This window comes from Vitis riparia, chromosome 2 (assembly GCF_004353265.1).
Source record: "Vitis riparia cultivar Riparia Gloire de Montpellier isolate 1030 chromosome 2, EGFV_Vit.rip_1.0, whole genome shotgun sequence".
Lineage (NCBI taxonomy): Eukaryota > Viridiplantae > Streptophyta > Magnoliopsida > Vitales > Vitaceae > Vitis > Vitis riparia.
Genome location: NC_048432.1, coordinates 10,888,448 through 11,032,626, shown reverse-complemented (window position 1 = coordinate 11,032,626; position 144,179 = coordinate 10,888,448). Strand labels below are relative to the sequence as shown.

Genomic DNA, 144,179 nt, shown 5'->3' with positions numbered 1-144,179 from the left:
TCGAACTCAAAGCAAGTGTGATGTCGACTCAGGCATAGGCAAAAGAGGAGGGAGAAAAAACAACACTAAACAAAACAAAACAAAACAAAACAAAGGGAATTTTGCCGAAGAAATTGGTATGAATTCAAGTTATTTTGATACGAGAAATTTCAATATTAATTTACTTAATTTTAAATTTTAAATTATTTTGAAAAAAAAATATTGTATTTAATAATAAATTTAATACATTACTCTAAATCAATTCTTGAGAATCATAAATTTTTTTTTTTAAGTTTAATAAGAGTTTTGTAAAGAATTTTCGACTTAAACTTTTTTTAAAAAAAATAGGAAATTATGATTTAAAAATGAATGCTAAACCCATTAATTTATTTTATTTAGAACTTGCTTACCCAACAAGAAAATTCAAAAAAGTAAACGAAATCATCGAAAAAGTTACAATATGCCTTCAATAATTGAAATAGTATAAATCTGAGTGTGGAAAAGTTCATATATGAACTATATATTCCATGTGTAAGCTTGTAAGTAGCTTTTGATGGATTGTTTTCCCAATTGTCGAGATTCTTTCACTAAAAATTTAAACCTCAAATCAAGGAAGATGCTTTAAGTTAACGAAATTATTGAAAAAGTTAAAATAAGCCTTCAATGAAATAGTATAAGTTTAAGTATGGAACAATTCATATATGAACAATATATAATAAGTACATGTTTAATCACACTCCAACGTGTATGTTTGTATTTAGCTTTAAACTTTTTCACTAAAATAAATTAAACGTCAAATCAAGAAACATGCTTTGATTCTTTTAGAAGTCTAATAATTTTTTAAAATTAAAAATTAAAAAAATCAATTAATACCATAAATTCACAAACCAAAATTAATTGAGAATGTTTATCATTGTTTCTCCTCTTAATGCAATTATATACATGCGTTTTTTTTTTTTTTACTTTCTCATTAAAAAATATAGATTTCAAATTAATTGACATTTAATAGCAACAAGTTTAATGTTTTTTAAAAATAATTTGAAACTCGATCAAATATTAATTAAGTTGAAATCATAATTTATTGTGTAATGATAAATTTGGTTTATTTTATTTATTATTATAATTCATTTTAAATAAAATGCTATTAATTATATCGTTTTCTAAAATATAAGTATTTATTTTTAATAAAATATAATTTATTATTTTATTAAAATATTAATATTTATATTTTATAATATCTATTGAAAATAATATCTATGATTTATGTTTTTATTATAATATTGACATTTATGTGTTGTTAAAATTATCATGATATTATTTATTTAACAAAACTATTATCTATTTATTTCATATTTATTCCTTAGATTCAAAAATGAGTTTTAAATTGATATCATGTTAAGAAAAAATTATATAGATTTTATTTGTAAATTTTTGAAGAAAAATTTGATTTTTCAAAAACAAAGGTCGAGACTTCTTATGAATGATCACGGTGATTTTTAATGTGTTTAAAAAAACACTTTTAATATTATAATTGGACTAAGAGAATATAACATCTACATGATTGGATATAAGGAGATGATGACTTTTTTGAGCTCAAAGAAGATAGTATCTATATCATTGATTACGGTATCCTCCATTATTTGTTTTATAATTTAATTTTTTTTATATTTCTCATTAAAACTTCTTCTCTTGGTTCTTTTTCATGCTTCTATATACCTCTCTTAACACAAAATTTAGTATTAAAATACAAAAGCTGTCATAGTTGTTAGGATGACATGATTACAAAAATTGAGAGAAATTGACAGAATAACAAAATAACAAATTTTAAAAGAAAATAAAAAAAAAATACAAATTTATAAAGAAGACGAAATTTTAAATCTCATTATTTTTTTGTACATAAATATAACAAGAAATTTTTTTAAAATAATTGAATAATTGTTTCCCAAATTCTAGTTTTGATTATTTTGTGACCAGGGAATTAAAATCCAAAACTAGCAATTTTTTTAAAGTTCGATGAAAAAATTTATGAAAAGGAGAAAAAAAAAACAAAAGGAAAAAAATAAGTTTCCAATATTAATTTTTATTTGAATTAGTAACATACTACCCAACAAAATCAGACCATTTAATTTTTGATTTCGACAATGGTATAATTTATAACGCTATTAATTGAGTTCAATTATGAATATTAATATCTTTATAACGATTTAGTATTAATTTTGCTTCATACTCTATAAAAATCTTGTTTCAATATTGACCATAGGTTATAAATTTAGATATCATACCAAAAGGTTAAACCATATGTTATAAATAAATTACATTAACCATTCCCACTCAATTAGTGCTGTAAAAATTGAGTCATGGCCAATTTTCATAATATCTTTTCCTCCCTTCAATGTGAAATTGATCTCAATCTCAATTGTAGCAGTAATTTAAACAAAAATTCGAGAATTCCCAAACACATTTCTACACCTTTTTTTGCCACTTTGGAGCTTTAGTTAGGCCAATTAGCACTCATGCCCACAAAACTACACCTTTTTTTGCCACTTGAAGCTTTAGTTAGGCCAATTCGCACTCATGCCCACAAAAACGGGGTCTTAATCAAGTCCTTGCCAAATAAAAATCCAAGGTTACAACACTCATTTTAAAAAAATAAAAATTCTTAAATTTTAATTTTTAATATTTAATTACGGGACATCTATGTACTATTTTATACCATTTTAGAAGTGTTTTTATTTAAAGTATTTTTTTAAAATATTTTTTTTATAAACCAATTATCAAATATATTTTCAAAAAGTATTGTAAGTGATTTATTTTAAAAAAAATTAATTTTTTCAATTTTGTTATATGTATAATTTTTTAATTGTTTTATGAGAACACTTTTTATATTATAAACGTTTTTTAAAAACAAATTATTATGGTAATGTAATGAAAGGTGTAAAGCACAAAGATTTAGAAAGAGGAGTGGGTGAGGAAAAGAGAAGAGGCAAGGAATTAAAGAGGAAGGCCACGTGGGAATTGCCTTTGTTCATTATGCTGATTCATGCATACAAAACATGTGGCTTATTTATACTCTTCACCTTTCCAATGTAAACTCATCATCATGACTAATATATGTTATTGGCAAATCCCAGGTGGCTACTCGCCCTCAAAATTAATAAATAATAAAAATAAGAATTATTTAAAGCTGATAAACCAACAAGTTTCATGCCTTCAAAATAAAATTCTAGATCACTCAAAGTTGTAATGGTTAATTTTTGTGTCGAATTGTGAAATCTGAATAATTTTTATTATGTTTTGTTAGGAATGTCGGGATTTGAGTTACTTGGTCAACTTGTGGGGTTGAAGGGCACAACACCCTCTGAAGAATGTTTTTTTTTTGAGATAATTATTGGCTTTACCTAACTCCTATTATATATTTAATAATTTTATTTAGAGTTTTGTTTTTTTAGAAAGCATAACTAAAATTGAGAGGTTTTGTTTTTTAGAGTTTTACTATTATAATTCTTCTCGTTTGTTTTAATTAATAAATTGTGAGTGTTGATGTACTTTGTGAACATAAGAATCACATTCATCATCGAATGTTAAAAATCTTATCTTTTTAATTTTTAATTTTTTAATTTTTTGTTTGTGTGTTTACGTGATTTGGTTAACATTTTGTACAGCTACAAAACAATTTCACAAAAAAAGAGCATAATCTATCATGTGAATAATGAGTTTGAATTTTACCAAAAGTTAATTAATATTATGCTAATGTATTTTATGAACAAACCAGACATTTGTAAAGTAGAAGTTTGGTTTTTGGCTTGTTGTATTTACACTGAAAAAATAACGAATTGTAGGGTAGTGTGTGAAATTGAGAATATACCCTTTAAACTTTATAGCCCACTTTCCAACAGTGAACAGCTCTTGGAAAAAAACAAACAAACACATGGCAAATGATGTGATGGAAATGGGCCTAAGTTTTTGGTTGCCACAAACCAAGAACAGTGCTTTTTGGATGTTTTAATACATGAAAGAGGGAGCTACACTAAGAAATATAAATTTGGTGGTGGCCATGTAGAGGAGCACAATTGGGAGACGCCAAAGGAAAGTGGGGCGGATGTGGATCTCACTCTCTACTTTCTTTTTCCTTTCTTTTGGTGCAATGCCCTTCACCCCCTCCCTTTCCCCAAAGACCACATATCCAAGCCTTGGTATATTATGAGTAATGTCATATTATATTTTCTCCATCATGCCATGCTTTTTATTAATTCGTCACCCTTCACTTGCCCCTTTACCATTAAATCAAAAATAAAATAAAAGGCATAATTGCAAATTGGGTCCTACTACATTCAAGTTGCCCATGGCATGATGTCATTTGGGTTTGCTGAATCATTGATCTAATAATAGATAAATAGAATGGAGGGAAGGCTCTTCCATGCCCACACCTCACTCATGATTCCATCTCCCTCTTGATTGTTGGTCCCTCCCTTCCCATTCTATGCCCCTGATTGGTTCCCCTCATCCATGGTCGCCTACATTACCTACCTTCCCATATCAACATGATTTCGGCTTCTAGAACAACCCTTTTTGTACTCTTTCATTTTATTCTTTGCCTATGGTTCGTCTTGTAATAATTGGGAAAAGGAAAATAAAAATGAAAATTCTAGATGATACCTAGTGAGTGATTGAGTGAATCAATTAATCACCTCAACTCATATTATTATATAAATTAACATCTCTTAGGTTTTCTTTGACCCCCCTTTTTTGTGTGCTTTTTCTTTTTCTTTTTCTTTTTGGTTTGCAGCCCATTAAATTATGCAAATATCTACATTTAATTCCCAATTTTAGGGCTCTAGAAGGGAATTTATACTCTAGAAGTTTAGGTGATTTGGTAAGTGATTTCCAAAATGCAGAATTGGGTATGAATGGAATTTAGGAGTTTGTAAAGTATGGTGAAGTGGGTATGGGCCGAGAGAGAAGATTTTTTTTTTTTTGGCTATTTGCAAATTAGGGTGGGTCCATGAGAAGAGAAGACCCAAAAGAGAGGATAAGCATGGGTAATACACCACCAAGGATAAGTCTCTTTTAAGAAATGTCAAGCAAGTAATATGTGATGCAAGCCCATCTCCACCCCACACATCCACTGTTGGATGTGATGACATTGTTTTGCTGCATTGAAAACAATAATTTATGGCACACAAGTTGGAGGGACCTTCATCTAAAGTGAACTCACTTGCTCTTGTTTTTAATTGGAAAAATCCTCCGATTTGGATGATGTTGCCTTTGATTTTTTTAGGAATTTATAAATGGGGTTTTAATCAGGGCCGAAGGCTGCTAAGATAAACTTGATAGAGACCCCCTCTCTTAATTTAATTGACCATTTTTTTGTTGGGTACCTTATGTTCAACTCTAGTTGTCGATAATATTAAGGTTCATTTTTTTTTTTTTTTTTTTTTTGGGGGGGGGGGGGTGATTTTTCTTGTGGATATTTTTAATCAAGTGTAGGTTGGGCTGGCACCTAATAATGGGCTGGTCGGGTTAGGTTTTGCCGTTTTCGACCCAACCCAAATGCAGCCTCACCCAAGCTGTCAAAATCATGGTTTAAAATTTACCAGATATTTGTCTAAGGTGTGTCATAATTCAGTTCAGGGTAGGCAACATTTTCAAATTCAAGAAGGAAAACCCACAATTTCCGTACATCTTTTTTTTTTTTTTTTTGGGGAGTTTAATTAGCCAATTTAAACCAATTCATACTAGGACTAGACTTCTGGCTCCCCCAGACCATGCTTAGAAAAAGCCAAAGAAACATATTTTGGCATGTAAGAACTGCAGAAAATGGGTTGTTTTATACAATTCAGATGATTCACAACAGTCCAAATATTACACGGTGAATGGAAGTCCATAAAAATTTGTATATGCAAATGCCATTTAATAGGCAGCCCTCTCCCTCCATGTTGGGTGCTTATTGGATTATTATCTACCATCAAGTATAGGCAAGACTGTAATACATCTTCTAATATTTTGAGGATGGTGGGGGTACCTAATGGTTGGTCTGAGTTACTAATTCAATCCTACTACCAAAATATCCCACGTAATAGTTTTGCCATATGTGAGAAGCCATTCCTTCAACATGAAGATTATTTCCTATCTTTTTTCTTAAATTCTTGTTCAGTTCTTCAATTTGATTCTCCAAAATAATTACATATGTTCCATTATGAGTGTGATATTCCACATTGGATAAAGGAGAAAGTTTATATCGCTATATCTGTATAAATTTCTCTTAATTTTGTAAATGCATTTAGAGTTATGAGAACACTTTTGGACTTAGAGTACACAAAACCTATATGGTTTGGTGCGGATTATTACAACTTGTATTAGAATCAATCTTCGATCCTAGTATGAGTCCCCTGTGGAACACAATGTTGTATCTATATGAAGGTGATTATGATATCCTATATTGAATAGGAGAAAAAAATTATAATATTATATATGTATAAATTTCTTTTAATCTTGTAAATGTGTTTTAAAATCATAACGATTAGGTGTTAATTTTTACCATGAGAGAACCTAATATTGTCTTTCTTATCTAAAGGGCTAAAAGTTTGATTCACAAACTCATAAAAGAGAAGAAATCACATACTATATGGCTGCTCTGCACCAAAGCCTATAAAATTTAAATCATTTAATTTCTTAGGTATATATTATTCAGAAATACCTAAAAAAATATTTAATGTAATAAAAAGAAATATCTGCAAATGAATGGTTTACATTCATGCAGTTTGTTCCAATCTTGTCATAATACTCATCGCTATCTCTAATAATTGCTATTCCCTTCGCGTCCAACAAGTACCAGACTAAACAGTGGAGATTTTTCCTGTGACCTTCCCCTCTTCAATTCTAAAAGTCAAAACCCTAATTAAAAAGAAGACGGTCATTTCATGAATCATGACAAAGATCTTGACGTTAGAGTCTGCATGCACATTTAAATTTTGGTTGATGGAAATTAAGAATGCTATTATGAAGTTCACCTGCACAATTCCATTTTAGCACGTATAGAATTTGATCCTATCGGCACACTATGTGAAGAAGTTGCAAAATGCCATAAGTCCAACTTGTTCATTGAATGAAATGAACGAGTTGTTTTGATTGATTGGTTGCTTGGTGACTCCATACTCAGTTCCAAGGACTCATTCATCATCTAGCTTTGATGGAGTCAACAAGTCAAAGTAAACCCATTAATCTTGTCTTTCACAACCTGGTAAAGGCCTCAAATTCATGGTCATCAATTTTAATGGCAGACTGGGGCTTTTTTATTAATGGCAGATTAGTTTGAGGAGTTTGTAAACTCAATCTGAAGCCCAAAGCCTCTATCTATGACTGGACGTTTGACATCACATTTAGTTGCCAACTTGCCATATCAGGCTAAACCTTTGGGCGTTGGAGTTAGGCCCCTAGCCATCAGTACTGAGCATACTTTGAACAGGTGTCTTTATACACATTTAATCCAATTGGGTGGTGAAAATGCAAACAATAAGAGCATGGAAGGCTTTGATCTTTATGTGCTAGTGCAGTTTCAGAAGGTTTACTAATTTCAAAGCTGCACTTACTCTGGAGTATGAGGAAAAAGAAGGATCATTAAGCTGCTCAAGAACTTAATAATTTTGCAGTCACCCAAAAAGAGCAATGCCTTTAAAGAACTCGTTTTCAGGCTTGACCAATTCTGTCCTTTTACAGAGAATGGATGTCATTTTCACACTGAGATCAGTTTATCAACTATGATCAACAGTTATGAGGCCCATGAGCTCAATCATGAACCCAGAATGAAGGCTCAGACTCATGAGGCCCAATGATGTCCATTGCAAATTCGAGGCCCGGATCCAGGGGAAATCAACATCTCATTGCTTCAGTGCCATATGAATTAGTGTTGTTAAATTAGTAGTGCTGCAACTTGGACTGATTGATTGGGTTGATCATTAGCTCGAACCTAACCTAAATTACAAACAATTAATCCGAGTCTAATCTAACTTGACCTCTAATTCGAGTTAGTCAATCCAACCTCATATTTTTAAGCTTGGATTAAGTTTGGTTTAATTAGGTTGATCGAGTTGTATAATTCAAAATGTATCTATAATGTTTTTTAAAAGTTTTCCTATATATTTATATAAAAATTTGATTAATGAATAGGATGAAATTTCAATATAACAAAAAAGAAAAAGTAAACTTTTCTTCTTAAAAAAAATATAATATAATATAATTTGATTTTTTTTATAAAAAATATCTAAAAGAAAAATAAATATATTATATAAAATAATACATATATTATAAATATTATAAAAATGTTAAATGGAGTTTAAGTTAGGATTGAATTATTTAAATCTTGACCTGAGCTCAACCCGAACTAAGCTTGAGTTGAAATAACCTAACTACTGAATATCGAAAATGATTATATAAAACCCATCAAAAGGTTGGATAGGATGAAGATAACTTGTCCACCCAATGATCATGACACGATTATCCACTTGAAAAAGAAAAAGCCAATGTGCCACGATCAGTAGTGTATAAAGAGATGTGTTGTCAACCATTTCTCCCTCTCTCCCTCTCTCTCTCTCGGGGCACCCAATAATATATCATAGCAATGGTCCCATGCCCTCTCGCTGCATAGGGAAACATGCAACAAGTTGCGAAACCATGGAAACCTTTCCCTCTAAACTTCCTTACCGGGTGTCAGGTACCCTGCAAACCTAGACAAAGCAATTAATCAACTTTCGGTGCCCTCCGCAAATCACGTTCGTCCTCATAAGTCGTAAGTTTATTCATTTTTTCAACAGCAATCATAGCATGGAACACAAGAAAACCTTTTGTAAACAACAATGCAGACAAGAAAAGGATCTTCTCAATAAAAAGTCGTAGAAATAGGGAAATTGTCATTCACACCAACCCCAGTTGCACCACAACTACTAGCTAGCTAGTCCACTGTCACTAGTGCTGTATTAATTTCTTACGTATAGCCTTGCTTGTACTTGCGAAACAGCTCTTCTGTTTTAGCATTTCTAAATGCACAACACCCGATCAAATAAACTGCTATCAAAGCAATCAGAGTTATGAGTAGAACAATGTCTGCTCTTCTCCATTCCTTCTTCAGATTTGCCAGTAACCCAGCTTTGCATGAGTTGCAGTTGTAGCACAACTGTGTCTGCTCGTTGCTCCACTGCAGGCAATCCATGTCCGCTGCTGTGTATATGGGGCTAATCCAGTAGCTCGGATTCACAAAGGTGTACCCGCATTCAGTTGGTGGCTTACAGCATCCCGACTGTAAAGAAAAAAGAAAAGCAAAAGGAACAAAAGATAAAGATGAACCATACTTGGAAAGAAAGAAGATTAACACATGGTTGAGGAATCTTTACGCTTCTTACTCTCTATTATTGTATGTTATTCTATGCTTATACAAAACCCTAGTTTGAGATGGAGATCACTCCAAGAATAATTTGGGACAAGGGTGTGTCTTCAGGAAGGCAACTTCAATGGGAAAAATTCTTTTCTGTCATAAACCTATGCATTAAAATTCCACCACAGCTTTCAAATATGCTTTTAAGTAATTTCAACTACTTTCTATGATAATTAGTTAGACAAAAAGAAAAAGAGAAAATTTGAAAGGTTAGAGAAAAGAGTTCAGTATAAGTCCCACCCATTTCTTATCTCTCTTTTTCCTTTCAAAACAAAAATGAAATTATCAAATGCCACTAGAAATTATTTTGGTGGCCTTTAGAAGACTTTCTTCAAAAGAAAGTTTGGCTCTGGTCTTCTTTAGGTTGAATAGTGCTCCTCCATTTCAAACCAAACTATCCACAAAAAAAACAGACAAAAAAAAGAAGGAAGGAAAGAGAAAAATGGGAACCCCAAAGGAAAGGAGGAAGGAAATTAAAATGGGTTTGTTTACCTGTATGGGACTAATATGTGCATTGAAGAAATCCTGGGCCATCCGATAACGCTGGTTCAACTCTGCACACATATTTGTGGAGCTAAGACAGGTTCTAATCCGATCCCACTTGTAGGAACTTCGAACTCTTCTGCGAAGCCATCCTGAGTAGTCATCAAGATGATACTCCAAGTAAGCCCGACTTGGTTCGATGTGGCCATGGCCTCGAACGGTAACCATATAAATGAAAACCACCAAAGAGGCCAGCAAAATTATAAGGATCAGCATGGCAATAAGGTAAAAGAGAAGGAGCCATGGGATTCTCCAAAACCCTCCTATAAATCCTGCTAGAGCCACAACCAAGATCAAGACGCCCAAAATGATGACTGGCCATTGTAGGATCTTCACACAAGAATTATCAGGCTCTGTTGATAGCCAAATCCCCGTGCCGATGATGGGAATGGAGAGAAGCATAGCTACAAAGTTGATTGCTCCAATGACAGTGTTATTGAGTGCCATTTTTGTGGGGAGAACTGCCTGGAGATTTTCAGGGTTTTGATTGATTTTGAATGTCAAGTGATGCAGATGAAAGGGAATGGCACAGATGTAGAGGCAGATGTTGAAAAATGGCTACATGATACAGCTTTTGTTGTCCAACATATATGGCTTTATGTTCCTTACCTTGGATCCATGAAACTAAAGCTACAAAAGCAATTATTTATGATTTTTAAAGCGCGTTTTGGTGTCCAATCACTTTGATATTGCTTTTTAAAAGGAATAAGGGTGTAAAGGAAGATAAGGAGAAGAAAGAAATAAAGGAAATTAACTGCTGGAAGCAAATGTTTTGTGCATTAGTATAATTGAATGGAATAATTATCAACAAGTGAACCTAAGTGAATCTCCTCAACATTTCTATTCCTTCATCAATGTCCCAATTGAATTTGCCTGGGGTTGCACATTAAACTGTAATTTATGGTTTTAAAAATATCACATAGCCTTATTATGTCTCACGGGATTAAAAGGTCACTTATATGGATCTAATAGACTTTTACAATTTTAAAATATACTTATCTAATTTGGAGAAATCCACTACATATATCCAAATCAGGAGCTATTTTTCTTATCAAATGTGAGATATCATATCTATGTAATTAAATTTGAAAACTAAACCTTATCCTAAAAGTCGAAATTTTCTTGTGACTAATGGTTAGAGAAGCGCTTCCACCCGCAATTTTATTATTGCAAAATGAATCAAGTTCCTCATCATTTTCTTCATTTTTATTATTATTATTATTATTTTTTTTTTATGCTTGAGGAATTTAGCATCCCATCTAGTATAAATATTCAATCCTGATATATTTTATCTCTTGGCTTGTTATACTTTATGAGAATTGCAAAACCTTAGGTAAAATTTTGAAGCACCGCATGGAGGAAGTCATCGATATTATTTCAAGTGTTTGGAATCAGATTTCACTAGGAAAGAGGCAGTGCTACTCATTATTGAGAAAGTTGCACTTCTTTCAAGACCAACAAAATTGCAGGAGTGCTCCTTCCAGAAATTCAGGAATGCTTTAGAGCCCCCTTGATTAGTTGAAATTAAGATGGATCTAGTTAGATTCTGATGATCAATAATAATTATAAGCTAATTGATAGGCCAAGGGTTCATAACATAAATGCACGAGGTTGTTGGGTAATTAAAGTCTCTAATGAGATCATTGAAATGAAAATTACATATATAAAAAATTTAATGGATTAAATTACTACTAAATTTATTAAAATTCTAACTCCTTGATTCAATAAACTTTTGGTTTGATAATTGATAGGTCCTTTTACACATTGAACACAGACATGCAATTCAAAATGTGATATATGGGGAAATTTGGAATGTTAGAAAATTAAGTTTTATAAAATAAAATCAAGAGAGAATTGGAAAGATATATTCTCTTATTGGAAAATTTCCTAAACAAAGGAAACAAATCTTCCAATTGATGTCAAATGAGAATTTGAAATAAATATTCTCTTGTTAGCAAATTTCATAAATGAAGGAGACAAATTAGTAAAATCGCAACCATATTCTTTGAATTAAAGAAATCATATCTTAAAATTTCAAATTTAATTTCCTAACTTCACTTATAAATAATTGTGACTTCCTTCAACGGAGGGAATTAGAAAAACTTCACATGAGAAAAGAAGCTTCATAAGGAGAAAAAGACTTCACAAGCCATTCTTACAAGTTTGAGAAATCACAGAAGTACTACACACGTTCTTCATCATTCAACAAAGTCAACTGGGAAATAGCAACTTTAAATATCCGATTGATCTTTAACTCCAAGAATATACTTTCATTGTTGTCCTTCGGATATGATTAAAGTCACCAAATAAGAGGAAAATATTCTTTTATAAGGAGTATTATCATAGAGATTATACCCCACTAATATTTCAATATAAATAATTTTTATACACATTTTTTCAATAATTTTGCTTATTTTTGTTGGACCATTCAAAATTTGTGTATAAATTTTTGGCATGCTAGATAGGACCTCTTTACCTCTCATTTATTCCACTAAAAAAAGTCCAATCACGACTGAGATGATGATGTCCAAAATGACTTAAGTTTTGCATGTCAATAAGGACAGTAACAAGATTGTGATTGCTTAATTGACACATAACACTTCTACAGGTCCATCACTTATAGCAAAGTAAATTCAATCACTATACTTTTATCAAAGCAAAGAAGTGAGCATATTCATTTTCTAAAACTAATGAGAACGTGTGATACTTACCAACCACTCATCATCTTGGCCTCTTTGGGAATAAAGGGACAAAGTCCTCATGGTAGGGAAAAATGTCTTTCATCATTAAAGGGCTCCAAGGATAAGTTCCCCTACTCTATTGCCAATGCCAACTCTAGCGTTGACTCATGTTCAAGATTACCAACTAGGATGTTAAAGGAAGATAAATCCTCAAAACATTCTAACTTTTACCTTTTTTCTTCATAGTTTCTATGCCAGTAATGACAACAAATACTTCATCCATAAAAAAACAACTAGCAAGATAGCTTGTGTCATCACCAAACTCATCAAGACCATTGAGAAGAAAACATACAAATAACCTTTCTCATGAACAAGGTTGGGACACAAACACAAAGTTCAACTATGTTGAGTCAATGACTCACTCGCCCTTTAAGGGCTATGTCTCAAGGTGATGTACCACTGTGTTAAGTCAATGTAGGTCGAGAGGTAAACTATTGAATCTGCTTTGGTGGTGTCATTATCTACCCAACAACTTCAAAACATGATAATTAACACCATCAAAGTGTAGTATAGTAGACCATTACAAAGTTCACTCATATACTCTAAGCCTTACACCAAGAGCATTGATAACCTATGTATGCCTTTGGGTTATCAACTTCCAAAGTTCCAATAATTCGACTGAAAGGGAAATCTAAATCAACATATTGCCCACTCCATCAAAACTTACAACAATGCAAACATAAAAAACAACTTTTTAGTTAAATAATTTATTTGTTCCTTTTGAAGGAACATTTTTTATTAGTACATTGACCTTGAGCCTAAGTACATTAATAGTTGTGACAAGATGAAACACAAATTCCTCAATTCCTTCTACGGTACCTGACCAATTGTAAACATGGTAGAGCTTACGAATGCTAAGCAATGGAAAGACATATCAGTCATTAACTACATCAATCGCTAGGGTCCTTTAAACCTTGACTATAAGGATAGATTATCTAAGGTATCAACTATGGAGATGTGTATACAAGAAATGCATTGAGGTCTTTTATACATCCTTTAAGGGATACGACCTTGTACCTTCGAAGAGTTGGCTACACGAGCACATGACATGAGTGTAAAGAAACACATAATCGTTAACTAATGAAGAAAGAAAAAATAATGAGAAGATAAGGGATAAGACCTTAAAGAAACACATCCATGAGTCAATGACAATGAGTGCGACTTCTATCAAAATCTCAACATATGATGAGAAAAAAAAAATGTAAGAGAAACTTAACCAACCCAGGAAAAAGAGAGATATTAGTTCACCTTGAAGGAAATGGAGAAGAAGAAATATTCTTTTCTTGACTCTAACATGCCTAGCATGTTGGAAGATCTTCTCTAGAAAAAGATTATCAAATTATTCAAATATAAGTGCCCTGAAGAAATGTGTTGTGTTAATGATTTGAAATACTGCCATTACCATCAAATCATTAATCACTAGATGGAAAAATGTTTCATCTTAAAAGAACTCATAAGGAACCTTGCGAAATAAGAAATGATTCATTTAGATTTTGATAAAGTGGTAAGGTTCAATCATGCTATTGTCACATTTGGGTCATTCAATCTTGTTCTTTTATATACTTCGCCTAAGATACGGGGGACTTGTATCAATCCTATTCATTGTAAATCGCCTAAGTATCAATCCTATTCATTGTAGATCACCTAAGTATCAATCCTATTCATTGTAAATCACCTAAGTCAAGACAAATACAAGTGTCATACCAAGGCACTCTCCTTAACCCTAGTTTTGACAATGAATTAGTGTTAGATAAGGTGGAAGCATAGATGTTTGTGACTTGAAGAAAACCTTATAAAAAACAAGTGTTTCTTTCACAACCTAATTTTCCCAAAAAGGAACAACGTAAGCAAAACATCCATCAATGTCCAAAGAAGAAAAGAAAATGAAAGCTTAAAAGAAAACAAGTGGTAGTACAAGTTAATGACCTCTTAGTACAAAAATTCATCACCTTTATCACCTTGGGGGAATACTTTCCTCTAAGATTCTTCAATAAAGGATAACAACAATGGCTCATATGGTCTCTTGTTATGAGTTTTTGGAAGATGAGAAATCAATTGAACATGAAGAAATGACTTTTGTTATAAAGTCAAGCAAAACTAAAGAAGAAAAAATAGTAGTAGGCCTATGTTGTTTGTCGTCTCTTTTAGTAGTGATGAAATGTTACAATTTCCCAAGGAGATGTGAATTGCATTGATTTAGACATTTAAAAATCCAACACTCTACACCACCAAAATAGAGGGGGTAAAAAGACTTAAGAACAAAAGCCATAATTATGCAACATGTTATATAATGATCACCTTCATCGAGAAGGACCTCATTTAGGGAAAAAACCACAAAATTAACCTTTATTCATTAGTGGATACATGAGGAAACAAAGGTCACTTGTATCTTAATTGATGAAAGATCTATGGTAAATATCATGCATAAGGTGATGATGAAACGACTTAGGATTGCCACAAAAGAGTTAACACAAAGTCACCTAATGATTTAAGGGTATAATCAAGGAGGACAATGAGCAATTGACATGATTCATTTAGAAATTATTATTGGAGAGTGAATTTCGAATATATTGTTTTATGTAATTAATGTAAAGACATCTTATAATGTGTTAATTGGGTGACCATGACTCTATGAGAATGGGGTAATATTTTTTACACTACACAAATGCTTTATGTTCTACAAAGGAAAGGAAAAGAAAGTAAAAGATGATGCTAAGTCGTTTACAGAAGTCAAGTCTTACTTTGTTGATGCCAAATTCTACATAGAAAGTAGCACTATATGGGAAGTTCTCCCTAAAACTATTCCTTTCACTTGAAATGTTACACTTAAGAAAGTTAAGTAAGTTGAGCTAATACTAGTAGAGGAAATTTCATAGCTAATGATGACTTTAATTGAAGAAAAAGACAAATCCTCAGAATGATCAACATCAAACTCAAGAAATGCTAATATTTCCTTAGTCTTTAGGTATGTCCCAAGATCTTGACAAAATGTGGGTCAACCACATTTCATAGAAGACAAAAGCAAGGTATAATCCCATAGATTGGAAGATGAGGATCTTCAAGTCTTGACAGAAGAAAAAGTCATTCATTTTCTAAACTTACAATTTATCTCTAAGAATAGGACACAAAAAATCATTAAGCCTTCTAGAGAACGAAATAGCAAGGGTTCCCCTCAAACAAAAGAATTGATGAGGGATTTGACCCTAACACTTAAAAGTTATTAGCCAAGGCAAGATATGGCCTCACTTTCCTTGTTATTTTTTTTTCCTATTACTAATGTTTTTGTTTTTTAAAAGCTTTTTGGTCTCTATCTTCATTCAGGACTGACATCTTTTAAACCAATTATGCATTTCTTTTTGTTATCTTTGGGTCATGTCATCCTTTAGAACAAAAGAAGGTTGACTCTTTAGTAAGGTTAAGATTACACATTCAAAAAGCACAACATCAAATGCACACATTGGGAGTCTAGTCTAAATTGCGTACTTGGAGCAGACAATTCAGATGGGCAATTAAGGCGAGCAATTTCAAGTGCACAACCTTGAGTGATTATCCAAATTGCGCACTTAGGAATGCGAGTTGGACTATGCAATCTGAATGCGTAGTTGAGGAACACTTTTAAGTGCACAATCTTTCTCATGAAGTGGTTAATCTATTCCCTTAGTCATTGTGCAATCTTTGAAATGGTCGAAATTCCATATTTTAAGGTATAAATCTAGGGAAGAGAGAAATTCTTTTCCCATTAAAAAAAAAAAAGTTTTAATTGCTTAGATGACTTTTTCACCTCTCTTAAATCAATGCCTCAACTAAGATAATGGAGGATTGGAAGTGTTGTCTAATTTATTCTATAAATAGGAAGGAACCTCTCAATTGCAAGCATTGATTCATGTTTCATGTTCTTAAGTGTACTACTTTGCTTTGAAAGATGATGAGGCCTTTAGAATATGAGGATGGTGAAGAATAAGAGAAAAAGTTGTTATGTTTTCAAGGCACATTGTGAAGGCTAAAGAGACTCCACCAACCTTCACAATGCCTGCACAACCCAACTCGATGCTAGGAGTGATGAGTCTACATGCTTCTTAAGCTCTTATTCTATTTAGCAGTGGTGTTTAAACCCCTTGTTTTGATAGTGTTAGTTTTTAGGGCATTCCTCTCTCTCTCTCATTTCCACAAAGGAATTGGAGATAAAAGATTCGAGAAGGGATTGTTTCTCCTAATTTTGTTTTCATCCTTAATTTTCTCTCTTTTCATATTTCGCTTTTAGTTCTTCTTCTTTTTGGTTTTTTCTGCATCTAGTTTGACAATCTTTGATAAAGTAGTGTTGTTTATTTTGAGTCCACTTAGGTGTTGAATTACATTAAATAGTATATTAAAGACTAGTTTCTATTTGATATTTGTAATTTGATGAAGTGTATGGGAATTGAATGAGAATGTTTTAATTAATTTCCTCATTTTTCTCTATTTTCACACATAGCACCACACCTTTCTAATATAAGAAATATGGAATCTTGATAAAATTAGGCTCACAATGATTGTATAATGAGAACAAGTTGACAAAAAATAAAAATAAAATAAAATTGTTTGTTTGTTTGTTTGTTTGTTTGTTTTTTGTCCATAAGCATCTTGTAGGACAATATAATGATAAGGAATTGGAATAAATCCATTTTTATCACTTAAAGTTCAATAAGTAAGCTCCCAAGAGTGTCTCATCACCCAGTGCCTTGACCCAATTAGCTTGGGAGTCATAGACTAAAAGTCATTACATAAGCAAAGAGAGAGTACTTATTTGTATTTATCCATGTACTAACCCTTTGAGTCCTATTTTATGAAAATTAAAGACACTTGGTCAAAGATGAGACTACAGTAAAACTACTTGTTTGATCAAAACCCTTCTATTTATTAGAAATTGATATCATCTAGACACTAAAAGTTAACACACTGGTTTAGGGTTGTTCAAAAGTTGAGAAAAGGCAATGCCTTGCACTTTACCCTAGACTAATCAAGCTTAATGCATCTATATTCTTCATTCTTTATTCTTTAATTCGGTTCTAATTTTTTGTTTTTTGTATTTGTTGCTAAAGAACTAGCAACAAGCTGGTAGGGGAATGTGATGAGAACTTAGATTGTATACTGAGATGACTTTGAAAGAGAAAATTTCAATATGTTTGAGGCATTTATGACATGCCCAACTTTCAAATTATAGTTAAAAACTTAAAAGAATTTGTTTGATATGTTTTATAAGAATTTTGTAGGATTAAGGCACATTTAATGCATTTCCAACACTTCATGGACAAAAGAGTAATCAAGTAGAATGTGCTATTGTTGATAGCGCACCTTGATTTACACGGACCCTCTTTAAAGGCACACTAGGAAGAGCTAAGCCTAAATTGTGTACCTTGGGAAAGCTAATTCGAATTGCACACTTGGATAAGTGCACTTGAATTGTACACTTTCAAGTGGTAGTTTGAATTGTGCACTCAGGAGCCCAATTTACATCATGCACTTTACTGGAATGCTAAGGGACTCTACTCAAATTGTGCAATGGTGCATAAGTGAATAGTCTATCCCTCTTGAGTGATCACAACTACACGTTATTCGAATGCATTAAGGAAATGAGCACACCACTTCATTCCAACTTGCATAAAGCTCACAAAAGCATAACTTAATGACCATAAGTATGCTATTGTTGACTAATAATGTGCAACACACATCAACAACCCTAGGTGTGCAATTTTGGGTCAATAACAATGCACCTCAATAAAGTGTTATTTCTCTTCCACCTATGAAGCGCACCTTGAAAAACTTTTATCTCAATGTATCGCCTTGATTGCTTCACCTTATGACCAAGCCACATTTTTCGATCATTGCCTACTCAATTGCTCAACTAAATAACGCTCCTAAAGATTTGATCAATTCATCTATACCACTATACCCCTATATTGAAAAAAAAAAAAAAAGGAAATGCAGTCACACATGTTTCGAAAACACTTTGTAATTAATGATTGCACAAGCACATTAGATTGCCAACAAAAGCAGGAGCCATAGCTAAGATGGATAACTTCAAAGTAGTAGGAGATGAAAGAGATTTTTGCCTATAAATAGAACAATTGTATATATTTTTCTTTCTTTTTCTCTCAGAATCATAAATAGTTTGTTTTACTCTTTCTCTCCTTCACAAGAAGGGAGAAAGTAGGGTGTTTAGGTGTTGTTTATTTATTTTCCTTTTTGTAATGTTCTTTTATAAATACATACACACATGTAAAATTTTATCTTTAAGTTTTTATGTCATTGAGTTTTATTTTATTTTTGTGTGTGGTTGCTTCACTAGTAATGAAAGGGGTTGAAATCTTCAACTCCCAAGTCAACTTACCTTTGGTTTAACTATTTATGATTGAAAAAGACTTCTCTTAGGTGGGTGGTCATGAGGATCAAAAGGAGTGTTCACTTAAGCAAGCTAAGGCTACAAGGACAAAAAAGAATACCCCTAAGAAGAAACTGTATATGTAGTTTAGATATTGAAGGTCACAAGCCAAGCAACTAAGGCTTCATGTCCATGTTTCTCTATTGCTAACCTAATAGACATTTGACAAGTCTTTTGACACAAGAATAAACTCATCAAAATCATTTGATTGCGATGACCCAAAAAGAAGCAGTCAGACTTAGTCGACCATTTGTTGAGGTGGTTAATGCTCCTATCAACTACAACCCATCCCCCTAGGTATAAACCCTTGGTTTAATCCAAAAGTCGCAAGCACTAGTTCAAGATCAGGTGTGCGAGTTGAGTTTGAAAGTGGGAATTTTAATGACTTTTCTCATTTGAAGTCTGTTTTATTTTTTACTTTTTTTTCCTTTTAGATTACTTTCATTCCCAAAAAATTACATTTTTTTTTTGTTTCTTTTCTTATCTACTGACACCTTTAAAGTTTTTACCTCTAATGTAGTTGATACTAAGTTTTTCCTACAAAGATGACCTAATCACTATACAACTATTAGTTTTTTTATTTATTTTTGGTTTGAGAACTAAGAGTTTCAATGACCACCCTTGGTTCAAAGTTTTAAGTTGGTAACAACTTTAATTTTTGGTTTACTTCTCGTCGGGGATTGACTCACTACCTACCAAGATCAAAGGTGTAGAAAGTTGGTGTAAAAAGATCTCTCGATAATGGTGCCAATTTTTGGTTTGCCCATCATCGAGTATCAACTTGTTGCCTATCGAGACCAAAGGTGTAGAAAGTTGGTGCAAAAAGATTTCCAAGCAATAGTGCCAATTCTTGGTTCGAGTTGGTTCCTAGTTCAAACAAAATTTGGAACTAATTTTCAATGGAGTTTTGTCAACTCAAAACTTTGAACCAGGGTAATCGTTTAAACTCTCGTTCTCGAACCAAAAATAAAAACAACTAATAGTTGTATAGTTGTTAGGTTGTCTTCACAGGGAAAGCTTAGTATCAATCAATGTTTTAAAAACCGGACCGGACCGGCCGGTCTGACCGGTCGAACCGTCGACCGGTGACCTTTTCGGTTCGGTCCAGTCCAACGAACCGTTTTATGATCAGACCGGTATTGAACCGGTCAAACCGCCGGTTGAACCGCCAAACCGGTCAAACCGTCCGGTTTTTTACGAACCGGCCAAGCTTTTTTTTCCTATTCTACAAATATTTGTTACTATTAAGAGGCCCATTAACGAGCCCAATTCCTTGCCCAATACTTTCAAAACTTAACTAATTATAACCCATATTTGATTCAAGCCACCAGGCCCAATCCAATAAAATTATAACTTAAAATCTCTCTTGGGCCATGCCCCCAAGCCCAATTCGCTGGCTTGCTTGGCTTGAATAGCATGCTGCAAGGTCTCTATTTATAGAGCACTTGAAGCACAAGGAATTGATTTGCTTCCGATGTGGGACTAGGAATACTACTAAGGCCTTTTTGAGGGCTGGAAGCATGAGGGCTAGACTTTTGCAATGTTGTAATATATATATTCCTATTTCAAATTTTTATAATATAAAATCTTTAAAGAAATGTAAATATTTAAATTCCTATTTATTTTTATAATAATAATTATAAAAAAATAATATAAACTAATTAATAGAATAATTTTAAAACAATAAAATACAAAAAAGAAAGATAAAATTAAATATTATAAAATTTTTCATCTTAAATATATCTTCATTCTTAAATATTACATATTTCTATTTAATAAAATTTAAAATATTAAACTTTATCATTTAATTTAATATACCAAACATTATTAAAACTTATAATTTTATATATTTTTAATTTTTATAATTATTTTTAATTTTATATAATATATAAATTATATATTTATTACATCACCGGTTCAACCGGTTCGACCGCCGGTCCGACCAGTGAACCGTGAACCGGTAATTTTTCCGGTTCGATGACCGGTCCGGTTCTGAAAACATTGGTATCAATTGCGTTAGAGATAAAGGCTTTGGGGCAGTGAATGGAGTGAGGAAAGAAACAAAAAAGAAAAAACAAAACATATTTTGAATTTGTTTTAGGAAGAGAAGGAAATTTAAAAAGAAAAGAAACTAAAATATAAAACAGATTTCAAAGGAGAAAGGTCATTGAAATTCCCACTCTCAAACACAATTCGCACACATGGCCCTAAGCTAGTTCTTACAACTAGTACTTGTGGCTTCTGGATCAGACCAAGGGCTTACACCTAAGGGGATGGATTCTAATTTAAAAAAGCATCAACCATCTCAACAAAGGGCTACTCTTTTTCGGGTCTTTGCAATTAAATGATTGGGAGTTTAGAAATTACCATAAAAAGTAGTTTAGAGATATAGAAGGTTTGAAGTGTTATCAAAATGAATTTCAATACCAAAAGATACACAATTCGATACTAGGATACCATTTTGATACAAGAAATAGATTTCAATACCATTTAGATTCAAGAGATGCATTTCAATATCCATTTCAATATAATGAAAGAATCTAAATTTTCTTGCAAAAGCATTCTAAAGATATAAAAATTTTAGGGTTTATCAAAATGAATTTTGATACAATTTAGATACAAGGTACAACATTTGATATGTCAAGATGCAAAAAGATACACTGATATAATTTTGATACATCGTGATACATAAAGATACATTGCTATACATATTGAAATCAATATGATACCATATTAGAATAATGTAAAAGGTCTAAAAGGTTTGGTCGTTTGTTAAAATTCATTTTGACACCACTATGGAGGTATTAAAATTTCCAATGAGTTGCGATTTCCAAAATTTCACTTTGAGACTTTCACCCATTCATCTCTTTTGCATATTTTTGGACATTTTGGGAATATTTATTATGTTTTTAAGTTTTATGAAATAATATAAATATCATAGAGAGGATAGATGTAGAGACTTGTAGATACAAAAGAGAGAGAATAACTTTTGAGTTTGGATACAATCTTTGTAATCATTTGGTTTTCAATAAAGTCTCTCATGTTTCAATTTGATTCAATACATGGTGTTAATCTAAGCATGAGTGGCTAAATCCTCTCATTGGAGATGTAGTAATGAAGGTAAATGATCTAGGATAGAGAGATGACAAGATAAAGCGATTTTTTTTTCCATGGTTGTAAGCTTTTAATCTTTAAATTTTGTAAGCAAGTTAAATTCTTTGTTAGTTTGTCTCTGTTAGAGATATATAGGATGTATGCTAAGGATTTATTGATGCATAAGGGATTGTGATCAATGGTTGACTTAGTATGATCTGATTGATAACTGAGGAGAATTTACCAACTGAATATTGAGTTTTAAATGTTTTAAAAGTTAAATTTTTTTATTATATTACTTATTAGAAGATTGTTAAAGAATGCATTTCAAGTTATCCAATCAATTTTTTTTTCATAAAAATAACTACTTGATTTGATTTAGGAAAAATTAATTAAAATTTTCTTATTCCATGAGGATGATAACATAGAATACTATAAAGTCATGGTAACTCTATCTTTGATTTTTCTTGGTCAACGTTATCATGTATCTAGACATTAGTATTTATTTTACAATAGAGATTTTCGATCAATTAGTTATACCTACAATTTATATGTTCTAGATCAATTCTAGTAAGTGAAAAAATGACACAAATTTCTAAGACCAATATATCTTTCACCCAATGGCTCTCTTTCCTAGATCTTAGCACACAAAGAATGTGGAATCCTCTTTAATGGGGATAGTGGATATGGTTCCTTTCTCTAGAAGTTTGAATAGCAAAGTTGTGAGCCTTAAACCCTTAAAGGGGTTTATATGGGTTTTCTTGTGGGCTTAAGTGACATGAGCGCATCTTGGGCTTGGGTCACTTGATTTTGCCTACTAAGTCCTAATTAATTAATTAGCCTAATTGGTCTTCACTTAATTAATTAGTCTAAACTAGAAGATCATTTATAAGCTCTTATACAACTTTACGTACTTACCCAAACATTCTTATACACATATATGAATAAATAACACAAATATCCCTCAAATAATATGATCTACAAGAAAATATTGACTCTCTCATAATTTAATTCTAAAGTTGACTCAACATCCCACCATAGAGAGTCAATTGCACTTTAGTATCTTATGTTATTAAAACAAGATATTAAACCCAAGTTCGTGACCTATTAATTACTATATGCAAACTTTCCATGAACTTTATAATCTAATGAGGTGAATGCTATCAACCATTCAAGATTACCTCTACCATCATTGAGTTTTATATTCTCTTAGTGTGTAATCAATTGACATACTATAACTTTCTAAAATCATACGTCAAATTTCATTGAAGGAAATACTATAATAATATATTTCCAAATAAAAAGTCCTTGCAATCACCTAAGGGAACACATTGTTTTAATCTCATGATATATTATGATGTCTATATTGAAAATATTTGTTACTACTTGCCTTAATCAATAGTGACTCAATTCATAAGGAATGTATGGTCACCTCACAACTTTACCAATTGGTCAAAGTCACTAAAGACCTTAACAATAGTTCAATATTCTCTCAAGGTTAAGAGCTCATACAACATAATTGCTTGGTGAAGTTATAACTATTTAATAGTCAATTCATAACTTACCATAGGTCTTATCCAATATATAGTCAATTATAAACATTAATACACTCAGTAATGGAAATTGATCATGATGATCAAGACAAATTATTTCTCCAATTAAGAGGTAATACACTATAATTTCAAATGGATTATTCAAATCCATGAACCAATTATACGTTCACTTTTTATTATATTTAATTAATATAAATATATATTATATCTTATATATCCATCACACGTATTTGGTTTTTTGGAATTTTAAGGGAGAATAAAAAAACAGATAGAAATAAAAAAGTAAAAAAAATATGAAAAATAAATTTAAAATCGATAAATAATTTTTATTAGTTTCTTTTATCTCGTTTCACTTATTTTTTTTCTCTTTGAAAATGTATAGATTCCTAATTAATTTTAATTATTTTTTATCTTCTCTCCTATTTTTCATAGGAAATCAAAGTGATAAAATCATTTTCTTTTCGCAAAATTTGAGGAAATACGTTAGGAAAAGAAAATAGACATAAAAGGTAAAAAATAAATAAATAAATAAAAAATAAAATAGATTTAACTTTAATAAATTATTTTTACATGTTACCTTAAACTAATTTCATTTATTTTAGTTCTTCTATATAAAAATTAAATAATTTAAAAATGAATAGATTTCTAACTCTTTACTATTCATATTTTCAATGGTAAAACATCCTAAAGATAGTTTCCCTAATTATTTTTCTCCTTTACTCGTTACTTTCCCATCGTAGCATAAATCAATGAAGACCAATATCATCTATGTATGATGACCATTTTTCAACAACGTAGGCCCATGTGATCCAGCAAAAGACTTTAACATGGGAATGCTTGACTAAGTCGTCTAAAAACAACTAGGATTCAGTCTGCCACCAGGGCTTCACCTAATCCGCCTCTTCTCCCAACACCAGTACTAAACTGCACCCACTCGGACTTTTTCATATTTCCAGTCTCCTCCTCAAGCTAATTCTTAGCCATGTGCTCGGAAAATTTTAGGTATATCTATAAAAGGCTTAACTGTGACGGTTATCTATATCAGTGTTTTGAGAATTGGACCGGACGTCCAATCCGGTTCAGTCATCTGTTCAATGCCACCCCTTTTTATTAATTCAAATTGGCACGTGTCTAATTAAACAATTTCCAGGGCCTGGACCTCAAACTCATTAAATGAGTTGAGACATCACTTGGCTACATCCAACTTGAATGTTGTTTTATATAGCAAAAAGCAAAAGAAATATATTCTTTGCTAAAAACAATTATAATATTAAATAAAAATAACATAAAATTATTTAAATTAAATATTTTTTTTTTCATTTTTAATATATTCATATTTAAATATTATATATATTTCATTTAATAAAATTTAAAATATTATTGATGTTAATTTATATATATATACATTAACTTTTAATAATATATTTATGATGTCACAATTTCAATTGCAGTTTAATAACCACTTGGATTAGAACTGTCAGTTAAAGAAGATAGATTAAATATTATCTAATTTTTACATTTTGTGTTATATCTTTTATTAAGTAAGAATATATATATATATATTTTGCCATAAACTCCATGAGCAAATTTGTAGTATTTGTTGCATTATGTTACCTTATTCTACCCACATGTACGATATTAATTTGATAAAACCTTTTAAATTCTTGATCTCAGATAATTGCTTCCTCATTGGCTTCATGCTTTTAATAATTACTCCTCATTCTTTGGTAAGGGGTTTCATTTTGTTGTCTAGTCTATAATACTAAATTATCCCTACTAGAATGTATTTGACTATGATTTCTTTTTAATTTTTTTATTATATGAAATATAAAATTTTTAAATATTAGAAAGACTAAAAATACTTTTTCAAATTATCACCAAACTCATTCAAAATTGTACATACCTTTATGAATGAAAGAGAACATTTCGTTATATGATAGAAAATATTATAAAAAATAAAAATAAATATAACTATTGAATCATAACATATATCTTACTATATATATATATATATATACATGTTAAATCATAAACCTTTTTTTTTTTTTTTGTTGTAACAAGTGTCTTAGACTCTTCCTTGCATACACACCCGACCTTCTTACTCCATCGCATGTCTCCATCTTTTCCCCACATCTTTATTATTATTATTATTATTATTATTTTCTTATGACTTATAATATTTAAAAATACATTCACATTTTTTTTTTATTTTACAAGAAATCTAATTAGCGTGACATATAAACTTAAAAATATCCTATATAATATTTCTTTTATTAAAAAAAAAATAGGAATTTCAACCACCTCCCAACAATATCATCCAAACTCTTGTAACTCCTTGAAAATTTTTTTTCCTGTATTCCCACCCCAACCACTAACCACTCGATCAGGAACTAAGGGCCAAAGTTTTCTTATTTTGTGAAAGTATGCATGATATTGCCAAATAATTTTAACAATTATCCAAGTAAAGATCGACATGTTTGTAAATGGTAATTTATTCAGTCAGGGCAGGTCACATTTTGATCAAAATTCAGTCTAGATTTTTAAAGACAAGTCAACTCACATTTTGACCAAAATACAATCTAGATTTCAAAGAAAAATCAACTGAGCTTTTTAATGATACGTTAGCCTATATTTTAACCAAAATTCAAAGGAAAATAATCCAAAGTTTCATTAGAATATCAAGTAAGATGTGACTAAAGATCGGCTTGTAGGTAAATGGTAATTTCATTAACAAATAATCTTAATAATACCAAAAAATGAGAGGATACCATACCAAAAAGTGGTGTTCTTAGTGTTATTCTTTGTCTTCACTCCTTGGGGAAAAGCTTTCTCTCTACTTTTCTTCCCAAAAATCTAAGCCTTTCCTTTGGGCACCTTCCCCAAAAGTTTTAGCTGTGCCCCTTGCTGCTAAAAAAAATTTGGTTTCGTTTTTTGATTTCTTTATACTGTTTGGTTCCCAAAAATATTAAGAAAAGAAAAAAAAATAATTCTTATATTTAGTGTTATTATAAAAATACAAAAAAAAGCTAAAAATTATTAAAAAAGTTATATGTTTTTAAATTATCTAATATTTATATAAAAGAGTTAAATAAATGAAAAAAAAGTTTGAAATAGTATATAAAAATAATTTATAAACTTTAAATCTATTTTTTTTTCTTTATTTTTTACTTTCCTTTTTTTTTTTCTTCTCATATTTTCTAGAAACCAAACATAGCCTTACTGTTGCAAGAAACTTTGGTTTTTGATCTCATCATTTGATCCCCATATTACTATCAGAAAATTCTGGTTTTTGATCCCCTCACTACTACCATAAAAAACTGATTTTTGATCCTCTCAATTGCACTTCTAGATGAGTGCTATGGATCCCTCACCTCATGGCCTCGTTTAGTGTAGTGCCCAAACAACCATCAAATGAATGTAACAAAGCCTAAGTAATGAACTCTAGCCCAAACCCAAAACAAAACAATAGCTCAAAGCACCGATATAAGCCCAAGTAACCATGTAATATCCAAAGCCCATAACCGAGTTTAAAATTCAAAGCCCAAATACAATAAAATCCTAAAGCCCAAGAATAGGCCCAAAATCTATAATTTTTTTTTTTCCACATATGATTCCTTAAAATACAAATTGAAATTTTAGAGTAAAAAGCCCAAGAATAGGCCTAAAATCTATAATTTTTTTTTCCACATATGATTCCTTAAAATACAAATTGAAAATTTAGAGTAAAAGAAGTGAGGGTGAAAGTAAAGATTAAAATAAAAATAAAAATAATGAAATAAATTTAAACACATTCTTAAATTCTTAATTTCTAAATATTTAAAGATAAAAAAAATCACATTATCCATTCCTCAAATAAAAAATCCGACAAAGACCATTTTAACCCTTGAATTTCTCTGCCTCTGCATCTGCTTCTCTCGTTGCCTCTATCCCCCAGGCGTCTTGTTGTCACAACAATGGCGGCGCTGGAAGCTTCACTCTCCATCTTCTCACTCTACCGTTCTTCTTCCTCCAAATTACTCTTCTCTCATAGACCTCCACCCTCAATGAGTCTCCACTCCTCTGCTTTTATCCCTTCCATTTGTCTCAAATACCCTCTCTATCCTCTCCCCCTTCTCTACACCAACCCCACTACAAAGTTCAGCTTTGAGCTGTGCTCTTCAGTTCAGGAAATAGAAGTAGAAACAAAACCAGAGCAAACCCAAGAGCCAAATCAGAAAAGAAAGCTCTTTGTCTTGAATTTGCCATGGTCTCTCTCTGTTGTGGACATCAAGAACCTTTTTGGGGAATGTGGAACTGTCACTGATGTGGAGGTTTTTTCTGTCTACTTTGTTTCTCTTATTCGTTAATACTGTGTAGCTGTTAAGTTCGGAAAATGGGTTTGATTGTATCTATTTGAATTTTAGATTATAAAGCAAAAGGATGGGAGGAGCAGGGGTTTTGCCTTTGTTACCATGGATTCTGGAGAAGAAGCTCAGGCAGTTGTCGAGAAATTTGACTCTTATGTAAGTTTGCGGGAATTTTGGTTTTCTGAATCTTTTATGTTTGGTGCTTGTAAATTTGATGGAAAATTTAAGGAAAAGAAAATAAAGATGAATAATGAAAGGATAGAAAATTGATGGAAAAAAAATTTAAAGTTGATGAATTTTCATATGCAGTTTTTAAACCTATTTCACTTAAGATTAAATAATTTGAAAATAATTTTTAGCCAATTTTAATAATATTTAATCTTTTTTCTTGTTTTCCATGGTGAAAAAAATAATATCTTTTAGTAGTTTTTCTTTTCTTTTCTTAATATTTTCCTGAACCAAACATAGATAAAGAATGTTTAGGCCTAATTTCTCAATTCGTTTTCTTTTCCTTTTCATTTTAATTTATAAATGCATAAGATTTTGGTCTGGTGGACTTCCTTTGTATCCAGGTCACGCCCTACTCTCTAATATACTCTCTTATTTGCCTATGAAAGAAAATAAGATCTGTAAGATTTTGGCTCTATCTCATTGTAAAAACGATATATTAATTAAAACACATGTTTTTCTGATTAGCACTTTGAAGTTCAGATTAATTTGTTGTACCTCTGCAGTATGAACTTTAAATTTGTATCCTTAGATTATTGTAGAACATGAGAGTATAGTTTAGTGAAGAAGGGTCTGTTTAGCAACACATTCGAAAACAGTTCTAAAAAAACAGTTTTTATGATTTTTTTTCTAGAATAAATGTTTGTTTGGGAATTTGGAATGATCTTAACCTATTTTCTATGTTTTCTAATATTTTTGAAAAATAACTTTTATTTGTAGTAAATGCAAACAACTAAAAATAATTAAAATAGGTTCCCAAAAAATAACACATTTAGAGAACAAGTTCTCAATTTTTTTTTTTTTTTTGTCAAAATTACCAATGTTTTTTTGAGTCCACAAAACAATTTTTTAATTTTTTTAATTTTTTGATGAGTAAAGCAAGAGAATATTATAAACAATGAGGGCCAAAACAGTGCTCCAAAGTGCACCGGAAGTATACAAAGAATGCTTAAAAGTGCTTACAAAAAAATTAGGACCATTAAAAAACTATGCCCCCTCTAAAGGAACCCAACTAGTCCACAATTACTACAAAAGAAGGACTAGAATCTAAAAACAAGCTAAACTAAACACATAGATTATAAAGGAAAGAGTGTTTTAGTCCTTGAATGGATTGTTCCTCATTCTAAAAAGATCTTCTATTTCTTTCCTTCCAAATGGTCTAAAATAAGCACAGTGGAGCAACTTGCCATGGCTTTTCCATTTTTTTCCCACAAAAGAACTATGCTATCCTAAAAGAGTCTCTTTGATCGAAGACAAAAGCACCCAAAGCGCACTAAACAGGAAGAACAAAAGATTCCATAAAACCCTTGTCTTGACATAGTGGATGAGAATGTGAAACAATGGACTCTTCCTCCGTAAGAGAAAGGAAACATTTATTTGTGAAAGACCACCCTCTCCTCTTAAAATGATCCAAAGTTAACACCTTTGCTCAAGTAGCCTTCTAAGTGAAAAAACCCACATTTTTTGAAACTTAAGAATTCCAAATCACACTAGCAGGAAATAACACTGTACTTTCCGACTCTAAAGTCAAGTACAAAGCTTTAACAAAGAACTTTGCATTTTTCAACCCTATTCAAATCACTTTATCTTTCTCTTCCCAACACGCACTCTTCCCTTGCAAACTCAAAAGAAAGCTTCACCTCCCAATCATTCAGGAGCCTAGAAACATGAGGGGTCCAGTAGCCCCCCTCAATTGTCGAGTGCCAAACATTTGTCACCCAATCCTCCTTACAATCAACAATAGCATAAAGAGAAGGGAAGGTAATACATAGTGCTTCATCATCACACCACTTGTCCTTTCAAAATTTCACCCTCATTATTGATTGAGAAAGCAACTCCACTAGCTACAAGATCCCAATCCTTTCTAATGGTTTTCCATAACCCCATCCCATAACTTTCTCTCACCTCCTTGGAGCTTCACTCTCTATCTTCTACCTTGTACTCACCACTTATAACTTGCTTCCATAAAGCCCTTTTATTCTCAGCAAACCGCCAACTCCATTTACCTAGAAGGGCTTGAAGAATTTCTGAATTCCTTTATTTATTTTTTTTAGGTACACACCATACACATATATATACACAACTGATTGAATAAGAAAAATCAATCTAGCTTGATTCTCTCCTAAAATTAGGAAACTGAATCATCCTAAATGATCTCTCCTTCTTTATTCCTAAAATACTTTCCTAAATTAAAAAACCCTAACTTTGAATGCCAAATTTCAACACTCCCCCTCAAGCTGGAGAATATATATCATATAATCCCAGCTTGCAAGTTAAGTCTTCAAAGTTAGGCCTAGGTAAAGCTTTGGTGAGGATGTCTGCGGTTTGGTGCTTGGTAGGAACATAGTTCAATCTAACCGTCTCACTAGTCACCTTCTCTGTGATGAAGTGTCTGTCAATCTCAACGTGCTTGGTCCTGTCATGATGCACGGGGTTCTTTGCTATGCTTATAGCTGCCTGATTATCACACATCATCAGAATTGGAGATGAACTCGTTTGCCCCAGTTCACTAAGAACCCTTTTTATCCAAATCCCTTCACAGATTCCCTGTGCAAGAGCTCTGTACTCAGCTTCTGCACTACTTCTGGCTACAACGGATTGCTTCTTACTCCTCCAGGTAACAAGATTTCCCCAAACAAAAGAACAATATCCAGAAGTGGACCGCCTGTCAATGATGTTTCCTGCCCAATCCGCATCTGAGTATACTTCAGTGTCACGGTTCTCTGTCTTTCTGAAGAATAGACCTTTCCCTGGTGTCATTTTTAAATATCTAAGAATCCTGTAGACTGCTTCCATGTGTTCCTCAGTGGGGCTGTGCATGAATTGACTTACAGCACTCACTGCAAAGCCAATATCTGGCCGAGTGTGTGAGAGATAAATCAAGCGCCCGACGAGCCGCTGATATCTCCCCCTATCTACCGGTGTACTTTCTTTCTCGATACCAAGTTTCTTCTGACTATCCATAGGAGTATCAATTGGTTTGCATCCAAGCATACCGGTCTCCTTAAGAAGATCGAGTATGTATTTTCTTTGAGAGACTACAATTCCCTTCCTTGATCTAGCCACTTCCATGCCAAGGAAATATTTCAAATTTCCAAGGTCTTTAACTTCAAACTCCTCTGACAAATACTTCTTCAAATTCTGTAATTCCTCCATATCATTCCCAGATAGAATAATATCATCAACATAGACTATCAATATGGCCATTTTCCCGGCATGAGACTTCTTGACAAATAGAGTATGATCAGCCTGACCTTGTTTGTAGCCCAGCTTCAGGACTGCTTTTGTGAATCTATCAAACCAGGCTCGGGGAGATTGTTTAAGGCCGTACAAGGATTTTTGGAGTTTGCAAACCTGATTCTTTGCCATACTTCCTTCGAAACCAGGTGGTATTTCCATGTAGACTTCCTCTTCTAGGTCACCATTTAGAAACGCATTTTTTATGTCCAGTTGTTGCAAGCACCAATCTTGATTGACAGCCAATGAGAGAAGAATCCTGATAGTGTTCAGTTTTGCAACAGGAGCAAAAGTCTCCTGATAGTCTATCCCATAGGATTGCGTAAACCCTCTAGCTACCAAACGAGCCTTGAATCTCTCGACTGATCCATCTGCTTTGTATTTTATGGTGAAAATCCACTTGCACCCCACGGGCCTCTTCCCAACCGGCAAATCTGTGATAGTCCACGTCCCATTCTTCTCAAGTGCATCAATCTCATCTTGTACTGCCTTCTTCCATTCTGAAATTTTTAATGCCTCTTGTATTGTGTTGGGAACCTGAGTATCATCAAGAGAAGTAGCAAATGCTCTGTAAGATGGTGATAGCCCTTCATATGTAACATAATTCCCAATTGGGTGATCTGTACATCTCCTAACACCCTTCCTCAATGCAATCGGCAGAGTAGAATCATCAATGCTGGGAATTAACACCTCTCCAGCCCTATCCTCACCTATGTTCTCTTCAGGAAGACTTGAATTGGAGTCAATATATTGGCCACATGTTGACTGTGATCCGTGCTCTAATTCCTGTCTTTTCCTCCTCCTGATGTAAACTTGTAAGTTCTCATTAGCAAGTTGTGGGGCTATAGGTTGAATAGGCATGGGAGACTGGATGGTCATAGGAGATGGCTGGACTGATGACGGTATGGGTGTGGACAACTCAGTGGGCGCGAATTGAAAAGGATTTGGTGACTCTGAGTGAAAAGAAGGTACACCCTCAAGAAGAGACTCCCAAACTTGATGTTCATTCATGCTCTCCCCCTGAACATGAGATTTGGGATAGAAGAATACATGTTCAAAGAAAGAGACGTCCATGGTGGTGTAAAATCTTTTGTTGGTTGGAGAATAGCATTTGTACCCTTTTTGGGTTGGAGAATACCCTAGGAAAATGCACTTATTCGCTCGAGGAGCAAATTTGCTACGATTTTGAGGATACACATGAATGAATGCCGTGCAACCAAATACTTTGAGTGGTAAATCAGAAGAGGCTACACGGGTGTGAGGAAATTGTTTTAAGAAAAGTTGACGTGGGGATTGAAAGGTAAGCACTCTGGATGGCATACGGTTAATCAAATAAGTAGCTGTGAGAATAGCTTCCCCCAGAAATAGTTTGGAACATTAGAGGAAAACATAAGACACCGGGCAACCTCCAAGAGATGTCTATTCTTGCGTTCAGCCACCCCATTTTGTTGTGGGGTGTCAACGCAAGAACTTATGTGGATAATGCCGTGATTTTGAAGATAAGTACTGAGACTACTAGTAAAGTATTCCTTTGCATTATCTGACTTGAGGACTTGAATTTTGGAATTGAATTGATTTTGAACCATAAGATGGAAGGTTTGAAAAATGTGCCCGACCTCTGACTTTTCTTTCATAAGGAAAACCCATGTTACCCGTGTATGATCATCAACGAATGTCACAAACCATCGAGTGCCAGAAATATTTTTTATCCGGGAGGGACCCCACACATCACTATGTACAAGAGAGAAAACAGTCGAAGGTTTGTATGGGATTTGAGGATAGACTGTTCGAGTATGCTTTGCAAACTGACAAATTTCACAGTGATAAGATGCTGGATTTTTATTGATAAATAATTTGGGAAACAATTTTGCAAGGTAAACAAAGCTAGGATGACCAAGGCGATAGTGTAACATTATAATCTCACTATCTTTATTGACCTTAGAATTTGACACAGAATTGAAAGACTCTAACATACTCTGAGACTGTACGCAACTTGCTTGAGAAACTTGGTTTGAGAATTGACCACATGAGAGGAGGTAGAGCCCGGAACACAGTTCAGCACTGCCAATCATCTTCCCCGATTTCAAGTCCTGAAAAACACACAAGTTTGGATAAAATTTAGTAACACATTGGAGATCACGGGCCAATTTGCTAATGGACAAAAGATTACAATCCAAGTTTGGAACATGGAGAACAGAGTCAAGATACAAGTCTTTAGTAAGTTTTATAGAACCTGTCCCGGCAATTTTTGACTTTGAACCATCAGCAATATGGACGGATGAATGACCATTACTTGGCTTGTAATTTTGAAGAATGGTAGCATCTCCTGTCATGTGATCAGAAGCACCTGTGTCCACTATCCACGACTTCATTCCTCCTCGATTAGCAGTGAAGGCTACACCGGTAGTACTGCCACTGCCAACCTGGCTTAATAGTTTCTGTAGCATCTCCATCTGCTCTTTGTTGAATGGACTCGGCTCGGGAACAGAGGTGCTCTCAGAGTTGGCAGCCACGTGTGCTCTGCCATCTCTGTCAGACCGTGGCTTTGGTTTCCAATCAGCTGGTTTGCCATGAAGCTTCCAGCAAGTCTCCTTATAATGGCCTGGTTTCTTACAATAATCACACCAAGGCCTATCCCGTTTCTGACGATCTCCACCACTACTATTAAATGACCGAGTCGCAAGGGCAGAGGCATCCAATGTTGGGGCAGGTTGCTCTTTGGATCCCATCATCACTTTCTTTCTACTTTCTTCACGCCTAACCTCTGAAAAAGCCTCCCTGAGACTTGGCAGGGGTTTAATGCCCATGATTCGGCCTCTAACATCATCCAATTCCCTGTTTAGTCCTAGGAAAAACTTGAACAGTCTCTTTTGTTCCACAATTTTCCTGTATGTTGCTGCATCATCAGGACATTTCCATGAGTGAGTCTCGAATAAGTCAAGGTGCTGCCAATACCTTGTGAGTGTGTTGTAATACTGAGTAACTGTCTGCTCTCCTTGGCGGAAGTCATGTAGGGCTGATTCAACCTGAAAAAGTTCTGAAATATTTTCAGAACTTGAGTAAGTTTCTTTGGCTGCATCCCATATGTCCTTTGCAGTCCTAAACAGCAAGAAATTTTCACCTATGTCATTATTCATGGAATTGATAAGCCATGACATGATCATGCTGTTTTCAATCTTCCACTTCCTGAAACCCGGTTCTGTAGTTTCTGGCATGACTGCTTCTCCAGTGAGGTACTCATCCTTTCCTTTACCGCAAATGAACAGCAACACAGATTGTGACCACTGTAAGTAGTTATGGCCATTTAATTTGTGTCCTGTGATGAGAATAGGAGAGGAATCACTACCACCAAGGTTTGGAATTTCAGATCTGCCTCCTAATTCTGGTGACGTGACGCTGGATACTTGTGATGATGCCATTCCGTATTTCGTCATGGACCGGAAAGGTAGAAGAACACTTCCCAAGGCACGTGCAGGGATTGGAGTTGAGGAAAAATAGCCGGAGGACGTCGGAAAAGCTGATCGGAGGGCTCGCGGAGGCAAAAAGACCCCAAAAGAGGCACGTGCAGGGCTTGGATGGCAGAAACAGGTACGTAGGGTGGCTGGTCGGCGTCAGGCGAGCTTGGAGTAGGAAGCGCGTCGCCGGAAAGTGGCTCACGCGCCCTCACGCGCCGGCGCGTGAGATGCAGTCGCCGGCCGGAAAAACGCGCGTGGGCGGCGCGTGGATGGTTTTCTGGCTCCGGTGTTTTTGGAAAAGTTGTAGATCTCCTCCAGACGCTCCTTGCGGTGTGAAAAAAACCGTCGTCGGAAAAGTTCGCCGGAAAAGTTCGCCGGAAAAGTTCGCCGGAAAAGTTCGCCGGCGGTGAATGTTTTTCTGACGACGATTACCGATTGGAAAGCGTTTTCTCCCTTGGCTCTGAGAACAGGGACTGATGACCGGAATGAGAGATGGTCGGATTGAGAGATGGCCAGAGAGATTTGGCCGGAATGAATGATGGCCTGAATACGAGGTGGCCAGAAGGGATTAGGGTTTCAGAAAACTGGCTCTGATACCATGAAGAATTTCTGAATTCCTTTATTTATTTTTTTAGGTACACACCATACACATATATATACACAACTGATTGAATAAGAAAAATCAATCTAGCTTGATTCTCTCCTAAAATTAGGAAACTGAATCATCCTAAATGATCTCTCCTTCTTTATTCCTAAAATACTTTCCTAAATTAAAAAACCCTAACTTTGAATGCCAAATTTCAACAGGGCTTTATTAAGCTTTGCAAGATTCCTTACTCCTAGTCCACCCTTACTCTTATCTATGCAAACTATGGCCTACCTTTCTAAGTGGGGCTTTTGCTCAAGGGCTCCTCCCCCCCAAGGGAAATCTCTTTGATTCTACTCTAGCCTCATCTTGATTGTCCTTAAAATGCAGAACAAAGACATGAAATAGATAGGCATGCTAGATAACGTGCTTTGGATTAGGGTAGTCCTCTCACCCTTGGATAAGTATTGTCTTTTCCACATGACTAGCTTTGTGCAAAACTTCTCCTCTACCCTGTTCCATACTGCCACGAACCTGAAAACTATTTTAAAAACAATTCTCAAATAGGCTTGAAGTTTCTATTTCCTTCAAGTTGTAAATGGAGAAGTTTATCCCCTTGTAATAGTGACATGGACAAGGTACTTTATCTTTTGGTATTTTCAAAGTTATGGTTGGGGGATTTCTATCATCCTATATGGAGAGCAAATATCTTAGAGTTGAATAGTCATGGAAGGAGGATGCTTGATCCGCTTGACTAGAGTGCAGGTGGTGTTGGGTTTTGCAATTGAATGAAGAACTTTAAGAGTTCTATTCCTAGTCACCAATCCTATGGAAAAACACAACTTAATAAATATAAATGATTTTCTTGTTGTTAGATTGGATTCACTTTGAACTTATAGACAAAAATCATAGGAACGAATTCTTTGAGAATTTCTCCTTCATGCCTTTCCTAGAAAGATGCATTCTTCTTACTTTAAGAGAAGTACAAAGTCTCTTCTAGGAAAGGCACAAAGAACAAATTCTCAAGGGGACTTCCTTTGGGGGTGAGGGGCTTAGGAGAAAAAGACACATTTAGTAAAATTGATTGTTTGTTGGGAGAAAAGAAAGGGAGGCTTAGGAATTAAAAGCCTTTCAACACTTAATAGCTTCCTTGGGAAAATGGTGTTAAAGATATGTTTTAGAAAGAGAAGCTTTTTGGAAAAAAGGTTATTAAGGGAAAGTGTGGAGAGGAGGGGAATGGTGTTTACGCAAAGTGAGGGAAAGATATGAGGTGGGGGTTTGGAAAAGCATTAGGAAGCGATGGGACCTAGATAGTAGTGGTGTAGCCTTTGAGGTGAAAAATAGGATGGGAGGTGAAGTTTTGGAAAAATAGGTGATGTAGGGATGAACCTTTTTGTATGACTTTCCCTTCTTTTTTGCTTTAGCTTCCTCAAAGGAGGCGTAGGTGGTGGATGTTAAGGATGATCCGGGTGGAAGGGGCCATTGGAATCCTTGTTTTGATAGATATTTGAATGATTGAGAGCTAGATGATGTAAAAGCTTTTTTTTTCTCAAGATTACTAGGGAGGCTACTGAGGAGGGAAGAGAATGATAAGAGTTGTACGGATGGATTCTAGGAATGGGGTCTTCTCCATCAATTCTTTGTATTCGATTATGGAGCGGGGCATGCAATTCCTTTCCCAAAGGTCATTATTTGGAATTCATGGGTCCTATTAAAAGCTAGCTTTTTTGCTTAGGAAGCTAGTTGAGGCAAAGTGTTGACTAGGGATTAGCTTCAAAAGGTAGGATGGTTGTTGGCAAGTAGATGTGTTCTTTGTAAAAGCAAGAGGAATCAATAGATCACATTCTCCTCCACTACGCCAAAGTTAGGGTTCTATGACAACTTCTATTATCTTAGTTTGGCATGGCATGGGTCCTTTGTTCTATGGTCAAAGAGACTCTTCTAAGTTGGAATGATTCTTTTGTAGGAAGAAAATGGAAGAAGGTTTGAAAAGTTGCTTCTATATGCATTTTTTAGACAATTTGGAAGGAAAGGAATCAAAGGGTATTTAAGAAGCAAATAATTCAAGTGCTACAACTTAGTTTTCTTAGCAATCTCAGGTCGTGAGTTAGTTTGTACATGTAAGAAGGCTCTATGCCTTTTATTGATTTTGTAGATTAGGTGGACTCTAAGTACGAGAGGGAGTTGTGTCTTTTTGTTCTCTCTCTGTTGTGGCAATGCCTTTTGGCACCCATTGTAGTGTACCTTTGCATATGGCTTCCTTCTCTACTATTTATAATATTTTCTTGCTTGTTTATCAAAAACAATTTCTCTTCTCTTAAATAGTCAAAATGAGGCAAAGGGGTGTCATTCCCACATATTCATGTTTGAATTGCCACAAGTGGAGGCATGGCTTTTTCCTTGGCATCTGTATCCCATTATGGTGCACCTTATCTCATGGGCATAATATTTGGCTGTTTCTCTACAAATAAATATGACAGTTGTAGCTATATTAACTGGTTCCAAATCATCAATGGAAGGAAAGGATTCTTTGAGATGGATTTCACTTCTTACAAAGTAGAACTCTCTAACTAAAAACAAAATGTAGCCACGAGCATGGCTGAAAAACTATCAGTGTGATCCCATCATAGGATGGGTTGCTATGGACATTCCCTGTGAAGCTTGGTGGAATTTTATGAACATTTTAGGAATATGAATATTTCCATGTGGAGTTTGGTGTAATTTTATGAACTATTTAGAAATATATTCTTTGATCGGTAGTGAACCCTTTGGAAATCTGAACTTTTAAGATCTAACTTTTGACTTAATTTTATTGGAAATGGGAAGCTTAACTTTAAAAGCTTTGGTTCAATGTTATGATTAGCATCATAAGTGCAGGAGAGATCTAATTGAGCTGTGAAGCAGTTCACTAAGATGGTTACTCCATCCTGCAGCAACCATACCGAGTGACTCAAACCTGTGACCAAGGCTTGAATACAACTTGTTGGTCTCATATCTCACCATCTTACCTAAAACCACTTGGTTTCAAGAAGAGCAAGAATAATCTAGTTGAGTTATGGTGGTCAGTCTACTAGGGCAGTTAAATTCTACAGTTACTAAGGTAGCTTTGATGAAATTCCCCCATGCCAGTGCTGGATTCTGGTTACAAATCCTTGGACCCTTCAAATATCAACTAAGCTTGTCACCTCAATGATTTCCTTTTTTCTTTTTCTTTTTCTTTTTCTTTTTTTAAATAAAAATCAATCTTTCTTTTCTATATGAAACAAATAATTATCATTGTTACGTAAGGCACCTATAACGAAGAGTACCTTCATGCTAACAACAAACATCCAAACCTTGATTACACCCAAGGAAAAGGCAAAAATAGAAGTATTTTTTCTATTTGACTAGTAACTTTCCTATTTTACCAATAATCATATAACTAAATGCTTTTGAGTGGTCTAAGGCTCAATTGGGATTTGATTCTAGGCCTTTCAGAATTACTTTTCTTATAATTTTTTCTCACTAATATGTTGGTAAAGTTAAAGGAAAGAAATTCTCAAAGAATCGCACCCACTTTGGTAACTATTTTGAGAAGGTCGAAGATAGCTTTTCTAATAATCAGGATATCTTCTTTCATAATATTTTAAATTTTCTAATGTGTCCTCATATAATTTGTGAAATACCAACTTTAGACTCAAGATGAATATTATAACTAATTAATGATTTATTCTTGTTTCTTTATTCATAATAATATTGTTTAATATTACACATAATTTTGAAAAATAAAATATTAAGAATTGATTTTTAAATGGTACAGGCATTTATTTAATTAAAGATTATTTATATATGTACAGTAATAAATGAAACTGGTTAAATTTTTAACATTCCTTTAGTCATTATACATATTCACAATAATTTAACAGTTTAATTTACCAAATAGTTAAATGTTACTTTTGAAACACAGCACTTTTGAACCAAAATTTCTCAACTGTTTTACATCACAACCGTTTTGTCCTTCAGCATAGTTAAAAAGTGATCTTTCTTAAAAGGTGCAACAATACCAAATTGGCCGTAAGATTCAGCTAGTAAGGTAAGACTTGTCAAGAATTTTTGTGGAGTTTGGGTCCTATCTAAGTGGCAATATTATAAAGTAGTTATTATTTACATTTTATTCTAATTTTTTGGTTGTTTTCCTATAAAAATTCTTTCAGGTTTGCTATTTTTGAAGGATTAGGATACTTGTAGTAATCATCTTTCGCCTTTATTTGCTTTCATTGTTTTTTCTTTCATTTGTTTATTTATTTTTTGGTTTTTTGTTTTGTTGAACCAAAGGTATTCCTTATAGAATTTTTAATAGGTGTACGAGGCATGAGGAAACCTTTATTACCAGGTGCTTTTATCTTGCTGGCAAAAGTTCTTAGTAGGATAACTTGCAGGGGCAGGGGGGATATGGGCTTTGATGTGGTGGTGTGCAAGGGGGAAGTTCTTGGTTCAGTGTGTTGGGGACGATTTGGTGAATATTGGTTAGAGTAACAAATCAATTGAGTGCCATCTACCATGTGGAAGAGGTGCTAGAGCTAGACACAAATTTGGGGCATGAAGTTGGTTGGTTCTTGACCACGTTTTCGGAGGAGATTGTCAAACTGGAAAAGGATGTGTTCTATCAAAAGGGTATACAGACTGATCATTTTGGGAGGAACTTGATAGGATGAAAAAAAAATCCTATATATTATTATCGAAAATCCCATTTTTTGGTGGTTGTGGAAAGAGATGGTTTTCTGAATTAGAATTCAAGGTTCTTCCCTTTTTAAACCTTGTTTCTTAGTTATTCTTTTGCATTTTTTTTCCTACTTGTCCATGCTGCTGACATTGGAGGGGGAGCAATCGTTAAGAATGGAATGAATTAAGTATAATTTTTCTAGCTGCCTTTGCATATTTATGGGAACATGTTTACAAATCTAATGTTTTTCTGTCAATGATGATCATATTGGAGGTGGAGGGATAATTAAGCGCTTGTTTGGGATTCTGGTTTAAGAGCGGCGCTTCCATTAAAAACATATTAAGAGGAATCATTTGATGTTTGGATATTAAAGAAAATGTGTTTTAATATTGTTTTTCATAATATATTATAAACAAAAAAATAAAAGGATTTTTGAAAGAATCATCTTTCAAAAGATATTTTAGGAATCGCATTAAGTAATTATTTAGATTTTTAAAAGTGATTTTCAAAAGTTTGTCAAACACCTAATATTTGTAAGTGTTTTGAAGCATTAGGAAGTGCTTCTAGCTCTCTCAAAATCACTTCCAAATAAGCTCTAAATTTAAGATGAAATTTTTCTAGTTTCTTTTGCATATTTATGGAAATATGCTTCTTAATCTAATATCTATGTGGTGCAGGAATTGTCAGGGAGGATAATTAGGGTAGAGTTTGCAAAGAGATTCAAGAAACCTTCTCCTCCTCCTCCTCCTCCTCCAGCAGGTCCTCCTGCTGGAGAGACACGCCATAAGCTTTATGTGTCCAATCTTGCATGGAAAGTACGGTCTACCCATCTCAGAGAATTTTTCTCCAGTAATTTTAATCCTGTTTCAGTTAGAGTTGTCTTTGATAGCCCTTCTGGAAGATCTGGTGGATATGGGTTTGCCTCATTTGCCACAAAGGAGGAAGCAGAGGCTGCAATTTCTGCTTTGGATGGGAAGGTATAAGGAATTACATCTATCCTGTTATTATTTTCTTCGTTTTTTGTGGCACCATGCCTTCTTTATCTGAATTTAAATAATATTCCCAGATGCTTTAATGATTGAATGAGTCTTGGTTAATAGGTTGTGAAACCTACTCTGTGATCTAATCTGTTGGTAATTCTTTGCTCTTAGGTGTTGTATGTAGTAATTTTCAAGGAAAATTCCGTTCTCCTTTTCCTGGTCTCTTAGACATATCTTTGAAAATTTGTTCTAGTTTGGTGTTTCTTTATGAGGGGAAAAATCTAAATATACTGTTGTATTACTTGTGGCCAATGTTGATCCATCTCCCATGCTGCCTTCTTCCCTTTTTTCCTGAGGTTGAATTTCCTGCTTCTTCACTGTCTGCAAAAGTGATGATAAAAAAAAATAAAATTATAGTTTGTGTGCTATGTTGTACCTGCTGTGGCATCCACTTCTGGAAGTACTGCCCTCATCTAACATCACCTCAGGTGTTGAGGTTTTCTGAAAGTCATATGGGCTCAGTTTTCTTATATTGGGTGCTATTTGGTAAACAAAGAAAAATCCATCAGATTTAAGAGATTAGGACAATTGAAACCGTATTATGATTGCTATAGTCTCTCTCATACTTCATACCCACTCTTTCCCAACTTGTTTCACTATTTGCCTTAAGGCACATTGCAGCTCTAAACCATGGTACAGGATCCGTCTTCTGTATACAGTGAACATCTGTGAAAAATTCATTTGGATTGGCAAACATTTCCTCCACTCTCTTTAACCAGTAAGAAGCTTTGTTTTGCAACCTTTTGTTGAGCTTGCTACTTGATGAAGATGATGTGAGGATGAATTTGAAACAAAGCCACTCACTTTAGTTGCTGCCTTCTAGGGTAATGATAAATTGAATTTGGCCTCCAAAAAATTTTGTGATTCGTGCACATTTTTATTATTGTTGGCCAAGTTGGACACATGCAAGATGTGGTTTCTCTTAAGCTTTGGATGTTTTGCTTCTTTCTGCAACCTTACCACTCCCATTATTTTATCTATCAGCCGGACATACCTCCTTTCTTGAATAGAATTGCGATTGGTATGCCTTTGCTCCTTTCTTCAATGCAAAGCAAAACATTGCCATTTCCATTATCATCCTTGTATCAATCTTCCATATAAGTCTGATTTTCATGTGCTTTTTATGTTCAAGGGTGACAATGGGCTACACACTAGGAGTAGTTCTCTCCCAATACCTGCAATACCACACTCTTTTCAATGTGACCTGTGTTCTCTATGAGATGTGTTGCTCCTAAGGAAATTGCAGTATATCTTTGGTGTGATATCACTAGATAGTGGCATTTTAAAATGCTGGAAAGACAAGATGGTGGAATTGGATGCAACTTATACTTGCTCAATGGATATGATATGCTAATGGTAATACTTAATTGGGGTTTCCTGATCTGTGCGAATGGTTGATTTGAAAAGAGAGTACAGAGCTGTTGTTAAAACTTATGCTGACAGATTAACTGGCTTTGTACATGTTAATGTGTTTAAAGCCGAGATTTCTGTATATTAATTTGGATTTGCGCGCATACCGTATTATCATGTGATCTTACCTTGGTAACTGGTCATATTTTACGATATAAATATACCAACTAATTCCAATAGAGTTATTACAGAATCCCATCAAGTTCTTCAGAGCTAACCAGTGATGCCAGTTACTGAATGACAAAGAGAATCCTGAAATTGGGTCAAAAGGCTAAGATGTTTTAAGGCTCGATTCTTCATGTGCAGCCAACCCATTGATTCGTATGAAAATTCATGGAACTTGATTAGAGATCAGGTTTTTGAGTGCAAAATTTCTGGTTATGTTAATTGTTGTACATGTATTGGTCTTCCAGGTACGTTTTCCAGTCATGAACTGCTGTAGGATTCGTGAAGTTGGTTTTCGTTATAATGGATTTGATTTTCAGAGTTTTTGATGTAGTGGTTGGTGAATTGGTAGCTAATCAAGGATGAAAGCACCTAAACAAAAAAAAAGGGGCATACCCCAATACACATGAAATACATGAAGGGTCTGAAAGGGCACAACAAAGGGATTACAGAACCAAAATAAATCTAGCAAGGCTAAAAACAATCAACAAAGTCTATCACAGATAAATACCATCTCCTAAAGACTTTCTAGATCAAAGGAAAGGAGAAGACAAAAAAGACCTTTTTGAGCACTTGAAGTCTTCCAAAGTTAAGGTCTTTTCTGAGCACTTGAAGTCTTCTAAAGTTATGTCATTATGCTCTTGCCAAATGGTTCAAAACAAACACAAGGGTAGACTTGTAGACTTTTCTTCTCTTCTTTCTTATGGAACTCCTATGCCATCTTGCTAATACCTCCTTCATGGACGAGGGAAGAATTCACTAGAGACTAAAAAAGTGAAATCAATAAATTCCACAACACTGGAGCTTTACTAGTGTAAGATAAGATGGCTGGCTGCAAATAACCCACCCACCCACCCCCTCCCAAACACACACAAATAAAATGGAGGAATTTTGAAGGTTCATTCATGAAAGTGATTGCTTTCCTCCTTACTTTCCTTTCTTCATGGTTCTTGCGCATACAACCTTGTTTCAGTATCATCCACCATCTTTTCAAAAGTTGGTTCCACATCAATATCTTGTCCTAAATGGCCTTGGAAGCAAAAATTACACTATCAAGGGGGATAGGAACCTGCACTTCCTTGGATGGAAAGGATCCTCATAAAGAAAAACCCAAGGAACAAAAAGAGTTACCTAAAATCTTTCCATCCTAAGGACAATCTTGGATCAACCTATCCTCAGTTTCTATGCAACACTATTTCATAAATACACTTGAGAAAAGACTCCATACTCTCCAGTTCCTTTCAAGAAAACTCCTCAAAAAGTGAGGGTTACAATGACCACCTCCACCTAGCTCTTCCTACACATTAACAACCCCACCATCTTTATGTGAAGTCCGCTAGCAAACCTAGGGTAGTCACCAAAAAGGGGAGTGGATTAGGTAATCATCTCTTGTTCAACATTTCATGCCAAATTTCAAAATTGAGATTAAATTCATTGAACAACAATTAGTAACAATTAATGTCACAAAGTAAAAAGAGGGAGAAAGAAAATGCAAACTCAATGTTTGTGGTTTGACACGAAACTGGCATACGTCCATGATCCTCAAGCTTGAAGCTAACCCTTGAGGTTTCTTTTCCTAGCAAGGATCCTCCTTAAACCAAGGACTCCTTCAACTTTACACTTGGTTTTTAGGTACAAATGGACCTTTACAATTGCTTCAAGTGCTTTCAAAAACATTGTTACATTCTCTTACATAAGAGCAATTAAAACTTTGATAGAAGTACAAACTAGCATTGCAAGTTGATTACAAATGAAAAGATTGACTAGTTAAAAGGGTGCAATCAAGAGGGCTATGCAAATGAAGAGTAAATGCACCAAGGAAATGTTTTTGAGCTTAAGATTGAATCACTTAATGATATGAATGTGGTAGGTGATTCATAAATGGTGTTTTGAAGCTTTAAATATGAAGGTTTTGCATAAAATAGCCTTTAGACACAATTTTTCACCTCTAGGTCGATCCCTCAAGTAGGTGTTTGCATTTATGCGAACTTTAGGTGATTTTTAAGCAAAATTCCTCAACTGATTATGTTAGGATTAAAACACCTTAATCCTATTTTTCGAAAGCAACAATAAACCAATGTGAAAAATTAAAGCACAAGAACACATGAGATTTATAGTGGTTCATTCTCAATATGAGAGTTATGTTTACTTGTAGCCACTACTGATTTTCACTATGATGAAAAAGAGAGTACAAGAGAATCCCAAAACTCCTCGCCCTCTAGGTTTTTCTCTTTTGTGTTTTTCTATCTCTCTCAAAACCCAAAAAGAAAAACACTCTATCAAAGTTGACTACCCTAAACATAATATAAATAGGGTAACCAAATCACATATGTAAAATCCCCAAAATATCCAAAATACCCTTACTATTAGGATAATAATTAAGTTTCACATATCTTAACAATCTCCCACTTGGAGACTAATCCATCATCAACTGTCTCCACCTGTGGTGGTTTCGACTTCTCAATCCTTAACCTAGAAGTCCAATTGAAGTTGCACACAACTCCTGTTTTTCAATCGTTATGATCTTTTTCAAAATATGAGTTGGATTTCGATTTCCCTGAATCTTCTCGAGTATTAAAACTCCATATTCCAAAACTGATCTTATGAAGTGGTACCAAACTTGTATGTGGTTTGTCCTAGCATGATAAACATGATTATTTGTTAGATGAATGACACTTTGATTGTCACAATGTAACACACTTCACTCATACTTGTGACCCAATTCTTCTAAGAAAGACTGCAACCACATCATCTCTTTACTAGCCTATCACTGCAACATACTCTGCCTCAGTAGTAGAAAGTGCCACTATCTTCTACAACTTTGATACTCAACTGATTGTGGTAACACCCCAGAGTATAAACATATTTTGTAGTACTTTTTTTGTTGTCTATATCACACCAACCATATCAAATTCTACATACCCCTGCAAGCCTAAATCTAAGTTCCTAAAACTTAAAGTCGACTCTGTAGTGCCTCTCAAATACCTGAGAATCGACTTCACTGCATTCTAGTATTTTTTTCCTGAATTACTCATATATCTACTCACAACTCCCATTGCATGTGCTATATCCAGTCTAATGCAAACCATGACATACATAAGACTGCCAATAGTAGAAGCATAAGGCACTTTGGCCATGTAAACTCGCTCTTGTTTAGTTGAGGGCGACTGATCTTTGGATAGTTAGAAGTGACTAGCCAAAAGGGTACTCACAGGCTTCACTCTAGCCATATTGAATCTACTAAGCACCTTCTTCACATACTCTTCCTATGATAATTTAAGGATCTCCCCGTCCCTAGTAATCCACATCCCAAGAATTTGTTTTGCAATGCCCAAATCCTTCATTACAAACTCCTCTAATAATTTCCTTTTTAGTTTGTCGATCTTATGTATGCTAGCCCCTACAATCAACATATAGCTGTAAAATAATGTAGGAGCCCATTATGCTTATTGATAAGATCTTATTGTCCAAATGGTGAGGATGAGTGAGGTTTCTAGGGGTGGTAGAAGTTGGTTTGCAGTGGAGGCTAAATCTTTTGAGCTTTTGGTTGCAGAAAAGGGAGGAAAGTTGAATGGGTGCATTTGGGAGAGTTGCAAAGAGTTCACGTCTTGGATCAAGTTTGGAGATGCAAGCTTACATTGCTTGTTAGGTGGGGTGGAGGCTTGCTGCAAGGAAAATGGAAATAGGAAGTGGGCTTTTGCATGGGAGGAGATGGGAAGGAAATATAGGCTGGAACGATGCTTAAACGAGGCTGGAAGATTCCTCCTCTGCTCTGTCCGGGACTTATAGTTGTGAAGAAAATATTCTTCTTTTTTCTGTGTCAAAACTGAATACAAAGTGACCTATATATATACAAGTGGGATTCCTAATCTAAGCCATATAATATGCACAATCACTATCTCTAAGGAAACAATAACTAATTAGGAGAGATTCTAATTAGGAGAGATTCTCTCATCCATAAAATAGAAAGTATCCTAACACAATCCCTCTAATCTTGGCACTTAATTACAAATCATAATCCCATATTTCCACAAGTTGAAAAGATTTTGTATTATTGTTCCAGAAGGGAAGGGATTGTTGGGAGGCTGGAACACCTTGGTGGAGAAACTGGGAGATCTTGGAGTGGCATTGTTTGTAGGGGCTAAGCCTCCAATCACCCTAGTAGCTCAGATGCAGGAGAAAAGGGTGGTTTTTGGGTTGTTTTCGGAGGATGCAAAGTCAGAATCCAAGAGGTTAGGAGATTCAGTGTGGCTGGAAGCGGGGGTAAGAGAGATGCAGGGAAGGATGGAACAACTTAAACGTTGCTTGGTGGGTTGGTGGGGTAATTCCTTGGCTTCCATTCCAAAGTTGGACTTTCTTAGGAGGTGGGTGAATCTTTAGTGGTTCCTAAAGGGGAGATTGAGAATTGCAGCATTAGGTAGAGGGCTGCTGCTATCTGAGTTTGAGTCTTTGTGGGAGGCTGAGCGGGTCCTTGCTTTAGGAAGAAAGAGGGTTAAGGAGAATTTCTTGTGTTTGGAGAAGTGGAACCCAGAGGTGGGGTGTTTTTGGAAGGATTTTCATACTAACGAGACTTGGGTTAGGGCAACTGGTATGTCTGAGCTGCAATGGGCCAGAATCTTGGCGAAGCTGGATGGAAGAAGCTTGCCTAGTTCAACCCAAGTTGCAGTGGGTTCAGGGTGTTTTTCTATTCTTTTGTGGTGGGAATTTCCGCCATGGTATGTGCAGGTGGTGCTGTCGCGTGGGAACCTTGTGAATGGTGTTTCAGAGGATAGGGAAGAAGGCGAGGGAAGTTCATGCGCTACCTACAGTGGAAGGTCAAAGGAAAGATCGGTACAGGTGGAGGCACAGTGCGGGGTACAAGACGTATCACCTCCGGGTGATTTCTTGAAGGATGGTGCAGCTTTTGTTGCTGCCTGTTCTACAAGGACGCATGCTGTGGGGCATGCAAAGCCTAGCAAGGAGGGGAGGTTAGGGGGCAAAGGTTTGACTGAGGGTAGTGACGTGTCAAGCTGATGCAATATGGGAGTTTTAGGAAGCGGGTCAGATGTTTTGGAAGGCGGGGCAGGTGTTGAGGGAAATGGCATGGGTGGGTTGGGTTGTTTGGAGTCCCAGTCGTTGGTTGGGTTGGACTCACTTAAGACTGGAGATAGGAAGAAAGGGTTTTTTGGGCCTTTTTGTCTGTCGGGCCTTGTAGTGGGTTGTGAGGGAGGAGGAAAGGAGTTTGGGCCTTTTGAAGTGAGCTTTGAGGGAGGAGGGTTTTGGGGGGAGGGGGGGGGGGGCGGGGGGGGGACTTGTTGAATGACAAAAAGGATTCGGTTGGGGCTCTTTTAGCTAGGGCTCTTGAGAGAGTTGAGTTGGGGATTGAAGGAAAGAAGATGGGAGATGGTCTCCTTAATGGGGCCCTGAGGGGACCAGTGGAGATGTTGACTTCGGAGGAGGCTTTTAGGGTGGCGGCCACCGACGAGGCCCTCTTGCTTGAAGCTTCAAGTTATGGAGATCTCTATCTTCTTGAGGGGTGTTGGGGTTTATCTTCTTCTTTTACTTCTTCTTTATGTTTTGGTCAGACCCTAAAGACGAGTGGGTCTTTTGGCTTGGGAAGGGTGGAAGACGTCGACAAGGAAGAGAGTATGGTGCCAATGAAAGTGATGATGCCGATGGGGCTTTTGGTGATCAGGTGCGACTCGCTGGATTGGACGACCGGGGGAAAGGGGGTGAAAGTTTTTGTCATTGATGGAAGTGGGCAAAAGTAATGAAAGGCTGGTGGTGAAGGGGTTGCTGTAGGAAGATGGGGGGTTTGGAAGAGGTTGGGAAGATAGTTGTTTGGTGAAGTTTAGCAGATTGCTCGGATTCCCGATAGAAGGTTTTGAAGAGGAAATTCTGAATATGCTCTAAAAGATAAAGATCAGAAGAGAAAAAGGCAAAAAAAGAGTCGCCCTGTGTCTACTAGGTTTGAGCGGGAGTTGAAGAAATTGGAGTGCTCGATTAATTACAACAAAAGAAAAAAAGGGAATGGGTTGACTAGAGGAGGAGACAAAGAGTTGTGCCTCACATGAAGTTGAAAATTTTGTCTTGGAACGTTAGAGGAGTGAATGATGTCAACAAGAGGAAATTAATGAAGGCCTTAATCAAGTCTCAAAGGGTGGATTTGATGTGTTTGTAGGAGACTAAAATGCAATATTTGTCTTTTGGGGTGGTGCGTAGCTTAGGAGTGGGAAGATTTCTAGAGTGGGATGCAGTGAATGCTAGGGGTGCGACTGGAGGTATGGTTGTGTTCTAGAATAATAGAGTTTTGGAGTTGGTTTTGATGGAGGTGGGTCAGTTCTCAATTGCTTGCCGCTTTAAAAATTGTGATGATGGTTTTGTGTGGATCTTTGTAAAAACTGAGAATAACTCTTATATTCATTCAAAATTGTATATTTTTACATAATCGGGTCCCTATTTAATATACACACAGAAAGCAAAAAAATGGAAAAAAATAAAAATATGGAAAAAATTAAAATCACACAAATTACCTACAATTGGGGCCTCAAACTTTCCCTTAATATCTTACAAATCACCATTCAATTTATACCGGATTTCCACACTCCCCTTCAAGTTGGATCATAGATATTAATCATGTCCAACTTGCAAATAAAATCTTCAAAGCTTGATTTCTGTAACCCCTTGGTGAAAATATCTGCCAATTATTCCCTTGTAGGGATATAAGTCATGCCAATAATCCCTTTCTCAATTTTCTCCTTTATAAAGTGTCTGTTCACTTCTATATGTTTGGTCTTGTCGTTCTGAACAGGATTATGAGAAATACTAATGACAGCTTTGTTGTCACAATAGAGTTGAATTGGGAGCTCTATTGTAATGTGTAGTTCTTCCAACAGTTTCTGCAACCATAGTCCCTCACACATACCTTGTGCAACTGCTCTGAATTCAGCCTCGACATTGCTTCTGGCTACTACACTCTGCTTCTTACTTCTCCATGTTACTAAATTCCCCCAGACATAGGTATAGTAGCCTGTAGTAGACCTTCTGTTATCTGCTGATCCCGCTCAATTTGCATTTGTATAGATCTCTACCTTCTTACTGTCACTCTTCTTAAAGAACAGTCCTCTCCTTGGAGAGCCCTTAGGTATCTGAGGATCTTATACACTGTTTCTAGATGACTTTCCTTTGGTGAATGCATGTATTAGCTAACAACGCTTACGGCGAAAGCAATGTCTGGTCTAGTGTGAGAAAGGTAGATCAGTCTACCTACTAGTCGCTGATATCTCTCTCTATCCACGGGTTTTCCGTCGCTTTCCGTTTTTTTTCTTGCCTTGATAGGGGTATTGCTTAACTTGCATCCCAGCATGCTAGTCTCAGTCAACAAGTCAAGTACATACTTTCTTTGGGAAATACTAATTCCCTTCCTTGATCTGGCAACCTCCATTCCTAGGAAATACCGCATTTGACCCAGATCTTTTACCTCAAATTTTGTGGCTAAGACCTTCTTCAACCTTTCTACTTCTCTTGTGTCATCTCCAGTGAGAATGATGTCATCGACATAAACGATTAGGATGGTCATCCTTCCATCGTTGGATTGTTTGAAGAACATAGTATGATCCAATTGCCCCTGTTGGTATCCTTGGTTCTTAATCACCTTTGCAAATCTATCAAACCATGCTCTCGGTGATTACTTGAGACCATAGAGAGATTTCTTCAATTTGCATACCCTGGTTTCTTCTTCTTCCTTACAAAACCTTGGTGGTAGCATCATAAACACTTCTTCTTCCAACTCACCATTCAGAAAGGATTCTTGATATTAAACTGATGGAGTGGCCAATCGAGGTTTGCTGCCAAGGATAAAAGAACTCGTATAGTGTTCAACTTTGCCACCGGTGCGAATGTCTTGGTATAGTCGATGTCGTGGGTCTGAGTGAACCCCTTTACAACCAGGCGGGCTTTGTATCGTTCTACTATGCCATCCGCCTTATATTTCACTGTGAATACCCATTTACAACCCATTGGTTTCTTCCCTCTTGGCAAATTCATCACTTCCCAAGTCCTATTTTTTTCCAATGCCCTTATTTATTCTATCACTGCCTCTTTCCATTCTGGAATCTTCAAGGCTTCTTGAATGTTTTTAGGAATCTGGATTCTATCAAGGTTAGTTGCAAAAGCACGACACTTTGCAGAAAGAGCATTATAAGACACAAATTTCGAGATAGGATGGAGAGTACATGAACAAGGTTGTTTCCTAAGAGCAATGGGTAAGTCATTTGTTACCTGATCAGGATTGGAGCCAGACTCTTGAGGGGTTGGAACTATCACCGATTCTAACTCTTTTAGTGCTTCGGAGATGAGTGTCTTATTGAACTTCGATTTTGGCCTCCTTGAGTAGACGAGTGTTTCCCTATTTGTCTGTAATTCCGTATCTCCCCTTGAGTTTAAGTGTCCTTCTGTATTAGTTGAAAAGGTAGATATAAGGCACAGAGTGGATTCGAACACAACAACATCGAGGTAGTCAAAGTTTAAGGGTGGTCTAATTTCACTCACGAACTCCTCCTGAAGCGAGTAATAGGGAGTATGCTAAAAAAATGTGACATCTAGGCTAACATATAGCTTCTATGAAATTGGGTCATAGCATTTGTAGCCCTTTTGTGTGGAAGAGTAGCCAAAAAAGACACATTTAAGTGCTTTGGGATCAAATTTGTTCTGCTTAGGTCCGTGAGTGTGGACAAACACAGTGGACCCAAAGACATGAAGTGGAAGATGTGCATCGAGTCTAGAATGAGGAAAAAACTCTTGGAATTTTTGGAGGGGTGTAACAAAAGATAGGACCTGACTAGGCATTCGACTAATAAGGTATGTGGCTGTCAAAATGGAATCACCCCAAAATTGTGAGGGCATGTGAGAGGTAAACATCAAAGCACGAGCAACTTCAAGAATATGTCTATTTTTCTGTTCTGCAACCCCGTTTTGCCAAGGGGTGTCAACACAAGAACTTTGATGTATAATACCATTTTCTTGTAGATAAGTGCTCAAGGAGTGATTGAAATACTCAGTATCATTATCAGTACAAAGAATTTGAATTTTGGTGTGAAACTGAGTTTGTATCATAGAGTGAAAGTTCATGAAGACTGATTGAACCTCAGTTTTATCAGTCAACAAATATACCCAACACGGGCGAGTGTGATCATCAATAAAAATAATAAACCATTTTTTATGGGTCTTATTAGGGATACGTGAGGGTCCCCATAGATCACTATGAATTAGAGTAAATGGTATGGATGGTTTATACTTAGATTTAGGAAAAGACGCCCGATGATGTTTGGCAAGTTCACACACTTCACACTAAAAATCCCATGAAGCTTTATTTGAATATAGTGAAGGAAATAAATGTTTTAAGTACTGAAAACTAGGATGACCCATCCTTTTGTGCCATAACAAAAGTTCACTGTCCTTCGGACGAGATGCAGAATTACAAACAGTAGGAGGACACTGTCCACGCACATCAGTTTCGTCAAAGTAATATAGATCCTCATGTTCCTTAGCATTGCTAATCGTCTTCCCCGATGATAGGTCCTGAAAAACACAATGAAATGGTAGGAATTTAGCTGAGCAATTAGACTTTTTGGTTAACTGGCTAATGGACAACAAATTGCAAGATAAATTAGGTACAAGTAGGACAGGGCTAAGAGTAATAGACTTAGAAATGTGAATACTCCCTTTACCAGCAATTAGGGATAAAGTACCATCTGCAATTTTTACTTTTAAATTACCGGCACAGGGAGAGTATGTAGAAAATAAATGATGAGTATCAGTCATATGATCAGATGCACCAGAATCAATAATCCAGAGAGTAAGATGAGCCATGGTGCCAAGTGCTGTTAGAAAGGTACTTTTTTGGGCCAAAGAATCAGATGACAAAGTAGTAGAAGACTGACCAGAGGCTTGGAAATTAAAAAAAAGCTCATATAATTTTGCAAGTTGGTCAGAATTAAACCCCACACTAGAAGTTGACTGACGAATTTCTGTGGGTGTTTTGTCTGTCTGGTTTTCGGTGGAGGCCTGATGACTATGGGCTTTATTGGGCTGTCTGGGCTTCCAATCAACGACCTTGCCATGTAAAATCCAACATGTGTCTTTAGTGTGGCCCAATTTCTTACAATGCTCACAATAAGTCCTCTTGGACTGTCTTGGGCCTGATCCAAAATGAGGCCCACTAGATCCAGCATGTAGCCCACGGCTTAAAAGGGCTGAAGCCTCAGGCCCAAATGAGGGATCCAGTATCACTCTTCTTCTACTTTCCTCTCGCCGCACCTTAGAGAAGACCTCTCGGATGGAGGGCAACGACCGGTGATTGAGAACCCTGCTCCTGGCATCGTCAAGCTCGCGGTTCAATCCCGTTAGGAACTCGAAGACCCTCTTGTTCTCCCATCTTTTTCTTGAAGTGCACACTGTCACCTATGCACTCCCACTCTTCTTCGCAGTTGAGATCGAGATCTTGCCACAAACCCAGCATCTCAGTGTAGTATTCCGTGACTTCCCGATTGCCTTGCTTCATCTGCCAAAGCCGCATCTTGAGTTCAAAGACTTGGGAAGCATTCTTGGCATCGGAATATGTTATCCATATCGCATCCCACACATCTTTTTCCGTCGGGAAGAACATATAAGTTTTGCCAATGGCTGGCTTCATGGAGTTAATCAAGCATGAGGTGATGAAGGAGTTTTCGGACCGCCATTTCTAGGATGTTGCTACATCGGTCGGAGATGGTCGCCAAGTCTCGCCGGTAAGAAGCCCTAACTTTCCCTTTCCGTTAATAACAAGTTTGATTGCTTGCACCCACTCTCTGTAATTCTTACCATTCAATTTTTCAATGGTAAGATGGAGTGGGGAGTTGTCGAATGGACCGACAGGGCTTTCATGGGTTGCCGATTGATTAGACTCATGGTTGTCTCCTCTTTGGGCAGCCATGGATTGATTAGGGTTTTAAAGCAAACACTGCTCTGATACCATGTAAAAACTGAGAATAACTCTTATATTCATTCAAAATTGTATATTTTTACATAATCGGGTCCTTATTTAACATATACACAGAAAGCAAAAAAAATGGAAAAAATTCAAATATGGAAAAAAAAATTAAAATCACACAAATTACCCACAATTGGGGCCTCAATCTTTCCCTTAATATCCTATAAATCACCATTTAATTTATACCGGATTTCCACAATCTTCACAAGTGTTTATGGGCCTACTGTTAAGAGGAGTAGAGAATGTTTATGGGAGGAGTTAGGGGCCATCCAGGGGTTATGGAATGACCCCTAGTGCTTAGGAGGGGATTTTAATGTGGTTATTCCCTTGCGAATGTAGTAGGAGTGGGAGGGTGTCTTCAGCCATGAGGAAGTTTTCAGAGGTGATCGATGATTTGGATTTGAGAGATCTTCCCTTGCAGGGAGGACCGTTTACTTGGAGTGACGGGTTGAATAACCAGTCCATGTCTAGATTGGATCATTTATTGGTCACTGAGGATTGGGAGAGTCGTTTCAATGGCGTTGTTCAATACACCCTCCCTAGACCGTGTTTGATCACTTCCCCATTTTGCTAGATGGAGGAAAGGGTGAGGAGAGGACCAACCGCTTTCCATTTTGAGAATATGTGGTTAAAAGAGAAAGGGGTCAAAGATTTGTTGAAAAACTGGTGGCAAGATTTTTAATGGTTCCTGTAGTTTTGCCATAGCAAAAAAGTTGAAGGCTCTTCAGACCAACCTAAAATTATGGAACAAGGATGATTTTGGGAAGATTGGGGTTAATAAGTCTTTGACCTTAGAAAAGCCTCTTTCTGGGATGAGTAAGAGAAATCAAGAGAGTTCAATTTGGAAGAAGTGGAAGCTAGAAAGGAGGTAAGGGAGGATTACAAGAAATGGGTTCTCATGGAGGAAGTCTCCTGGAGACAAAAGTTAAGAGAAGTTTGGTTGATGGAAGGAGATAGAAATATAGGCTACTTCCATAGGATGACAAATGCCCACAAAAGGAGAAATTGGTTGGTTAAGATTAAAATTAACAGCTCTTGGCTTTTAGAGGAAAATGAGATTAAGGAGGGAATGGCTAGGGCCTTTCAGAATCTGTTGACGGAATCGGGAGATTGGCGACCTAGCTTGGAAGGACTAGATTTTGAAAGAATCGGGGCTAAGGATGTTGTAAGATTGGAGGAAGCCTTCAATGAAGGGGAGGTCTTCTCTGCCCTGTTCGAGTTGAACGGGGACAAGGCTCTTGAACTAGACGGTTTTTCTATTGCTTTCTAGCAGTTTAACTGGGGGTTTGTGAAGGAGGAAATTATGGTTTTTTTTTAGAGATTTCCATGAGTGGGGAAGATTTGTTAGGAGCTTGAATGCTATGTTCTTGGTTTTAATCCCAAAAAAAGGAGGTGTAGATGACCTTCGAGACATTAGACCTATCAGTTTGGTGGGAGGTCTTTACAAATTGTTTGCTAAAGTGCTAGCTAATAGGTTGAAGAAGGTGGTCAATAGGGTGGTGTCTCCGACCTAAAACGTGTTTGTTGAAGGGAGGCAAATTCTTGATGCCGCGTTGATAGCTAATGAGGTTATTGATTCTATGTTAAAAAGGAATGAAAGTGGGGTGTTATGCAAGTTGGACATAGAAAAGGCTTATGACCACCTAAATTGGAATTTTTTGCTGATTGTGATGCAAAAAATGGGTTTCAGGGAGAAGTGGGCAGGCTGGATAAGATGGTGCATTTCCTTTGCATCGTTTTCGGTCTTGGTTAATGGCATTCCATTGGGTTTCTTTCAAAACACTAGGGGTCTGAGGCAAGGGGATCCTTTATCGCCTTATCTCTTTGTGATTAGGATGGAGGCCCTAAGCTACCTTATTAATAGAGTTGTGAGTGAAGGATTCTTATTAGGCTGCAGGGTTTGGGGAAGGGGAGGAGAGGGGGTTCAAGTTACCCACTTGCTGTTCGCTGATGATACTATGGTGTTTTCCGAGGCTTCCACAGAAAAGATGGTCTTTTTGAGCTGGATTTTAATATGGTTTGAAGCTATTTTAGGGCTGAAAATCAACTTGGACAAGAGTGAAATCCTTCCAGTATGAAGGGTTGAGAATGTAGAGGATTTGGCCCATGAACTTGGTTGTAAGGTGGGGGCGCTACCATCCTCTTACTTGGGGCTCCCCTTGGGGGTTGCTCATAAATTAGTGGCAGTTTGGGATGGGTGGAGGAGAGATTTCGGAAGAGGCTTGCCATGTGGAAAAGACAATTTATTTCTAAAGGAGGGAGGATCTACTCTCATTCGGAGTACTTTGTCAAGTATGCCCATATATTTCATGTCCCTTTTGCGTATGCCACGAGTGGTTAGATTGACACTAGAGAAAATTCAAAGGGACTTTCTTGTGGGTGGGGGAGGGTTGGAGAAGAAGCCTTATTTTGTAAAGTGGGAGATTGTTTGTTTGGATAAAAGAAGGGGTGGTTTGGGTGTTAGAAATCTTTCTAACCTCAATAGAGCCCTTTTGGGTAAGTGGAGTTGGCGCTTCATGGAAGAAAGGGGGACTCTATGGAAACAAGTGATTAATAGGAAATATGGGATGGAAAAAGAGGGGTGGGGGTACCCGAAAAGTAAGGGAGGGGTATGGTGTGGGGTTTTGGAAAGAAATAAGAAAGGAATGACATTAATGAATAGCAATCTTGTTTTCTCCATGGGGGATGGTAGAAGAGTGAGATTTTGGGAGGATAGGTGGTGTAGTGATGACACATTAAGCCTTCCCTTCCCTTCGTTGTTTGCATTGACGACATTTAAAGAGGAGTGGGTGGTAGAGGTGTGGGATGCTTCGAGGGAGGAGGGGGGCTGGAATCCACATTTTTCTTGGCCGTTTAATGATTGGGAGTTGGAGATGGTGGAGAGATTCCTTGTCACCTTACAAGGGAAGAAGGTGCACCCTAATATGGAGGATAGAGTTTAGTGGAAAGAGGCCAAGGATGGTTTGTTTTATGTTAAGCCTGTTATAGCACTTTAGAGGGCAGTAGTATAGTCCCGTTTCCGAACAACATTATTTGGAGCTCTTGTGCTCCCCCAAAGGTTGGTTTTTTTGGTTGAGAAGCCTCATGGGGTAAAGTTTTAACCTTGGGTCAACTAAAGAAGAGGAGTTAGTCACTCTTGAGTAGATGTTTCCTTTGTTGTGCTGCTGAACAGACCATTGATCTCCTTCTAATTCACTGCATCAAGACTAAGGTTTTGTGGGACTTGTTGTTTACCCTTTTTAGTGTGTCGTGGGTTCTTCCTTTGTCAGTTAAAGAGATCCTTCTTGGGTGGCATGACTCTTTTGTGGGCAAAAAGAGAAGAAAGGTTTGGAGGGCAGCTCCTTTGTCTCTTTTGGATGGTTTGGAAGGAAAGAAATAGGATTGCTTTTGAAAATAAGGAGTTCTTGATTCAAAAGTTGAAATATTCTTTTGTTAATAACTTTTGGTTGTGGGCTAAGCTGCGTATAGATGAAGGGCCTAATTTTTTAATCAACTTTTTTGACTGGTTGGACTCTAGTTGAGGGTGGGTGTGTTTTTTTTTAACCCTTCTCTCTTTTGTTTTTGCCTTTTGGCGCCTATTGTATACTTCCTGTATGCTTTGGATCGTCCGTTAGTTGCCCTTTTCTTATTAATATGTACTTTTTCTGTGTCTTTGCGTATATATAAAAAAAAAAAAATGTAGGAGCCATCATACCTCTTGATATAGCAACAGTAATCTGCCTGACATCTCAAAAAACCATTGCTGCTCATGAAGTTATCAAACTTATTATACCATTGTCTTGGAGCGTGTTTCAAGCCATATAGACTTTTTTGTAACTTACACACCATTTTCTCTTTTCCTTGAACTTGAAATCCTTATGGTTGTGCATGTAAATTTCTTCCTCCAAATCACCATGAAGAAATGTTGTTTCTATGTCCATTTGTTGTAAGTGCAAATTTTCTTTTGCCACTAACCTAAGTACCATTCTAATAGTGGTCAGTTTAACCACTGGTGAGAAAATCTCTGTGTAATCAATGCCTTACTTTTGTTGAAAGCCTTTTACTACAAGCCTTGCTTTATACCTCTTGCTACCATCATGTTCTTCCTTTATCCGATAAACCTATTTATTTTGCAAAGCTTTTTTCCTTTTCAGTAGTTCTACCAATTGCTATGTTTGATTGGATATCAATGAATCCATCTCATCCTTCATGGCTAACTTCCACTTGATTGATTCATCAACTTGCTCAGCTTTTTCATAACTCTTTGGTTCACCTTTGTCAATCAATGTTTAAAAAATTGTGATTTTTTTGCTGATATTTCACTGAAAAATCGCTTATCAGTGGTGGCCGATACAAAATCTACCACCGATAATCGGTCCGACGATTTTTTGCCTAAAAATCGGTGAAATCACCAATATATCAGATTTATCGGCTATTTTGCTGATTTATCGGGAAACTTCCCGATTTTTTCAGTCAATCAACTGACTGACGTGGTCAACACTACTCTCTACCCACCTTTTCAAATTTCAAACAGCTCGTCCCTTTGCCTGCCTCTTCATATTTCAAATAGCTGCCCCTTCAAATTTAAAGCTGGCTGCTAGGGGATTCGAACTCAGGCCAAAAGGCTTAGGTTCAAGCCTGGTTGCCGCTAACCAAGTTCCCTCTTGTTATCATATGATCATAATAAATATGTTAAAGTTCATTATTAAAAAAAATAAAATTTAATTATTTTATTTTAAATTTTATTTAATATTAATAAATGTATAAAAACCATCATTATAATTTTCTTAACAAATATTTTTAATATCATTTATATGATAATTAAATATTAAAAAGTCATATATGCATCATCATTTATTTTACATTATTGAATGCATTTGAATTAAATAAATTATAGTTTTAATATTAAATGTATCATCATTTATCTCATTAATCCTATTTTAAAAAATTACTATCACTTCACTTTTAAATTTTTTATATTTATCCTTTTAGTTTTGAATGTTTTTATTTTAAAATATTAAAAATATAAATTTATTAAAAAAATACTAAAATATAAAAAAAATAATAATTAAGTTCTAATATTTTATAAATTAAAATTAATTTGATTAGATAAATAATAAATTATTAATACCGACATATCCTTACTTATAGATATTTTTCTCTTTAACCATATTTATGTCAATTACACTTAAAAAATAACTTTAACATGTGTATTTTTATTTATTTTATAATTTTTTAGAGTTGTTCTAAACATTTTCATGAATTTTGAATAATTTTTGCCTTATCGACATTTTTGTCAAAATATCTACCGATATTTCTGATATATCCGTAAAATCCAAGTACCGATATATGTGTTTACCGATATTTCAAACCTTGCTGTCAATAAGCAGAACTCCACACATCTTAAGAGGTTACACTATTGGTTGACTCAACCAATACCTCAACTATTTGACACTGCCAGCAATCTTACTATGGAGGGGTGCCACACTTAGCAAGTATCATGCCATGCTCCATTTCTTTTAGAAAAAAGAAAAATATGACTTCAATTAAGTTATAATATTGCCTTTAAGCTAAAAAACATGCCAGAATTTGTTTTAGACCTTGAATGAGATATTAAATAGTTTGAAAATGATTTCTCACTTTCCCATTTGATTCTCAAATTTAAAAAACATTTAATGGATGGGTTCATTTATGATCAAAGGTTTTATTTGAAAAGATCATGAAGTAAAATCCCATGTGATTGCACCTTGACCTGGAATTACATTTTACAAGTTCTAACCTCAAGTTTATTTGGATTTCTTGCTTGAAAAGATTTTGACTCATTGAGTGGATGCCTTCTTCTTGAACTCCTTAATTGATGTTGTACCTGTTCATCCTTCAAGAAAAGGATTAAATGCTAATCCTTTTTTGGTTACCACCGAAATCAGTTTTATGAAACCTTGGGCTAACACCTTAGCCACAACGATACTGAAAAAAGAAGGGAAAAAGTCATTAAACTAGGAATCCCCAAATGAAACATAATGCCAAAACCTGGCATATTGGTTATTGCCCACTTTTAATCTGGTCCTTGCATCCTAGACTCTCCTTGTTGACTTCTACAAACCCACCTCATACTCATGGCTCTCTTGCTGAGAGCACCAACCACTAACTTTTTAACCAAACTTTCCAAAAAAGACATGTCTCCACTACCTATCTCTTTCCATTGCAAATCTCCAATAATATTTACCAAGCAAGACCTTACTAAGATTTTTATTGAGATTCGACAGGTTTCTAATACCTAACTACACTTTCATTTATAGGAACATGGAATCAACCAATTCATAGTATGGGGTGCCTTCTCAAGGCAACTGCTTTCCTGCAAAAAGTCAAGCTGGAGCCTCTCAAATATTAAATGCATCACTTTTGGAATGACAATAAGAGAGACGAGTAGTAAGTGGGTGAGCTAAATAGAATACTCTTCAGAAGAGTTAGTCTGCCTCCTTTAGTCAAATACCATTGTTTGTAGGAAGCAAGCCTTTTGAGAGGCCAACTCCTAGATTATGGTTGACTTGATAGAGGCACTGAAAGGAAGCTATAAGTGAGTATAAGGCAGCTTTCCCACAACAAAACCTGACAAAGAGGCCAAATCCTCAATATTAGATATCTCCCCTAGAAGGATTAACTCACTTTTTGCCATATTGATTTTCAAACCTGACACCAGTTCAAACCAAAAAAGGATCCACTTAAAATGCATTAGCTGCTGTAAAAAGGAGAACTTGAATTTGGAGTGATGCAAAGTTCAGATGGCTTTTGACCTTTATATTTTTAACTCAGTACTGTCACTGTATTTCTATTTTAAAGCGTTTATCGTTTGGTCCTTTTTTTTGTCAGTTTTTGAAACAATCCAATTTTATATACTCATTAGTATGCTGTATGCTGATATATAATTTTAGTGCTGATCAGGCCACAGATCTTTCAGTGTACACATAGAAATACATCCATTATATCCCTCTGGATCTTCATGATTTAATGCACCATTCTAGATTAATTGTTAGAAATATATCTAGGGTTGCACTTGGAAAGTTCTTTGGTGGGAGGATGATCCTTTGGGGATTCTCTTCTCTCAAATGTTCACTCTTTCTAACTTTAGAGAAGTCAGTATTATACTCAATCTTGAAATTTCATTTCCATGGATACTCCACGCTTCACTCAATTTCTCAAAGATCTCTCTTTTTTGTATTTGGTTGATAAAATGTGTTGTATTTTTTGGAAAGAAATGGATCCTTGTTGTCAAAATCTTTCTTTTAGGCTTCAATGGGGTTGGGAGGTTCAGGCTAGATTTTTCCTGAGGAAGTTGAACAGATTGTCCAGTCTCCTATAATCTCTTAAAACCTTTGTTCAAGAAGCTGATATGAATTAAGTGCTCCCTAGAGAGGCTCAAATGATGGTGATTGGACTCAATGCCTTGGGCAGAGAGGTGGGTTGTGTGGAATGTTGCAGCCTGTTGCTATCCTTGCCTTCTTTGCCATGTGATGGGTTGTCTAGAGAGACTCTAGAATTAATGTTATTCTTTCCTCCCTTTGGGCTTCTTTGATTACATATTTTGTGGGGTATTTCTTTAAGTGTCATATTGACTGACTAGATGGTGGTTTGCTTGCATAGAGATGCCACTAAGCAGAAAAATTTTCAGTGGATTTCCTCTCCACTAGGAAAAATCAAAATAAATCTTGATGGGTGCTGTTTAGGGAAATTTGGTCACTGCTAGTTAGTATTGAGAAGGACCATGTTTACATTTTCCTTGATTACAGGGGCTGGTGATGCCATTGAAGCTGGGATGAGGCTGTTTTAGAAAGTCTTCACAAAGTTAATCTTAGGGTTTACAATGAGTGCATGTTGAGGGGAGCTTTTCTATTGTCCATTCTTGAATTAGATAGGATTCTTTAGGTTTGTGCAGGAATGATGTTTCAATAAGGGAAATTTGAAATATTTTATTTTGTTTTGTTCTATTTTTGAGGTTGGTTGCCAGGTTAAATGCATAGGAAGAAGCCCTGTCATTGGACAAGTTTAGGAAAAAGTTCTCTCTTTGTGGATTCTTTGGGCTGTGTTTTGTTGTTGTTGTTCTTCTACATTCTTTTGGTTTCTTGAAGGATCTTTCATCATTCTTGTAATTCTTTCATTAATATAGTCATGTTTCTGATCCAGGGATATGCTAAATATTGTTACCACTGCATGATCAGGATTAACGAGAAACATTTTTTTTCCTTTTCTACCTTACTACTGCAGGAATTGATGGGGCGACCAGTTCATTTAAAATTTAGTGTAAAAACCATTGATGAATCCGGAGATGAAAAGGAAGGGGGAGACATATCTGAGGGACAACCTGAAGAAGCATAATTGACATACACACATTCATTTGTCATATAGATTGAGGGAAAAATGTGGCGGAAACAGGAAATTTCACCTCAGCCACACAAGTGGTGAAAGACATTCTCTATGGTCTGTACATTTTTGTATTATGTTTTCCTTCTTGTTTCTTCTGTGATACCCAGAGTAAAATTAGATATGCCAAAATTTGTTAATATCTGAATTATCTTTCTTGTATGAGATGTAGTGATAAGATTAGTTTCTATTTAAGAATGACTTGATGTAAGCTCTTTTGCTGTATTACGTATTATTTTGCCTTTGATTTCTTCTATGGCACCAAATATGATATATTGTTATTTTTTATGATTTTGTTGACAATATTTGTTTAACTTCTATTGCTAGGTTCTAATGAAATAAAAGTTCTATTTTTGGTCTGCATATAAGATGACATATCATAACTCATGTTCTACAAACATGTATGCACGTCTTAGAATACAAAGTAGCACAAAGGAGTCTAGAACAGGAATTACAAAGCTGCCTGTGGTCCTTGGCCAGAAATTCTGCTATTATAGTGGAGCTTTTGTAGTAAGCAAGAAAATTCACTGGAAGAGGGATGTGTTTTGATTAAAATGAGGACGAGCAATCCGTGTACAAGAAAATGCAAGGAAGCATGGTTTTTTTTAGTCTTGTATGTGGATAACATGTTACTCATTAGGAATGATGTTGGCATGTTATCTACTTGTTAAGATTCGGTTATCTAGTCAGTTGCAAGTGAAGGATCTAGGAGAGGCCAAGTATATTCTTGGTATTAAACTCTTATGAGATCGGAAGAATAAGAGAATTGAGTTGTCTCAAGTGACCTACATTGATAAACTATTGGTCAAGTGTGCAATGTAAGATCCCAAGAAAGGATTTTCTTTCAAGCATGAAGTTCCTCTTTCTTAGGATCAGTATCTAAAGACTACTAGAGCGAAAGATTGCATGAGGGCAATTGCCTATGCATCTGTATTAGAAAGTCTTATGTACACATGCCATACTATGCCATAGATCAAAAATTTGTTATGCTATTGAAATAGTAGGTAGATATTAGTCTAATCTAGAACTAGATCATAAGGTAGTAGTAAAGCATTGATTTAAGTATCTTTGGAGAACAATGGATTATAAGTTTGTCTCCTAGGGAGATGAGTTGGTACTTATTGAGTTCACAATTTTAGACTTTTAGTTTGATAAAGACTCTTGTAGGTCCATGTTTGGATACATGTTTACACTTGGTTTTAGATTTATTAGTTGGAGAAGTATCAAGCAATCTTGCATTGCTAACTCAACTATGAAGTCGAATATATGGTAGTTTCAAAAGTTGTAAAGGATGTCATTTGACTTAGAATGTTCTTTATAGAACCGAGGATAGCTTCCATGGTCATATCACCCATAATGTTGTATTGTGCCAATAGTGGAGCAGTAGCACAATCAAAAGAACCAAGAAACCACTTGAAAGGAGAATACACTGAAAGAAAATATCATTTGATTTGTGAGATAGTATAGTGAGGGGATGTCATAGTTAAGAAGATTGCATCTATAGATAACTTAGCGGATCTTTTAACCAAGACCTTCTCAGCTAGAGTATTTGATACTCAGAGAGATTGCAAAAGAGTGACACGTGTTGTAAGTTTGTTTTAGGGTTAGTGGGAGATTGCTAGAGTTAGCCTTATAAAGCAAGGTTATTTTGAAGTATTTATCATTATTAATAAAGTATGATTTTTCTTTACACACTATTATTTGGATGTTTGCTTATTTTAAACATTGTCATTATGAGCATTCTACCCAGTCAAGTTGCATTGTGCATGGTTTAAGTGTATGAGTGGTTACATAAAAGATACAAACCATGACTTCTTTATAACTTGATAAGTAGTTCACAACTATTCATGAATTTGGGCTATTTAATAGAAGCTATAGTATATCACCTTCTTAATAGGAGGAATGACTTGTCTTGGTTATAAGAATTGGATTTTGAAGTGGATGCGTGATATCCCACATCAGATAAGGAAAAAAGTTTCTAGTTCTATATATGTACGGACTCCTCTTAACCACGTAGACATGTTTTAAAGTCATGAGCGCCTTTTGGGCTCAAAGCAGATAATATTTACATGATTGTGAGTGGGTTATTGCAAATGGTATCAAAGCCAGTCTGTGCACCCAATGTGGGAGTTTGTTTGACCTCGTAAGGGGTGTTTGTATGTTATGCTCTACAATCTCATGGGACACAATGAGGGTGATGTGCCTTGTTATATTTGCATGAAAGGGGGCATGGGTTGATTGTGATTTCCGACATCGAATAAGGGAAAAAATTTCTAACAATATTTATGTATAGACTTTTCTTAACCATGTAAACACATTTTAAAGCCATGAGGGTCATGTGGGCCTAGAGCATACAATATCTACACAGTTGGGAGTGGGTTGTTATATATTAAACAAGACCTATGAAGATTCATGTTATGGAAGTAATCAAAAGTGTATATATGTATATTTCAAGCTATTATGCTGTATGTATTCTTAATATTTAAAAGATGATGCACTGATATTTGAATTAATAATTGTTTTTATATAAGTTAGATCCTAAAGTGATTATATATTATTATCAATTTAGACGGTTATTAATTCAATGGTTGGTTATAGACATATTCAATATAAAACACCATGATATCTCTATATTGAGATGATTGTAACCTCTTAATTAATCCAAAGATTAATGATCATAGTTAATCCATGGATATAGAAATATAAAATGATAATAGAAAAAATGGATTTGTAACATAAGGAGTTAAGATATAATCTAATAGGTTAATAACAATTTCCTATTTGGATTATGGATATTAGTTCATGGAGAACATTATATAATGGTTAGAATACTTGGGTGTAGTTAATCTTCTCTAGTGGAATGAAGATTAATAAAACTTTTTAAATTCTATGGGACACTTTATTCTATGGGTCAAAATGGTCCTCACTTGAATTACCTTTTTATGTTTGCAATATGTAACTATAACATTTTGGAAGACTAAGGTGCACTATAGGGGTGACCATGGTTGTCTTTTTGCCCTAACCTGGGCTTTTTTATAATCACCCTAGTGCTTCAATGTAAAGTGAAAATGTGAATCTCAATAATGGACTACACCTAGATTGGGGTGGGGGGGTGTTGAATAGGTGTTCTAGAACAATTTAAAAAATCTCCCAACAAAGATTACCTAATCTTAGACTATCTTAATGTCAAGAAACTTTTCTTCCAACAATTTTTCAACAAAGCATAACATCCACAAGCAAGCATCAACACTCTCCCAACAATTTATTAATGCAAAACACATGCAAATGCTTCAACACTCCTCAAAAATAAATCAAAAGAACAATCATCTCCTCAACTCATAACAATTGACTCCATGATATCATTAAACAAAGTGAACAGAAGAATTATTAAAGACATTCAATGGATCATCACACTTAAATCACTTCATATTTCTTTCATTCAACAAGTATGCCCAAGTAATTAATGATATAAAAAGCAGAAAATAAATCAAAGTGTAGAGTGAGAGAAAGAGACAATGAACACCGGATTTTTAACATGGAAAACCTTCGAAGAGATCAAAAACCACGGGCCTATTGGGAGATGAAGTACTAATAAGGATAGAAAATGGCTTTTAACCAAAAACCAAGGGGTGGAAGAAGATGGTTTGCTGTGGAGTCCAAATCTTTTGAACTTTTGATTGATGAAGTAGGAGGTAAGTTGAGAGGGTGCATTTGGGAGAGATGCAAAGGGATAACATCTTGGATCAGATTTGGGGATGCAAGCCTTAGTAGTTTGTTGGCTGGAGTTGAGTCTTGTTGTAGATGTAGAGATGATAGAAGTTGGTCTCTTGTTTGGGAGGAGGAGGGAAGGAAGTATAGGATGGAGCGTCGTTCAAATGAGGCGGAAAGATTTCTCCTTTGCTTTGTTTGCGATTTAGAGCCAAAAAGATTTTGCTTAATTTTTCCAGAGGGGAAGGGGTTATCTGGAGGGTGGAATATTTTGGCAGAGAAGCTGAGAGAGGTTGGGGTAGCTCCCTTTGGAGGATTTAAGGACCCTCTTTCCTTTGAGGTGCTAAAGAAGGAAAAGGACCTAGAACCAAGGACCTTTGTGGATGTAGCAAAATCGAAAATGGGTAGATTAGGGGATAAGGTCTGGTTAAAGGTGGGAAGGAGGGTGACGCCTGGAAGACTAGAGCAGTTGGGTTGCTGTTTAGTGGGTAGATGGGAAAAGGTGGAGACCCATCCCCCTGAGTTGGATTATCTGAAAAATTGGGCTGGTCATGCCTAGCTCCTCAAAGGAAAGTTGGACATAGCTGTACTAGGAAGTGGGCTATTGCTCTTTGAGTTTGAATTGTTAAGTGAGGCCGAGCGCGTTCTTGCAAGAGGGAAGAGAAGGGTTTTAGGCAGTGTTTTATTTTTGGAAAAATGACACTTGGAGATAGGGTGTTTTTGCAATGGAGCCTTTGCTAACGAGGCTTGGGTGAGAGTGGTGGGTCTTCCTCTTCACTTATGGAACCGCGAGGTGTTTAAGTTGATAGGAGATGGGTGTGGTGGGTTCATTGCAGTGGACGATAAGACGGATTCAATGACAGAATTGCAATGGGCTAGATTGTTGGTGAAGATGGTTGGTAGGGACTTACCTACCTCTGTCCAGATTGTGGCTGGGTCGGGGTGCTTCTCAGTCTAGCTGTGGTGGGAAACCCCGCCTTGGTTTTCTTAGGTGGTGTAGGCGGGAAGTCTTCTCGGGAAGGGGGCTACAGTGGACGAAATGGAAACAGGGAGTGGTTCACGTGCTGTGTGCAGAGGAAGTGTGTTGGAAAAGGATGTTCAGCCAAAGGAGCAGGCTGGAGTACAAGTTGAGCCGCCTTGTGGAAGCTCTTCAAAAGGGGCTACAGGCTTTTCCTCTGAGTCCGCTGAAAGGGGGCCTGGTGTGGAGGCGATTGATGGAGAAGATAACCTAGGGAATAGAAGTCAAGACGCAGGGAAAGTAGTAAGAGAGGGAGGCCTTGGCTTTGGGCTTGAAGCTTTTGAATATGGGCTTGAGTGTTAGGAGGCCCAGTTTAGTAGCGGGCTTGAGAAGGTTAGTCACAAGACTGCCTTTGAGAAAACCCAGAAGCATGGGCCGATTAGTGAGCCAAGGCCCATCACGTTAAAAGGGTGGGTGTTGGGTTGCGAGGAGAGGCCTTTCTACATTAAGGGCTCGTTTGTGGGTTGTGAGGGTATGGCCGGAATGGGTTTCGAGCTTGGGCTTGGAGGGATAAAAGGAGTTAGGGCTCATTTCCATGCCAAGGTCGGGGAGATGGAAGTTAGGGCTATGAAGGAAGCTTCGCGTGTTCAAGTTAGAGAGGATGTGGGGGTCGCTTGCTTTCTCAGAGGGGATTGGAGGGATTCAAAGGCTTTCTCGGTGAAAGCTAGAGCGCTGATGACTGACGAAGCGTTGATAGCCGAGGCATCCAGGTACGAGTCCTTTCCCGCTATCTTTGGGGGGGGGGGGGGGGGGGATCAATTCTTCTTTTCTTCTTCTCCTTCTTCTGGGTGTGATCGGGCTCTGGTGGTGGGGGGGTGTTTCTGGAACGGAAGACACTGTTGAAGGAGTTGGATTTCAGGCTCCGCTGCGCGTTGTGCTGACTGATGGTAGTTTGTGGGTGACGGGTATAGAGGGGGAAAAGTATATGGGTAATAGGCTGCAGGTGAATGAGGATCTGCAAGAAAGGGAGGACCCGGGCAACAGTTGGGATGAAAGTAGCTTGGCAAAGTTCAGTAAGTCTTTGGGGTTCACGACAGAAGGTGTTGAAGGGGAAATTCTTAAATTGCTTCTAAGATTGAAAACCAGAAGAAATCAAGGCAAGAAGAAGGGAATTCCAAGAATGTCTAGGTTTGATCGGGAAGTAAAAAAATTGGAATGTTCGATTAATTATGATGGAGAGAGCAGAAAGAAAGGTTCGGATAGAAGAAGTGGGGATAGAGCTTTGTGTTTTAAATGAAGATTAAGATTATCTTGGAATGTCCAGGGGGTAAATGACAGATATAAGAGGAAATTAATTAAAGCCTTAATTAGTTCCCAAAAAGTGGACTTGGTCTGCTTGCAGGAGACTAAAATGACAGAGGTGTCTTTAGGGGTGGTGCGAAGCCTAGGAGTGGGGAGATTTTTAGAATGGGGAGCTCTGAATGCTAGGGGTGCAGTTGGAGGGGTGGTAGTTTTCTGGGATAACAGAGTGTTGGAGCTGGTAGGGATGGAGGTGGGTCTCTTCTCTATTTCCTGTCGGTTCAAGAATTGCGAAGATGGTTTCAGATGGATTTTCTCAGGAGTATATGGCCTTACTATGAAAAGATATAAAGAACTGTTTTGGGAAGAGTTAGGGGCCATCCGTGGGCTTTGGAATGATCCATGGTGTATCGGCGGAGATTTCAATATGATCAGATTTCCGAATGAGCGTAGAAGAGGAGGAAGGGTGTCTCCTTCAATGAGAAGATTTTCGGAAGTGATTGATGACCTGGACTTGAGGGATCTCCCTCTACAGGGGGGTCCATTCACCTGGAGCGGAGGGTTGAATAGTCAAGCTATGTCCAGACTAGATCGCTTCTTGGTGTCGGAGGACTGGGAGGGCCACTTTAATGGGGTAGTGCAGTGTACTCTTCCTAGGCCAGTGTCCGATCACTTTCCTATCCTATTGGATGGGGGAGGGGTTAGAAGGGGCTTGTCCCCTTCCGGTTTGAAAACATGTGGCTAAAGGAGAAGGGTTTTAAGGATCTACTGAAGGGGTGGTGGCAAAGTCTAAGATTCAATGGATCCTTTAGTTTCATTATTGCAGAGAAATTGAAGGCTTTGAAGGCTATCTTAAAGTCTTGGAACAAGGATGTTTTTGGGAAGGTGGGAGTGAATAAGAAATTGGCCTTGGACAAAGTGGCTTTTTGGGATGCTCAGGAGAAGCTGCGTCCATTATCAGTGGAGGAACTAGAAGCTAGAAAGGAAGCAAAGGGGGATTTTGAGAAATGGGCTCTAATGGAGGAGGTTTCTTGGAGACAAAAATCAAGAGAAGTGTGGTTAAGGGAGGGTGACAGAAACACAGGCTTCTTTCATAAGATGGCCAATTCCCATAGAAGGAGAAACTGTTTGTCTAAGATTAAAATAAATGGAACCTGGTTAACTGAGGAGCAGGAAATTAAGGGGGGTGTGGTTGGAGCTTTTAAGGACCTTCTGACTGATCTGGGTGATTGGCACCCATCTATGGAAGGTTTGGACTTTAATAGGATTGATGTTGAGGAAGCAGCTAGATTGGAGGAGGTATTTTCAGAGGAAGAGGTTTTCTCTGCACTCTCAGATCTGAATGTGGACAGGGCTCCTGGTCCAGATGGTTTCCCCCTTAGTTTTTGGCAGTTTTGTTGGGATTTTGTCAAAGAAGAGGTTATGAGTTTTTTGAAAGAATTCCACGAGCATGGCAGATTTGTAAGGAGCCTGAATTCAACCTTCTTGGTCCTAATCCCAAAAAAAGCAGGCGCCGAGGACCTTAAAGACTTCAGACCGATCAGTTTGGTGGGAGGATTGTTTAAATTGTTGGCAAAAGTGTTAGCTAACAGGCTTAAGAAGGTAGTGGGAAAGGTGGTGTCTTCAGCTCAAAACGCCTTTGTTGAAGGAAGATAGATTCTCGATGCTGCCCTTATTGCTAATGAGGCAATAGATTCCTTGTTGAAACAAAATGAGAGTGGGGTGTTATGCAAGCTGGATTTAGAGAAGGCATACGATCACTTAAACTGGAATTTTTTACTATTTGTAATGCCAAGTATGGGTTTTGGGGAGAAGTGGACCGGGTGGATTTCCTGGTGCATCTTCACAGCATCTTTTCTGTCTTGGTCAATGGCACTCCGGCAGGTTTCTTCAACAATTCAAGGGGGCTGCGTCAGGGGAACCTCCTTTCTCCCTATCTTTTTGTGATCGAGATGGAGGCTCTTAGTAGGCTCATCCTTAGAGCAATGAGGTGGGGGGTGGAGGGGTTCCTTCAGGGTATAGAGTAAATGGAAGAAGTGGAGATGGGGCTTTGGTCTCTCATTTGCTGTTCGCCAACGATACCTTAGTGTTTTGTGAAGCTTCCGAAGATCAGATGGTTTACTTAAGCTAGTTGTTGATGTGGTTTGAAGTCATATCAGGTTTGAGAATCAATTTGGACAAAAGTGAAATTTTGCCGGTTGGAAGAGTGGAGAATCTGGAGGCTTTGGCTCTCGAGGTTGGATGTAAAGTGGGAAGGCTGCCATCTTCTTACTTGGGGATCCCTTTAGGGGTGAATCATAAGTCTGTGGCCGTTTGGGATGGGGTGGAAGAGAGATTTCGGAAAAGGGTTGCCATGTGGAAAAGGCAATTTATATCCAAAGGAGGGAGAATCACTCTAATTCGTAGTACATTGTCAAGTATGCCCATATACTTGATGTCTTTACTTCGAATGCCAAGAGTGGTTAGTTTAAGGTTGGAAAAAATTCAAAGGGATTTTTTATGGGGAGGGGGAGCTTTGGAGAGGAAGCCTCATCTAGTTAAGTGGGATATCATTTGTTTGGACAAAAGGAAGGGTGGCTTGGGAGTTAGACGTCTGTCTATTCTCAATAGGGGCCCTTTTATGTAAGTGGAACTGGCGCTTTGCGAATGAAAGGGAGAATCTTTGGAGGCATGTCATTAGTAGGAAGTTCGGGGAGGAAGAAGGGGGTTGGTATACTAGAGAAGTTAGGGAGGGTTTTGGAGTAGGCTTTTGGATGGAAATAAGGAAGGAAGGTGCTCTTTTGCAAAACAAAGTTGTTTTCTCTGTGGGAAATGGTAGAAGTGTGAAATTTTGGAAAGATAATTGGTGTGAGAACTTCGCCCTCTGTAATTCTTTTCCCTCCTTGTATGCTTTTGCTTCCTTTAAAGAGGCTTGGGTAGTGGAGTTATGGGATCCTTCAGGAGAGGAAGGGGTCTGGAGCCCTAGTTTCTCTAGGCCCTTCAACGATTGGGAGGTGGAGGAGGTGGAGAGATTACTTTTGACAATCCGGGGAAGGAGACTTAATCCTCTTTTGGAAGATAGAATGTTGTGGAAAGAGACTACGGATGGGATTTTCTCAGTTAAATCTCTTTATAATGTTCTAGCTTCAAGAAGAGTTGATCAATTCCCTAATAGTATGATCTGGAGTCCTTGCGTGCCTACTAAAGTGAGCTTTTTCGCTTGAGAGGCATCTTGGGGTGCTTACTCTGGATCAGCTTAAAAAGAGGGGCCGGATTCTTGCTAATAGATGCTTCCTTTGCTGTGAGGAAGAAGAGTCAATTGATCATATTCTTATTCATTGCACCAGGGCAAGAGTTATATGGGAGTTATTGTTTGCTCTTTTTGGAGTTACTTGGGTCCTTTCTTTTTCGGTTAGAGATACCCTTATTGGATGGTGTGGCTTTAACTTGGGCAAGAAGCGTAGAAAGGTGTGGAAGGCAGCCCCTTTGTGTCTTTTTTGGGCGGTTTGGAAGGAAAGAAATAGGATTGCTTTTGATTTGAAATTGTTTCAAGTTCCCTTCAACTGATGGTTTATTTTGTTAAACATGTTCTAATGTATAGTTGATGAGTGGACATTATGATAAAGGCATTGATTATCCTAAAAAATGTAATATGTACAATATAAATTTAATATTTCACCTAATAAGATCAAATATGATTTAACCCAAGTTTGGGTTAAAACTCCTTGAACCTGAGACAGGCTTGGGTTGGGTTGTGGGCAACCTCTTCAACCCTGAGGCCTGTATTGGTTTTAACTTGATACAACTTTACTGAGTTTCTGTCTAGAAATTATAGAACTAGGATGAATAACATGGATGGTAACTTGTCTTGAGAATGTTATATTTTGTAGCATAAATTCTGAAAGCCATCATGTGTCCATGATTGTATCCTTGAGGAAATACTTGGGGTAATCTCTACAGTATCAGAAGTTTTTGAAAAGCCACTTAACCTGGTCTCCAAACCTAGGTTATACTGCCTTATATACTTGTATTTTAATCATCTGTCCAATTACCAGCATCTGAAATGAGCTGAAAAGGTATTCATTATTATTATTATTTTTTCCTTTTACCTTTCTCTCTCTCTCTCTCTCTTTTTTAATCTGGTTGTTACTGTAATGCCCTCATTGTTAAGATGCTATCAAACTTCATGCTAGAGTGGAGGAGCTCGATAATAAAAGTCCTAAAAGCTCATGAGTGCATTGTTTAACATGGTCAGACCACAACAAGTATCAGCTCTCTCATCTTTTGTCCCATTGTTTACCATATCTTTTCTCAACTATTTGACAAAGGTGATGTACATCATGTGGTTCAATTCATTCATTAGGTACTATTTCGCCACTGATGATGGAAAGCATATTAAATCTACTCTGGTTTTTCTCTGTGATGAAAATTGCCATTCAACAGTATTGTCTTTGCTTTTTCTGCTCAATGTCTTTCCTTATGTGTTATTATTGACAAACACTTTGGTGGTTGCTGAAGGTTACTTCTCAACTGCAACATTAATGATGCAGTTGGAAAGATATTGGTTTTTATTTATTTTCCGGATTCTAAGATGTGAACAAGATTTTTTTTTTTTTTTTTTTTGTCACCAAAAGATTCCCTTTCAATTGGACAAGCCTGTCTATCACCAGATAACTGAATAGTTCATTTCCCTTAATTAGATCAGTGATTGGGAACCAACCCTTCCATAGCTGTATTTGATCTCATCCCAATTATACAAATTGATGGATGGATGGTGGAGATTAATCATTCATTTTGTGGAATGTGGATGTCCATATAGAGTGAAATTTCCTCAATTGTTTTCTTGTTCTTCTTCTTTCTTTTTTTCTTGGTTTGAATCATTTGATTGGATTTTGCACTGCACTAGTTTCCCTAGCATTTCTACTTCTTTTAAGATCAATCTTTGGGCAAATGATTATGGTTTTTGGGAATGACTGAATCTTTCTTTCACATCCAATTGATTTAAGGGGTGGATTGTGCACCAAGAAGCCCTGTAAACCCAAATACACAAAAAGGACACATGTTGATGGGGACATCCAGACATCTCTTAGTCCAATGGGTGAGTGTCCCCCCTCTGTATTTGTTTCTTTAGTAGATGATAATTTTTCTGTTGTACAAAATCGAGTAAAAACTACTAGGGGTTTTAGAAGTAATCATCTATAGTGGTCACTAATAGAGATGGTACTAGAAAGGGGTGGCAAAGTTGGGGTGCAGAAGCTGGAGGAATAAACTTCCAAAATAGGACAACCCAGAATAGGAGGAGCTGAGTTGGATTAGTGTGATATCATATAAATATGTTTGTCAATAATGAGACTTGCTCATCTTACTTTTCTGATTTGGCTGTAGTAGGAAGGGAATGTTTTCCATCCTATCCTATTATGAGCTGTAAAATGAAGAAAACCTTCTACTTTGTAAGTTAACTCAACAGTATCCTCATTGGACTCTGTTACTTGTCTGCTCAGTAAAATGGGTGGAAGCTTTCCTCTTTTATATATCTCCTTTTTGTGTCGTAAACAGTGAAAGAATCAAGAAGTGCAAGTCTCAAATCCCTCGTAATAGCTCATTATTCAATAAACTTCTGCTTTCTCCTTGAATAGAAAAGTGGCACCGGCACACTCTTGGGCCAATTCTCTTTTCTCTGTCTTTCTTTTCGTCCCTCTCTCAGGTGCAGATATTTGAAACTGTAACAACTCCAGCTGATATTTAAAAATAATGTGGTATTCAGAAAGCTAAATAACATGATAGTTTAATTGATAGGTTGGCATATTTCCTTTTAATATCTCTCAATGTTGGGATTTTGGTATCTCTTTGTTGTCAGGTATACTTGAGTTTGATGCTTTTCAATTGTGGCTTAGTGACGGTGTTCTGTGAAAATGAACTAGAAGTCCCTGAGTTAGAACCTCCCCTGTTTTTGAGGGGTCTAAAGCAAAGGGGTGAGCTCATGTCATACCCGACTTTATTGCTTTTACTTTAAGCAAATTCTCCTTTCTATGTCAAGTTTAGATATTAGGGTTATGGAAAATGGATTACCCAAGTTCCTCCTCATCTTAATTTGGCAGATATTTTGCAGTCATCATGGGGTTGTCTTTATTTGCATATAAGATATGATATATAATTTTGTAGCATATAATCATGTATTGAAATACAGAAACTACAAGGATGAATAATTATTGAGTCCCACTTCATCATGCACAATGATGATAATCATGATTTTAATCATGGTGATGATCATATGTATCATGATAATGATGAAATTTTCCCTACAGTTGGAATCTTTTGGCAATCTTGTTCTGGCCGTGTATACCTACCATTTAAACTCTTGACACACCCATATGATGGGGGACCCTTTTCAATATACTATTAGTGAAAAGCTGGTGAAAAATGTAGTGGATCGAATAATTTCTCATATGGGGTGAGGGAAAATGTGGTGGAAACTGTATAGATTATCTTTTAAAGCAGATATATTTTGTTGAAAACATATGTATAAAGAATCTCCTGGAAAGCCCATTGTGAGTTATATGCTTTAGAGATTTGAAAAATATGTTAGTGTTTTAAATTTGCCATTGTAGTCTGAAGGTTAAACCCTCTTCTTCTTTTTTTTTCGTTTCTTTCTTTTTTTGCCTTTTTTTTTTTTTTCATCATTGTCGGCTTCTCAACTGTCATGTGTGGGTGCATGCGAGGCTACCCTGTACCAAAGATTCTGATCAACTAAAGATAAAAGCTAAAACCTAACAAGCTACCAAGCAACTTTTATACAATGCATATCTGCCACAACACATTTCTATGCTTTTCCCTCTTTTTGACACCCATGTCTATGTGCTGTCTTTTCCATATTTACCTAAGGTCGGATTGATATTTCTCAATTTAATTATACTTACAACAGCTCCAACTTAACACAAATCTAACCCAAAACCACCCTGCTTTCCATCTCTAATCTCACCCAGTTAGCAGATATCTTGTCTAGGGTAGGGGAGTTGGATACTATGGGTGTTTGAGCAATTCTTTTGGAATCATAGGTTCTGAAGGAGGACTAGTCTTCTTCATGTTGTTAGACAAAGCACATGAAAAGGAGCAAAAGAAAATGGCTCACATCCCACTGCTCTAGTGACCAAACTGTCCCATATGCATTTCCAAATTACTGAACTGTCTTACAGATTTTCACAATTAGCAGGGGGGATGCTTCTGATTCCATTCTGTACAGGGGCATCATGGGAAGATCACACAAGGGCATTATGGGAATTCAAACACAAAACTTCAAGGTTGGTGTGGGAAATTAAGAATTTATCATTATATCAAACTATATTTTATGATTGGCGTCGCTTTGGCGATGGGGAGACCAACGAGAAAGTGAAAATGAAAAGCAAAGAAAAGCAAAGCCAGAAGTTTCAAGGTGGGTGTTGAGAAAAAGAGAGAAAGATTTCTTGCTTGTAACACTTATGATTCAAGAAAGCTATCATTGACCCAAGTCGCTCCAATTCAGTGTCTTATCATTTGGTTTTTTTACCTCAATTCAAGTCTGTCAAAAGTGCTTTGATGATGCCATGGACTCAGGCTGGAGAAATAGTAGGGTGTCATTAGTTGAAAAAGAGCCTATATCTTCTGGCTCTCCTTGAATCCTGGCACCATGATTGTATACTTCTCATTCCAGAGGTGCATAGAGCTGAGTGTAATCAACCTTGAGTCCTCTCGGCATTAGGTAAACGTCTAGTTCTGCAATGTCTAAAGAGGGTGTGGAAATGATGTTGAATCATGGGAGCGTAGATGCCGCTCAAGTGGCATCTACATGCCATTTACCGTAGGCCCACTGACATAGTACTTTTGATGCACTTGGGGAGTAAAAACAATTGAGCATTATATTTCCATGAATAATTAATTGTCTCAAGTGTTCCCACATATATTCTTCCCTTTTCATTTGTCATTTTGTTTGTTAAACATATCATTTGTTCTCTCTTTATCTTTTTATATGTGCCATACAAATATTCCTCCTCTTGTTACATGCACTCAATTGAATTTTGTAAAAGGTTGTAGGATCAAGGCTATATGAAGAGGCTAGAAAAGAGGGGCGAACATAAAAAAAAACCCAGCAAAAATGCCTTTGAAGATTGGTACACCTAGGTTGGATTTAGTGAACTTATATTTGGAGGGTTAGATAAGTCAACTTAACCACCCTATTTAAAAAGAGACAGTATCCCATGCAGTATACTTACTTCACCTGCAACTGGCTTCATCAATAATAAAAGCATTTATTACTTTGATGAATTCCCAACCAACCTGTCCACCTTAGTCAACAAACCATTATCTCCTAGAAAGAAAGCTAAAGAAAAGAAAAAGAGAAACCAAGAAAAGAAAAGAAAGGAAAGAATGTCGATCAACACCCTATCCTTCTTGTCTTTGCTTGGCTTTCCATCTAAGCCCCCTCTGCCTCCTTTTCCGCCCCAACTTGTCCCTTCAAGAAACCTCTCTCTCCATCACCACAACCCTCTCCTGCCCTTGCTCTTCTTGCCTTCCAAGCTCTCATTTCATCCAATATCCATCTACTTATACATAATTCTGGTTCTTAGATGCTTCTAATTATCGTTAAGAGAAAAACCTCCATGCCATCCAATCCAAATTCAGTTCTCAGGTGAAGTTTTTGTTCAGACCCTTTTGTTGTCACAGTTGTATAGCATCATCTTTACACAACTCTTATATATACATTTTTTTTTCTCTTTTGGAGCTTCTGGTTTAGTTATTTGAAACTCTAATGCAGATGATCTTGATTGTTTGTTCCACCTTGTCAAGTTTTCATTTCTGTTCACTGACAATCTTCTTGCTTGGTGGGAAGAAAGAAAGAAATATCATGTTATAAAGTTTTAAGTAGGATTAGTCCCATAGTCTCTTAAATTTGCCATGGGGTCTCTTGGCAGCCCAAAAATTTGGGTGCCATATATTAGCACCAAGGACTGTTCTCAGGGTTTCTGTAGCTTATACTGCCCACAGTGGTGCTACATCCCCGCCCCTCCTCCACCTTATTTTGAATTTCCTGACGAAAATTCAGGTCCAAATTTCTCCCCTCTTGTTATCGCGATCATCGGCATTTTGGCAAGTGCTTTTCTTCTTGTTAGTTACTATACCATAATTTCTAAATATTGTGGGAACATGGAGAGGGAGAGAAGAGAAAACCAGGACATAAATGAGGAATTGGAGGACAATCACAATCCGGCACTCCATGAGCCATGGCATGTTGCTACCACTGGCTTGGACGAGGCTCTGATCAAGTCCATCACTCTCTGTAAGTACAAGAAGGGAGATGGGTTGGTTGAAGGGACAGATTGCTCGATTTGTCTCAGTGAGTTTGAAGAAGATGAGAGCTTAAGGCTCTTGCCCAAGTGCAGTCATGCTTTCCATGTCCAGTGCATTGATACATGGCTTAAATCTCACTCCAATTGCCCTCTGTGTCGAGCTAATATTGTTCCTACTACTGTTTCACCGACTCAACTCCCTCCACCAGTGATGGAAAGTCCACTAAATAATGAACCTTCGCAGCAAAGCCAACTTGAGCATGAAAATGTAGCTGTAGGAGAAGATTTGGAAAGGGTTGCGGAAGAAGAGGAAATAATGCGCAATGAGGTAATCCCAAAGACCCCATCGCGGGTTTTTAGCGATTTGGGGAATTCAGAGGGGAGAGATACCATAATTGAGATTAGAGATGAAGGAGAACAACAGATACGGAGATCAATTTCCTTGGATTATTCATGTCAGAACCGTCTTTCAGTAGCCGACATTTTGCTCATGAACGAAGATGAAGATCCCCAGATGGGTGATTGCGATTGCCAGTTTCCAGGTCATGTTGGATCATCAAAAGTAACAGTAGGAGAAATCAGCAAGTACAGCCATAGAAACAGGGTGTTGCAGTGTGTGATGAGTCCTGTCTCAATGAAGAGATCATTCTCAAGCGGGAGATTGTTGTTGACTAGGCATGCCAGAGAACGGGATGGGATAATTCCCACATTCGAGAGAAGATTAGATTACTCATGAACCAAAAAAACAAGAGGGAGGGGTCTTGGTGTGAAGACTTGTATTGTTTTACTACTAATCTTATTTAGATGTTAGTGTGAGAATTCTCTTCCACAAAATGATGAAGAAAATTTCTCCCTGTTTTCCATGACTCGTGTTTTGCTTCCATCTTGGTTTCTCCGCCTACATTGTTTGTGGTTCAGTAAAGATCATATGCTTTGGCTTCAATTTCTTATATAAGAAGTTCCCAATTCTTAAATCTCCTTTTTCCATTCTAGTTTGTTTTCCTTTTCCTCTTCTTGTTTCTCGGGGTTTTCTCTGATTTGAGTGACTATGCTTGCAATTATACTAGCATCTCTGTTTTGGTGCCTGTGCTTTCCCTATCCATTACTCCTAGTGCCCCTGCCACCACCATATGGTGACATGTTGACAGAGACAAAGGAAAGAGTGGGATAGAAATTCTCTTGCTTTCAGCATGGTGACCCTGCAAATGGGCTAATAAGTAATAATAGCTCCAGTGGTCATAATTGCGTCGAGCCCAGGCAGCGTGGGTACAATCTCTTTCCACTCTAATGGATCTATCCACAATGTCCTGTGCCCATTCAAGGACACATCTGTCTGGCTTCTAAAAGCAAGAGAGAAAGACGTGGTTAATGAAAAATACCACAAAGATCTTGTTGTTGGCATTTCAGCCAGAAGTATCAATACGAATAATTATGTCGACTACAATTTTGATATTTGAATGCACCTCTGTGAAATAGAGCCATTTGAGGGTCCAATAATTGGGTGATGGCTCCATAACCTACCCTGGATGGAAGTTGCAGCAGGGTTCTTCCAGCCTCATGGTATTATGATGAATATGAATACTCCAAAAAGAGATCAATCGATGTGTAAAAGCATTGATATTCTCAAATGGGATTTGAAAATGAAATTGCCTTGGTCCGGATTCATTGCATGGACAATATTCAAATGGGTGTGTTCAGAATTTAGCACAAAATTTTGGCCCCTGACCAGTCCTTGGGCTGGCTGAAACTGAAGAGGAAAAAGGGACATGTAAAAATGGATGGAATTCCAATACAAGCACCACAGCCCATCACTGTAGGCTGCTATCTAAACAAAATCAGGTTGAAACATATGGTTGTGTTTCGGAGCTGGTCTCAATAACAGTTTTTTTTTTTGTTTTGAGAATAGAAAAAGATGAAAACATGTTTCATTATCAGTTGCTCCTAAAACAAATTTTTGAAAATTATTATGAAAACAAGGTGTTTTTTGAAAACGCATTTTAATTATTTTCTGGGATATTTTTTTTAAAATAATTATGAAGCCTACAGTGTTCTCATACAAACTTTTGTTCTAAAACATATGAAGGAACTGTTTTGAAAAACTGTTTTAAAAAACGTTTCCAAACAGTACATTCAAACAATACATAAATTCTACTTCATGTTATGGGCAAACAAACATTTCCATTCAGGCTGTCTATAGGTGTAGCCCAGTTGTTCTTTATGCCTGGGCTGGGGTATGGGCCAAGAGCCTGGGCTGAGAATAGCAGTCGTGAAGCTGACTCCTTGGGCGTTTAGGCTGTGGGCGTGATCTGTGGAATGCCGGGCAAAGCTAAACCGCATGGTGACTCCTAATCATCTTTATGCAATGTTAAATCTTAGTAATCAACTTTGATCTATTACAGAAACTGACGAATTCACCAATTTTAACCAAACCAAATGTGGATTTGAGAAAGTTACTTAGCCTTGCACAGAATTTGGGCTGTTGAAGCTCACTGATCCCAGCATGTTTGGTTAAAATCAAGCTTGATCAGGCTAGTTGATTAGTCTATTCAGACATTCATATGCTGATTAGAGGCTTTTCAATGATGCTTCCTCTTTTTGAGGCCTAGAAACAACTTGCAATACAATCATAATCCAGCTGGGCCTTGAGCTCTTTCTGTTCTTTAGTTACCTACCATCACACTACACTAGAAAACAAGGACACGCACATCATTGATTAACAAAGTGCAGCAACTGAGTCACTAGATTATGGTTGCCTAAACAGAACCACATGATATGATTAGTTGCATTGGAGGAGATTAGACGTCAACACCGACAAATCAACGCTGATTAGTCGCATGTAATTGAGCCTAAATTGATTCTCCATCTGACCAAGATTGGATACAACTCAGTATTAGCTAATTAAGTTGATATATATACTATGAATGGTAAAGAAGGAAAATAAAAATAAAGTGTGAAAGGATGGGAGTAGAGTAGCGCCTAACAATGATTGAGTTAAAGACACAAAAGAACAAGAAAAACACAAGGAGGTCCACATAATATGATAAGAAAACTGAATGGTGGCAGTGGTAACACTAGAATTTTCTTTGAGGGGTGGTCAACTCCTCTCACAGAAAAGGCTCATACAAAGAAAATGGAAATAGAAGTGAATTATTTTTAGGTACACTTCAAAAAAAAAAGAAAAAAAAAAAAAAGGGATGATCATGGAGAGGAGAAGAAGGCCATTTATAAATGCAGAAATTGGCATGACTCAAAGGCACAATAGGGAAGGGGTCCTGGATGTCCCTGTCTGGTGTGCACAAGAGGACAGAGGGCCTTAAATGAGGATACAGAGAAACCCACACAAGAAACAAAATTGAAGGCAGATAGAAATACATCGATCCCACAAAAGCCTTCAGCAACAGCCTTTTCTTAAAAACTACAAAATATACATTGTGTTCCCTTGAACTCACGGCACCTTCATGTCGGTGATACCAACAAATGTCATCCCTTCCTTCTTTCCAATTTTATCACCAACCATCGACCCCGTGTACCTTATCTACACTGTCGTCCCGGTCTCCCCAACTTTAGAGTGATTTTCCTATTTATTTTTGTGGTTTTTCAACTCCATTGCTACCATATACAAGAGACGAGGGAATGGAACAAGATTTCGGGGAAAATTAAAAAAAAATAAATTAAAAATAAAAAAGAAGAAGAAGAACACTTGAACAATCTAACATGTAATATATTTGTGGAAGATTAATTAAGATAATATATAAAAATTAAATTAATTTATTTTCACATATGTGTATAAAAGCTTACTTTTCCCTTTTCTTTGGTATCATAAGGTGTATGACTAAACTATACAAAAGTGTAAAAAATATGACTTAAGAGTATGAAAAAGTGAGAACATTGTTAAGAAAAAAAAAAATGATATCTATATATGTATAGATATGATTTTGATTGGTTGTGGGTTTTGGTGTTACTTAACTTTCAGGTACCACATGATCAAAATTTAGAAAAAAACAAGAAAAATTAAATAAAGGGTGACATATTGATGGCTTTCGTTTAAGGTATAATTTTGTACTACTTTTCCTTATGGGAACATTGATTAAGTCACTAAAGTGACAAGAATGATTAATTAACTTATTAATTAGTTTTGGTTAAGCAAATTGAATAGAAAGTATACAAATCATACTTTGATTCCTACGGTGGAATTAGTGTTTTAGGTCAAACACACCATCAAACTATGAAATTTAAATTTTAATATTAAGAAGTAAGAGGGAAGCCCACATGATTTAAAATGGGTCGACCAGAAACAACCTGTCGCACTCACACAAAATAAATCCAAATCTATCTTTTCCCATCCACAGAGGTGTAGATTGATGTGAGAAGAATCTTGGAGCACAAGTTTGATGAGTTAAAGCAAGTTTTGGCCCTCTGTCTACCAAATTTACATTAGGTTGTTTTCTCCAAGCTTGAGACCTGCCATTCAAAATAAGAATAATGTGAACCCATGTGTCTACATTCCACTCTCCCAAACAGCCCTCAAACAAAAGGTAGCTCAAGCACAACCTGTAACTCATCAATTACAGAGCCACGCTCTTGAGAAGAGCATAAGTGGTAGTACCATATATCAAGGCTTGTTTGGAAAGTTCCTAGTTCACTACACTAAAAAGTTGAGGCTAAAGAGAAACCCAAAGACAGCTATGAGAATCTAATTGCTAGACAGAAGTAGAAAGAGAGTTTTTGAAGGATGAAATGTAAAAGAGGTAGCTAGTTGGGGGTGGCAATGCAGTGATAGCACCCTCAGCTCCAAGGGTAGTTTTGGGCATGGAGATCAACATAAGACAGCAGCTTCCTCCTCAATTATTCTAAGCATGTGGTGAACTGCCCCTGCTATGTCATCTACTGATGTGAGCTGGCATCCTTCCTCGACCTGCAATAAGAATATTCAATTTTTAACTCAAAATTCTTTGCATTCCTATAATTGAAACCATAAACATTCATCCCTTTACTTAGAAACCATCCCATATGTTGGAAAACAACACCCCTTTCCCTTGCCCATTTCTCACTTTTGTGGCAAGAGATTGAATATCATCATCACTAGAAAAATGGCTAAAGCACACCCCCATTAAATATTTATTTTATTCCAAATATATATGTACATTGTGATTCTTATATAAACAAATGAATGAGCAATGATACATATACATACCTTGGCACTAATGGAGTAGAGGACTAGTGGGTCCACGGTGGTGACATTGAGATGAAGAATGGTGAGGTAAAGAGTCTGAAAACCGGTGACCATCTTGGAGATCAGTCTAGGGCTTTTATGAGAGAGAATTCGAAGATTTGCATGGGTTTCAATCAAAGTGACCTCAATATCTGCTACTGCTGCCTTACTCTTGGAAGTGTACTTGTTAGGCATTTGAGACCAGGTGTACTGAGGGTACACGAAAAATTGCGAGAAAGGAGGTGGCATGAATTTGTTGGCGGTGATGCCGGTGCCGGTGCTGCTACTGCTGCTGCTGCTGCTGTCATCAACGTTTTCTCTTACTCCTTGCACCATTTTGTGCTTTCGAGCTTCAAGGGACTGCAATAGGTGCTCAAGTTCTTTCACAAATTCTATGGCACCACCTACTATAGAGGCCTGGTCACCCTACACAAATAATTTCTTTTGCATTAAAGTTTGTTCTATTGTTATTATTTATAGGCATTACAAGCAAGAGAAGTAAAATGATGTTAAGACTTCAAAAGAAAATGATATCAAAGGTTTGATTATGATGAGGATGATGGGAAATTTCCCTAAAGTGTTTCTATCTAAATAAGTTAATTAGAACCGGGGAGAAGTACCAAACCTTTCAGTGTTCTTGCAGAACACTTGTTTTGCGGTTTGAGCTAGACCCCTTTATCTTCAGTTGCCATTCCCACATGAAAAATGAGAAACAACAGTACTCAAAGTGAACAAAAAGATGTAAGAGTGAAAGACTGGTTTTAGCCAAAATTAGGGGAACTTCAACCATGGAGGTTTATGACCTACTTTTTTCTGAATCACTCAAGTTAAGACTAAAATTTGGAAAGAATATATGCTTTTCGAATTTATCCTATTCCCCCAAATGTTTGCCTTCTACACAAACTACTTTTTCCCAAAAAATATGATTCTTAATATGCATATTAGGTATTATGATAGTGGATTACTTGAAAAATCATCTGTTAGTTGAACCACAGGAAAGCCAATAGTATGAGTACCCATATCCCTAACCACTGAGGCTCCTTCAAGTAAAGCCAAGTTTCCCTTCATTGCAATGGCTCTACAGGGAAAATAGTATTCTCTTTCCCTATGAGAGGTACCCAATTCCTCAAAGGTAAGGTGTTCTCTGGGTTTCACCATGGAAGCTCAGTTTCTTTTCTGTTATTTAAATCACAGATAGCAAGAGCATAGAAGACAGAAGGAAATGATACAACCTACAATATGAAGGAAGAAGTGATAGAAGACAGACCCTTTGGACGTAAGATTCCGGCATGAGGGAGCGTAAGATGGCGAGATGCTCATTCATCTGTCTCCGGCGATTCCTCTCAACAGCAATGTGTGTCATTCTTTGTGTTTCAGCTTCCTCTTTGTTCTTACAAACCCTTGCCTTTCTCCTCCTCTTTTTTCGCCCTTGCACCGCCAAATTTTGTTTCCTGTTGGAAGTTTCCGGTCCCATGGAGCATCGCGGGTCCATCACTGTAGAAGGCGTATCCAGAGCACCACCAAGATCTTGTGGCTTCAAAGGGTTTTCCAATGAGAAACCAGCCTCTAGGGGGGCATGGCAGGTATATGGGGTTGCTGAGATAGTCTCATAGATGATGAAGTTCAAGAGATCATTAGAAGAAAGAGCTTCGAGTGCCATTTCTCCACTGTTAGTAAGGTATATTGACTTACAAAAATGAGACTCCAATCAACCAATACTGTTAAGTGCTTGTTTCAAACCAGAGAGAGAGAGAGAGAGAGAGAGAGAGAGAGAGAGAGAGAGGTAGAAGTAGAGGAGTTTTTGTGTGTGTGTGTGTGTGTTGAAAGAAAAGGGAGTTAAAGGGTAATGGAATGAAGGATATGGTGCACGTGAGAGGGCAGTAAAAGGAGTTGTGCTTTTCTGCTCCAGAAAGTGATGGGGGGGAGAGAGAGGCTCTTCCTCACACCCTTTGTTTCGTTTTCCTTCCCAGCTCCTTCTTACACCCTTTGTTTCGTTTTCTTTCCCAGTTTCATAGATGCTGTCAACACTGAAACAATTTCTGAAATGAAGAGAGTGGGGGACCCAAATCTATATAGAAATATGCATAAAAACAACAGAACAACCTGTGCAAAAGCTACTCCTCACATTCAAATTTGAGTTGGGTTTTGCAAGAAATGACTGGCTGCCTCCTGTACCCTAGATTCTTATATATACACTCATTTTGCATCAAAAGTATATATGGACTAGTCACATGTGCCTTGATGACAACCCATTGTGACTATACTCATCGAAGTCCATCAATGCCTTTCATGCATGCATGCTGCGTCATTATGAACCACTCATCAATCCAACAATGTATGTGAAAGATTGTATGAGGACAAGTCACACATCATGGCTCCACCATTCCATGAAATCCCATCATCCCTTCCCTTCCCTTGTGCTTGCATTTAACATATTAATTTAATTAGCCTGTGTTTTTGTTTAGCACTTCCATGTTCAGAAGCAAAAACACACAGTAAGACTCCATGTGATGTCCACTGTCAGCCCTGTTTGTGAAAATGAGAAATCATGGAAAATGGGAAGACTGAAACTTATTCAGATTAACAATAAGATTTCACTACTATTCAAAAGATATATAATACAGTATTGAGAGACATAGTCAATAAGACACAGGCATGGGCAACCTTAGATGATGCCCCATTGCTTCTTTTTCTGGGTATAGCTTTCTAGACATGAAAACACTTGTTTTGAACAAGTGTGTCTACCAAACAAACCCCTTATGGTGATTTGATTTGGGTCATTTAGTATATGCTTATCTGCCTCTTCCCCAATTGCAAGGTACTAGTATTAATTGTATGTACGGTTAAGATCAGGATACACTATCCGTCCAAATATCATTGCTTGAATATTTGGAAGAGTATTTAAGATGAGGAGACAGCATAGAACAATTGCCTTATGTCATCAAAGGCATAGCGGAATTAACAATAATATTGTCTTCTTTTGAGGACAAAAATGGATCTTGTTTATCAAATGCAGTATAATAGTTACAGTGAAAACTAATAATCATAAGAAAGGTGAAGAAGCGAAAATAATTAGGCGACAATTCATATTGGTGAGTCATATTCATATCATGTCAAAGCCTAGATATTTTGTCACATAGCTCAACCCAAACTCAAGATAAATAATAATTATATTAAAAATATAAATTCAAATATTATTTAATTATTAAATAGGTTAACCTAATTAAACCATTTAATAATCAGGTTAAATCATATTTTGTATATATTAAACATATTTATAATTCAATTGACATATTTATTTAAAAATAAATTTAAAATGAATGAAATAATTTAAAAATATAATTAGATGGATCCATTCAAAACCATGAGAGGAGCAAGAAAAACGTGAAAAGGAAATAAAATAATAGCATTATAGATGGAGCAAAGGATGAGGAAAGAAGATATTAAAATACAATATGGGGCACTGCATGCTGACATGTTAAAATAGAACATTCACTTGATATACCATACACGTAAGCATATCTGAAGCCGGTTTATCTTTCTATAAGAAGTTTTAGTATGTTTGCTTTTTAAATTAAATTTTATTTTTAAATGTTTTATTTAATTTGGATATACCTTTTTTGGTTAATTTGAATTAATTTAATTGATTTTAAGAATGGTACGCATTCTTCCCTTGGAGGGAGAAATGAGATTTGTGGGCTAAGAGCTAGAAGGAAAAAAAAAAGAAAAAAGAAAAAAAGAAAAAGAGGATGGATAAACAGTAACGCAGCAGTGGGAACATCACAGAGCCGCACAATGAATGGCCGAAAATGGTGGGGTAATGTAAAAATTTCAACGCATATGCGACAATCCAACAGTGCTCAGCCTTGTTTCATATGGTTGGGATTCGATGCTTCAGATTATACATGACACGTCACTCATCAAATATAGCCACCAAGCAGAAAGGCTATCCTTTCCAAGCAATTAAAAAAGGAGGAAAAGAAATTATATATATACGATGCACACACATTGACGCATACAAGTGATTGCAAACACTGGAAACTGTTGCCTTATCTGGTGATGAAGACGGATGAAGGGTGGGAAGGTGGTAGACCTTGGACCATGGTCCAAGCTGTCAGAGGCTCTGAGGGGATTCCATGTGACCAGTGACCACAAGCTTCCCCTCGAAAAGTACATTTGGGCAATCATCCACAGTCAAATCGCAGCTCCATTTTCTACCTTTTTCCCCAAATACCATTTGGGCAATAGCTTTAAGCTTTCTTTTTCATCCGCTACTGTTGTTTTCTACAGTTGCAAGCCACCCTATCTATGCCTTCTATGCACGAAAACGATCGCACATGGGCTTTGTTCACTTTCAAAGTATGACAATTTGCAATGCTTTTCAGAATTTCATTGGGCATGTGGGAGTGGGACTAAGTTACTAATCAGTATATAAAATGCATATCAATGTCAATGGTTGGGTTTGATGCTTTCCATGACCAAGAAGCTTCAGGATCAAACCGTGATCTTAATGGACTGTATCGTTCGCCAGGAATATCTTATTGCACCATATACAAAATCTAGGTAATCCAAAGAGCCGCTCATAGTAATATATCAATTCTGTTTAGGTGCCTTAGAGTTCTGGGCTGCCAATTTCCAAAAACACTGCTGCTGATTCCATGAATACAAAAATCAGCAATTGAGTTTGATTTGTCAGTAAAAATAATAGATTATGGTTGTATACAGTGAAGCAGGGCCCAGTCTCTACCAAAACTTCAACCTAATGCCATACAAATCCATGAGTCCAGTGACAGCAGATAAAGTGAATGAATAGATCACCAAGATAACTAGGGCTCTGGCTGATGAGGCAAACAGGGTATCCGCATACAAGTTTACCAGCCCAGTGAGAATGTTTGCCTACATCAATAAAACAACAAAACGAAAATGTTTTATTAAGTTGAACTCAATAGAGGGGAGAAGGATCTTAATAAGTGAATGAAACTTAAAAATATGTTATTCACCAGAAGAAATGACCCCAGTAAATTTCGATCAAATGCTTTTTCAAGTACTGAAGTTTCACTTGCGGGGATGTAATCGGAGAGCATTAATATTCCCAAGACCTGCAAACATGTGAAATTTAGCTGGGAAGTCGACTAGAAGTTCAAAATCGTAAATTAAACTCCATCGTGATTATAGTAGAATAGTTACTACACTAGAAAACACATGGAGCATACACGCTGCGACGAATTCCAATAATTTTTTTTAAAAAAAAAATGATCAACGACAAGCAACCTCTACAGTAATCAATCAACAATTTGTGAATATTTTCCAGTAATGAATGTTATAAAATATATGAGATGACAATATCTGTTTCCCAACCACCTTGCTAAGAAAATAAAAGAGAAACATCCATTACCTTCTCAATTGGAAAGAATAGGAGAGTTCTTATATCTTATAAAATATATGAGATGACAATATATGTTTCCCAACCACCTTGCTAAGAAAATAAAAGAGAAACATCCATTACCTACTCAATTGGAAAGAATAGGAGAGTTCTTATATCTGGCAAGACCAAATAAATCATAAAGGAATACATTAAGGGAATTATACATAAAAAAAAAAAAAAAAAAAAAAAAAAAAAAAGCAGCTCCTAAGCATTTTACTTTTCCTTTTGAAGCTGTAAGATAATGGATTTTACGAATGGTCAAGGAGAGGCAAATACCATACAATCAGGGTCAAGATGTTAAAGTCTTTCTTGCACCTAATTTGAAGCATGTCTCAAGTAAAGCCACAATATTCTAAAAAGCCACAATACTCTAAATATCCAAGGCACTTTTGGCTGCACTTTTTGGCAGCCATTTTACCAATCTGATAACATAATAAATGAGTCGGAAATACCTTTGGACCTAGATGAATGGGATCTCCAAGCACTAAGTCACTACTAGTCACTGTCTTAAATTTGGAGGTCTTTAATAATGGTACAACAGAAGCACTCTAGTGCATGGGGCCAAAACCCACCAGTAACTTAAGCCAGATTAAGAGAAACTTCACTTTCGCATGTGAAAAATAACCCCTCAATATTATCATGTTTCCAAACATTTCCCACACCCAATTTCTTGGTTCATTTGTTTCAAATTTTCTTAATTTGTCCTTACCATTGGCTTCGATTCATTTTCATATGTCCCTTGTATACACAATCCCTACATAGTCTGGGTGACAAATAATTCATATATACTGAGTGGTCATGATGCGATTGGGACCATGTTGATGCTGGTATCTCAATCCATCTCTACAAATTGCATTGATACATACTAACCTTTATCCAAAATCCCAATGTTTTGTCACTAATTTCTTCCCTTTTTTCTGAAATTAATAATAACATTCATTGATGTCTTCAGACTTTCAGAATCTTGATATGATGGTTGGTATCAATATTTTGTTCCTTCAATGTGAAAAAAGTGCTTCAGGAACTTCAAACAAGTAGTGGACTGTGTCAAACCAAGTAACCAAATGACAAATGTAGCTCATTTCATTAACTAAAGCTTCCTAATAACCTATAGTATTCTGGTCCTATTCAAAGTTCCATAATTTGTCTTAGATGTACATTGTGGGGCTACACACAGAAGAGATTCGTAAATACACACTGCTCTTAAGGTAAAAGGCATAATAAATGTCTGATACATAATTATGGGCAGAATCTAGTGGCCGTGCATGCCTGCTTGTATATATGTAGATATATGCTTTAACTGAATGTCTCATCCTCACTTCAGATTAATACATATTTAACATAGACAAGCTGAACTTACAAACAGAGGTTCAAAACCTAAAAAACACTTAACACCAGCATAAAAGCAAACAAATTTAATCCTCCGAAAAACTTAATGATAAAAATCCCTCAAAACAATTTACCAGTGAATTGCAATGTACCACATTATGTGTGCAACAACCTCCTTAAGAGCCCAAAAAGTGAACTCAGACCGTCCTACAAAGGTTAGTATACTTCTTATGCAATACGTCACCCTGGAGTAACTGCAGAAGGAAGCACCTAACTTCTCCTCTTGCTTGGAACTATTGTCTTACCAGAAGTGTTTATTCTGGAATCCCAATGACAATGAAGCTCTCTTTTGGAACAGCATGAGAATCAGCATCCCAGTTCTTTTAAGAACTTTTAAATCCCTCAACTAAATCACCTTATTTTCTGTCCATTAAAAAGCATCCTGAAGTTTTGAACATGCTTTTGAGACTCTTGAATGGGTTTAAACTGAACACCTAGCATAGTAGGTTTTCTTCCCTGACAACTGGTCTGGACCAAGGCTCATTATAAAGCCTTCTGCTGACACGGACTAGCTTCCTAGTAATTTGGCATCCATCCATAGAAGTTTGATATGAGGTTGAGAGCCAATCATAGAATAATCTCAAACTTCAATTCACCAGACCAACATCACATATTTGAGACAAACCATACTAGTCTTGATTCTTACTAGTGTGCGTTTGTGTGTGTGTGTTACACAAATTCTTTGATTTTCAATTATTAGGTTTTGATCCTTTAAATTTTATTTGATATTTCTTTACCGAGTCTCAAATCCACTACAAAAGAAGGAAATAAGTAGTTTCCAGTTTGCATAAATCAAGTGGGAACAAAAGTGCCCAACCCATGTCAGACCACTATTCAAATTTGTCAAAAATAATCTTCAACAAATTTAAAAAGTTAAAAATACTTTCTAAAAATATTTAAACATATTGTGAAAAAAAAAACGCCAGAGTCTTATTCAAGCTCATGGAACCAGAGAGCAACTGAAACCCATCTTAACCAAATCAGTTAGCAGGTTCTGCTTGGATTGTTCTTTTTGTAAAAAATAAATAAATAAATAAAAATAAAAATCTTTCTTTTTTTTCAATTAAAAAAAATGGCTTGGGTACGAATTCAGATTTTACTTCTTGAACAGATAGGCAATTTTTTTAGGGGCCTAAATTCAGCTTCCCTAAAAATATTTGGATGAACTTTGCTTAGAACTCTAACAATTTTATTCAAATTAATGGGACACATTGACCCAAACATCAAGGATTCCATATGATCCAACACTCAACTTGGGTACCTATCTGGACCAGGTCTAGCCTACTAATTGCATGGATTATATAGCACATCATACATGAATCCTAATCGGGATCTGAATCTAGACTGCTGTATCACAATCTAATGCACATCTAGTATAATCATGGATCCTTATACTGTTAAACGTCTCTTTATAGGCTTTTCTTGCAGTAGAAAAGAAAAAAGATACTTGAATTCACTACCTTGCTGTTAATTTCTGAATCATGAGTTTTGATGTTACCTTCTTTGAGGGTGCATCCTTTTTCTCCTCACAAGCAATCTAGAATTTGAGAGGACAAAACACATGAAAGTGAATTCTCATTTTATAAGATGGAATTTGTAATAACCAAATCCTACCTCAAGTCTAGAAACCAAAGCAGCCCTCATCAAATTTTATTTTGAAGGTCACTAATCATTACAAGTTAACCATAATGTTTTAGATAAATCAACCAAAAAAATATACTGATAGCTTACATATGAATTATTAGTAATTATATACATATACAGAGTATACTTTCCACTGATATATCCCTGAAGTATCCATGTCCTACTTCTTTAGGATTTTCCAAGTGGGTGTCCTTGTATCAAGTCATGTCTCTGTCTTGTGTCCAGGTCTATGTTATGTAACTTTTCTTTTGGTTGGTTTCATAAGTAGAATAGCAAACTTGAATGACATCATCATCTCTTGTACAAGTCAACCTCACATCAAATATATCCTGACAAGCACCCAACTTCTGCCTAGTGGTTAATAACCATGTCAATATAACAGAAACTAATCCTTCACAATACCATTGGACATAAATTGTTCCTACAAATTGCAATTTTATTAACATCTTCATCAAAGTTCCATTTTAGACTTTTCTTAATTAAAGTTTACTTTTTGAACCGTCAATTGTTAGGTATTTAGGGTTTAGGGTTTAGCATTTAAGGTCTTAACTCCTATGATTCTATGTTGCATTTACTACCCTCCAGAGTTTTCTTAATTTATGATATGCCGTTAGAAACCAAGTTACACCATCTGCCTTCTCTTCTATACTGAGATGGATAAACCAACCATTCTACAGCCAGCCCCACTCCGCCCTCCAACTCACTCCACACCAAAAAGATAAACAACTAACCCATCCCTAGCATTGCTGCTCAAATTCAAAATAGCAATTACTCACTTCCATCATTATTGGCATGAAAAGAATATATGGATGATTAAATGCATGCAACTTTGTTTCTGAAAAATGAGACTAACCTGTAGGTTTTGTGCCAACACCAAAGTAGCATAAGCCAAGTTGCACTGCAGAAAAAGTAGTCGATTATCTTTTTCAGATTACAGTTACTAGAACACTTCCGAGAATTAGATAATGCGCAGGCCAAGATGTCATACCATTCTACGGGAAACTCTTTCAACATGCCTGTCAAGAAACACAGTCAATAACCTGCAACAGGCATTAAAAGAGAGTTAAAAAATCACTTCCATAACAACCAAATCAATCAAAACAGATGGGGGGAAATATTGAGATGACAAATTGCATTGCAGTAGGAAAGGGTACCAGAATAGAAGAGAGAGAATCCAGACTCTAGTCCTTGCCCATTTGTTGCTTCTCCACATAGTAGTGGAATGATTTCCAAAGAAAAGATAGTTTCCCAATTGGACTCCAGTCAGATATATACCCCAATATCCTGGGAAGAAAAACAATCCATTAACAAAAATTTTGTACCCAGAGCAGTAAAAAGTAAGAGCCAATGACACAAGCTTATCTAATTGAATGACAAGAGTAACATGTATTATATATATTTATTTTTCATATTAGAAAGCCAAAATCAGACATAGTAGTTGATACGATACAAGGACCCTCCAACCTTATGCAGCTTTGAATAATCAAGGCAACCACCCATACAGCAAACTTTTGAATTGTCTTAAATTAAGTATCCATACATTTAGCCACTTCATGTTTTCAATGTATCTAATTACATACTCTCAACAGTCCATCAGGGCCATCAGTACTGCAACTGATACTGATGCTTTAATAGATACATATTTAATTTAAAAAACTAAAATCTATTCTCAAGACTCCTAAATTCTAATCCAAAGAATCTTAAGACCCCCAGATTTCTTGAAGGATGCCATGAGTACAAGGAAAAAAAATGTAACTATGGTATACTTTAGAAGTACAAAAATATAAGAACAAAATGTTCCCCAAGATTAAGTAAGATATTTTGTCTAGGTCATGATTAAATTGGATGAAGTGCACTGAATAATAGAATCAAATCATATTGCAAATTAACCCCCTTGTGAGGGATGTGATCCAGCTACACCTTCAAGTTTAGCACATGGCTAGCACATGAATTAAAAATAAATATGCCAAATTAAAAATCTATCTACTTAGACTAGACATAACGAAGCAAAAGAACAGAAAAGAACAGAAAAGAAACAAGCAAAGAACACAAAATGGGCCACAAAGGCATTCTTTCCCACCTTTCTGTAGCTAGCCTTATGCAGCCCATCTTGGCTATAAAATCAACTATAATCAGTGTTGAAAATGTCGAGATATGTTGGTGATTCTGCACAGAAAAATCGCATATCGAAGGCTGCCAAAACAACAAAGCATGGAGATATCTTGGAAGACTGATCTTTCCAAATAATTGGCAAGTTTTCACTGATAAATCAGCATTATACCAACATCTGAGGAAATTTTGGAAAGAAACCCATTAGTTCTGCCATTATTTCACGACATATTGGCAATTTTTTGCTGATAATTTTGCTCTACCAGCAGATAAAACAGGTGCTGCTCCCCCATTTTCCATTTCAAAATTCAAATACTTCACCTTTTGCTTGAAATAGGAGCATTTGTTCATTAAATACCTCAATCATTCTTCCTCCATTTTCCATTTCAAAATTCAAATGTAATTATATTGTTAAACTACCAATTTTCCAACATGTAGTGATAAGGTTCAAACACTTGACCTCCCACCAAATGGGGCTCAATTATCATATTAGCAACCAATTGTCCTTAAAGTTTAAGCTTAAAAGATTTGAACTCACAATGTATGTCATGCACTCTAACACTCCCTCACGTGTAATCTCTATTTTTTGGACTTACACAAAGGCTTAATAAATTGGGTGAATATATATATATATATGTGTGTGTGTGTGTGTGTGTGTATTGTTGTATTATGTCTTATCTATAATAATTAAATATAAGACTATAAGTTATAAAAAAAAAAAAAGCATCAACATTTTTAAATCAAAATAATACTTAACATATATCATCATTTTTTTATTCCTTAAATACAGCCAAACTAAATACATTATTTTAGTATTAATGCACTTTCAAATTCCACATGTTACTACTGAATGTCACACATTATATCATATATTGATTTTTTCAATAAAACAACTTTAATATGTGTATTATTGCTTCTTTTATCATTTTTTTTTATGAGTGTTCACTAATATTTCTGAGTTTTGATCAATTTTTGTCTCACCAATATTCTTTGTTTAAATTTTTATCATTTTTTTTATATTTTCATAAAATCAATATATCCATGAAATCCTACATTTTTATCCTTGACTATAATTAGTCTTGTACCAGGAGGTTATTGAGGATGGAGCAAGGAAGAAAAGGTTCAATGGTATAGGACTAAATAAAAACTCTTAAGAATGTCTTAATGCCTAATGCTCACCCATCAATATTTTAATTTTAGGTAGCTGGTATCCAACACCTACAAGCTTTTATGCTCTTGCCACCAATGATGATTGAAGTTTTTATACCTTTGAAAAAAATTAGAATTATGAGAAAACTCTCAAATCAAATCTTGAAATAACTTGAATAGGTTCTATAAACTGTAGTCTACTATTTTTCCACACAGAGACACATACACATTAGTGTTTTATGTCCATCCTCTTGGTTCACACATTTGTTGTCCCAATTATCATTGGTTTTATACCCTTGTTGGCAACCAATTTTAGCTTGTAGTCTCACTCATTCCAAATTGCCCTTTCTTTAAAAAAATATTCTTTTCTTATGGAAGTTACAATGCCTATCTTGTTCTCTTCCAACCCTCTCTTTTCATTATATCTTTCATCTATTTTATTCATATAGCTTCCATTTGAATTCCTATTTTTCTCTTCTATCCCCTCTTCTCTTATCATCGAATTCTTTTCTTTTTAAATTTTCACAAAAGAAGAAAAAAGAGAATTTCTTTTCCTCATCATGTACAACAATTCCACCAAAGAGAATTCAACAAAAGAAAACAAAGTAATCAATGGTTCCTATCAGAGAAATTAAAAATAAAATTAAAAAATAAAGAGTTTAAATCAACAAGCCATCAAATATATTACCAAATATGCTAAAAAATCCCTCCTTATTTTGGCTAATGAAGTCCAATCCCCTTTTGTCTGAAAGTAGATACATGTTTAATCCATTCATCAAGCAACTCTGGTGTCCTGAATGAAGCAAAATTTTCTTAAGGAAAATCATACAATCTTTCCACAGGCATAATATGCAGGTAAAAATTAAAGAATCGATTGAAAGCATACCTATTAGAATTAAGGATCCTAGAATTCCACAATATTGTGGGGGAAGATTAACTATGGGTGTTAGAATTGACACAGCAGCAAGTGTGAAAAAGAAATTCCAATGCACTCCATATTCCCCCACATGAACCTACAAGTAAAATAGAAAAGACTAGCGTAATGTATAAGCAGCCCAGTAAGGTATAAGTTAAACCATTAAGCCCTAACAAAGACACGAATACAACATGAAACTTCAAATTTACAACATAATGGCTGAGGAGAATAATTATGAAGTAATCTCATTACTCATGCCCTACCAGAAGGTTACTTTTCAAAAAGTGATAGCACTCACAAAAGCACAATATGCTGCTTTTGCACCAACAATGACGAGAATTGACTAAATCTGTACAACATATAAACACATTTATAGGGAAATGCTACATTTTCTGCTTTCCTTTGATTAAAATGATTAGAATTGAAGTATGGAAATCTCACTAAGTTTTTATATCACATTCGAATGAAATGGTCAAATTTGTACAGTATATAGCAGTTTGTTTATCATACTGGTATGTTTGCACCTAATACCCCCAATCTCCTCTAAAGGAATTCCTTACACTCAGCGGGTTCTTTATCTTAGTACTATTGGCCCATATCATACCGAAAAAATAAAATAAAAAACAAAACCCAATCTACACTAAAAAACTGTCTGATTTACTATCTAATCAAGTGGTCACTGTTGGGTTCCCCATGCCCAAACCAAAGAAAATCCCTTCAAAATTCTCATTTTTCAAAAAGCCACAACCAACCAATTACCAATTTCACACCCAATCCCCCATATCATAGGAAGGTCACTTGAAAGACACTAACACTAGAAAGATAACTATCACAAAAATCAATCTTAAAGATCTGATATGGTCCCAAAGAGTCTAGTTATGGTCAATAGATAGGAAAGGAAAAAAGGATGGTATCCTCTACAAAAATTCCAAATTTCATCCTCACATTCATTACTCGTTTTTACAAGCAAAGAAAGAATTAATTGAAAAGCGACTAGGAAAACAAGGGGGCACACCCCAAGTACAATGGGGGTTTACAAAGGGCCCCAATAGGCTGAGAGAAGAGACAAAGAAAAGAAAAAAAAACCCAACAACTACTCCAACTGACAGCCATCCACTATTTAGTATTTACAACCAACAATCTACAAAATCTAGAGCAGAAAAATGACATATTCAAGAGGCAGATAAGACAAATGGAGAAGGGTGCAAATAGAGAAACAAGACAATCAGGTTGGCAGGTCCAAGCACAATACCAAACCTACTCATCTATAAATGGGTAGATTTACTCAAAGCCGACAAGTTCAGCAGAACACCCAATCGAAATAGTTTATTCTATCAGCGGAGGTTGGTGTGTTCAGATTTTGTTAGTTCAAAGTCAAAGAGCCATCAGAAAAATATATAATTAGACGGAGGAAAACTGAAGAAATATACTCTACCTGATAGTCCACACCTGCGGTAAAAACCAGACGACCAAACCCCAGAAGGATTAGTGGACTAGTAGACTTAAGTGCAGTCTTCCATTTCCTGGGGGAGCATGGACAAGCAAACAAGAAAACCACTAACATCAATATTGATGCACAACTAAAGGAGTTAAACCTCAATCTGCTTATGTATTTCAATGACTTCAACATCAAATCAAGTGTATCCAAATGCATTAATTATGATTCTGGAATACTGTAAAAAAATAAATTAATTAATTAAGCAAAACACCCACAATTAACCAATTAATTCCAACTGCCAGGTGAAAATACAAATATAACATTTGGAGTTAAATAGCAAAGAACAATATGTACCTCAGAAACAAGCGAATGAACTATATTAATTCATTTGACAGGAAAATAATAATATAGGAACAGGTGCCTAATATAAGGGATGCAACCCAAGTACGTATAGCACCTAACAAGCAAACTACAAAAGAGAGGAAGAAAAAAGGGAAAAGTATATTTCCATACACTCATGTGAAAAAAAACTACAAAATAGGAACCCATGTTAATAAAATACAATTTTCAAGCAGTTATTTAAAAATAATTAGCATTTCATACACTTTTTAATCAAAGGTACCACCTTTGATCAGTGAGTGCATGAAACTTGAATTATTTTTAAAGAATTCCTATTTTATGATTATTTTATATGAGTGCATGGAAACTCACTTTTGCCAAGGAAAAAAGGGAAACCACACAAGCCTTCAACACAACCCAAGAAATCAATGAAATCAGGAAAAGATAACTTCCAATTCGGCATTCCCTAGATATCTTCCTAACCACACAAACAGGAAGTATAGAATACTTTTCAGCTACATGTCACGGACTTAGTCGTTTACTAAGCTCGTGCAGTACTTAGAGAAGTCAAGATGCTTGATCTTGCTAAGTTAGCCTTACTCCCAATGCTTAGCTTACTAGGCTAAGACGCTCGCGATTCAGAAGTTGTAGAAGGCGTAGTAGGCAACTCTTAAAGAATAGAAGCTTTTATTGCTCAAGGAAGCCTTTACAAGTGCTTTGAGGACTCACTTGCTTGGTTAGGAAGTGATTTGGGTGGTGCATTGGCCAAATGAGGCTCTCACCTATTTATAAGCACCAATAGAACTCTCTGGAACCTTGGAGGGTTCCTTACAAATCAAGAAGATTCTAGAATACCCTACACAATTCTATGTACAACCCTATGTACAAGAGATCTCTAGAATTCTCTAGAAAGCCTTGGACTCTTCTCATGCCTTCCACCATAATGTAGAGATGTGTGGATATCTATAAGCATCTCTAGAACTTTCCACACTCTTCCCTCCAATGGCTTAGTGTAGATGGCTCTAGGAGTCTCCAGAAGCTTCCTGGGCTCTATATAAACCCATGAGGAGGCTCATTTGAAGCATCCTATGACATACAGCCCCAAATGCTCCAAACCATAGAAGATTCCTCAATTTATTTTCTTCCATAAATAACAAAATAAGCAGAGAAAGGCCAAAGTCTACACTTTCCTCTTACCATTTCAAATAAGCTTTCCATGTCAACTAGCCTACGTGTCATTAACTGGCAAGGGCAGCACCCAGGAAACATCAAAGGAAATCAGTCATACTGTCTCCACATCTCTAAAACCACTTCTAGAAATTCCATAGCCAACAATAATACTCATGATCAACCTCCACATTTGTGAAGCTGCTTCCAGAAATGCAATAAAAGACAGAATGGAATAGCTCCACATAATAGCATTATATGTATAGATTAATTAGTTTAAGACAAAATTAAGGAATCCTGAAATCGAGAGATGATGCAAGAGAGTGTAAACAGAATAGGAAAGGAATATATTTTTTGTATTTTTATTCAATATTCAAAACTGTATACACAGCTTCCTCTTTATAGAGGATTTTCTCAACACTAAAATAGAAAACAACTTAACAACCTAACAATATACATTTGTCTAACAGATTACAAAAGAATAAATCTCCTAATATCTTGTACATTTAAATCTCCTAATATCTTGCTAATTATCTCAGTCAATCCTATCTTTTTCAATACTCCCCCTCAAACTGGCTTAAAGATATCTTCCATAGTCAGCTTGCCAATTAGTCTGTCAAACTGCTTTGTAGGAATTCCTTTTGTAAGCACATCAGCCACTTGCTCGATAGTAGGAATATACAGCATACATATCAGTCCATTCTCGAGTTTTTCCTTAATATAGCACTTGTCTACCTCCACATTCCTTGTTCAGCCGTGAAGCATTGGATTATGAGCTATTGATATAGTTGCTTTGTTGTCACAATACAATTTCATTGGTAGGGTACTTGATATCTTCAATTCTTCCAACAGTCGTCTAATTCACAACACCTCACAGATTCCAAGAGCAACTAATCTGAACTTAGCCTCTGCGCTACTCCTAGCCACCACATTCTATGTTCTTGCTTCACCAAGTGACAAGGTTACCTCCAACAAAGGCGCATGTTGTAGTATGTGGCTCATATTTGAGCGAAAGACATATAGAGAAAAAGAGGCAAATGTCGAAGCATAGCGGAGCGACAGCATTTGGCATTCAAACTTGCATTTTTATAGTTGTAGGCAAACAACAGGTTGGGGGGTGCGGTTCAGGGGCATTTTTGGAATTTCATTACCCAAAAAGTTAATATAAATACCCTTTTATATAACCCTAATTTTAACATAGTGAAAACCCTCTTCCCTGTTCCCGTGGACGTAGGCAATTAGCTGAACCACGTTAAATCCGTCTTCTTTCTCGTTTTCTCCTTTTTCGCCATTAATCATTGCACGGATAACAATAGTGCAATAACCAAAGGTTGACACCTATCTACTACACTCCCAACCCAATTTGCATCTATAAATGCTTCAAACTATAGGTGCCCACGACCTTTAAACAGTAAACCCCTTCCAAGTGACCCTTTTAGATATCCAAGGATTCTATAAACAGCATTAAAGTGTTGTTGTCCAGGTGCATGCATGAACTGGCTCACCATGCTTACTGCAAAAGCAATATCTGGACGTGTATGTAACAAATAAATCAGCCTCCCAACTAGCCTTTGATACTGCTCTTTATCCTTCACTTCATCATCTTTGGAGGGCAGCAATTTTATGTTGGGTTCAATAGGTGTTTCGACTGGTTTACAGCCTAGTTGTCTGTTTCACCAAGTAAATCAAGGACATATTTACGTTGGTTTACAAATATACCTTCTTTGGATCTAGCAAACTCCATTCCAAGGAAGTACTTTAAGGCTCCCAAATCCTTGATTTCAAATTCCGTTGCAAGTCTTCTTTTCAATCTCTCCAACTCTTCTTTGTCACTGCCAATCAAAACTATATCATCCACATAAACAATCAGAATAGCAATCTTACCATCTTTATTGTCTTTGTAAAACATATTATGGTCAGCTTGGCTTTGATAGTAGCCACAATTCTTTATAGCTTTTCCAAATCTCTCAAACCAAGCTCTAGGAGATTGTTTGAGACCATATAGGGATTTTTTTAATTTGCAAACTTTGATCGAAGCTTCTCCTCGAATCCAGGTGGTAGGTTCATAAATACTTCCTCCTCCAGATCTCCATTTAGGAAGGCATTTTTTATGTCTAACCGGTGTAAAAGCCAGTTGAAATTTACAGCCAAAGATAACAAAATTCTGGTTGAGTTTATCTTGGCTACAAGAGCGAAAGTTTCCTGGTAATTAATACCATAGGTTTGAATAAATCCTTTTGCTAATAGTCTCACCTTGCATCGTTCTATGCTCCCATCAGCTTTACATTTCACAATAAAGACTCACTTACAACCTCCAATTCTTTTCTCCTTATATAAATCCACTAACACCCAAGTACTACTTTTAAGAGCATTCATCTCCTCCATCACTGCTACTTTCCAATTTGGATCATCAAGGGCTTCCTGAATGTTTCTTGGAACAATCATGTGTGAGATTTTTTAGGTAAAGGCTTTACGAGTTTTAAAAAGTTTTTTATAAGATAGATATTTGGCAATGGGATATTTAGTGCAAGTTTGTGTACCTTTTCTAAGGGTTATAGGAATATCAAGGTCTAAAGAAGAAATGACAGGAATTGAAGGTAGGTTAGGAGTAGGACTACCTGTGATATCAGGAGCTTTAGTTCCCAAAGGTCGAGATTGGTCATTACCAAGAGGAATATGTTGACTTTGACTCTTTTGATGAGTCTTTCTCCGAGTATAAACCAGATGCTCAATATTTGATTGTACTGATTCTCCCCTGTTTTAAATACAGTAATGTTTGGCACTATATGACTAGAATTTTTGTCAGTCTTAACACATTGGTCCTCAAGGTTGTTAGTCTTATCACATTGTTCCTCAGGATTATAAATAAGAGATGGAGTAGTTAAAATTGTATTTGGTAATGGAGTGAGAGATAAATCCCAAAAAATTTCTTCCATTACATCATTCTCCTCCTGAAGAGAATTTTTGTCAAAAAGAGATTTATCTTCAATGAAAAAGACATCCATACTCACATACATTTTTCTGGTTTGGGGACTATAGCATTTATACCCTTTTTTATTAGAGGCATACCCAATGAAAACACATTTTTATGCCCTTAGATCAAGGTTAGACCGATTATGATTATGTAGGTGAACAAAAACAATGCAGCCAAAAACTTTTAAAGGTAAGTCAGAGTACATTCTAGATAAAGGAAAGACTTTTTGAAAACATTCTAGTAGTGTGCTATACTTGAGAATTCTGGTAGGCAGTCGGTTAATGAGATAGGAGGCTGTCAAAACAGCTTCCCCCCAATAATATCTTAGAACATTCATGGAAAGCATAATTTTTTTATAGGAAATGACAAAGAGATATATTGAAAGAAATGAGAAGTACAAGAGAAGGATGAGGAATCCTCCCACCAAAGAAAAACTAAACAATAAGAATACAAAAACAAGAAGCTACAATATAAAAACAATCAAACTCTCTAAGCTAGTCCATCCCGTTGGAGCTACACATTGCTAGCCAATCTAGTTGTGACACATTAAGGGGAATGCCCTTAAAAACCATGGAGTAGGAAGTCCAAAGAAAAGTAAGAAAGTGAATGGAATTCCATAGATTCTCTGAATTCCTTGCTTTATCCTCAAATATCCTCACATTTCTATCCTGTCACACAACCCAAATTAAAGCAATGCACGCGATTTGCCACAAAACTAACCCTCTCTTGGATAATCCAAAACCTTTATAATTGATTGACATCATGTCGGAGATGTTTCTCGGGGGAACCGAATCCATCTTAGCTAACTAAAATAATCTGTGTCACAACCCCATCGTCAACAAACAATGTAGGAAAAGGTGATATGTTGATTCTCCATGCTTCATACACAACTTACAAATGTCTGGACTAAGAGCTTTATAGGATCTTCTCAATTGTAGCAAGTCATTAGTATTTACCTTCTTGTGTGCCACTAACCAGACGAAGGACTTGACTTTAAAAGGGACTTGAGAATTCCATACAAACTTAGTAGGGAAAACTGGAGATGAATCGGAAAGGTGGGACAAGGCTAGAAAGAAAGACTTGACTGTAAATAGCCCTGAAGAAGATAAAGACCAGGATCTTGCATCTGAAACCGATGGGGATAAATGCAAACAATCAAGTGACCGCATGAGGCTTTCTAAATCTTCTATCTCAGAATCGGAAAGGTTACGACGGAAATTAAAGTTCCAAGAGAAGGGACGAGTAAAATCGAGAATTGAAGATATAGGAATATTTTTATCCGTGACTAATCTAAATAATCTTGGATATTGGAATCCCAAGGTTGGTCCCCCCACCACAAGTCTTCCCAAAAGCAAATTTTTTCCCCATCTCCTACCACAAACCGAGTATACTTGGAAAAATCTTGAAAGACTTGTGCAATAGCCTTCCAAGGACAACGATGTGACCATTTGACTACAGTGTTGGCATCCCAACCATTGGAATGTGTCTCATAAATGCTTAAAATGACCTGATGTCACAGAGCTGAACTATTCCTAGGATACCTCCACAACCATTTCCTTAAAAGAGCGAGATTTCTTAGAGAAATCTTCCCAAATCCCAATCCCCCTTTTACCTTCAGTTTACACACTACATCCCAACTAACAAGATGATCTCTTTTACCTTCCCCAACCCTTGACCATAGGAAGTCCCTTTGCAATCTCTCAATTTTTGCAGCCACTGAAGCGGGAATCTTAAACAAGGAGGGAAAGTAGTTAGGAATGTGGGAAAGGCATGAATGGATAAGAGTTATCCTATCTCCAAAAGATAAGTGAGCCTTTTGCCACCCATCTAATCTCTGTGAGATTCTCTCAATCACTGGATCCCAAAAGCCACAAGCCTTTGGATTCCCTCCCAAAGGAAGACCCAGGTAAAGTATAGGCCAATCAAAAGCCTTGCAATCAGCATCAAGGCCAACCTAGAAAGATGATTCTGATCAAGGTTGATGCCAAAAAGATTACTCTTGTCAAGATTGACCTTAAGCCCAGAAATTTGCCCAAACACTAACAATAAACTCTTGAGAGTTTGCAGATCTTCCGCACAAGTGTTAAAAAGAAAATGGTATCATTTGCGAATTGCAGATGGGACACCCTTGTTCTATTCCTACCTACGCTGAAACCCCCCAACAAACTTCTTTCCTCTGCTCTCAACAACATCCTACTCAACACATCTGCGACGATAGTAAACAGAAAAGGGGATAGAGGGTCACCTTGTCTTAATCCTCTAGTTGCCTTGACCCACCCTTTAGTGTTTCCACTCACTAGAACTGCATAAGAGACCATAGACAAATAGCATCTCATCCAAGTCCTCCATCTAGGACTAAACCCCTTCTTCTCCAACACATGATCCAAAAAATCCTAACTCACATGGTCGTAAGCCTTTTCAAAGTCAATTTTGAAAACAACTCCTTCCTCCCCTGATCGTCTTTTCTCATCCACTATCTCATTGGCTATAAGAACTGCATCCAAAATTTGTCTCCCTTGAACAAATGCACCTTGAGTAGAATGGATAGTTTCATGTAGTACCCCTCTTAATCGCCCTAATAGAACTTTGGTTATTATCTTATAGAGACAAGTGTTCAAGCTAACAGGTCTAAAGTCTGAGATTTTCTTTGTCTGGCCTTTTTTTGGGCAAAAGAACAATAAAGGAGGCATTGGTGCTTTGATTGATAATCCCACTTCTGTGAAACTCTACGAACACCCTCACTAAGTCCTCCTTGATCACATCCCAACAATCTTGAAACACTACAATGATAAATCCATCAGGCCCTAACGTCTTATCCCGATCCAACTGAAAATTTCATGGAAAGCATAATTGCACGAGCCACTTCAAGTAAATGTTTATTTTTTCTTTCAGCAATTCCATTTTGTTGAGGGGTATTCACACAAGTGAATTGATGGTGGATACCTTTTTCTTTCAAAAAAACTACCCAAAAATTCATTAAAATACTCAATTCCGTTATCAATGTGAAAAATGCCAATTTTTACTTGGAACTAAGTTTCAATCATGTTATAAAAATTTTGGAAAAGTTTTCCAACTTCTGATTTATCCTTCATCTAATAAACCCAAGATAAACGTGTATGATCATCTATAAAGGTAACAAACCATTTTTTTCCAGAAGTAGTTGTAATTTTTTAAGGTCCCCACACATCACTATGTATTAAATAAAATGGTTTTGAGGGAACATAAGGTTTTGGATAATAAGTAGTACGATGACTCTTAGATAAATAACAACTTTCACAATAAAAAGATGAACAATCCAATCCTTTAAACAAAGTGGGAAACAAATGTTTAAGATATAGAAAACTAGGGTGTCATAGTCTTAAGTGCCAAGCATTATTTTTTTATTTTTTTTATTTTTGATAAGAAGTGCCAAGCATTATTTGTTCATAAACAAAAAGAAAACGAACACTACTAAGGCCCTGAGCCCGTTTATTGGAGAAAACACCATCAAAGTAGTAAAGGTCATCTATCAACTTAGCACTGCCAATCTTCTTCACTGAGTTCTGGTCCTAAAATTCACAGTGAGAATTATAGAAAAAAACATGACAATTAGAGTTTTTGGTAAGTTTACTCACAAACAAAAGATTACATGTTAATTTCGGAACATGGAGAACAGATTTAAGATCTATGTTCTCAAATAATTTTACCAAGCCTTTTTCGGCTCTAGGTGAGAAACTACCATCAACAATCCTAATTTTTTCACTGCCAGAACATGGTGAATAAGTGTTGAACAAATTTGAAAAACTAGTCATATGGTCAAAAGCTCCAGAATCAATTATCAATGGAGTAGAATTGAAACAACATGAAAAGGCATTAGGTGCACTACCTATTTGTGCTAGAGAAACACTAGGAATACCCAATGGAGAATTGGATTTTAGAAGTTTCAGAAGGTGATCCATCTGCTCCTTGCTAAAGGGACTTGACTTTGATTCATTGACAGTAGCATTGGCCTTGGGATTTGAACGATTTCTTCTCTCTTCGGGCTTGCTGCTTTGCCAATTTGTTGGTTTTCCATGGATTTTCCGGCAGGTTTCTCGAGTTTGGCGTGGTTTGTTACAATAATCGCACCAGACCTGTGGCCTTTCTCCAAGCCCTGGCTGAAAACTGGCTGCTTTATTGGCAAAACCTTCAGCAACACTAAAAGCAGAACTTTCAACACTTCCGCTACTAGATTTCTTTCCCAACATTATGTATCGACGGCTTTCTTCCCTTTGAACTTCAGCAAAGACTTCGCTGATTTTAGGAAGAGGAACTTTGCCAATAATCTGTCCTCTAACCTCATTGTAGACCCCCATTTAGGTCATTCTTTGCTGCAGCTGATTTTGCCACGTGGAAGAGCCCCAGCGAGCCACGTGTCGCCTCCTTAGTGGCTATAAGGGAATCAGCCTTGCTTTTTGGGAAACAAATCAGATGATGACAGGTGTCAAGAAGATTATGGAAAAAGCTGATTTCTGTTATGAGGAACGGATGAGAGAGGGGCTGGGGGGAGTGGTGCTTTTGGGTGTTTGTTTCTGCAGAGATAGAGAAGGGGGGAGACAGAGGTTGAGAGGGCTTTAGAGGGAAAGAAGAAAAAGAAAACAAAGGGGGTTTTGGAGTTTTCTAGAAAGAAAAGGTGAGAAAAGCTAGGAAGAAACAGAGCAGATTTCGGGGGAGCGGAGAGAAAGGTGAGAAAAGTTAGGAAGAAACAAGGCAGCTTTTCTGTTATAGAGGGAGGGGATTTCTTTGGGCTAGAGAGAGTTATCCAGAGTGAGGTAGAGATCGAAGAAGGAAGAAGAAGAGGGTTTTATTGAGTTCCTGTCGATCTGGTTGGAGGGAATCACTCTCAGGTAGGCTTTTCTTCTCTTTTTCTATTCATTCTTGGGAGATATTTGGGGATTGCTAGTAAGTATGTTCATATATATATTTTTTATTTTTATGGTTCTTGCTGAAGATCAGTTTGTCCTTATTTCTTTTTCCCCATGATATATCTGTAAATGCTTTGATTCTTGTTGGATTGCTCATTTGTTTTCACTCACCATCATCTGAGCCCATTATTTCAAACATGAGATGTGGCTTGTGTGAGTTCGTTTTATCCCTTCCCATTGTGCTCTGTTTTTTCGCCATTTTCCCCTGTTCCTAGTACCCTCCCAGAGTGCATCAACTCTCTCATCCGTGTTTAAGGAAGGGAAGCAAAGTAGCAGACGAGATTTTCTGGGGGGAGCAGGGTGTTTTTTGTTACTGGCTGAGGGATAGCTCTGTCCTTGAACGACGCCGGCGGCGAAACGCCTTCGCCATCACCGGAACGCCAAGCAACCACAGCCATAACCGCTCGGAACCTAGAGCCAGCACCGAATTGGGCTCCCATTAATGGTGACAAACTCGAACAAAATGGAGCAGACCTTGAGCTGAAGCTTCACCGCTTGTAGTTCTTGGAGATGCCACAAAAGGAGAATCATGGAACAATAGCACCAGAAAGGTTGTATGTAGAGTGGTGCTATGAATACTGGGCAAGTGATGATGTAAAGGTTTCTTGGTGCTGCCAATGAAGACGATTCAAATGACCATTTGCTTACTGTTCGGTCTATGCAATGTTGATCAATTTTAATATGCTTTTGTCATTTCTCTGCTCTTTGGATAGACCAAGTCCCATCTGGAACCGATGCAAGGCCAACACTAACAAGAAGACATACAGATTCAGTAGAGACTATCACAGTTACAGCTATTGAAATACAGTTTCAGTCCAAGGAGGGTCTTCAGGAATGCCTTTAAGGATGCTTCAGAACAAGGTTTCTCACCATCAACCTCCATGTTTGAGCATGAAGAAGCTACAGCAGTCAAGTCAGATTCCTGGCTCCTAGTTGAAGGCTTCAATCCAAGCAATTCTTTTCTACGCACACATCAGAGTCCAGAGTAGTAAGTGCATAGCCCATCAAACCTTTATGCACTACATGGTGATGTATCTCAGTATCAAAGGAAGAGGACGTTAGACGATTTCCATAAAGAAAAATTCACCATGCATGTTGCTACTGACGTTGCGGCACGTGGGCTTGGTATTTCCAACGTTGATTTAATTATCCACTATGAATTGCCCAATGGTTCAGATGCTTTTGTGCATTGCTTTGGTGGTATTGGTAGTGTAGGAAAAGACGGGACTGTTGCACTACACTCAAAAATGGCAAAGAAGGTGCTACTCGGACGCTCTTTCTCGCTATGTTGATTAGGCTGATAGGGAACCTGTATTCTCTTTGGGGATGCTGCTACATAACGGGAAGGATTACTGCTGAGGCCCTTAAGGAACGAGTTATGAAGGTTCTTCAAGTCTGGGCGGACTGGTTCCTATTTTCAAATGCATATGTCAATGGATTGCGGGCTACTTTTCTTCGATCTGGGAACTCTGGCGTAACACCTATTCATTCTATATGTGGTGATGCACCAGAAATAGAAAAGAAAACTATGCTCAGAAGTGCAACCCAGAGCCAAACTGCCACTGTTTTCATGAGAAACTTTTGGGCTTGGAATCTCCGTCCTATTTCAGAGCCATGGCAATGGTAAGTATACAAACTTATTCTGATTGGGTTTGAAGGCGAAGAACCCAAGTTTTGATGACCCAGATGGTTACTAATTTATTCCACGTGTGCCCACAAATTCTTTATCCACCTCATGCGTGATCATAATACACATGTTCATACATTCAAGAGGGCGTGTATAGCTGTCCACCTAAAGGCTGTGCAGAATGACAGTTATGGGGTTTCTTTTGGGCCTGAATTTGGGATATTTGAGATAGAGCTGATGAGAATGCTTATGAAGATAATAAGGAGGAACAGTGGGTGGACGTCCTAAAAATTCTCTGTTAAAAGGGGAGGCTTTCTCTTCTCTAATTCCAATCCAAAAGTATGGGAGGTTCTGTGGCGTGGCAGTAAGCATATTGGACTTCGAGCAACTTCCAGATTTAATGGACTGCACGTTCTATGGATATGTGAGGCACAAGCTTTCCCAATAGAATCCAAGGACGATCACCCCTACACATACGGCAGCCACTGTCAAAGGACAGCTTTGCTGTCCACACCTTCCTTATTTTAGCCCTTCACACCTTCCTTATTTTAGCCCTCCACACCTTCCATATTTTAGCCCACACTTGCTGTCCACACCTTCCTTATTTTAGCCCTCCACACCTTCCTTATTTTAGCCCACACTTGCTGTCCACACCTTCCTTAATTTAGTCCACCCTTCTTTCCTTATTTTAGCCCACAATGTTTCCTTATTTCTCCATTGATTATTCTGTACAGTTAGCATATATTATTTGATAGATTATAGTTTACATGTATAGAGCTAGAATCATGCTGTAATTTATTTGTTTTTTATTTGCTTTCCATGTAAAGCATCCTTGTAAAGTCTATATATAATATACAAAACTCAAGGCCAAGGTATTCGGTCATTCACACAATATTTTGACATGGTATCAGAGCAAGGTTGCTAATTTTTCTTCCCTCAAATTCTTTTCTGTCTTTTCGGTTTCGGAGGTGCCTCTCGTATCTTTCGGTCAAGTCTGTGTTGATCCGTGCTGCACCCAACCACAACCATTTTTCTCAGTATTTCTGTGGTTGTTCAGTTTTCTTCTGGGATTTTTTTTGGTCCATCCTTTTGTCTCGGGTTCTATTTTTTTTCGGTCAAGTCTATTTATTTTCTATGGATTCCGCACCTCTGTGTGTTAAGTTTACAGGCATAAATTATTCTACCTGGGCATTTCAATTTGAACTTTTTCTCAAGGGAAAAGACCTTTGGGGTCATATTGATGGCACGGATGTTGAAAAACCATCAACTTTTGACAAATCTCAGGATGTTGGGTCTTCTCCTTCATGGGCTGTGCTTGATGCACGCATCATGTCTTGGCTTCTTGGTTCAGTGGAGCCTCATATTGTCACCCACTTGCGGCCCCATCGCTCTGCTCAATCTATGTGGGCTTATTTGAAGAAAGTTTATCATCAGGATAACGATGCTCGTCGCTTTCAATTAGAACATGCGATTGCCACGTTTCAACATGGTAGTCTTTCCATCCAGGACTACTACTCAGCATTTCTGACTCTTTGGCATGAATATGCTGATTTGGTTACAGCGGATGTTCCTATTGCTGCTCTTTCAACTATTCAGACTATTCACGCGACTACCCGGCGTGATCAGTTTCTTATGAAACTACGTCCGGAATATGAATCTGTCCGCTCCTCTTTACTGAATAGATCTCCTGTTCCCTCTCTTGATATTTGTTTTGGTGAGTTACTTCGCGAAGAGCAACGCCTTAGTACTCAAGCTATTTTGGAGCAATCTCATGGCAGTTCCGGGACGACAACTGTAGCTTATGCTGCCCAAGGCCGCGGACCACCTATGCATTCTAAAAACTTGCAGTGTTTTTGCTGCAAGGAATATGGGCATATTGCTGCCACTTGCCCTAAGAAGTTTTGTTCTTATTGCAAGAAGAAGGGTCACATTATCAAAGAATGTCGTATTCGCCCCCAGAATCGTCAGGCCCACGCATTTCAGACTTCGGTTATTATCCCTCCTGTAGCAACTTCTGCAACAGACGACTCTCCTTCAGCTGCGTGCTCTATTCCTGCACATCCTGCACCAGATTATTGCACCCCAGAAATGGTGCAACAGATATTAATTTCAGCATTATCAGCAATGGGGTTTCAAGGTAACAATTCTACTAAACTCTGGTACGTGGACTCGGGGGCCTCTAATCACATGACTAATAATCCCACCGCTTTGTGTCATGTTCGGCCCTACGCTGGTCAATCTTCCATTCAGACTGCCAATGGCAGCTCTTTGCCCATAGCTGCTATCGGCGATGCCTCCTCTAAGTTCACTGACGTGTTTCTTGCTCCTCAGCTTTCCACGAATCTTATTTCTGTTGGCCAATTAGTTGATAACAATTGTGCTGTTAATTTTTCTGGTAATGGTTGTGTTGTGCAGGACCAGGTAACGGGGAAGCCGATCGCAAAGGGACCTAAAGTGGGGCGCTTGTTTCCACTATTTTTACCTGTTCCAGATTTTTCTCCACTTTCTTCTATTAAGTCTTTTGCTTGTAATAATGTTTCAGATCTTAGTATGGTGTGGCATCGTCGTTTAGGCCATCCCAATACTCAAATCTTATCTCATGTATTGAACTCTGATTTACCTGGTAATAAGGATCGTTATTCTTTATCTCTTGAGTGTGATTCTTGCAAACTTGGTAAAAGTAAAACTCTTCCCTTCCCTTTGCATGCAAGTAGAGCATCTCATTGCTTTGATCTTATCCATAGTGATGTTTGGGGACCTTCCCCGGTTAGTTCACATGAGAAATTTAAATATTATGTGACTTTCATTGATGATCATAGCAGATTTACTTGGGTCTACTTTCTTCGCTCTAAATCTGAGGTCTTTCGTACTTTCACTGAGTTTTTAGCGTATGTTGACAATCAATTTTCTACTTCTATTAAGACATTACGCACAGATTCCGGTGGTGAGTATTTGTCTACTGAGTTTCAAGCATTCTTGGCTTCTAAGGGTATTATTCATCAACGTTCATGTCCCTCTACTCCTCAACAAAATGGAGTTGCCGAACGCAAAAATCGTCATCTTTTAGATGTGGTACGTACTCTCTTGTTAGAATCTTCTGTTCCATCCATGTTTTGGGTAGAGGCTCTAAAAACTGCTACTCACTTGATTAATCGTTTACCTTCTCAAGTCCTACATATGGAGTCTCCCTATTTCCGCTTATTTGCTAAGCAACCTAGTTATGATCACCTTCGTATTTTTGGTTGTGTATGCTTTGTTCATTTACCTCCTCATGAGCGACATAAATTATCTGCTCAATCTGTTTGATGTGCTTTCTTGGGATATAATATGTGTCAAAAGGGATTTGTTTGCTATGATCCTACATTATATCGTACACGTATTTCTAGGAATGTTATTTTCTTTGAAAATCAACATTTCTTTCCTATATCCTCTTCTACTGTGTCATCCTCTTCTACTGTGGTCCTTCCCTCCTTTGAGCAACAGTTCTCAGATCTTCATCCAGTCAGTTCTCGCTTTCAACCAGGTATTGTGTATACGAGACGCTCCCGCCCACAGTCTCTTTCAGTGGCTCACCCGATATCTGATCCTACCACGCTCCAGATGCAGTCAGTTGCAGCACCTTCAGTACGTCGCTCTTCTCGAGTGTCTGTACCTCCGAATAGGTATGGATTTCCCTCTTCCAGTTCTGGCAATTCTATTTCAGCCCTTACTGCTGCATTGTCCAAATTTGATATTCCCACATGCTACTCACATGCTGCTAAGCATGATTGTTGGCGACAAGCTATGCAGGAAGAAATTGCCGCTCTAGAGGCCAATCACACTTGGGACATTGAGCCCTGTCCTCCCACTATTGTTCCTCTGGGTTGCAAATGGGTTTACTCAGTCAAGGTCCGATCTGATGGAAGTTTGGATCGTTACAAAGCTCGGCTTGTTGCACTTGGGAATAATCAGGAATATGGTGTCAATTATGAAGAGACCTTTGCTCCTGTGGCTAAAATGACTACTGTTCGTACTATTCTAGCTCTTGCTGCTTCCAGTGATTGGCCACTACATCAGATGGATGTAAAAAATGCTTTTCTTCATGGGGATCTTAAAGAGTGTATTTATATGAAGCCACCCCCGGGATTGTTTCCCTCTCCGACTTCACATGTGTGTAAGCTTCGTCGCTCTCTTTATGGTCTCAAACAGGCTCCGAGAGCCTGGTTTGATAAATTCCGCACCACTTTATTACAATTTTCATTCAGGCAGAGCAAGTATGACACTTCCTTGTTTCTTCGGAAATCAGACATGGGTATTGTTGTTCTTTTGGTTTATGTTGATGATATTGTGATCACTGGTTCCGATTCTGCTTTACTTGGTCAGCTCAAAACTCATCTCTCCGAGTCCTTTCATATGAAAGATCTTGGGTCTCTCACATATTTTCTTGGTCTTGAGGTGCATCATAGTCCCTCTGGTATTTCCCTCAATCAACATAAGTATGCGAGTGACTTGGTGGCTACAGCTGGTCTACAAGGGGCTACTTCTGTTGATACTCCCATGGAATTAAATGTCAAGCTTCGCAAAGAGGAGGGCGACTTACTTGCTGATCCCAGTTTATACAGGAAGTTGGTGGGTAGCCTTGTTTATCTCACCATTACGAGACCGGACATTTCTTTTGCTGTACAGCAAGTCAGCCAGTTCCTTCAGACTCCTCGTCATCTTCATTTGGCTGCCGTTCGTAAGATCATACGCTATGTTCAAGGCACTTCTACTCGTGGCTTGTTCTTCTCTGCAGGCAATTCTACTCGCCTTGCTGCTTATAGTGATGCTGATTGGGCTGGTTGTGCGGATACCCGTCGCTCCATCACTGGTTGGTGTGTGTTCTTAGGTGATGCATTGATATCTTGGAAAAGTAAGAAGCAAGACAGAGTCTCTAAGTCATCTACAGAATCTGAGTACCGGGCAATGTCTCTTGCTTGTTCTGAAATCATTTGGCTTCGAGGTTTGCTTGCGGAGTTAGATTTTTCTGAGACCGATCCTACACCTCTACATGTCGATAATACAAGCGCTATTTAGATCACGGCCAATCCTGTCTATCATGAGCGCACAAAGCATATTGAAGTGGACTGTCACTCTATCCGTGAAGCCTTTGAAGCTCGTGTTATCACTCTGCCACATATTTCCACCGACTTACAAATAGCTGATATCTTCACCAAGGCTCTCCCTCGTCATCGACATTGCTTGCTAAGTAGCAAATTGATGCTTGTTGATCAACCTGCATCAATTTGAGGGGGGCTGTCAAAGGACAGCTTTGCTGTCCACACCTTCCTTATTTTAGCCCTTCACACCTTCCTTATTTTAGCCCTCCACACCTTCCATATTTTAGCCCACACTTGCTGTCCACACCTTCCTTATTTTAGCCCTCCACACCTTCCTTATTTTAGCCCACACTTGCTGTCCACACCTTCCTTAATTTAGTCCACCCTTCTTTCCTTATTTTAGCCCACAATGTTTCCTTATTTCTCCATTGATTATTCTGTACAGTTAGCATATATTATTTGATAGATTATAGTTTACATGTATAGAGCTAGAATCATGCTGTAATTTATTTGTTTTTTATTTGCTTTCCATGTAAAGCATCCTTGTAAAGTCTATATATGATATACAAAACTCAAGGCCAAGGTATTCGGTCATTCACACAATATTTTGACAGCCACAATCACCCGCATCCAGGGCAAACACCGAATAACTCATCTGTAGGCATTTCAGGGAATTTACAACGTTTTTAAGGGTGCAATTGTACAAAGAATGAATGCTGTTGGAGATACAACCAGATTGGACGTTCTCTACAGTGGCAAAACTGGAGATCTCATTGTCTTCACCACCGCCGCCGCCAGACACCACGTGGTCTTCCTGAGAGCGGTGGCCAAGTCGGAATGGCCATATGAGCTTTTCCATGCGCCTGAGGATGCCAAGGAGCATTGGGGCCCGCATCTCTGCCACAATCATTCTTCCCTGGGCCCACCATTGTATACTTCTAGTTGCATGGCCACCTTTGGCATGCAACTTTTCTTTTTTTAAGCCACGTGTCATCATCCACTTCATCGTCCCATGATTTTCAAAATAATTTTCTCAAACCCCCATTTTGTAAATAATTCTCTAAATTTTGGTTTTCAAATAGTTTTAAATCTAAAAGAATTTTTTTGTCCTTGTAGGGTTTTAGGTCCTAAAAATCACATTTTTAATAAAAATTGGTCGCCACTTTCTTTCTGGCAAGCCATTTTCACACCTCCTCTATTTTTAAAGTGTTTTGAAATAAGCAAGAATTCATTTCCGTAATTCCGAATAATGGAATTTATGGAATTAATTCATGCAAAAATAAACGGGCTTTGTTGGGGGCCCTACATACTTGATTCTATAATTGATCGATTGATTGATTGATTTGATTATCACACTTGATTGATTCATTCTGCTCTATGACATGCTTGAGTTTATTCTTTAATTGTGCACTAACCACCTCTCTTGATAGCGCATTGATCGTTTGATGCCAAGGTATGCCCCACTCTCACTTCGATCATTCTTTGTTGAGTGTTTTGATTCTCATATGTGCATGATAGTTTTGGGTATTCATCGTTTTCCTTATTAGATACCATGATTGCTTCATTTTATTAGTAGAGACCCGACTTTAGGGACTTAGAGGGGTGCTACGGTCTTTACCGTACCTTCCCGATAAGTAACCTGACCCCCGAACCCGATCCGGTTTTTCACAGACCACCTTTTCCAAATAAGGAGTCACACTTAGGGTTTTTCTTTCTTATTTTGTTTACCCTTTAAAAATAAAACAAAAATAAGTGGCGACTCCAAGTCATTTTCTTAATCAAATAAAATCAATTTTTCAAAAATAAAAATTGAGCTCGCCGTCGAGTGGGAAACGCATGAGCCGAAATGCGGGGTCCACAAAATGGCGACTCCACTGTCATTTTCTTAATCAAATAAAATCAATTTTTCAAAAATAAAAATTGAGCTCGCCGTCGAGTGGGAAACGCATGAGCCGAAATGCGGGGTCCACACTCATCAAACTCTACATTGAGTCCAACAAAAAACTTATAAATCCTATGAGCTTCCACAGTCTGTTTGTAATGATTAGCATCATCAGTGGACTTCCATTCGTAGTCGTTGAATAGATCCAAATCCTACCAAAAGAAGCTTCAATGAACTGAAGTACTTGGTGACAAATTCTTCTCCCTACCGAATCTCACCAAGTTTAAGGGTCAATTCATACACTTGCGATTGATTACCCAAATCAGAGTACATCTGATTCGCATTGTCCCACAATTCTTTGGCTATGGAGTAGCACATATTATTGGAGCCAATCTCCTCATTCATGGAGTTCACGAGCCATGTCATCACCATTGAATTTTTTGCACCCTAGGTTGTGGACAGAGGATCCTCCGATGTCAGTGCCACCTTATGTCCAGTCAAGTACCCGATCTTCCCTCTACCTCTAAGATACATGAGAACTGATTTGAGACCATTTTAAAAAATTGTCACCATTGAGGTGAATGGTGGTAATCTGAACAGGATGGGATTTGGCATTATGGGTTTGGGTTGCAGGTTTAGTTGTTGGACTGGAAGAGGAAACAAGTGGGTTTGATTCAAAAGAAACGTCAGACATGGCTACTGGTTACGAAAAGAAATACGCAAAAAGAAAAAAATCGTAAGGGTTTTTTTGGGTTAATTAGGGCAACTCTGATACCATGTAAACAGAATAGGAAAAGAATATATTTTTTGTATTTTTATTCTATATTCAAAACTGTATACACGACTTCCTCTTTATAGAGGATTTTCTCAACACTAAAATAGGAAACAACTTAACAACCTAATAATATACAGTTGTCTAACAAATTACAAAAGAATAAATCTCCTAATATCTTGTACATTTAAATCTCCTAATATGCTAATTATTTCACCGATCCTATCTTTTTCAACAGAGAGTAACCTCCATATTTGTGTGATGCACCATGCAGTAGTTAATACTTAATAGCTAACTAAGAATTGGGCATCAAGGAGTCAACACATCTACATGCCACCTTCTGGCATACTAGATTGGGACTATTTTGTTAAGGAAAAGACATATTTCCTTCTAAAGAACTAACATAATCATTGCATCATGAAGCCAAAAGTCCTGAATAAATTTCCCTAGATTTATCAAATTCTACCACAAAATTTAAAATCTTCAACATTATCAACTCCTGGTTGACTTCTCCAACCAGCTCTTTGATGTGAATAACAAAATATTAAATCCATCTCTTTCAAATCATTGACAATTTCCGCTTCATACGACATAATCTATTAAATAATTAGTAAAACATTATAATACAACACTAAGTCTTTTGCATAACATTTTTAATGTTTTTAGTCTCAGACACTTGTCTAAGGTTTTCTAACAACCAACATCCCATAGTCCTGACTACTTGAGTTTTTTCTTTTTGATAGGCAAAAGGAAGAATATATCAAAGGTGCCTGAAAAGGACTCCAGACCACTTCAGTTATGACCAAGGAGGAAAATATTAGCACCCAAGGTTATATCAAGGTTTAGAAAATGGAAATATCTAGTAAACATCCATTTCAATGTGAAAACAAAAAGGGTGACAATTAGTAGCACACTTGAAACTTCTAAAAGAAACCTACTGAAACACTAATGGAGTCAATGATGAACAAGTTAGGGAAAAAAATAGAAAATAGCACATGACAATATTTGGAGCATGGAGTAATCTAAATACCCAGCAAGAAGGTTGAGGATTTGCCTTTAACGGACACAGATAAAAGTGGGGAATTTAAATTTTATTAGTTGTTTGTCAGACAATATATCAGAATGTCAAACATGTTTAATTGAACTAATTAAGGGATATATGTGCAAAGAAAAATTAAATATCCTTCAAATAAAATGAGAATACAATATGATAAGACAAAGATCCAACAAGTCAACAAAGCAGGCAAATCTGAAAAACTAAAAGAAGATAAAGAAAAGAGAAGGACGACTAGACCAAAGAAATAAATTTCGCCAACCTATCAACCTCATGAATTGAGAAAATGATGTCCTTCAACAAAGAATGGATACTCCTGAGCCAGTAAGAAGGACTCCAATGACCCCTCAAAGAAGCCAGAAGTAACTAATGCATCATCCCCTTCCACAAGAGGATTCCTAATGCCCAAGCGGGAAGCTAAAATCAAACCATCTAAGAGTGCTAAGAACACTGCTTTAATAACCATCCCAGTTCCAGAAGGTTTACAACAATTAGGTACCAACTCATTCTTGTAATCTTTGATGACACCCCTAAAGCCTATTGAACAAGGAAAAGTATTAAAATATCATATATTGCAAGAATATTGGTGGTTGGATTTTATGGAAATATCAGGAAATTTAAAAAAAAATTAGGTGGAAATTTGGACAAAAAATATTGATGGGACGAAAATTAATCAAAACTCATAAAAATGGTGGGAAAAACTCCAAGAAATGATTAAAAAAAAAGTAATAATATAGAAATTGAAATTGTTTTGTTGAAAAAAACAATAACAAAATTTGTGATTTCCAGGAATAATATCTTATGTGCATTGGTAAGAAATATAAATTTTCAATGCATATGCTCAATATGACATTTAAATACTACATTTAATACTAAAATATCGACATATTTAAGTTGTTTAAAAAAAAAACAATGTTTGTATGAAGAAATTTTTCATGTTGACCAATAAGACGCATACCTAAAAACACATTTAATACAAAATGATAATTTATCTAGTTTCAATGTATGTAAGAATATAAAAAACATGATGATATATGTATGATTATTTTTTATTTAAAAATATTGAAAAAGTATTTATAAGTTTATATTTCTCCTATAATTATATACTTTATAAAAGTTGTAAATAAAGACTCATTAAAAAGATTATCATGATGATTTTTATATTTTCAATAATCTATCTAATGGAATTTTAAAATAAGATAATTAAAATTTATTTGTTTATGAAACTTTATTTTTAATATTTGTTTTTTCTATGAATATAATATTTTTTAGGTTTAGAATAGAAATAAACTACATATAATATATATGTATATATATATATCCTGTAGGAATAGAAATATCTTACAATGGTAGGGATAGGAAAGCTTTGAAGAAAGCTTTGGGCTTGAAAGCTTACATGATGAGAGAGAAAGAAGAGAGAAGGGAGAGCTTAAGACGGGAAGAAGAGTGAAAAATGAATTGTTTTTACAACTGATGATTAGGCCTCCTTAAATAGCTGAAAAAGGAATCATAAAAAGTATAAAGTGGACGACAGGTCACTGTGTAACATTTGACTCCAACTGCAAATAGTATCCATTCGTGAATGAATAGTAAAATTGACTTTTTACTGTAGCAATCTTGACTTGTTGGCAGACGAATCTTGCTTTCGACGAAGGAAGGCTGGAGCACCAGGTTGGTTAAGAACGGTAGTCACATGCTTGTTAGACAAAATTGATTTCGGAGCTGACTGCTTAAAGCTTGTCGGTGGAGAATATTTTTGTCAGTGGAGAGCCCTAAGAAGAGTTGTATGCTTAAAGAGCTTATTTTGATTTCCTAATGGGAGGAAGGATACCATCATAGTCATCTTCATTATCCGGAAGGTAGTTTGATGTAGAATCATCTAATCAGCATAAGAGTCTTCTTGGGAAAAGCTTGAGCTGCTTTTGTCAAGAATTTTCTGAAATTCTTGAGGGGTTTTTGCTGCTGCTAGCATGGCTTGGAGTTGTTGTTTCTTAAGAAGAAACTGTGACATATCATCAGTGGTTGAAGCTTGTGTAGGATGCTTAAGAAAATATTGTTTCACGGCTTGTAATAAGGCATCATTTTTCAAAGCATCCCACCATTTAGTCTTAAAGGTCCTTCACAGGGTTGGAAAAGCTGTTGATTCATCTGTAATAATGGTATAGTCCCACTGGACTATCCATGCAAGGCCAAATTCACTGAAGAAGAATAATAAACGAGGAAACGCTAAAAGTTCTCTGGGGATAACAAAAGAGCTATTGAATAGCTCAAATCCATCCAAGATGGGTTTTGGAAGAATCTTAATAGTCAGACCAAAATAAGTCCACCAATTGTGGAACCAAAATAGGAAAGAAGGAATCTGATGTTTAGATGGGAAATAGAACATCTATGAATGATGGAAGTCCTTATTCTGGATTAGAAAAGCATTGAACCATGCTCTCTGATAGTCCCAATAGTTAAAAAATCTTGGTTTTGAAGGCTTAGAGAATTCTCTTGAAAAAATGGGATTTCCACCCCACTGCTTAACTGTAAGAATTTTATAAATATGATAAGTAGAAAATGCTAAATCCAAGTTGCTGTATTTATCAGTGTTGTGCTTGATTTTAACATAGCCAGTTTCCACAAGGATTGCTTCATAAAATTCTCTTGTTTTTAAAAGATCACCAGAGGGATAATGAAAATTTTCATGAAAAGCTTTTGCTACAATCTCTCTAGGGTTTTCAAAGAAAAATTCTCTTTCAATAACTAAAAGAGGTTAATTAAAATATTTTTGCCAATATCTTGATTTTGCTGAAAGAGGTGTGGGGTTGGCAACCACCACAATTTGTTTATTTGAAAAAGATGAGCTTAATGCTAATTCCTTTTGGGAGATATTAGCTTTAGTAATTTGCTTAAAGGTCTGAGACCCTAAAATAATTGGATACTGAGTAGTCTTGACTGGTTTAGAGGGATCCGAAGGATCATAGTACAAGGACAACATCTTATTAGGCATATGGTTAGAAGAATGAAACCTTGCTTCTTCTTCTAGCTCAACTTGTTGGCTCCAAAGCATTTTATGGGGGGAAGGAGCTTGATTGGTTTTAGGAGATTGAGATTCTGGTGGTTTAGGAGCTTAGGTATTCTTTTTAGGGGCGATGATTTCATGAATCCTGCAACCATTAAGGATCTTCAAGAAGAAGTTAGACAGATGAACAAAGAATTGTTAAGCTATTTGTGAGAAGGAGATCCAGGATCTTCTTAACAAGAAGTTGATAAGGAAGTCTAAGTCCCCTTGGAGTTGTTCAGCCTTCTATGTTCAGAAACAAGCTGAGTTAGAAAGAGGACCTAGCCTAGTCATCAACTATAAGCCTCTTAATTTCCTTCTTATACTGTCTAACTTCTTCTTGAAGATCCTTAATGGTTACGTCTTTGGTAGACTGCCGGTTAAATCTTGTTAAGATTTCATTTAAGTTATAAGGATTTACTGTCTTCTTAACCTTTTGCTTACCGACAGATTTCTTAAAAACTTCATAAAGATCTTGCTTAGTTTTTTCATCTTCAATTTTTCTTAAAACATCTAGGACAAGTTCTTGATCCTGGCTTATGACATTTATAGTATTAGGTTGGCAATCACAATTACTCTTAATGCATTTTTCTTGGTCACTAGAAGTTTGGCTTGAGATCTCACCACTACTATCTAGTTGATTAATATCAACTTCATTGTCAGAATCAGTCCTTGATTTAGATTCTGAGGTGTTGAGCATTACTTCATAAAGCATATTTTTAAGTCTTCTGAGACATTCAAGTTATTAATTTTATTTCTAACCCTACAATCTTTCTTATAGTGGCCTACTTTGCCACACTTAAAGCAAACAATTGGCTTAGATTGTGAAGGGGCTTCTATCTTTTTATGGGCTTCTTTGTTCATCCTTCTTTGGATGTGCCTTGATTGCTTGGTTTCATTCATTCTATAGTTTACATGAGTACCTCTCTTACTGTGATAGAACTTTTCTTTACTAGGTTTTCTGCTTACTTGTTTCTTACGTTGCTTAGAGAGGGGTTTGGTTTCTTTTTGGTTGAATCCAAATTGGCTATAGAATGAGCCAAATTCATTCTTGTAGATCCTCTATTCATTTTTCATTTGTTGCTTAAGCTTAAAGTCATTGCACAGTTTAATTCCTTCTTCTGTGACAATGCTTATGATTTCTCCATAAGTAAGCTTATCATAAGGGATTTGTCCATTAAACTGTTCCCTTATCTTAATCCTAATTCTCTCAAAGAAAAGTCTAGGTAGTCCTGAGATGAATTTTTCTTTCCAAAAAGACTGATTCAGTCTGATCTTAGCATGACTTTGGTTAAGAAAACTTCTCTATACCACCTAAAGTCATGAAGCTTGGGACACTTAAGGTTGGTTAAGAGATCTGCAGTCTTATCCTTAATCTTTGCAAGATCTCCAATGAAGTGTTTTGAAATTGAATAGATTAGAGTAGCCACTGCATCCTCTATATCATGTCCTTCTTCATCCTTAACCACTTCATTTTCCTCATTAATCCTATAGGCTTTTAGAATGCCATTTCTATCTTCAAAAGTGAGATAGTTATCCCACCAACCCTTAAGCTAACCTGTAAACCCAGCAACAATTATCTGAGCTACAGCATGGTCTAACAATCTATTGTTTAACTTGTAGGTTGTACTAACCATGGTCATTTCTTGAAGCTTAGTAAGTATATTATACTTAGTCATACCATCTATGTTCCATTCATAGATAGCACCACTAGTGTAGGATGCTTGAGTATACTGGTTTCTTTCCTCATACTGCATATCAGGAAAGGTTGGTCTAAGGTAGTAATTCCTAGTTCTAGGAGCTTCTTGGTTGTGGATAATCCTCATAACTGTCTGGTTAGGAGGTTCCTTAAAGATTTTATTTAATTCATCAGCCTCTGCTTCAGAACTAATTTCTCTTTTAACCATATTGATTCTCCTGTGAGAAGGTTGAGGTGTCTCAAGGACAATAAGGTTATCCTTAACCTTTTGGCTTATTTAATCAATAAAAGCTTGATCAATATGGGGATTTTCCTGGAATTTCTTAGAGAATTCCAAAGGCTTGAATAAAGGCTTATTATCTTTCTTAACAAACGAAGTCTTAATGTGATCTTGGGTTTCAATGATCTCCTCAACCCTATTGAGTTGATCACCTAGAGTCTTTAGAATCATGTTAGTGTAGTTGTTTTGTTCCATGATTCTTCTAATGTCTACAGCACTAGCAGTTCCTTTATCCTCTGGCTTAGTCTTAAAAGGTGAAGCTTTGACTATGGTTCCATTAATGTTCTTTTCTATCTTAGCTTTTGGAGGGTGGATGGATTCTATGACAGTCTCGTACTAGTTTTCCATATCTTAGTTTTTGTTGATGTGTTATTGACACGCTTACCAGGGTAATTTGGGTATTCCTCTTGTTTGAAGAGTTCAAACCAGATCCAATACTTAATGTTTCTTTTTTCTTGTCTTAAGTATGTGTATAATTCTTCTTGGTAAAGGGTTCTAATGTCCTTAGGGACCTTGCTAAAGAACCAATCTCTCCTTTCCTTATTAACTTCAGAATAGAAGTCTTTCCTTAAGAGATCCTTGTTGATCTCAAAGTCTTCCTCATCTAAGCTTACAGTGTTAATCATCTGAGAATAAGTAGGAGACATATTAGGAGATTCATCCTGATGAGATTCTTGAGTAGACTCCTCCTCCGTGTAAAAGGGTCTGGCCAAATTAGCATGACTTTTAACACCAGTTAGCTTAATATTCTTAGGATTTGCTAAAGTAGAACCTTCTTCTATCCTAGTGGTTCTTACTGGGATAGATGAACTTAAAGCTCTAAAGGGCTCATAATTTGAAATTCTAGGGTTGCTAGAATGACGAAAAGAGTTGGAGAAAATCAGATCTCCTCCTCCATCAGGATATTGAACAATCTGTTCAATCCTTTCAAATTTTTGCTTTATGGCTGGAACAGCATTAGCAAAATGCCAAGTTTCAAGAAACTCAACCTCATTCCACATAATCTTTTTGGGGATTATGAAATTTGACTTGTTTAGCATATCCAAGTGGAAGAGAGCAATCTCACCCTTGGGACTGGTGCACAGTGCTCCAGATCCAACACTTGTAGTCATACTCTTATAGGCAAATCTAGTGATGATGGAAACAAAATTGTTTCCTTCCTTAAACTTAAATCCATGGATCTTAACATGGAGGACAACCGAATCTAAGATGTCGGCATCTCTTAATCTAATTGTGAAATTAGGGTAACACTGGAAATAAACAGGACCATCATTTAATCCTACTTGGACTGCTCCAATAATAGAATCTCAATAATCAAGATGTCTATTATCCCTTAAACACATGACAATAGAGGTGTTTAGACCTATTTTTGTCAAAGGCTTAGCTGTAACTTGAATCATACCAAAGTGTATGAAGTTGTAGTCACGCTTATGTCTCTCTATGGATTTACTCTCCAATAGTCTTATCACTTGATCATCTTGTTCTAAGCTTACTGACTATTCCAGGGTCCTAATAGTGTAGTTTGTAAAGACCTTAAAGGTTCCTTTCTTATAAAGTTCTTGATTAGATACCTTGGGTAACTTCCAATCATCTAAATCATTTTGGATCTTAGGATAATTGATCTCTTCACTGTTTACTACAACATCTTAAAAATCTGTGGATTTCCTAGACATGGTTCGGAAAATAGAACTCATTTTAAGGTTTTAATCTAGAGCCTAATAGCAAATTAACAAACCTAGTGAGTAATCACCCCAACCTTTTTACAGCCCTAACAAACGCCTATCTCCGGCTAACAACAAGCTCAACCCGGCAGGGATTGCACTCAGGCAAACTGCTACCTTTCCTAGGATAGATCAAAAATTTGCAATGAAAACCCGACTTCCCTTCCCATGACTCTGATACCATAGTTAAGGATCTTAAGGAGAAAGCTCTCCTTGGAGTCCCCTTTTTAAGATCTATTTATCCTATGTGAGTAGATGACCAAGGTATAAGAACTAAGCTCTTAGACAAGGAAATTCTTTTTTAATTTGCCAACCCACCTGATAAGAAAAGTATAAACACCTTAAGGGATCAGGTGATTAAAGCTAAGGAAAGCCACGTTAATCTCTTAAAGCAGGAGATTAATCTTGTTAGAATAGAAGAACAATTGAAAGTTAAGAAAACCTAAGGTGCGATAGAAAAATTTAAGGAAAAAATAGTTGAAGAAGTTTGCTCTAACATTCCTAATGCATTTTGGCACAGGAAACAACACGAGGTAGAATTACCTTATGAACCAGACTTTAGTGAGAAGAATATTCCCACTAAAGCCAGACCTATCCAGACGAACAAAGAATAGTTAAGCTACTATGAGAAGGAGATCCAGGATCTTCTTAACAAGAAGTTGGTAAGGAAGTCTAAGTCCCCTTGGAGTTGTTCAGCCTTCTATGTTCAGAAACAAGTTGAGTTAGAAAAAGGGACACCTAGCCTAGTCATCAACTACAAGCCTCTTAATGATGCATTAAGGTGGATTAGGTATCATATTCCTAATAAGAAAGACCTCCTTCAAAGGTTAATATTGCCCTTTGATTTTAAAGATAAAATCTTTAATCAGTTTTCAGATTTCATCATTGTCTTCACAGTTGATGTTGTGATGAACTTTTTTGTCAAAACAGTCAAGTTCAGTGTCAAGGCCTTATCTTCTTTAGCCTTTAAGTTTTTTAAGTCTGTTGCCTCAAACATAGGTTATGGAGGGATTCTTCAACAAAGTTATGGTAACCTTGAATTGTTGGTTGGGTATACTTTAGGAACCTGGAATACTACCCAACTTATTCATAACAACATTAAAAAAGAGATTTTAGGCATTGTTTTATGCATTTCAAAATAATCTTTCAAACCAAGAATTTTTATTAAGAGTTGATTGCAAATCTACAAAATCGGTTTTACATAAGGATGTTAAGAGTATAGCTTCTAAGCATACTTTTGCTATATGGCAAGATATTTTAAGCAGTTTTGATTTTCAAATTAAGTATATTAAAGAAGAGAATAACTCAATCCCTAATTGCTTAACTCATGAATTTTGCAGGATTCACGAAATCATGACCCCTAAAAAGAATACCCAAGCTCCTAAACCACCAGAATCTCAATCTCCTAAAACCAATCAAGCTCCTTCCCCCCATAAAATGCTCTGGAGCCAACAAGTTGAGCTAGAAGAAGAAGCAAGGCTTCATTCTTCTAACCATATGCCTAATAAGATGTTGTCCTTGTACTATGATCCTTCGGATCCCTCTAAACCAGTCAAGGCTACTCAGTATCCAATTATTTCAGGGTCTCAGACCTTTAAGCATGTTACTAAAGCTAATACCTCCAAAAAGAATTAGCATCAAGCTCATCTTTTTCAAATAAACAAATTGTGGTGGTTGCCAACCCCACACCTCTTTCAGCAAAATCAAGCTATTGGCAAAAAGATTTTAATCAACCTCTTTTAGTTATTGAAAGAGAATTTTTCTCTGAAAAACCCTAGAGATTGTAGCAAAAGCTTTTCATGAAAATTTTCATTATCCCTCTGGTGATCTTTTAAAAACAAGAGAATTTTATGAAGCAATCCTTGTGGAAACTGGCTATGTTAAAATCAAGCACAACGCTGATAAATACAGCAACTTGGATTTAGCATTTTCTACTTACCATATTTATAAAATTCTTATAGTTAAGCAGTGGGGTGGAAATCCCATTTTTTCAAGAGAATTCTCTAAGCCTTCAAAACCAAGATTTTTTAACTATTGGGACTATCAGAGAGCATGGTTCAATACTTTTCTAATCCAGAATAAAGACTTCCATCATCCATGGATGTTCTATTTCCCATCTAAACATCAGATTCCTTCTTTCCCATTTTGGTTCCACAATTAGTGGACTTATTTTGGTCCGACTATTAAGATTTTTCCAAAACCCATCTTGGATGGATTTGAGCTATTCAATAGCTCTTTTGTTATCCCCAGAGAACTTTCAGCGTTTCCTCGTTTATTATTCTTCTTCAGTGAATTTGGCCTTGCCTGGATAGTCCAATGGGACTATACCATTATTAAAGACGAATCAATAGCTTTTTCAGCCCTGAGATGGACCTTTAAGACTAAATGGTGGGATGCTCTGAAAAATGATGCCTCATTACAAGCCGTGAAACAATATTTTCTTTTTTTTATATAGGCAAACACACAAAAAGCATATATTAGAAAAGGGCACCTTGAGGCTGACCCAAAAGCATACAGGGAGTATCCAAGAGGCGCCAAAGGGCACAAAAAGAAGAGGAAATACAACCAGCCCTCAACTAGCACCTAGCCAATCAAAAAACTGAGTAAAGGAAAAGGACTATCATTTACAACCGACTTAGTCCACAACCAAAGGCAAAAGAATTTTTCAACCTATGAATCGAAAGCTCCTCATTATCAAAAGCAATCCTGTGAAACAATATTTTCTTAAGCATCCTACACAAGCTTCAGCCACTGATGATAAGTCACAGTTTCTTCTTAAGAAACAATAGCTCCAAGCCATGCTAGAAACAGCAAAACCCCTCAAGAATTTCAGAAAATTCTTGACAAAAGCAGCTTAATGTCACAAGCTTATCCAAATGAGCCTCCCCATGGCCTTATATAGAGCCAGGAAGCTTCTGGAGACTCTTAGAGTGGGAAGGGTGTGGAAGGTTCTAGAGAAGCCTGGAGGAATCCACATAATTCTACACCATGGTAGAAGGCACGAGAGGAGTCCGGGGCTTTCTAGAGAAGTCTAGAAGACTCTTGTATATACTTGTATATAGGCTTGTAACTAGAATGGTGTAGGACATTCTAGAATAGTCTTGAGTTGTAAGGAACCCTCCAAGGTTCCAGAGAGTTCCAATGGTGCCTATAAATAGGTGAGGGCCTCATTTGGCCAAGACACCAAGCAAGTGAGCATCCAAGCACTTGTAAAAGCTTCTTTGAGCAATAAAGAGCTTCCATTCTTTCAAGGGTTGCCTACCAAGCTTCTTAAGCTTTCGAGTCGCGAGTGTCTTAGCCGAGCGAGCTAGGCATTGAGGGAGCAAGGCTGACTTAGCAAGATCAAGTGTCTTGGCTTGTCTAAGTGCCGCACGAGCTTAGTGAACGACTAAGTCCGTGACAAGTGGTATCAGAGCACGGTTAAGAGGTGGGCATAATCAAAGGAAGCATGTCGGGCTCTAACGTGGAGGAGACTAGCGAGCAAACCCGTGGACGGGAGATGGAGCATACCGCACGGGGCCGAGGCAGGAAGGATAAGTCTCGTGACGCCTTAGCCAACATGGAGGCAAGACTAGCCAAGGTGGAGCTAGCCATGGCGGACACCCGGGAAGGGGTGGACTTGATCGAGCGAGCTAGGCATTGAGGGAGCAAGGCTGACTTAGCAAGATCAAGTGTCTTGGCTTGTCTAAGTGCCGCACGAGCTTAGTGAACGACTAAGTCCGTGACAAGTGGTATCAGAGCACGGTTAAGAGGTGGGCATAATCAAAGGAAGCATGTCGGGCTCTAACGTGGAGGAGACTAGCGAGCAAACCCGTGGACGGGAGATGGAGCATACCGCACGGGGCCGAGGCAGGAAGGATAAGTCTCGTGACGCCTTAGCCAACATGGAGGCAAGACTAGCCAAGGTGGAGCTAGCCATGGCGGACACCCGGGAAGGGGTGGACTTGATCGAGCAAGGCATGGAGAAGGGCCTGGAGGATCTAAGGGAGCAGATCCAAGACCTTCGCGAGGGCGTGCTAGGTTCACAAGTTCAGCCGGTGTCGCACGAGGAGTTCATGTCCTTCCAAGACAAGGTCATGACCATGTTCGCTAGTGTGGAGTCAAGGATGGAGGCCTTGGCTGCACGCATGGATGCCCGAGACCAAGAGATTCGTCAAGAGCTGGCCATCTACAAGACTGCGGTGTCAGCCCGAGTCATGGCCACTCATGAGGCACCAAGGGTGGAGGTGCCCAAGCCACACACGTTTAGTGGCAAGAGGGATGCTAAGGAGCTTGATAACTTCTTGTGGCACATGGAGCGTTACTTTGAGGCAATTGCATTGACGGATGAAGCCACTAAGGTACGCACCGCGACCCTCTACCTCACCGATAATGCTACTCTATGGTGGCGTCGACGTTTTGCCGATATAGAGAGAGGGACGTGCACCATAGACACATGGGACGCCTTTAAGAGGGAGATCAAGAGGCAATTCTATCCCGAAGATGTGGCTTACCTAGCAAGGAAGAGTCTAAAGCGTCTCAAGCACACGGGCTCGATCCGTGAGTATGTTAAAGAATTCTCTACTCTTATGCTTGAGATACCTAACATGGCCGAGGAGGAGCTACTGTTTAATTTCATGGACAACTTACAAAGCTGGGCCGAGCAAGAGTTGAGGAGGCGTGGTGTCCAAGACCTAGCCACGGCCATGGCAGTAGCAGAGTCCTTGGTGGATTATAGAAGGGGAGACTCCACCAAGCCCAAGCCACCATCCAAGGGGAACCAGGCCAAAGGTGGGGGAGACAAGAGGTCGCAAGGCCATACTTCTAAGGAAGGGTCAAGCAAGGGCCCTAGTGGCAAGGATGGCAAAGGAAAGGACAAGCGAAAGGAGTTCACGCCCAGGACCAATTGCTTCCTGTGTGATGGTCCGCACTGGGCACGGGACTGCCCTAAGAGGAAGGCTTTGAATGCTATGATTGAGGAAAAGGAACAGGAAGGCGATGCCAAGGTGGGATCATTGCAGCTCCTAAATGCTCTTAAAGCCAAGTCGTTGCCTAAGACGCCTCAAAGCAAAGGGCTGATGTATGTGGAAGCCCTTGTGAATGGGAAGGCCACCAAGGCCCTGGTGGACACAGGTGCCACCCACAACTTTGTCTCAGAGGATGAGGCAAGAAGGCTGGAGCTCCAAGCATCCAAGGAAGGAGGATGGCTCAAGGCAGTCAATTCAGCTGCCAAGCCATCACATGGAGTAGCTCGTGGGGTGACTATGCACATCGGCTCGTGGGAAGGAAGGGTCGACTTCACAGTGGCACCCATGGACGACTTCAAGATGGTGCTAGGAATGGACTTCCTACAGAAGGTCAAGGCCGTGCCGCTACCCTTCCTACGCTCAATGGCTATCCTGGAGGAAGAGAAGTCATGCATGGTCCCTACGGTCACTGAAGGTACGCTCAAGACCCCTATGCTATCTGCTATGCAAGTAAAGAAGGGGCTAAAAAGGGCAGAGGTGACCTACCTCGCGACCCTTAAGGAAGAAAGGGATGATGGGTCGGGAGAACCCATGCCTAAGGAAATTGAGGGGGTCCTTGATGAGTTCAAGGATGTGATGCCGCCCGAGTTGCCCAAGAGACTTCCTCCTAGGAGAGAGGAAGATCATAAGATTGAGTTGGAGCCGGGAGCCAAGCCCCCTGCTATGGGGCCATATAGGATGGCACCACCCGAGTTGGAGGAGCTAAGGAGACAACTCAAGGAGTTGCTAGATGCGGGGTTCATCCAACCATCCAAGGCTCCCTATGGCGCGCCGGTCTTGTTTCAAAAGAAACACGATGGATCCCTACGGATGTGTATCGACTACCGGGCACTTAACAAGGTGACGGTGAAGAACAAGTATCCCATCCCACTCATCGCTGACTTGTTTGATCAACTTGGAAGGGCAAGGTACTTCACAAAGCTGGACTTAAGGTCAGGCTACTACCAAGTCAGGATTGCGGAGGGAGATGAGCCAAAGACTACGTGTGTGACCAGGTATGGCTCATATGAGTTCTTAGTGATGCCTTTCGGACTCACCAATGCCCCAGCAACGTTCTGCACCCTCATGAACAAGATCTTCCACCCATACTTGGACAAATTTGTGGTGGTATACTTGGATGACATAGTCATCTATAGCAACACCCTGAAGGAGCATGAAGAACACTTGAGGAAGGTCTTTAAGATCTTGAGGCAGAACGAGCTATACGTGAAGAAGGAGAAATGTTCGTTTGCTAAGAAAGAGGTGAGCTTCCTAGGGCATCGCATCAAGGATGGCAAGCTGATGATGGATAATAGCAAGGTGAAAGCCATCCAGGAATGGGATCCACCAACCAAGGTACCTCAACTCCGATCTTTCCTTGGTTTAGTTAATTATTACCGGCGGTTCATAAAGGGATATTCGGCAAGGACAGCACCGCTCACTGATCTTCTTAAAAAGAATAAGGCATGGGAGTGGGATGAAAGGTGCCAACAAGCCTTTGAGGATCTGAAGAAGGCTGTGACTGAGGAGCCAGTGTTGGCACTACCCGACCACACTAAGGTCTTTGAGGTACATACTGATGCCTCAGACTTTGCTATTGGGGGAGTCCTTATGCAAGAAAGGCACCCAATCGCATTTGAGAGTCGCAAGCTGAACGACACGGAGAGGCGTTACACGGTGCAGGAGAAGGAGATGACCGCTATCGTCCACTGCTTGCGCACTTGGAGGCACTACCTTTTGGGGTCTCACTTCATAGTGAAGACCGACAATGTTGCCACTAGCTACTTCCAAACACAGAAGAAGCTAAGTCCCAAGCAAGCTAGGTGGCAAGACTTCTTGGCTGAGTTCGATTATACACTGGAGTATAAGCCAGGAAGTGTTAATCATGTGGCCGACGCCCTAAGCCGCAAAGCCGAGTTGGCGTCTATGACGAGTCAGCCCCAAGGAGACATAATGGATCTTCTAAGGGAGGGGTTGCAACATGATCCAGTGGCTAAGAGCCTCATCGCCCTGGCTCATGAAGGGAAGACTAAGCGGTTCTGGGTAGAGGACGGCCTACTCTACACTAAGGGGAGACGACTCTATGTGCCTAAGTGGGGGAACCTAAGGCGGAACCTGATCAAGGAGTGCCATGACACCAAGTGGGCTGGGCACCCTGGGCAACGACGCACTAGGGCACTACTTGAGTCGGCTTACTATTGGCCTCAGATACGGGACGAGGTTGAGGCCTATGTGAGGACTTGTCTTGTGTGCCAACAAGACAAGGTGGAGCAACGACAGCCTAGAGGCCTGTTGGAGCCACTACCCATAGCAGAGCGCCCATGGGACAGCGTCACCATGGACTTCATCATCGGGCTGCCCAAGTCGGAGGACAGTGGGTCAATCATAGTAGTGGTGGACAGGTTCTCTAAGTATGCAACCTTCATAGCAGCCCCAACTGACTGCACGGCGGAAGAAACAGCGAGGCTATTCCTTAAGAACGTAGTCAAGTATTGGGGGTTGCCTAAGTTTATCATCAGTGATCGCGACCCGCGCTTCACTGGGAAGTTTTGGACGGAGCTCTTCAAACTTATGGGTTCGGAGCTTCACTTCTCCACAAGCTTTCACCCACAGACGGATGGGCAGACCGAGAGGGTGAACGCGTTATTGGAGCTATACTTGAGGCACTTCGTGAGTGCCAACCAGAAGGATTGGGCTAAGTTGCTAGATATAGCCCAGTTCTCATACAACCTACAAAGGAGTGAAGCAACCAACAAGAGTCCGTTCGAGCTAGCCACAGGGCAGCAACCCTTAACTCCTCACACTCTCACGATTGGCTATACGGGGAGAAGTCCGGCGGCTTTCAAGTTCGCAAAAGGGTGGCATGAGCAAGCTGACATAGCACGCTCATACTTGGACAAGGCCGCGAAGAAAATGAAGAAGTGGGCAGACAAGAAGCGACGGCACACGGAATACAAGGTCGGAGACATGGTGCTTGTCAAGCTCCTTCCTCAACAATTCAAGTCCCTAAGGCCGGTGCATAAGGGCCTTGTGAGGAGATATGAAGGACCCTTCCCCATACTTGGGAAGGTCGGCAAGGTGTCCTATAGAGTCGAGCTGCCACCGAGGTTGAAGATTCATCCTGTCTTCCACGCGAGCTACTTGAAGCCTTATCACGGAGACAAGGATGATCCAAGCCGAGGGTTGTCCAAGAGGGCACCTACAGCGGTCGTGACCTCCTATGATAAGGAGGTAGAACACGTCCTCGCAGACCGGATCGTCAGGAGACGAGGGGTACCTCCTGCTACGGAATACTTAGTGAAATGGAAGGGACTACCAGAAAGCGAAGCTAGCTGGGAGCCAGCAGAAGCACTATGGCAGTTCCAGGAGCAGATCGAGCGGTTCCGGGCAGAAGGCGCGACGAGGACGTCGGCGGCATAGGTGGGGGAGAGTGTCACAAGCTTATCCAAATGAGCCTCCCCATGGCCTTATATAGAGCCAGGAAGCTTCTGGAGACTCTTAGAGTGGGAAGGGTGTGGAAGGTTCTAGAGAAGCCTGGAGGAATCCACATAATTCTACACCATGGTAGAAGGCACGAGAGGAGTCCGGGGCTTTCTAGAGAAGTCTAGAAGACTCTTGTATATACTTGTATATAGGCTTGTAACTAGAATGGTGTAGGACATTCTAGAATAGTCTTGAGTTGTAAGGAACCCTCCAAGGTTCCAGAGAGTTCCAATGGTGCCTATAAATAGGTGAGGGCCTCATTTGGCCAAGACACCAAGCAAGTGAGCATCCAAGCACTTGTAAAAGCTTCTTTGAGCAATAAAGAGCTTCCATTCTTTCAAGGGTTGCCTACCAAGCTTCTTAAGCTTTCGAGTCGCGAGTGTCTTAGCCGAGCGAGCTAGGCATTGAGGGAGCAAGGCTGACTTAGCAAGATCAAGTGTCTTGGCTTGTCTAAGTGCCGCACGAGCTTAGTGAACGACTAAGTCCGTGACATTAAGCTTTTCCCAAAAAGACTCTTATGCTGAATCAGATGATTCTACATCAAATTACCTTCCAGATAATGAAGATGACTGTGATAGTATCCTTCCTCCCATTAGGAAATCAAAATAAGCTCTTCATGCATACAACTCTTCTTAGGGCTTTCCACTAACAAAAATATTCTCCACCAACAAGCTTTAAGCAGTCAGCACCGAAAGCAATTTTGTCTAACAAGCATGTGACTCTACAGTTCTTAACCAGCCTAGTACTCCAGCCTTCCTCCGCCGAAAGCAAGATTCGTCTACCAACAAGTCAAGATTGCTACAGTAAAAAATCAATTTTACTATTCATTCACAGATGAATACTATTTGCCGTTGGAGTCAAATGTTACACAGTGACCTGTCGTCCACTTTGTACTTTTTATGATTCCTTTTTCAGCTATTTAAGGAGGCCTAATCGTCAGTTGTAAAAACAATTCATTTTTCACTCTTCTTCCCATCTTAAGCTCTCCCTTCTCTCTTCTTTCTCTCATATCATGTAAGCCTCCAAGCGCAAAGCTTTCTTCAAAGCTTTCCTATCCCTACCATTGTAAGATATTTCATTTTGTTTCCTTGTTTCTCCTAATATGTATATTATATGTATATACATATGCATAAAATATTAACAATGATAGATTTTGGCCCAATGGAACGTGCTTTTCAATCCTAAATAAACTACATAATATATATATATATATATATATATATATATATATATATATATGCATAAAATATTAACAACGACAGATTTTGCCCAATGGAACGTGTTTTTCAATCCTAAGCTAAAGGATGTGGGTTTGGGCCCCTACATTCTCAATTTGATTTTTAGTTGCATGGCTACGTGCTGTGGCATGTGAGTGTGGCTGCTTGGACGTGTGGCTACATAAGGCGAGAAAATCACCAAAATATCCCAAAGTTTGGGAAAATCACTAAAATATCATAAAATTGAGAAAAATTCACCAAAAAAAAAAAATTATATATATATATAGAGAGAGAGAGAGAGATAAATTCACGAATTATCGGTTGGTCGAATTTCTATCAAATATATATCATTACCATAACCACTAATAAGTAAAATAGTGATGACATTTTTGTGAAATATTGCGAAATTTTAATCCTTAAACCAAGATGCCCAAAGCACAACCATCAAGGTTATAGCTTAAAGCCACCTATGGCATTAACCTACAAACAATTGACATCATCTTTTCATTTTTATCCATATAAGGTGCCTTCCAATGCAAACAAATGATGCTCAAAAGGATACAAAGAGATTCTTTTATAGTAGAAAAATCAAATATAGGATAGAAAGAAATGCTCATCCCACATATTATCTACACAGCCATTCTTATCCTTAAAGATCCTACGCTTCTTTGTCATCCATACCATTCATATTAAAGCAAGAAAAGTAGATTGAATTGACACTTTACTTTCCTCCATCTTCTCAAATCTCCTTGAAGGAAAAAACTGGAAAACTAAAATGTCCTTGGGGAGCATAGAACAAAAACCTAATAGAGAAAGTCGGTGCAACCACAACTAAAAACAGGGAAATGAAGAACCTTATTTGTTTTAATAAATGATTAGAAATTTGTAAAGAGAGCGCTAAAGGAGCCACAACAAATACACATTAAGAATACAAAATAACATACATGCATGCATAGATACAATCAAGCACTAAAAAAAATTCAAACTTTACAAACCAAGGGCAGAAAAAAATTGTGGTGGGAAAAGAAGTCTTACTTCACTTCATAAAAGCATATGTTTTAAAGGGGTACATTAAACAAATAACTATTTCCTTACAAATTAGCCAAGCATTATATTTCTTTTATTTATATTATTAGATCTACCAACATGTTGAGTGCAGTACACACAAAGTGACTCACATTGAAGCGATATTCCGTGCTTGGTGTGAAACTAATGCATTGCCCAGTACAAAAGAGCCAACTCCAAGATCCATCTACCATGGTAAAATAAGTTGGAATTTCATTGGTTCCAATAAAGAAATTCAAAGCACCAGTTAGAAACTATAGATATTTTGCATATAATTATTCCAATAAAAAACAAACTTTTCAATATTCATCAAATAAATAATAAATTTGCTACAGAGGAGAACTAAGGAAAAACTGAGCAAGCTAATCCAAATCAAATATGGCAACACCATAACGGAAGTTGGAAGTTCACCATTACCAAAATTCATGAATGACTTCTTCTTTTCCAACTTTTTTCAAGAACATAGAATGCAATAGATTTACTAATTCATTATGGGAAAATAAAAATAACAGAACCATCATACATGAAAGAAATTTTCATCAAGAAAATTGAAGGAGCTCATAAGTGTATAATGCATGACATGGCAATTCAAAAGCACAAATACACACACAAAAAAGGGCAAAGTTATCCAGTTTCAACTGCAACTGTAAAATCACAATACATCATAACACCCAAAATTTCGAGACCTGATGAAGATTCATATAATGCAGTTGTGGGACCATGTAATTACGAACACAAAACAATCGACATTTGATGTCTCTAAAAGATCAGAGATCACTTAGAAAAGAACTATGTTTCCTTTCTTCACAAATAAAGAATTAAACAGCTTGGTGACAGAGATGATGTCATACAGAGAAGTCAACACTCATCTGCTTGAATGTATCAGTGTGAATGCAGCATTCTTAACACTTTTTTCCCCTTTGATCTGGCAGTTTATTAAGATTGTAGAAATATTGTTAGCAACTTAGCATCTAACTAAGCTCCTTTTATAGATACATCTATAAAAAATAAAAAATAAAAGGTTTAATTTACACAACATGCACTGAATGCATGAAAGAAAATGGGATCATGGCCTCTTTTTGGCAATGTTTAGAAAAACAGTCCTCAATTGTTTTGGGGAACAAAATTCTATTTGAGGACTCAAATATGAAAAACAATTTTATTGACTTATTCTCCATAAAGATACTTTACACTTGTGTATAATGCAAAAGTTTCCAAAGTGTTCTCCAATTTTTTTAAATCTTGCTCAGAAAACTATATAAAAAACAACTAATTACAATGTAAGTTTTCTACCCCATCAAAAAGCTCTGCTTTCAACCATCTAGTTATGCTTCCTAGCATTTCTGCTTGTTTTTACATGTTCAAGATAAATTTGTAAATACTTGTTTGATTACTTATTTAATAACACTTAATTCCAGAGAGCTTCAAAAGACACATTAGTTCCATCAAAATTTTTGTTGTTTAAGTACAATGAGGAATTGCAAACCACCTTCTCATCAAATGTGGGAAGGATCAAATTCATGCTGTTCTCTTTTTTTGAGTGTTTGGGTCATGCAAGGTCAGTTAAACTTTGCCATGTTAGCATGGGAGATTTGTAGGATAAAGGCATTCTAGCTTCTAAAATTTGGAGGATGACAACATTGTGCTTTCTGCCATGCATTTGGAAGGAGCACAACCATAGAACTTTTGAACAGCTTGAAAGCTTAGATCAGTCACTGAAAGATTCTTTTCTGAAAGCATTATTCATTAGTCTAAAGATTGTGTGGGGTCTTGTAACACTTTCTTTTTTAATTTTATTGATTGTAAGGGTGAGGCTTGGTTGTGTGGGGTCTTTGTTTGCTTCACATTTTTTCTTCTTTCTTCTTGTTGCACTCTTTGAATACCTTTAGTGTACAAGGGACAATGACCCCTATTTTACCAGGTGTCATCTATATGTCATTCCAATACCTATCAAATAATAATAATAAGCAATGATTACACCACCAACAACAATAACAATAATAATAACAATAAACAAGGATAAATTTGATAAATCTTGAGATCTTACCAAACTAGTACCATAAGTCTCAGTCTTAGCATATCTTCTAGGAAATATTTGAAAGTCAACAGCCAAGATGCACAAGCAAGTTACGATCATCTGCAGCAATAATCCCCATAAGACAAAGGGAAAAAGTAGAAGGAAAACTTGTTGAATCCAAAATATGATAAATAACACACTGCCTAAATTTAAGTAAGACTGTGTACCATAGAAACCCTGTATGATGAAATATTTGTCCTAAGGGAATTGGTCCCTCCCCCCAAAGAATAATGAGAAGAAATAAATCTGTAGTGGAAAGTATATAACTTTGAGTTAGAATGTAACATAGAAGTCATGTTGATGCTTGGCTGCTCATGTAATATCCTGGAGCATTTTTGCATTCATCTAAAGAACTTCTCCAAGAAAAGATAAAATTAAACACAATTAAATACACACACAAAAACATGTAGACAACAGAAAATCTTACCTTTTAGCTGCAATAGAGAAGAGCAGCACCAACATCAACAAAATTGCACATATTTGTGTCCATTCTGCTAGGACCTGTCATGAGAAGTTATTTCTGATGAGAAAGACCAAGTCACTTATTACAGTGGAATATAAAACTCATTGAAGAAGGGAAAAAAAAAAAAAAAAAAACCATGAAAACAATGACATGAGAGCTGCTTAAGCACTTAAGCTAGATTGCAGATGATTAGAACCATATGAGAAACTTTTCCTAGGGCCGAGGTACAACCAAAAGAACTTACTATAAGAAGTTAACATGCTCAAAACATCATAGCCAATGTGGAAACAAGATATATAAACCTCAATAAGAGAATACTAAGAAAAATAAACAACGCACTACTCAGGCGCTCATTGCTTCACTGAGAACAATAGTTTTGGTGCTACTGGAGAAAACTTACAGTTAAAAATAAAAGGATTGGAAGAACAATGACAAGAAAATCCACTGTCATTGTAGCCATGTAAGCCCAAGAATTCTTAGAAACAACAGTTGCATTGTCACTTTTCTTCAATGAGGTCTCAGTAGCCCAGGGATCTGAAGAAACAAAACAGCATTCAATTAACAAACACATACTCTGCATCATGTATCATAAAAACTTACTCAAATAACAGAGTGAAATAGCCTATAATGACTTACCATCAAGAAAATGGACTTACAAATTGCCAAAAGGTCTCTCAATTTTGGAGGACCAAATGGTGAAATTGAAAAGGAATGTAGTAAGCTAGAGGCATAGTGAGCTAACATTGAGTTGAAATAACAGAGATGTGAAGAACTCTAGTTTCTAACATTTCAAGAATTCAACCTATGGAGTCACCAACTTTCCTAGAAGCTTAAGTAGATAGGTAGTAACCTAACAAAGTATATTAAGCTCTCTTTGTTTCTTGGGTGTTCCTTGGGTGCTATCTACTCTATGGTCAGAGAAACTCTTTTAAGGTGGCATGGATCCTTTGTGAAAAGAAGGCATAAGAAGGTTTGTAGAGCTGCTCCTTTGCTCATCTTTTTGACAATTTGGAAAGAAAATAATCAAAAGCCATTACAAGAAGCAATCTAACCATGCTTTGAAAAGCTCTTTCCTTAGTAATCTCTTCATGTAGATAAACTTCCAAAAAAAAGAAGACCCAATGCTTTCAATCGATTTTGTTGACTGGTTAGCTTCTTGCTAAGAATACAGTACTTCCTGCTTCCGAAGTGAACTCACCAGTTGCTCTAGGCACTTCCAGCAACTAGGAGCATATATGTGTGGTTGGTCTACCTCTCATTTATTGATGAGTTCACTAAGTAGTGGTTTTAAATGTCATCATAACAAAAACATGAGAAAATTTTCCCTTACATGTACTACAGATCCAGTAGCGCACATCAACAATAAACCAATCCTAAGTGTTGTCAAATCATTCTTTAAAGATAAAAAAATTGCTCTTTGATCAACAAATCAAAAATGAATTAGAAAATACAAAAGAAGAATGAGGTATCTTTCCAAGAGATACAAGAACCAATCAAAAAAAGAAAAAGTACATCTAGGAAGCTCCAGGTCCAAACCAAAATAGGGACTAGAGCAGCAAAAAGAAAGAGGGTATGTCTGAAGAAGGGGTACAAAAATGAAGAGAAGAGAAAACCTACGATTTCCAAATAACAAAGGCATTTGAATGTTCCTGAACAAAACTCTCCAATAAGAGGACTACCATCAGCCAAAATGCCTTCAAGGACTAGAAAAGGATATAAATGTCTAACTTATTTAAGGATAACTGAGATAAACTGTACAACTCACTTTTCTTCCTTAGTCCATTTTGTAACTCTAAAGACATACCCAAACAATGATTTTTTGAATTCCAGTTCTCTTAGATTCCCTAACCACCAGAAAAGCTCCTACTTCCACCAGCAGCACACCCAGTGAAGGCCAAATAAGATCAGGTGGACTGAGTCAAGGTACATCATCATATCTAAGGTATTGCTTGTCTGACTGTGGCAGAGAAGATATAAACAGGAAACAACACCCCATGCAACAGCTACTTGCAAGAAGGCATGGGCCATGAGATCAGCCAAATCTGAAAGGAAGGCTAGAACCAATGTTTTAACAGGTCAAAGACAGTCTTGAGGCGTTTTACCTAAATGAGGTGAGACGTTAGCCTCGAGGCAGAATGAGGCAGAAACTTCAACTTAAACAAACAAATAATAAAAAAATAAAATAAAATACTCACAAAGTCACAAGAAAATTAAACAATAAAAAAGACAAATTTTATAATGATAAAATTAATTATTTTTCATTATTAATAATTTCAGCTCCCTCTCGTGATTTTACCAAATAGTTTTCAGCATTACTATTACTATCACTAATAGGATCCTCCAAGGAATATAATCATATCCATTGTTGTATTATCCTCCCCAGTGGTGTAAATATCCACTCATCCTTTTGCTTCTTTGTCCACCAATTATAGTGGTATCTGTTTTTATCTATCAATAAAATAATTATATATGAGATCAACCACTAGGATAGCCACCAATTCCCTTATTCTTCTCAATCTCTCTTTTTTATTTCCATTTTAAAAGGTTAAGTGGAAGTTAATTAAGCCCTTATTTTGTAAAAAGTTTAACCAAGTAGGGACCAATAAAAAAACTCATGAAATCCATTTCAAAAGTCCATAAAAGCATAGATGATAGAACCCATTAAAACTCATTGACGATTAAGACTTAAGCCTCTTATAAAATGTATACCAAAAACCCAAAAAGGCTAAGACCCTTTCGATATTTGAGGTTCAGGCCTCAACATCCTTAAGATATAGCCTCAAAGCTATAAGCCTCCATAAGGTGAGGCTTAAGCCTCAATCACCCTAGTTGAGGCAAGCTTTGAGGTGTAAGCCTCAATGGTCTTTTAAAACACTGGCTAGAACTCCAAATTTTCTTTTTAAATGCAATTAACATGAAGAGGAAGTTGATAACAGATAAAAAATTATAAAAAGAGGCAACCACCAACACATAAAAGACATGCATCCTTGTTTGCATTGGAGTTTAAGAAGGTGGATGTAACCATTTTTTGACTCTTTCTTTTCTTATATTTCATTCATTAGAACTCAACATCTTATCATGCTAGACTAAAGAAAGTAGCAATTTTTCACTAAATAGTAATAAATCAATATTACAGAATTTTAGGAATGCTTATTTTGAAATATGGGCCGTATTTCTTTCATTGGGATCTTGCCTCATATGGAATGGCCAAACACCACATCTTATAGGTGTTTGGGCTTCCACCTTATATTTTTATGTGGTTAAATGCACATATCTTTCCTTGAAGAAAGTAGTCTTATAATCTTGTGTGCCTCTATATGCATTCAAGAAAGGGCTTTTCCAACTTAGGGTTTTTGTTGGGTTGAAGAAAATGATGGTAAAAGCAACACCGACCATTTTTCCTCCATTCTTTCTACTCTATAGAGATTATCAATGCTTTTCAATCCAATTTAACTAATGTTGGTTTAACGGTGACTTTGAATTGATTCCTAGTTTCACACTGACTACAAAAATCTGTCATATCTATTATGAAATATATGGTCAAGGTTTGACCCCTAAAAGCAATGTCATTTGTAAGCTCCCTTATTCAAGAGTTATGGATAAGGTACAAAATATCATCCCATCTTCATGTGATTCCTACAGCATTTGCCTAGTTCCTTTTCTATGCTAGAATATGGTTGCAAATGTCTATCTCCTCAGTCAATGCCTATCCTCTGTGTATACACTAGTTGTCGCATATGCTAGGGAAAGTTCTCTTACCCATCTCAAAATGGAAGCATTCACCCCGTAAGGTGAATGAAGGAGCAAACCAAAACATGCTAAGGTGATCATGGCAAGTCACTTCCTCACTTTCACTTGTTAGCTTTACTAGCTCCTTCACACCTCTCATCAAAAGGGTTCCTGCAATGGCTGTCCCATGCCCCTCCAAAAGGGGTTTAGGTAAGCATTATTCATATTGTGCCAAAGCATATTTGACACTTCCCTTAGACGTGTCCAATGTAGCACCCAAATGCTTCATGTTATCCACATTGGGAGCATACTTCAAAGAGCACCACCAAGTGCTTGGTACAAATTAGTCATGCACTCTTGGCTTGCCCCAGCATCAAGTAGAAACTATTCAAAGGTCTTATTTGGTGTATAGGGTTAGACAATCAATGAAATGAGAACAGCTCAATGCTGGTGAACCCATTTCTACTGGATTGCAAAGAAGGGGAGACCACTTTACAGAACATCTGTTGTTGTCGCCACATTTTTTTACCAAGAGAGCTAACTAATTGTACATATGGTGCTACTTACTTGTTGAAATTGCTTGACAGCATGTTCAGCATGGTTGACTCATAAAAGGAAAAACCCTATAAATAGGTTCAAGAGGTAAATAGTTCAATCATTTTGGGCTTTTTTCAGATTTGGACCTTTCCACTTTAAACATGCATTTTCTAAGCACTTCACTTGAGCCATTCAAGAGAATAGAGGCAATATCTCCAACCACTTGAGCCTTTGACGGCCGGATCAAGTGGTAAAAGAATGGGGAGGGTTTGTGGGAGGTTCTAGGTTAAGTCCCAATGGGGACAAAAATTTATATATCTCCAACCACTTGAACCGGACATTTCACCATTCATGTAATCAATCACCTCTGAGAATAACTTCCTCTAAACACTTTGTATTCTCTCTATCTTCATTGTTGCCATTCACTAAGTTGGACTTAAAAAGACCTATTTACAATTAATTATTAATTTTAATATATTTATTCCCTGGTGCCCATCATTTTTCACGTTATTACAAGGGTTTTTAAGCAGAGTTCTAGTATTATAATTGATTGCCTTGTCCCTTTGATTCCTCCGTTCATTAATTATTATCATATGTGGTTTGTTGTCCAAAAAAATCGATAACTTGTACGAGATGGAAAGGTCCTTCCTCCCCCAACCACTGGTATTCATTCAAGTTCCAATTAAAAGAAACAGAAAATATTTATATATGAATAGACCGCAAATAGCAATTCAAAAGATGAAAAAACTTTACCAAATAGGCGATGGAAGGCAATCAAATGTCGCAGAACAATCAGACTCTGATAACATAAAACATCAAAGAATGTGGTGTTAAAAAAAAAATTAAAACAAATTTAACTAGAAAAACTACAAACAATCACAGAAACTTACAGGGACTATGGTCGAAAGTGCAACGATTTCAAGAATGGACGATCCTGTCAAGTTGCTCACAAATCTGACACCAAAACAAACCAAATGTGAGGAAGCATAATAAGAATATACAAAAGGATAGAGAGATCTAGAGAAAGAGGGAATGGTAACTGCTCTTTTAAATGTTTGTTTGGATTGAAGGATTTTGCGAGAGGATCCATGGATGAAGAGAAGGCAAACTGAGAGAGTTCACAGAGATGTAACCGGTGATGAACTGGAAAGGATTCGAATTTCAAGGTATATTTTCAAGTCGACTGTGATTCTCATGGAAAGAGAAAAGTGTGCTGCAACTAAAGGACCCGAATAGAAACCAGAAAAAGAAGTCGGATTCAGAGAAAGGAAAGAAAGGCTAATCCCCGAAGAGAAAGAAGTCAAGCCATGGGCGGCACCGACGGCATGACATCGCTGGCCGGCAGTGAGTAGCAGCAGGAGTTGGAGGAAAGGAAAAATGGGTATGGTGGATTGGATGGAGAGAGAAAGAAGAGAAATAGGGAAAGAAGGATAGAAGGGAGGGGAGAAAACGGGTGCCGCCGGCTGAAGAAAGGGGAGACGGAGTGGCCGACGGCGACGTCGCCGGCGACGGGTGTGCGGATGGAAGAAGAAGGAAGAAATGATTTTTTGTCTGGGTCAGACGCCATTTTCACCCAAAATTCCCGAAAATGCCTGTTCGTTCCTCTGTTTTTTTGTTTTTTGTTTTAATCAAAATAAAATAAAATAAAATAAATAAAAGACTAAATTTCAAAAATTAAATTTTCACTTCCTTTTTAATCGAATAACCCTTTATTTTACTTTAGTTCTTAAACACTATCATTAATTATAAAATATTAATTAATAATAAACAAGAGGAAAAAATGAAATTTAAATATATAATTTAAAAAAATAAATAAATAAATAAATTCATTTTCTATTTTTCCTTTCCAAAACTACTGGTAATTTTATTAAATTCATTTAAAAGCAAACAAAACTCATTAACCTTGAAATAAATCAAGGGAGAATTACCGTTAAGGGTAGGCTGGGGGAAAAAATTACCATGAAGGGTGAGTATATTTGATAATTATTGTGAAGGGTATGATGAAATTATAATAATTCCTCCAAATGCCTTATTTTGTTTAAATGTCACGCCTACCCTTAATAAGTGAAAAGTAAGAGCAAAGTGAAAAGTAACAGCAAAGTGAAAAGAGTTTTCTTTAACCTACCTCCAGCTTGTCGGTTGGTGTTGTAGAAGAAAAAAGGGAAAGAGGAAAAAGGTCCAATACTTCAGGTCCTGAAATCGTTTACACAAAACTTGTTTTTTGTGTGTGAATCTAGTAAAAACTCTATTAAAAGTGAGTTTTTTTTTAAATGCCAAAAAAAAAAAAAAAAATCAGTTTATGGAAAAAATAAATAATTAAAAATCAGATTGAAGGAACAAAAAGTTAATAATTTTAACAATATAGATGTAAGATATTAGATCTGAAATATTGAAGGAGATTTTGAGAAATAAATTACATTTTTTTGTATAAAATGTTATTTAAATTTATTATTTTGAATTTTTTTATATTATTTTGGTCATATTGAAGATGTGTTTTTATTTTTAATTTATTTTTCGGGTTGTTTGATATGATTATTATTGATTTCCATTGAAAAGGTTTGCACTTTAGTTTTGTTGTTGAGACTTGTTTGACATGGCAGAAGAAAAAATTTTCTCAATTGTTTCTTGATTATTTGGAACCACTTTATTTGGGTATTTATGAACATATTTGAATTTTCATTGAAAACTCAAAATTGTAATCAATTGAGACATATTTTGTATAATAAAGAACAATATTTGTTGTATATTAGACATATATATGCCAAAAAAACCCACAATTGCCGAGTTTCATAAGAAATTTAAAATTTTAAAAATTTTATCTTATCATAATGTACCGTAATATTATTATATTTATATTGTAATTGTAGTGTATTTTTATTGTACATTTATATTTTTGTACAAAAAAAACCCACAATTGTCTAGTTTCATAAAAAATTTCAAAATTTCAAAATTTTACCTTATCATAATGTATCGTAATGTTATTGTATTTATATTGTAATTGTAGTGTATTTTTATTGTACATTTATATTTTTATATACAAAATTAATTTTATAGATTTGTTTTATACGTTTGAATTACCATCAACAACTTCATGTATTGAAATTACAATAATGTATTTTTATTGTCTTTTTATAATTTTGGCTTACAAGAATGCTTTATGATAGAAATAC

The 144,179-nt window shown here is 36.9% G+C and overlaps 5 protein-coding genes and 1 long non-coding RNA gene across 7 annotated transcripts; 3 read left to right on the top strand and 3 right to left on the bottom strand.

Moving 5' to 3' along the window:
• Window positions 1-8,752: 8,752 nt before the first annotated feature.
• LOC117928175 (protein TORNADO 2) lies at window positions 8,753-10,555 on the bottom strand. Its single transcript, XM_034848064.1, has 2 exons — window positions 9,899-10,555; window positions 8,753-9,271 (listed from the first exon to the last, which is right to left on the bottom strand). The coding sequence occupies exons 1-2, from the start codon at window positions 10,394-10,396 to the stop codon at window positions 8,960-8,962; spliced, it is 810 nt and encodes a 269-aa protein (XP_034703955.1). The 5' UTR covers window positions 10,397-10,555; the 3' UTR covers window positions 8,753-8,959.
• A 17,085-nt stretch (window positions 10,556-27,640) lies between these two features.
• Window positions 27,641-62,616, top strand: LOC117934420 (RNA-binding protein CP29B, chloroplastic). The gene is made up of 4 exons (XM_034856099.1): window positions 27,641-28,064; window positions 28,158-28,256; window positions 40,986-41,285; window positions 62,173-62,616. Exons 1-4 carry the CDS (start codon window positions 27,708-27,710, stop codon window positions 62,281-62,283), a joined length of 867 nt encoding a protein of 288 aa, XP_034711990.1. The 5' UTR covers window positions 27,641-27,707; the 3' UTR covers window positions 62,284-62,616.
• Window positions 62,617-76,239: 13,623 nt separating this feature from the next.
• Window positions 76,240-78,566, top strand: LOC117906193 (E3 ubiquitin-protein ligase Os04g0590900-like). The gene has a single exon (XM_034819172.1). It carries the CDS (start codon window positions 77,201-77,203, stop codon window positions 78,326-78,328), a length of 1,128 nt encoding a protein of 375 aa, XP_034675063.1. The 5' UTR covers window positions 76,240-77,200; the 3' UTR covers window positions 78,329-78,566.
• Window positions 78,567-81,958: 3,392 nt separating this feature from the next.
• On the bottom strand, window positions 81,959-84,888 carry LOC117908059 (transcription factor bHLH71-like). Its single transcript, XM_034821715.1, has 3 exons — window positions 84,072-84,888; window positions 82,787-83,230; window positions 81,959-82,507 (listed from the first exon to the last, which is right to left on the bottom strand). Exons 1-3 carry the CDS (start codon window positions 84,462-84,464, stop codon window positions 82,409-82,411), a joined length of 936 nt encoding a protein of 311 aa, XP_034677606.1. The 5' UTR covers window positions 84,465-84,888; the 3' UTR covers window positions 81,959-82,408.
• A 2,323-nt stretch (window positions 84,889-87,211) lies between these two features.
• LOC117905135 (uncharacterized protein At4g17910) lies at window positions 87,212-142,569 on the bottom strand. Of its 2 annotated transcripts, XM_034818047.1 has the most exons (17): window positions 142,050-142,569; window positions 141,900-141,963; window positions 141,763-141,808; window positions 137,144-137,277; window positions 136,708-136,781; window positions 136,448-136,526; window positions 136,251-136,340; window positions 134,317-134,390; window positions 96,872-96,959; window positions 95,407-95,533; window positions 95,209-95,313; window positions 92,417-92,546; window positions 92,251-92,302; window positions 92,116-92,160; window positions 91,117-91,155; window positions 87,805-87,903; window positions 87,212-87,700 (listed from the first exon to the last, which is right to left on the bottom strand). In XM_034818047.1, exons 1-17 carry the CDS (start codon window positions 142,097-142,099, stop codon window positions 87,548-87,550), a joined length of 1,449 nt encoding a protein of 482 aa, XP_034673938.1. In that variant the 5' UTR covers window positions 142,100-142,569; the 3' UTR covers window positions 87,212-87,547. The 2 variants fall into 2 exon arrangements, with proteins under 2 accessions (XP_034673938.1, XP_034673948.1); XM_034818057.1 differs by lacking the exon at window positions 91,117-91,155 and having other exon boundaries at window positions 142,050-142,568.
• Window positions 109,985-110,570, top strand: LOC117905149. Its single transcript, XR_004649661.1, has 2 exons — window positions 109,985-110,061; window positions 110,340-110,570. It is a non-coding gene; the product is annotated as an uncharacterized LOC117905149 (long non-coding RNA).
• Window positions 142,570-144,179: the final 1,610 nt, after the last annotated feature.

Bases quoted from the DNA above. Each gene is read 5' to 3' on its own strand.
- LOC117905135 (XM_034818047.1), bottom strand. From the start codon at position 142,099: ATGGATCCTCTCGCAAAATCCTTCAATCCAAACAAACATTTAAAAGAG. The intron at 136,527-136,707 runs GTAAGATTTTCT...TTTCCACTACAG, and splicing joins TTCTCTATTGCAGCTAAAAG to ATTTATTTCTTCTCATTATT. The intron at 96,960-134,316 runs GTGAGTCACTTT...ATGCTCCCCCAG, and splicing joins GCACGGAATATCGCTTCAAT to GAAATGGAAGACTGCACTTA.
- LOC117906193 (XM_034819172.1), top strand. From the start codon at position 77,201: ATGGGGTCTCTTGGCAGCCCAAAAATTTGGGTGCCATATATTAGCACC.
- LOC117928175 (XM_034848064.1), bottom strand. From the start codon at position 10,396: ATGGCACTCAATAACACTGTCATTGGAGCAATCAACTTTGTAGCTATG. The intron at 9,272-9,898 runs GTAAACAAACCC...TTTTCTTTACAG, and splicing joins CACATATTAGTCCCATACAG to TCGGGATGCTGTAAGCCACC.
- LOC117908059 (XM_034821715.1), bottom strand. From the start codon at position 84,464: ATGGCACTCGAAGCTCTTTCTTCTAATGATCTCTTGAACTTCATCATC. The intron at 83,231-84,071 runs GTCTGTCTTCTA...TTATTTGTGTAG, and splicing joins CGGAATCTTACGTCCAAAGG to GGTGACCAGGCCTCTATAGT. The intron at 82,508-82,786 runs GTATGTATATGT...TTCTTATTGCAG, and splicing joins TCTACTCCATTAGTGCCAAG to GTCGAGGAAGGATGCCAGCT.
- LOC117934420 (XM_034856099.1), top strand. From the start codon at position 27,708: ATGGCGGCGCTGGAAGCTTCACTCTCCATCTTCTCACTCTACCGTTCT. The intron at 28,065-28,157 runs GTTTTTTCTGTC...TTTGAATTTTAG, and splicing joins GAACTGTCACTGATGTGGAG to ATTATAAAGCAAAAGGATGG. The intron at 28,257-40,985 runs GTAAGTTTGCGG...TATGTGGTGCAG, and splicing joins TCGAGAAATTTGACTCTTAT to GAATTGTCAGGGAGGATAAT.